The sequence below is a fragment of the Notolepis coatsorum genome, assembly GCF_963971535.1.
Source record: "Notolepis coatsorum genome assembly, chromosome: 11".
Lineage (NCBI taxonomy): Eukaryota > Metazoa > Chordata > Actinopteri > Aulopiformes > Paralepididae > Notolepis > Notolepis coatsorum.
In genome coordinates, this window is record NC_140175.1 from 32,786,947 (window position 1) to 32,929,446 (window position 142,500).

The window sequence follows — 142,500 nt, forward strand, 5'->3', positions numbered from 1 at the left end:
CTAGAGGACCTCTCTCCCAGTCCAGACCCCTGACCTAGAGGACCTCTCTCCCAGTCCAGACCCCTGACCTAGAGGACCTCTCTCCCAGTCCAGACCCCTGTCCTAGAGGACCTCTCTCCCAGTCCAGACCCCTGTCCAGGACCTCTCTCCCAGTCCAGACCCCTGTCCTAGAGGACCTCTCCCAGTCCAGGCCCCTGACCTAGAGAGGACCTCTCTCCCAGTCCTGACCCCTGTACTAGAGGACCTCTCTCCCAGTCCAGACCCCTGACCTAGAGCAGGGGTTCCCAAACTTTTCAGGCCGGGACCCAGAAAATAAGGCGTCAGAGAGCCGCGGCCCAATGCACATCGTCAGGCTTTTTTTATTTATTTTTTTGCCAGGCGACCGATTTTTTAAGCCAAATATCACTTCAATCCTATTAAGTTAGTTCAAGGTAGTTATTCATTTATATGTGCTATTTATGAGAGGGCTAACTTGTTGCAAAATAATAATGATAATAATAATAGCCTCATTAAAATACTATTGTTGCTTCGGTTGTTTTCAGCGTTTTATGTGCATAATCTGTTATTTAGTTTGAAATGTTCGTTGAAATAAGTAGATTTTTAGTTTTTGTTTATTTATTAAGTTAACACTTTGGGTGCCGGCCAAAAATCCGGAAAATGACTGTGGGTTGCCAGGATTCCTGGACGATTCTAGCATATCTCATGATCTTAGCGGAGCTATTTCTATATTTTATATTATAACTATGGGGAAATGGTTGGGCTCATTTGAAGACGACAAGTTGATGTACACAATGCAAAAAACCGTTTGTTTCTGCATGTCTTCGTTCGTTCACAATTACAAGTTAAAAAACGTCAACAAAAGATAAAAGTGGAGGTAAATTATTTAGAACAGAAGTTACAGGCACTTTTATGAAAGGTGTGCCGGCGGGGTGATAATAGGTACTGAACGTGTTATAAAGCAATTTAGACTGGGATGGATGGATGGATGGTTTGATTGATTGATTGTTTGACAGATTGTTTTATTGGTTTGATTGATAGAATGTTTTATTGTTTTGTTGATAGTTTGATTCATAGATTGATTTGTTTGATTGATTGATTACTTTGTTGGTCATTTGATTGATAGAATGTTTGATTGTTTTGTTGATAGTTTGATTCATAGATTGATTTGTTTGATTGATTGATTACTTTGTTGGTCATTTGATTGATAGAATGTTTGATTGTTTTGTTGATAGTTTGATTCATAGATTGATTTGTTTGATTGATTGATTACTTTGTTGGTCATTTGATTGATAGAATGTTTGATTGTTTTGTTGATAGTTTGCTTGATAGAATGTTTGATTGTTTTGTTGATAGTTTGATTCATAGATTGATTTGTTTGATTGATTGATTACTTTGTTGGTAATTTGCTTGATAGAATGTTTGATTGTTTTGTTGATAGTTTGATTCATAGATTGATTGGTTTGATTGATTGATTACTTTGTTGGTCATTTGATTGATAGAATGTTTGATTGTTTTGTTGATAGTTTGATTCATAGATTGATTTGTTTGATTGATTGATTACTTTGTTGGTCATTTGATTGATAGAATGTTTGATTGTTTTGTTGATAGTTTGCTTGATAGAATGTTTGATTGTTTTGTTGATAGTTTGATTCATAGATTGATTGGTTTGATTGATTGATTACTTTGTTGGTCATTTGATTGATAGAATGTTTGATTGTTTTGTTGATAGTTTGATTCATAGATTGATTGGTTTGATTGATTGATTACTTTGTTGGTCATTTGATTGATAGAATGTTTGATTGTTTTGTTGATAGTTTGATTCATAGATTGATTTGTTTGATTGATTGATTACTTTGTTGGTCATTTGATTGATAGAATGTTTGATTGTTTTGTTGGTAATTTGCTTGATAGAATGTTTTATTGTTTTGTTGATAGTTTGATTCATAGATTGATTGGTTTGATTGATTGATTACTTTGTTGGTCATTTGATTGATAGAATGTTTGATTGTTTTGTTGATAGTTTGATTCATAGATTGATTTGTTTGATTGATTACTTTGTTGGTCATTTGCTTGATAGAATGTTTGATTGTTTTGTTGATAGTTTGATTCATAGATTGATTTGTTTGATTGATTGATTACTTTGTTGGTCATTTGATTGATATGCCTGGCGCTAATGAACAAGTAAGTTTTATAACTACTGGTGTAGGTCCAGACAACATTATTATAAAATACAGAATACTTTACAATGCAAAAAACTTGAAACTTTGATGCCATGAACATTTTTATTGTAAAATATGTTCAATAAACTGGGTGACAAGTCATCAGTACCAACCATTGTTGCTGTGCATTATATGCTGGTAACATTCACAGTATAGGATTATGGTAATTTACCAAGACAATACCTTATAAAAAGTGAACACTGGAGGATAATCAACCATTGTTTCAGTGCATTTAGGAGTTTGTTGGTAACATTCACAGTATAGGATTATGGTAATTTACCAATACAATACCTTATAAAAAGTGAACACTGGAGGATAATCAACCATTGTTTCAGTGCATTTAGGAGTTTGTTGGTAACATTCACAGTATAGGATTATGGTAATTTACCAAGACAATACCTTATAAAAAGTGAACACTGTGATGATAACCAACCATTGTTTCAGTGCATTTAGGAGTTTGTTGGTAACATTCACAGTATAGGATTATGGTAATTTACCAAGACAATACCTTATAAAAAGTGAACACTGGAGGATAATCAACCATTGTTTCAGTGCATTTAGGAGTTTGTTGGTAACATTCACAGTATAGGATTATGGTAATTTACCAAGACAATACCTTATAAAAAGTGAACACTGGAGGATAATCAACCATTGTTTCAGTGCATTTAGGAGTTTGTTGGTAACATTCACAGTATAGGATTATGGTAATTTACCAATACAATACCTTATAAAAAGTGAACACTGGAGGATAATCAACCATTGTTTCAGTGCATTTAGGAGTTTGTTGGTAACATTCACAGTATAGGATTATGGTAATTTACCAAGACAATACCTTATAAAAAGTGAACACTGGCTGATGATAACCAACCATTGTGTCAGTGCATTTAGGAGTTTGTTGGTAACATTCACAGTATAGGATTATGGTAATTTACAAAGACAATACCTTATAAAAAGTGAACACTGGAGGATAACCAACCATTGTTTCAGTGCATTTAGGAGTTTGTTGGTAACATTCACAGTATAGGATTATGGTAATTTACCAAGACAATACCTTATAAAAAGTGAACACTGGAGGATAATCAACCATTGTTTCAGTGCATTTAGGAGTTTGTTGGTAACATTCACAGTATAGGATTATGGTAATTTACCAAGACAATACCTTATAAAAAGTGAACACTGGAGGATAATCAACCATTGTTTCAGTGCATTTAGGAGTTTGTTGGTAACATTCACAGTATAGGATTATGGTAATTTACCAAGACAATACCTTATAAAAAGTGAACACTGTGATGATAACCAACCATTGTTTCAGTGCATTTAGGAGTTTGTTGGTAACATTCACAGTATAGGATTATGGTAATTTACCAAGACAATACCTTATAAAAAGTGAACACTGTGATGATAACCAACCATTGTTTCAGTGCATTTAGGAGTTTGTTGGTAACATTCACAGTATAGGATTATGGTAATTTACCAAGACAATACCTTATAAAAAGTGAACACTGTGATGATAACCAACCATTGTTTCAGTGCATTTAGGAGTTTGTTGGTAACATTCACAGTATAGGATTATGGTAATTTACCAAGACAATACCTTATAAAAAGTGAACACTGGCTGATGATAACCAACCATTGTGTCAGTGCATTTAGGAGTTTGTTGGTAACATTCACAGTATAGGATTATGGTAATTTACAAAGACAATACCTTATAAAAAGTGAACACTGGAGGATAACCAACCATTGTTTCAGTGCATTTAGAAGTTTGCTGGTAACATTCACGTCACATGAACTACAGGGCATATCTTACTTGGTCTCTCGCATCGATGACTGCATTGTCCATTGATAAATGGATGAAGCGCCAGATGATCTGTGGACCAAAAAATATCCAATACATGCTTCCAAAGTATATAAATAATAGGCCAATGGACTGCATTAGAAAAGTGTGGTATGTTACCTACAGTATATACTTTTTTAAACTGGGTGACTGTCAGCAACCATTGGTTCTGTGCAAACGGTAAAAATGAGGGGGGAAAAAGATAAATAAAAAAAAACTATATACACACACAATGCAAATTATGAATGGAGTCGATACAGCTAGATCGCTAACATAACGTCTCATCTGCAAGTGGTCCAAACATGCCTATGCAATATCGACAACCGTGGCCCAAATACATGTGTTCAACGCATTTGTCTTGTACAGAAAACAGTGCAACTACCCATACACTATACTATACTATACTATACTACAATATACTATACTATACTATACTACACTATACTATACTACACTCAGCTAGCTATACTATGTACCGGTACACATGGTTCTGTCTGTATCACACAATGATGGATTATTTAGAAGTAATCTGTACTTCTGTGTGCCGGATTATTTAGAAGTAGTCTGTACTTCTGTATGACAACTAATAAAGAAACTATTTAGAGAAATCCCTCTTTGTGTGGTACAGAGCGAAGCATTTGTCACGATGCAGGGGGACTTTGCACGATGTGCAAAAATATCTGGTCTCACTCCTGATGCCACGCCTACTGCAGACACGACATTTCCTACACGGTAGCTTTCTCTTCGGGGTGGCTTTGTATGCAACCATTACATGCTTCACAAAGCCACCCACTAATCTGCTCTGCGGGTCCCCCAGTGGGGCCCTAGGGTCGACACGCCCCACCTGCTCAGCCCCTGCCTCCTCCTCATCCCCACCCCCTGCCTCCTCCCCTGCCTCCTCCCCTGCCTCCGCCTCCGCCTCCATCTCCGCTGTCACCCCAGGAATCTTCTTCTCCTTACCGTCTGTGTAGGTCCGCGCCACAGCCCTGGTGAACCGGAAGAGGTTGGAGTAATGCCCTTGTGGGTGCTTTTTTTTGTACAAGACAAACGCGTTGAAGATACATATTTGGATCAGATACATCACAAACTTTTTGGTCCACTTTCCAGTCTTACGTGTAACCGGATAGTACGATATATTTTGATCCAGCTGATCGACGCCGTTCATGAATTTATTGTACTCCAGGATTGATGTTGGCTTGAGCATCTCCACCCTCAGCGCTTTGCCCTTCTTCTGCTTCTTCCACACCATCGCCTTTTCCATAGTGTCCTCGTGGAAGCTGCTGATGGTCTTCACGATTCTCTTATCGCGCCATGCCACGATCAGGACCTCCTTGTTGTTGACCGCAATGCGCTCCCCCACACCGATGTCACGTTTGGTAATGTTCTTGATGATGGCTGGCTCGCCCCGGTGCTTCCTGAGGGTACCACAGACGTCGGTCCTCAACTGTCGGAGCCTGGCTGACATACGTACCGAGTTGTAGAAGTTGTCCATGTAGAGCGTATAGCCGGCCCCAGACAGACGTCCAAGCAGACCGACGACCGTGTCCCCCAGGATCGAGCCTTCCCGACAATATGGCTTAAATGAAAAGCAATATCCTGTGCGTGATTCGCACAGGAAGTAGGACTTGATGCCATAGCGGGTGGGCTTGTTGGGGTTGTAGACCCGGAAGGTCAGGCGGCCTCGCCATGCCATCACCCCCTCGTCAATGGCGAGCTCGCGTTCAGGCTGGTACAGCTCCTTGCACCTCGTGTTTACATGGTCGACTACAGGGCGTACTTTGCACAATTTGTCTCTAACCTCCAGGGAAGTATTGTCCGCAAAGTGGAGGAATCGCCAGATCAATTGGAACCTGTTGCGTGGCATGGTATCAGAGTAGTACGGTGTGTACATCATGTCGTCAGTGGTCCACATCTGGTCCACGCGAGGCTTCCGCAGGACACTGCTAAGGAAATGGAGTCCGAGGAACTTCTTCAGCTCCTTCAATGTGAGGGGCTTCCAAAGCAGTGCCCTGCTACTGGTTAGCGTGGGGTCCAGCCGGGCAATGGACTGCTCAGCGTAGAGGTTGGACTGGGCAACAATAGAGTTCAGAAAAGCATCTGTCAGGAACAGATCCATCCATTTCGCAGGCCGGTAAGATCTGAGTGCCTTGGCGTCCTGGAGCAACCCCGGTTGGGCTGTGAAGGGGATCCTTTGAGGCACCCAGCCCTCACGAGACCAGGCATTCTCCTCTTCCTGACGGATCGCAGCCCTGCTCTTCGCTCCTCCACGACCTGTCAATTATACAAATATACTATAACACCCCTACTGTAGACATTCATATGCCACGTAGTTACAAACTGTGTGAGTGAATGAGTGAGTGTGTGTGGGGTTCAGATGTCAGAGCTGGACGTGGTGTGGGGGTCAGAGGTCAGAGCTGGAAGTGGTGTGCAGAGTGAGGCCAACTTACCGCTCTTAGATGTGCGTTTCCGCCCTGCAACAGGTTCCGGCATGTCCAGACTAGCATCCAGTTCTAGAATCACATGATGTAATACATTACACTAGGGCAACGCATTGTCATTGTATTTACCACCATCACCACCAGACCAGGCCCTGCAGCAGCCAGTCACCACCAGGCCCAGGCCCTGCAGCAGCCAGTCACCACCAGGCCCAGGCCCTGCAGCAGCCAGTCACCACCAGGCCCAGGCTCTAGCAGCAGCCAGTCACCACCAGGCCCAGGCTCTAGCAGCAGCCAGCTACCACCAGGCCCAGGCTCTAGCAGCAGCCAGTCACCACCATGTACAATTACCTGCAGGAGTAGAATGTGATCCTATGTCGTTGCCAGTCTCAGCGTCACTATCTGCAGGGTCTGCGCCAGAATCTGAATTGGATTAAATTCATTCAGTAAGTAAGTCTCACAAAACACAATAGTAATACATTTACACATACATAAATGTAGTTAGTACATACCCAAGCATGTTGGTGTATTGGCCCCGGATTCGGTTTCGGAGTGTTCTGCTGTGTGAACACAAAATAAATCAGCGGCCATCAAAGCATGTACATGTGTGTGTGTTGTAATCAATGGAATTTTACATATGCTACACAACCATGCATTTAAATATAGGCCTCGCCATGTGTCCATGCCATTGTGTATGTGTGTGCTGTAATCAATGGAATTTGCATATAGAGGCCTCACCATGTACTGCGAAGTTCAAAGGTGTTGGAGAGGATGCATGTCTTTTGATCTTGTGTGTGTGTGTGTGTACACACACTGCACACACACACACACACATACACACACACATCAAATGGCATGGGGTGAGGCATCTACACACACACACACACACACATCCATGTAACTAAATGTAGTGGCCTGTACATGCCTACTATATCTTGATTTGAACATGCACAAAACAATATTCACATTGCAACATACCAATTACCACGTCGACCACCACCACCACGTCGTATCATGCCCAGCATGCAACTATTATCACTTACATGATAGCTACACACTTCAAAGAGCCACTTCAAAGGGCGTGCACATGCACACACACACACACACACGCACACAAGACAACCTAACTGTAGCACATGGTAGCGTGGCCTGTACTGCATGCCTACTATATCCTATATCATTCAACTATCGATTTGAACATGCACAAAACAATATTCACATTGCAACATACCAATTACCACGTCGACCACCACCACCACGTCGTATCATGCCCAGCATGCAACTATTATCACTTACATGATAGCTACACACTTCAAAGAGCCACTTCAAAGGGCGTGCACATGCACACACACACACACACACGCACACAAGACAACCTAACTGTAGCACATGGTAGCGTGGCCTGTACTGCATGCCTACTATATCCTATATCATTCAACTATTGATTTGAACATGCACAAAACAATATTCACATTGCAACATACCAATTACCACGTCGACCACCACCACCACGTCGTATCATGCCCAGCATGCAACTATTATCACTTACATGATAGCTACACACTTCAAAGAGCCACTTCAAAGGGCGTGCACATGCACACACACACACACACACACGCACACAAGACAACCTAACTGTAGCACATGGTCGCGTGGCCTGTACTCTACATCCCTACTATATCCTATATCATTCAACTATCGATTTGAACATGCACAAAACAATATTCACATTGCATTAGTAAACATGACGTACCGTTGCCCCGTCGACCACCACCGTGTCCGACTCCCACGTCTGAATCGTGCGATGAATCAGACTCATACCTCCGACCCAAGCCGAGATCATCGTCAGATGATTCCGGAGCTAGAATATAATAAATGCATATCAGCGTTAGGTTTGGCAAACTAACGTTACATAGTCACAGAATAAGCGGTAGGTAAATCATCAAATACACGTTTCACACACACACAATCACATGCATATCGCCGGCGTTGGTTTGTCGAACTAACGTTACATAGACAGTCACAGTATGTAAATCATCAAATACACGTTTCACACACACACACAATCACATGCATATCGCCGTTGGTTTGTCGAACTAACGTTACATAGTCACAGTATGTAAATCATCAAATACACGTTTCACACACACACATATATATATATATATATATAAGACCGTGTAATTACCTGGTGGTTCCCAATCGGCGCTCCCATCAGATTCGTGGGCGGTCGAATCGCTGTCCCCTGACTCGCATGAAGAAGCTATGACCACAGCGGCAGCCTTCCTCTTCCTCGAACTGCGTCGGGTAGAGCCGCTCCCGGTCCCGGGGAGAGACGCGTTACTGGGCCCAGCAACGGTCTCACGGCTCTCTCCGATCGGAGCTACCAAAGACGTTGGTGCTGTTGGTGCTGCTGCTGCTTGAACAACCGCGGGTCCAAACGCCAGCTTCGTCTGAACAAAGCGACCCGCCGCCGGATTGTCCCCTCGCTTTCCTACACTACGTCTCTTCATACTGATCTAAATGAAACTACTAACTGATCAAACTACTATTACTACTACTGAAATATACTACCTAGACTACACACTAATCCCTCGAATAGTACTACTACTTAGCACGACTAAGTACTTTCTAAAGCACAGCTGAAACCTTACAATTAGTCTGATACTACCACTATACTGTATAACACTATAAATATAGACTATAGGCTGATCTCAATTCAAATCTCTCTCTCAATCTCTCTCTCTCTCTCTCTATCGCTCTATCTATCTCTCTCTCTCTCTCTCCTCCAAAACCTCGTAGATTCTGGGATCGCGCTAACGTTTTATACCTGTGGTTACATTGGCCAGGTATGCTGGCCAATCAAATGCCAGATTCATTGTGGGGTACAATATTCCCCCTATTGTGATAGTGTTAGAAAATAGGGGGACACTGCCACCTAGTGAAATTTGAGAGGAAATGCAGTTTCCGGTTAAAATTTTCTTCCAAAAGCTCGGCGGTGAAGTTCAGACGGGGAAAATCGAAAAAAGATGTAAACAGATCAAAGACGCTGTACAGCGTCCTCGGCACCTTGAGCATGGCCGGGAAAGACGCTGTAAAGCGTTTCCCGGCACCCAAAGTGTTAAAGGTTGCATTAACACTTTCACAACCACACTACAGAAGGTTAACCTTTCACTACCACACTAACCGTCTGTAGTGTGGTAGTGAACGGGTTAACCTTCTGTAGTGTGGTTGTGAAAGGGTTAACCCTTTGTCATATGACAGTGAAAGGGTTAACCGTCTGTATTGTCGCAGTGAAAGGGTTAACCCTTTGGTAGTGTGGCAGTGAAATGGTTAAGGAGGATCTGGGTTGTGCTCTCAGCAGTGTGCGCCTCAAATATGCCATGTGGACTACAGACATTAAAAGATGACAAAATATTAATTGCGATGATAGAGAATCAACATACAGTATAATATAGTGTATGTGTTTGTGTGCGCACATGATGTGTGTGTCTGTGTGTGGGATTGGGATTGGGTGAAAGACATTCTGAAAACGTTGCCACTTCTTATGTCTTATTGAGGGCAGCCGTGCAGCAAACTTGATATGTTATTCAAGGGTATCCGTTATTCAAAGGTAGTGTGGTTGTGTGTGTGTGTGTGTGTGTGTGTGTGTGTGTGTGTGTGTGTGTGTGTGTGTGTGCACTTGCATATTAAATGGTTGTTGCGTGGTTAGGGAGTGGGACCAGGGGGACAATAAGACAATACAATAAGACAACAAGACAATGTGAAAAGAATAGAAGTGTTGTCTTGAATGTGCCCCCCCCCCCCCACACACACACACACACACACATGCACGCACACACACACACACACACACACACACACACACACACACACACACACACACACACACACACACACACACACACACACACACACACACACACACACACACACACACACACACACACACACACAGACACACACACACACACACACCAGACATCTTACATGGTTCTTACATTGACAGTAGAGAGTAAGATATGTACTGTATAATTGTATATAGTTTATAAACATAGAATAGAATAGAATAGACTTTTAATTGTCATTGCACAGTATACAACGGAATTTCAGGGGAGCTCCCACAGACCGTAGTACAATATATACATACATAAACACATAACACATATAACACTGTACATAACAGAATATTTTAAATAATAAAGTGCATGATGGGTGGTAATCAGTGATTATCAAGTCCAGGTAAGTGCATGGTGCACGTGAGGGGACAGTCAATGAGCGTTTAACAGTCTGACTGCTTGGGGGAAAAAGCTGTTCTTAAATCTTGAACTCTTGGCATGTATGGACCGGTATCTCCTCCGTGAGGGAAGGAGCTGAAAGAGGTGATGTGCTGGGTGAGACTGGTCCTTGATGATACATTTGGAGCGGTGGAGGCAGCGGGAGGTGAAGACGGAGGTGATGTTTGGTAGAGGAGTCCCGACGATCCTGCCTGCCGCCTTCACCACCCTCTGTAGAGCCTCCTTCTCTGCCTTTGTGCAGCTGGAGAACCACACAGACACACCGTAGGTCAGCACACTCTCAACCGCACAATGATAAAAGTTGACAAGGAGATTTTGTGGCAGACCAGCCTGCTTCAGCTTCCTTAGATAGTATAGGCGTTGCTGAGCTTTTTTTTATCACTGAGGCGGTGTTGGTGCTCCAGGACAGGGTCTCACTCACACTGAGACCCAGGAACTTGAACTCAGTGACCCTCTCCACTACCTCGTTGTTGATGAGCAGAGGGGAGTGGTCAGGCCTTGATCTTCTAAAATCCACTATGATCTCTCTTGTTTTCTTTATGTTGAGCGCCAGGTTGTTGTTGTCACACCAGGCTGTAAGGTCTTCCAAAACATACAGTATTACGCTGTATATGTGTATAAGTGGACATTAGCCTAACAGGGGAAACACCAGTTCAGGCAGCATTAATGCTATACACATGACCAGCTGGTTTCTATATCAAAACATTGACAAAGACAGCGCTTGGCAACAATGGCCTCACAGAATTCACTCGTATTGCTGGAAGTGGCCTCTTTTGGAAACTTGGAAAAAACAACCATTTTATGAACTCTCATTCTCTTGTTTTTAACAGAGAGGGGAAAAACAACAACACTAATAGTATTTGTTGTTCCATTCATGGCTTTATTGTGAGTGTCTCTGTCTCTGTGGTCCAGCAAAGAAGGACCCCTTATTCCCATTGACTTCTTGTTCACTGGTGTAACACTGCTCCCTTGTGGTAAATTACAAGTACTTGCAGAGTTTAAAACCTTGATCGCCAACCTTTGTCAATCAAGTTGTACATGTTTTAATTGATTGTTATCCTTAGTTGTCTTATTGTTATGATTTTATATTCTGTGTTATTTTATATGCCATATTATATACCTTTTTTTGCTTAACTCTGTATGTACACTCGACGTGACTGTAAATGAGGGAAGCCTCAGTTGCCTTTCGAGTTTAAATAAAGGTTTGAAATGGAAAACTGCAAAGGGCGGCTGGGTGGCGCAGTGGACATTGCGCTCGTCACCAACGCAAGAGACACCAGGTTCGACTCCGGCTGTTGGCGTTGCCTCCGGCTTGGGCCAGTCGTCATACTAACTCAATTGGCAGAGTTAGCGAGTGGAAGTCGATGGGTGGTAATCTGGACGTTGTGGACAGCGACTTCTACAGGTCGGTTGGGGACGCCTGCACAGCAGAGACAGGAAATGGCGGGGGTAGTGTGAGCCTCCCACACCTTACACCTCGCCAATGAGAGTCCGCGCTGGCAGGTGAAAAGATGTGACAGGCTGCCTCCTCGTGTATTGGAGGGGACACGTGATGCAAGGCTTCTATCCTCCCTACAACTGGCCAGTGGGGGGCATATGCGAGCAACGTTCAAGACAGGGAGGGGGGAATTGGCACAGCGGGTAATTGGGATGGGAGAAAAATAGAAAAAGAGGAGAAAAAAGTGGATAGAAAAAAAAATTTAAAACTGCAGAAGCCCTTCTTTATATTATTATAAGATAAGATAATAAGATAAGATATTCCTTTTTTGATCCCCTTGGGGAAATGCAGGCGTCATAGCAGCATGGGGGAGGGGAGGTACAGGTATAGGCATGGTAATAGTAGAACATACATATAGGCAATACAATTATAGCACAGATAAAAATAAGCAGTGTAACCAATAATGAACTCTGAATATAAGCATATGAACAAGCAGTGTAAGGTGCAGATGAAGGTCTGTATGCCCTATCAGTTATATTACATGTCACAATAATTATGGTCAATAACACCAATCTGAATATATACTATGAGTAAGTAAAGTATACAGTATACACAGGTGCAGTATACATAAGGTACCCTAAGATATGAGAGGTACTGTAGGTCTAGTGGTCTATGAGAGGTACTGTAGGTCTAGTGGTCTATGAGAGGTACTGTAGGTCTAGTGGTCTATGAGAGGTACTGTAGGTCTAGTGGTCTATGAGAGGTACTGTAGGCCTAGTGGTCTATGAGAGGTACTGTAGGCCTAGTGGTCTATGAGAGGTACTGTAGGTCTAGTGGTCTATGAGAGGTACTGTAGGTCTAGTGGTCTATGTGAGGTACTGTAGGCCTAGTGGTCTATGAGAGGTACTGTATGCCTAGTGGTCTATGTGAGGTACTGTAGGCCTAGTGGTCTATGTGAGGTACTGTAGACCTAGTGGTCTATGAGAGGTACTGTAGACCTAGTGGTCTATGAGAGGTACTGTAGGCCTAGTGGTCTATGTGAGGTACTGTAGACCTAGTGGTCTATGAGAGGTACTGTAGACCTAGTGGTCTATGAGAGGTACTGTAGGCCTAGTGGTCTATGAGAGGTACTGTATGCCTAGTGGTCTATGTGAGGTACTGTAGACCTAGTGGTCTATGAGAGGTACTGTAGACCTAGTGGTCTATGAGAGGTACTGTAGACCTAGTGGTCTATGAGAGGTACTGTAGGTCTAGTGGTCTATGAGAGGTACTGTAGGCCTAGTGGTCTATGAGAGGTACTGTAGGCCTAGTGGTCTATGAGAGGTACTGTAGGTCTAGTGGTCTATGAGAGCTACTGACCTGGTCTATGATGCAACTTACCTCTGTGGGAAGTGGAACTCATTTGGTATGAGATATGGATGTGAATATAATATTCATGACTAAGTATGAAGTGGGAAGTGGGTAATTAAAAAACTGAAATACCAGTATTTCTTATTACCATAATATCAATAATAATAATAACAATAATTATAATTCCGTCCATGCTACAGTGTTTAGTGCAAAATGGATTGTATTTATTGATGTTTACTGCTAGACCAATCTGAATGTAATGCTAACCAACCAATAAGCAACATGTATGATGTTGAGGAGCGTGTTCATTTCTCACTTGCTCGCTCGCTCACTCACTTGCTCACTAGACAGACAGAGATGCCTTCCTTTATAGTTAGATGGTACAACCTTCACTCTTTGAGCTTTACAATAGAATGGTTTCATTCATAGACTTCCGCTGTATTTATAACTCAGGTCAACTTTATTTAATTTAGTAATCAGTTTGCTTAGTTGATCAACACTGATATTGCTGCTACTATTTCCAGCCTTGAAGATGTCAAAATGTACGGTTGTCAAAGCTGTTCACAGACCTCCACTCACAGGTGGAAGAGGCTCATGAGGGGCCCAGGTGCTTTGCCCCCCCTCTCCTCAATGCCCTCTTTGACCCCTCTCTGCCATGGGCCCAGGTGCTTTGACCCCTCTCTGCCATGGGCCCAGGCGCTTTGACCCCTCTCTGTCATGGGCCCAGGCACTTTGACCCCTCTCTGCCATGGGCCCAGGCGCTTTTATTGTATGGTAACTACGTCTACGAACATTGTACATATGTCTAAACTGAACACTGTGACCTCTTTTTTTTCTTCTAATTTTTACTATGTTTTTATTTCATACTTATCTTGTCATGCACAGTCTCTGGAGCGCAACAGTAAGAAGCATTTTGTACAAAAGTATTCTGTACTTCTGTATGACAACTATTAAAGAAACTTGAAACTTGAAACTTTGACCCCTCTCTGTCATGGGCCCAGGCGCTTTGACCCCTCTCTGCCATGGGCCCAAGTGCTTTGACCCCTCTCTGCCATGGGCCCAAGTGCTTTGACCCCCCCTCTCCTCAATGCCCTCTTTGACCCCTCTCTGTCATGGGCCCAGGCGCTTTGACCCTTCTCTGTCATGGGCCCAAGTGCTTTGACCCCTCTTTGCCATGGGCCCAGGCGCTTTGACCCCTCTCTGCCATGGGCCCAGGCGCTTTGACCCCTCTCTGCCATGGGCCCAAGTGCTTTGACCCCTCTCTGTCATGGGCCCAGGCGCTTTGACCCCTCTCTGTCATGGGCCCAGGTGCTTTGACCCCTCTCTGCCATGGGCCCAGGCGCTTTGACCCCTCTCTGCCATGGGCCCAGGCGCTTTGACCCCTCTCTGCCATGGGCCCAGGCGCTTTGACCCCTCTCTGCCATAGGCCCAGGCGCTTTGACCCCTCTCTGCCATGGGCCCAAGTGCTTTGACCCCTCTCTGCCATGGGCCCAAGTGCTTTGACCCCTCTCTGCCATGGGCCCAAGTGCTTTGACCCCTCTCTGTCATGGGCCCAAGTGCTTTGACCCCTCTCTGCCATTGGCCCAAGTGCTTTGACCCCTCTCTGCCATGGGCCCAAGTGCTTTGACCCCTCTCTGCCATGGGCCCAAGTGCTTTGACCCCTCTCTGTCATGGGCCCAGGTGCTTTGACCCCTCTCTGTCATGGGCCCAGGTGCTTTGACCCCTCTCTGCCATGGGCCCAGGTGCTTTGACCCCTCTCTGTCATGGGCCCAGGCGCTTTGACCCCTCTCTGCCATGGGCCCAGGTGCTTTGATCCCTCTCTGTCATGGGCCCAGGTGCCGTCGCATCTGCTGCATTTACACCCCTGCCTCTGTTGCTATTTGTCATTGAATGGTCTGGCCCCTCAGTACCGAGCTGAACGTCTCCATGTTTGTACCCCAGTTAGAGCACTGAGGTCATGGAATGAGGTACTAGATGACCCAAGGTCTAGGCTAAATAACAAAGGTGACCAAGCTTTCGCAGTGGCTGACCCCAAACTCATTTGTTTTTATTGGCTTTTTTCTTTCTTTTTTTGACATACATCCCTGGTCCTGTTGTGTATTTAGTGTATTTATTGTATTGTATTGACGTGTACATTTTATATAGTCTTTTTTATTTGTCTGTTTCTTTGTACTGTGAAGCACTTTGGTGCAACTCCGGTTGGTTTTAAATGTGCTATATAAATAAGGGTGACCTTGACCGTAGAAATGCTTAGTTCCTCAATATGTTGATCAGAGATGACCCTGCATTAAAAATAAACACCCTCCTTGTACAAACTTCTTGTTCATTGTAATATGTTTTGGCACAACATGAGGACCATTTCAACTTGTGTACATTTTATTATATACAAATGTTTTTATATATAAAAGAATATATATATATAAAGTAAAAAACTAAAACAAAGAATATGTCTGCTGATAGTTGCAGTTGCATTAGTGTTTATGGATCTAGGGTTCCCCCATGTGGCCTTACATGATCATAACAGCCACCACAGAATTCACACTATACACTTTATCTTCCAGACAGTATAAAACACTCTTCAAATGTGATGTCTCTAAAAAGCTGAATACAGGAAGATGCAATTAATCCACAAGTTATCATCAACACAAGCAGAAACTACCTGATGTATGAACAGAAGTGGACTCGTGTGAATCACTATAAATTGCTACGAAATATGGATTGTTAACAGGCTGTTGGAAATTAGATAGTACAGTAAATACAGGAAAGAAACACAAATAAACGAAAGCAGAATGACTGAAAGGATTTTTGCTGCCTGCTCTGACTCACTCATGCTCCTCTGCCTAGCAACAGGCCAGACTGATGGTGGTGACTCATCTCACTGACAGCATGCAAAATACTGGGCCACTTGACCTCTGACCTCATTTTAAATAAATTCATACACAGAATATCTATTCAAGGGATAATGCATGCTACAACTGGAGTTGGTAACTGTGTGTGGCTGCTCACTGCTTCTAAATAATTAGGATGGGTCAAATTCAGAGGGCGCATTTCCCTGAGGGCATTAATAATGGTACTTAAACTTAAGTTAATGAATGAGGGGCCAGGCGTTACACAGTTTAAGTAACCGACATGGAGGTTGTGAACTGCCCGAGGTGTAAGGTCATTTAGACCGTGTAACATCTGGACCCGAGTTCATTATCCCACTTTACACAACAGGATTTCAACGGGAAACATAATTCTGAAAACAAAATGAATCTATTGCACATCACTTTATTATGGACCAACATGTGAGGACTGTTTAGACTCAACCATTAAATGATGCTCTCATTCCATGTAATTGAATGTGGAACATCTACACGGTTCTCCTTTCAAATGATGAAATATACTGTGTGGACCTTTAACTATCTGCACAAACTGAAAAGTTAGCTATTGTCACATTTAATCAATCAATCAATCAATCAATCAATCAATCAATCAATCAATCAATCAAGCTTTTAGCTAGCACATAGCCTTTAGCGTAAGAGAGTTGTATGAACGCATTCAAACCTGTTTTCTCATGCCAGCATTACCTAACATGCCTTTATTACTTTGAATCTTCTCAACTCAACAGCACCAGGGGATGGAAAAACAAGGTTACCTTCTTGCTGCTATAATGAGAGAGAGAGAGAGAGAGAGAGAGAGAGAGAGAGAGAGAGAGAGAGAGAGAGAGAGAGAGAGAGAGAGAGAGAGAGAGAGAGAGTGAGTGAGTGAGTGAGTGAGAGAGAGAGAGAGAGAGAGAGAGAGAGAGAGAGAGAGAGAGAGAGAGAGAGAGAGAGAGAGAGAGAGAGATTAAATAAATTAGCGGGGGAAGGGAACTGAGGCCAGACAGGAGTGTTCAAGTTTCAAGTTTCTTTAATAGTTGTCATACAGAAGTACAGAATACTTTTATACAAAATGCTTCTTACTGTTGCGCTCCAGAGACTGTGCAAGACAAGATAAGTATGAAATAAAATAACATAGTAAAATTAGAAGTAAAAAAATGAGGTCACAGTGTTTAGACATATGTACAATGTTCGATGCAGAATAGACGTAGTTACCATACAATATACAATACTGTGCAGTGTACTAATATACAATACTATATAGTGCAAGGCAGAAATGGAGAAATGGGACGAGGTGCAATTTAGGTACAATTCACAGTAGGTGTACGAGTTGTAGTGCAAATCCTTTATCAATAAATATAAAGTGTAAGTGTGTTTGTGTGATCTAAAGTGTGGAGAGTGGGTGCTGCAGTGTGTTGTTTGTTTGAGTGAGTGTGTGTGTGTGGGTGTGTGTGCTGTGTGCATTTGATGGTTGTTGCATAGTGATTATTGTTCGTTTAGCGATTATTGTTCGTTTAGCAGCCTGATGGCCTGGGGATAGAAGCTTCTTCTGAGTCTTTCTGTGCTCGCCTTAAGACTCCGGTATCGCTTGCCTGACCGCAGCAGTTCAAAGAGGCAGTTGTTCGGGTGGCTCGAGTCCTTAATAATTCTCTTAGCCTTCCCCTTGCACCGCTTGTTGTAAATGTTCTGGAGGGTGGGAAGCCCCCTCTAATTGTGCGTTCGGCTGAACGTGTCACTCTTTGTAGTCTGCTACGGTCTTGTGCAGTGCTATTCCCAAACCAGGAGGTGATGTTGCCGGTCAGGATGCTCTCTATTGTACATGAGTAGAAGTTCCTAAGGATCTTCTGACTGACTTGGAACTTCCTTAGGCGCCTGAGGAAGTAGAGGCGTTGTCGTGCCTTCTTCACAACACTGTCAATGTGTGTGGTCCATGTCAAGTCCTCGGATATGTGGGCTCCGAGGTACTTGAAACTGTTCACTCTCTCAACCGGTGCCCCGTCGATGCTGAGGGGGCTGTAGTCCTTGACCCCCGACCTCCTGAAGTCCACAATCATCTCTTTTGTTTTGCTGACGTTCAGGGAGAGGCAGTTCTCCTGACACCACTGTGACAGGTTCTCTACCTCTTCCAGGTAGGCCCTTTCGTCGTTGGCAGAGATCAGGCCCACCACTACTGTGTCATCAGCAAATTTGATGATGGTGTTGTTGTTCCGCTGTGCTACGCAGTCATGTGTGTACAGGAGATGATTGATGAGGACTAGACAGGAGTGGAGATGATGAGGACTAGACAGGAGTGGAGATGATGAGGACTAGACAGGAGTGGAGATGATGAGGACTAGACAGGAGTGGAGATGATGAGGACTAGACAGGAGTGGAGATGATGAGGACTAGACAGGAGTGGAGATGATGAGGGCTGGACAGGAGTGGAGTGGGACTCCCTTACCTGTAATCTCTCCCAGGGCACCAAATATTCCAGGACTCCCTCGCCAAGGAGACTGGGTAGAGCCGATCTCACATAGCCATGGGCATAGCTCTGTCTTACACAAGCCCTCACTTGGAACAAAGTGGAAGAAAGCCTAACTCACACCTAGCATCCAAAAGTCTGAAAGCCTTCCTCTCACAATCAGGGGGACAAACAAAGAGCCATGGGATTAAATAAATAATTCACTGACGAATCCCATTATGCATTTACTCCGCACCGCAATGCAACCATTTTTTGTTTTCAGCATTAATGCTTTTTAGGACTTGCATTAGTTTGCCTTATTGCTGTTATATCTAACCTATTATTTTCACATTGTTCATGCATACCATGAACAATGTTGATTGGTCGGTCGAAAAGAGTTACCTTGATGAGCGCGCTCCTCTCCAAAAGTTGAACTAGTTTCAACTATAGGCGCTGGGAGCGCTCCGCCCAAAAACGGTGCCGCCGAGAGCGCATAAACGCGAGGCGCGGAGCTGGGAAAAGGAGCGCGCCTGTCGCGTCTGTATCATAGAAATGAATGACAGAAAGGAGCTGACAACTCATAAAACGTCCCCGGTCGACACAGGCCATAGGCTATAGGTATGAGTATTACAGAACCACACATAGTCCACACCACACAGGTGTCTAAATACACATGCTCAGATTAACCCCTCTGATCCAACACTGAAATTCACACACAACAGTCCTATTTACACATAAACACACGGATGAACCAATACCGAACAACAAGTCCACGACCAAACACATCGAGTCTAACATTATTATAGTAGGCAAAAAAATTCAACATTATCGCCACCCACCTGATGGTGGAGATCTGCCCAATTCTCAAAATCTGCATGCAGAAGTAGTCCCCGCAGCAGGCTGCTTCGCCTTCTTTGTAAAACCAATATTGGTTAGAAGGCTTACTTCTTTGATATTTCGTTTAACTTTCGACATTATCCTGGATACCTGTATTTTCTTTTTTTTAAACGGCGGGTGATGTGAAGTTGATTTGTGCCTGCAGACTGCAGTGCAGCGCCGCCACGCTCCGAATGGTAAACGCAAGAATAGCATGCATATTGCATGCATATTACGAGTAGGGTATATCTGCAGTGCCGCAACCCCATAGATTTATGCTATTGTCTATTACGGTGAATTAGTGCGCAAATCATTAATCATACATCAAAATAGCCTAATTTTATTATTATACACGATGATGACGATACAGAAAATTACAGAAAAATTAGAAATGCATGGCAAAAATAGCATTTATTGTCAGTATTTTAGAGACCCCCCAAAATTCACAAATCATGTTTTCAGGGGGGCTGATGTCTAATATAGGGGAGCCATGGCTCCCACAGCTCCCCCATGATTCGCACCCTGGAGACGGACCTCTGCCAGGAAAAGACAGAGTTTGAATAGGGCACCAGCATGGGAACAAAAACCACCATGTAACCTATTGTTCTGCTGTGAGCTGCATCTCAATACTTTTAGCCTCTGAGGCCAAATGTTTTTCACTGGCTGATTGTCAAGCAAATCCCTCATACAGAAGGAGAAGAAAAGACGTCAAGCGCAGAGGATCCCAGATGTGCGTCAACAAAACCACCGCATCTGTGACAGAGCTGACCACAGGCATTTACTGAAGATCCAAGTCTTATGCTAACAGCAGTTTATCTCCTGAGGTAGAAACCCAGCACTGCGTGACTTGCCTATGTTTAGCAGTCATGTGTGAGGTAGACATGCTGACCAAGTATGCCTGGTGTGGGAATCATGAACCAAATTCAGCCTATTCTGTATGACTAGCAGGTTTTCCTCCCTTCCCATGTTTTCTTTTTACAGTTTAAAATGATGATCCAACGCATTATGAACAGAGATTACAAACACACACCAAAAGGAGGACTTCCTCTTTTCATCTTCTCTTTTGGTTGATTGAGTCAACGCAACACATTCAATACAACACGCTCATCTAGACCCAGCGCTAGAGTCCTTCAATCTTGCCTGTAGGGCCAGTGAGTGCTTACCAGCAGCTGAGGCCGCTCTCCATTGGACATTTATAAAGTCCATGTGTGCGCCATGTGCTTACATTTCTTATGCACTTCACCTCACTTCACTCACTGAGTCATCTTGATGTCCCATTGCATGTGTTTCTTATCAAGATTTGGAGTATGGTTAGGGTTACATAACGTTAGCCCCTTCTTCAAAGGTCACTTACTGATTAACTCATTAGTCCACGGTAGACTATGTCAATTCCATTGGTCAACAATGACTAAACAAGGAATGGAAAACGGGAGCAAACCTTACTTTTCTTTTGAATAGTTGGTAGTCACATATCAACAAGTGGGAATTTGAAATAAATGGTAAATGGTGCATTTATATAGGGCTTTTATCCAAAGCGCTTTACAATTTTGTTCCTCACATTTTACCCATTCACCCACCGATGGCGGAGGCAACCATGCAAGGTGCCAACCTGCTCATCGGGAGCAGTTAGGGGTTAAGTGTCTTGCTCAAGGACACTTAGACAGACTGCCCGGGAGGAGGGGGAATCGGACCGGGAAGCCTGTATATTTTCCCCAACAGAGTTTCACTTCCGAGTTCGGTTTGTGCGATCTGATTGGCCACTGACGTTTCTCTCAGCGCCAATCGCGTTACTCCTAACAAACTGGTTAAGCTTGGTGACTCTTTCGAAGTCGCTCTCTTTCGAAGTTGGTTAAGGTTAGGGTTAGGGTTAGGGTTAGGGTTAGTTGGTTAAGGTTAGGGTTAAGGTTAGGGTTAGGGTTAGTTGGTTAAGGTTAGGGTTAGGGTAACAGCCTGCTGGCGCGATTGTTAGGAGTAACGCGTTTGGCGCTGAAAAAAACGTCAGTGGCCAATCAGATCGCGCAAACCGAACACGGAAGTGAAACTCTGTTGGGGAAAATATACACGCGACCGGGAACCTCCAGATTACCAGACTGCTCTACTTCCAGAGCCACGATAGGCCACTCCCATTGCCATGCCCCCTTTTAGCCAATTGGCTTGAACGCACTCACACACACACACACACACACTTGACCTCCATGCGCAATTGCAGCCTCCTAGGGCGAAGCCTTATTATCATTGTTCATTGGCAAGATATAATGATTAATGTTATGCCAATATAATTGTTCAATATATGATATGCTCCAACTAGTATTACATACTTACTTAAGTTTACTGGTAAGGTTACTGGCCCTTTTAGAGACCAGGGGATTTCCAATCATTATATAGGTCACAGGACCAGTTTGTCTCAGTCCAGCTGTTTGGTAGTAAACAGTTTGCCTCTCGTTCATTTGGGGGAAATTGTGTGTCAATGACAGATGTAAGTATATTTATGTTTAATTTGTGCCTATTTCATTTACTGTAACTTACTTATGTCATGCTGGTCATGCCATGCTGGTTAGCTTAGTTGAGTGCTAGCTAGGCTATATAACTTTCCGTTACAGTTAGAGCGTTGAATTTACTTTAGTTTTACTGTTTGTGACGTAGGTGGGTTGGTCATTACCATTATTATTATTATTATTATATTGAGACATACTGTTGTACCCATTCTGCAATCTGTTAATAAAGTTTTCAATCAATCAATCAATTGTATTTGTAACACCATGTGAACATCAGGTTAGTAGATAGGTAAGTCATATTACAAGATACGGTAACACTTTATAATAACACTCAGTTATAAGACCTTTATAAGGTATTTGTAGGTAATGAACTAATCATGAACAAATCATTTATATACATTCGTAAAATTATTATTAAATAATTTATAACTATATTTGTATAACATTTACAAATGAGTTCTACATTATTTATAACTCATTATCAACATTGTTTGTACTTGATTTGTTCATCATTAAATAATGTTGTTTAATGTGTAGTAACACATTTGTAGATGCTTTGAGACTACTATACTGTACCTCAATTTATTTGTTCATGTTCAACAAATGATTTGTTAAGACATTCATAAAACATCTATCATTTGCAGATGCTATTGTGTGCCCTAATCTGAAGTGAAGCATATTCATCATTAACAAATGTCTAATACAGTTAATTATTTGTTAACTTTTTCATCACCTGTTACAAATGTTGTAGACAGCTTTCGGATACACCCTTCTTTGTGACATCAAACAGTGACAGAATTAGGACTATAGATAAATGCAAACATGGGGGGCACTAGGACCCAGGAGTACCCTGGCCAGGTATTGACAGAGTATGTAGAGGAAGTATCACGCGAGTGAGACTTGACTTCACGTGTGTTGCCGCCTGTTGAATGGAAGCACGATACATTATCAGAGCCAAGTTATTCGTGCTGCCCCGCGCTTTTAAGGTATGAGCAGGCTAAACACCTTTTTGTTGGTAAATCTATTCCATCATTTCAGACCTGTAGACATTTGTGGTGACTGGTGAGTGAGATTAACAGCTTCATTCTCAATACTTAAATAGACAGTGCTTGCTAACATTATACATTACTATGCTGCCTAATGCTAGTAACAAAGGTTATCCTATAACCCTAGTTATATGAATATGGCGAGCGCTCTGCTCTATTGGAACTGTTTCTTTAATCATATGCTATCATGAAAACTTTCAACCACGTGCACTCACCTACACCTGCCTGACCACGCCCACATCCGCTCACATAATAAGCGGGGTCATGGCCATACTACCAGCTCCTTCCCCAGTCTTTCACCGCCGAAACGGAAGACACATGGGGTCCTCACCCTCAGTGAGTCAGAGCAGAGCGCTTGCCATATTCATATAACTAGGGTTATAGGATAACCTTCGTTATATTTCATATGGCTTTACGCTCTGCTCTATTGGAACACAAGAGCGGAGCAGAGCGGAGAGCCCGACACATGTACCCGCTGAGGTCCCCTACAACCATCAGAATACCGGGGAGGATCCGGGCCCCCCCCGCCCCCCCCTAGTGAGGGACGGGAGGGAGACCGGACCCGACTGTGCGAAGAGGGAACAGTACCTCAACGCACAGGGAAAGCAGACTGCGGGACTCACCTTTGTTTAGAAGGGCCTGCGACTACTTTGAGAGAGGGACTAAAAAATCCTTGGTTTACATGCTACATTATGTACAACTCTGTAAGCTAACAATAGCACACCAGTTGCGCACTCAAATGCTTCGTTTAATCCTAAAACATATTTACATGAAACACACAACCCTCATCATACAGCGAAGCCGCCAAGTTCACTTTTACCACGTAAGAAAGAACACTGGCTTAGGTAGAGAGAAAGGACATACTGTAAGCCCTCGGCTAAGTGCTAGAAATACAGGCATTGCAAGTTATACACAACAGCAACGAAAGCAAATTTCTGAGAAATTTGCACAAACTCCCAAGCAAGAACGCGACCCTAGCGTTTTTTAGCTGTGGGTTTATATTGCACATGCCGTATCCCCCAAAATACAGTGAATTAAACACACGTTTTGTTAACAAAAAACAGTCCCCCTTTAGGAGGGACCCTTTATTTTAATAATCAAAATCATTCTGCGGGGGGGGGGGGGGGGGGGGGGAGTGGGGGCAGAAGGGGTAATGTCACGTGCGTCGCCCACCGCGCGCGGGGTGTCGTTTGCCCCCACGGGCAGCTGGCCCGGAGGGACGGTGCTGGGGAGCCGTCTGGCCATGTCGTTCCCTACCGTTCCCCCCGGGGGCAGGATGACTGGCGGCAGCAGTGGCGCCGTCCTCTCCCCGTCCACGAGGCTTCTTGCTGGGAGGGCCAGCAGTGGCGGTGGCGACGGCTGGAGTCCTACTCCGGCGTCGTCTCCACGTCACATCTCCGGTCGCGGTGGTGTCGGGCCGGGGGAAGTGGGGTTGCAGGATGGACTGCTGCTCCTCCATGTCCTTACAGGCTGACGCCATCTCCTGCATCGCCGAGCCGAAGAGCCCAGCGTCGGAGAGGGGGGCCATGAGGAGGGGGATCCTCCGATGGTCCGTCAGCGGCGCCTGCTCGAGCCAGAGGTGGCACTGGATGAGAGTGGCCAGGGCACGTTGCTTCCCCGCAGCTATTGCCTGTAGCTGCGAGAGATGCAGGATGGCTCCCGTCGCCTGGGCGTGGAGGTACCTCTGATGGTCATCCAGTACCACTCCGCCCGCCATCAGCCCCCGACATGAAGCGTGCTAGTTGCGCGATGTTGGACGTCGCAGCTAGGCTCTGGGTCGAGGCGATGTAGACCTGGTCACTCCAGACAGCCAACTGATTAGCCGACTTCTTCTTCGGCTCCTACACCATCTCGGGGCAAAGGATAGATGCCATCGGACTATCAAGCCGTGACACCCCCTCCTTTAACCCCTGGACCAAGCCCACCACCCGCGTGAAAGGCACGTAGGTGGGGGTGAGGCAGATGATGCAGGGGATTACCTGTCCCCGCGACACGTAGGCCTCCATTGAAGGGAAGAACGGGCAGACAACGCTCGCCTCCCTCACAGGACGGCGTTGCCAGAGATGACCTATCCTGTCATCGGGAACAGGTGCCGGCAGTGGCGTCGGCAGCGGCACCCCGTTAGCCGTCATGAGCTCGGGGAACAAAGCACGCAACTCCCTTTGCGTACGTTCTTCTGCTTCGCTCGCATCCCTTGCGTTTGGGAGGCTACACTCACTGTCTCGGTAAGATAGGTGGGAGCCAACGTCCAGTGTGGATGATAGCAGGGCATCTCGTCTCGGAGGTGGTGACTTGAACCCAGTCTCGGAGAACGAGGCTCCCCAAGGAAACACAGCATCCTCTGCCACTCCCCGAGGGGGAGAATACTCTGTCTCTGCTGGGGCGTCGTACAAGAATTCCCCCGCCCCCTCCATGTAATCCTCTGTTTCCATTGGACGCGATGGAGAGGTGACGATGGAATCCTCGCTCGGAGCTGAGGGATTTTTCAACCTGCAACTTGTTGACCAGCAGGGCTGAGTCATCCGCGAACAGGAACAAGTTGCAATCACAAGCTGACGACATGTCATTTGCATAAATTAGGAACAGTAACGGTCCTAGTATGCTTCCTTGTGGAACACCTCAGCTCACTGGGAGGGGGGAGGGGGATAGTGTACCGTTTACCTCCACCATCTGTTCTCTCCCCTCCAGGTGGGATTGCATCCAGCTCACTGATAAACTATCAAAACCTATTGCTTTTAGCTTGTCAATCAAAATGGAGTGATTTACAGTGTCAAGTGCCTTTTGTAGGTCCAGCATGACCATGCCGCAGTATTTGCCCGCGTCCACTTCTTGTTTGATGTGGTCGTTCAAATAGAGTAGGCATGCGTCAGTGGAGTGGGATGTTCTGAAGCCAGATTGGAATTCGTAGATTTGATTTTTTTCCGCAAGGTACTTTTTGACCTGTTCGTAGACAATTTTTTCCATAACTTTCGAGATGGAGGTAAGAATAGAAACAGGGCGGCGCCGGTAGTTGCCTGGGTCTAATTTGCTGCCTTTTTTGTGCAGGGGGGTCACTCTCGCAATATCTATATATTTTTTTCAGATTTATTTGTAGCGTTTTTCCAGCTTTTTCATGGTCAGACATGACCGACAGAGGAGAGGGTGAACGGGAGAAGAAGTGGGGAGGACATGCGACAAATTATCCCCCGGGAGCAGGAGGCGAACCCGGGACGGCCGCGTAGGTGTGCGAGGCACTATGCGGTGCGCCACGAGGGCGCCCCCACTCTCGAAATTTTGAAGTCTTTGGGGACGTGTCCCTGTTTTATGGAGAGGTTTATTATGTGTGTGATGACTGGGGTGATGGCGGCTGCTGAGTCTCGGAATTTGGATGCAATATTGTCATGGCCAGTAACCTTGTTAGGTTGGAGGGTGCTCAGTTTTCTGAGTACCTCAGCTGTTGTTACCATTTCAAGTTTGAAGTCGTCTTTGCGGACCCCTAGGTTTTTGTAGTAGGCTAGGATGTGTTCTACCCCAAAATGCCTTGAGTGGGAGGGTAGTTTATTAACCAGTGTTGTGGCTATGTTTGTGAAGAAAAGCTTGTCTGTGGTGAGGGTGTTTTCTGTCTTTATGTTTATGTTTGTAAATCTGGTTTTTAGTCTTTTGCTGCAGCCTAGTTGGTTGTTGAGCTGACCCATTACATCACCATGATTCTATAGGGAAGCTTGAAAGAACAGCAAGGGAGGGAAGAGAGGCAGGCACAAAAAACAAACCAGCAAATCCAAAGCCTCCCCCCAATAAATCCAAATTACCTTCAGCTGTTCCATATTAGCCCATTCACGTCAATTGTCATTCTCTCTGGGCCGGCACATATCCTGGGGCAGAAAAATAGATCCCACATATTTCATTGACACAAAAATCTGTCAATAGCAGGGGTCCTGTCAACCTTTGACACTAACGTTAGCAAACATTTGACATTTACATTTAGTCATTTAGCTCATGTTTTTATCCAAAGTGAGTCTACAACAAGTCAGTAGGAAGGGTACACCTTTGGCAGCTACGGGTAAGTGGTATTGTTCATCAAACAGTGTCTTGAGTGCTACACTCTGCATTGACATATTAGCATATTAAAATGGGGGACCCTGATGTAAACAAGACGAAAGTCTTTCTCTGGTCTGCATCCCCTTAACAATTGTGTGTATTGAGCTGTACTGTATTGTACCCATTCTGCAATCTGTTAATAAAATGTTAAATCAAATCAATCAATCAATCAGCTAATTTGCTAAGTAGCTAAATATACGCTTTTGCTCAGCATTATTATTGTGTTGATGATTCAAATAATGTCGATAGCTAACCTATAATTTGATGCTTTGTGTAAGCCTATTTTATCAGATGCAAATAAATATAATCAGCATTATATCGGCCACTGGCTGCCTTGCTCTCTAAAGATCAGCATCAGCCATTAAACACCCCATATTTGTCAGAATGCAGGTAGGTGAATTCCAATGGGTGAAGGCAATCACAGAGACAGAGAGTGTTTACTCTTGAACAGGTTCGACTTTAATAGTAAGAACAAAGAGTAAATTCTAAGAGAGAACAAGTGCTAATAGCACAAGTGGAAAATAAGGTAAATGGGAGCTTATTGGAGGTCCAGAGTAGAACCGTCCGCGTTATCCCCGAACGCAATTAGTGAAGACCTGACAATGGACAAGCAGAAGAGAGGTATGTTACATAGACACCAAATACCAACATTCCACACACACCCCCGTGACAGCCAATCAGGAACCACCCCTAAGTGACAGCACTAATTGACAGGGAAATGACAGGTGACAAGCCCAGTGACATATGCCAGGAATGTGGGTGGTCACCGACCGAGGTCGGTGTCCAGAACGTAACAGTACCCTCCCCCGACGAACGACACCAGACGTTCACCTAGGAGCCTCGGGATTCAGCCGCTGGAAATCAGGCTGGGATCTAAAATATCCCTTTGAGGCACCCAAGAACGCTCTTCTATCCCGTACCCCTCCCAATCCACCAAGAACTGAAACCCCCTACCCCTCCGCCTACAACCCAGTATCCTCCGCACCGTGTAAATGGGTTGACCGCCAATAAACCGGGGCGGAGGAACCACAGGCAGTGGCGGGGCCAAGGGCGATGAGAGGAATGGCTTCAACAGGGACACATGAAACGTCGGATGAACCCTCATAGAGCTCGGAAGTCGTAGCTTGTAAGCCACTGGATTAACCCGATGAATCACTTTAAATGGTCCTATAAAGCGAGGAGCCAGCTTCTTGGATTCCACCCGGAGAGGGAGATCCCGGGTGGAAAGCCAAACCCGCTGCCCTGGACGGTAAACTGGAGCCGGACGACGCTTACGGTTAGCCTGCCGTTGGGTACTAACCGAAACCTTCTGTAGCGCCTTCCGAACCTGTTTCCACGTCCTGCGACAGCGAGCCACATGTGCCTGGGCCGAGGGCACCTCCGCCTCCTGCTCCTGCTCGGGAAACAGAGGAGGTTGAAAACCATACTGGCACTGAAAGGGAGACATACCGGTAGAAGAGGAGAGAAGGGTATTATGCGCGTACTCAGCCCAAGCCAACCTCCTACTCCACGTTGCCGGACTACCGGCAACGTAACATCTCAAGACCCCCTCCAAATCCTGGTTGACCCTCTCCGTCTGCCCGTTCGACTGTGGATGGAACCCAGACGACAGACTGACGGCAAACGCCTTCCAGAACCTGGAGGCGAACTGAGGACCCCGGTCCGACACGATATCTACTGGCAGCCCGTGGACCCGAAAGACATGCTGTATAATTAAATCAGCAGTCTCCCGGGCCGAAGGAAGCTTGGGGAGAGGGACAAAGTGAGCCGCCTTAGAGAACCGATCCACCACCACCAAGATGGTGGTGAATCCGTCCAAAAGGGGAAGACCAGAAATAAAGTCCAGAGATATGTGTGACCAGGGTCGTTTAGGAATAGGAAGTGGTCGGAGGAGACCCGCCGGTGCCCGTCGAGAGGTCTTACTACGTGCGCACACCGGACAGGCCGCCACAAAGGAACGCGTATCCCCCTCCACTGTCGGCCACCAGAACCTCCTACGGATAAATTCCAGGGTCCTGGTTGCCCCTGGGTGGCTGGTGAGGGATGACGCATGTGCCCACTGTAGCAAGCGTGAGCGCGCCACCTTGGGAACATACAACCGTCCCGGAGGACCCCCACCAGGATCGGGCTCCCGCGTTAGCGCCGACCTTACCACCTTCTCTATGCCCCAAGACACGGGTGCCAAAATCAAGGCCGGTGGAATAATGGGATGGGGCTGCTCCTCCCGACCAGGAAGATCAAACTGGCGCGACAACGCGTCAGGTTTGATATTCTTGGAGCCGGGTCTATAGGAGATGGTATATCGAAATCGTGTGAAGAACAACGTCCACCTGGCCTGGCGAGCGTTAAGGCGTTTAGCCCCTTGGATGTAAGCCAAGTTCTTATGATCAGTCCAAATAATGAAAGGATGTGCCGCCCCCTCTAACCAATGTCTCCACTCCTCCAGTGCCAATTTGATCGCCAATAACTCCCGATTACCCACGTCGTAATTACGCTCGGCTGGTGACAGACGGCGAGAAAAAAAAGCACACGGGTGCACCTTCCCATCCTTTAAGCATCTCTGAGAGAGCACCCCCCCCACCGCGACGTCAGAGGCATCCACCTCCACAATGAACGGAACCTCCGCGTCATGGCGGATCAATACAGGAGCGGATGTAAAACGACGTTTAAGATCGCAGAAGGCCGACTCAGCCCTAGGCGACCATTCAAAGCCAGGGAGAGAGGCCTTAGTGAGAGCTGTTAAGGGATTGGCTAAGGCGCTAAAATTGCGAATAAAGCGCCTGTAAAAATTTGCAAAGCCCAAAAAACTTTGTAACCCCTTGAGCGAAGAAGGCCGTGGCCAGTCCAAAACTGCACTCACCTTGGCTGGATCCATGCGCAGATCGCCCTTTGTCAACACAAAGCCCAGGAAGGACACGGTGTCCGTGTGAAACACACACTTCTCAGCCTTAACGAATAGTTGATGCTTGAGGAGACGGTCTAGCACCTCCCGAACGTGCATTTGGTGTTGCACCATATCGCGAGAAAAAATCAGGATATCATCTAAGTAGACAAACACCGACACCCCAATCAAGTCTCGCAGCACGTCGTTAACCAGGGCTTGGAAGACTGCCGGAGCATTAGCCAAACCAAAGGGCATGACCAAATACTCATAGTGCCCATTGGGTGTGTTAAATGCAGTCTTCCACTCGTCTCCCTCTCTAATCCTGACCAGGTTGTATGCATTACGTAAGTCAAGTTTAGAAAAGACCTGTGCCCCCTGTAAGCACTCAAAGGCCGTGTCCATGAGGGGTAAAGGATATCGGTTCTTGATGGAAACGTCATTCAATCCCCTATAATCAATGCATGGGCGCTGATCCCCATCCTTTTTATCAACAAAGAAGAAGCCAGCGCCGGCAGGGGAAGTGGAAGGGCGTATGTGCCCCGCAAGCAATGCCTCCTCTATGTAGGTGTTCATGGCCAAGGTTTCGGGGCGTGAGAGAGAGAACATTCGCCCGCGAGGCGGGGAGGTACCGGGTAGAAGATTAATGGGACAGTCGTATGATCTATGAGGCGGAAGTGCTTTAGCACGCGTCTTGCTAAAAACGTCCGCCAGGTCCCAATAGATCTCAGGCACCCCTATTAAATCGGGATTAGAGGGTAGATCAGAATCTGCCACGCTCCCCACCATCCTGGAGAAAGAGGGAGGAGACAAAAGAGAAGAGGGGGGGGGAGACAAGGGTTTGGGCAAACTCCCGCTGACGATCGACTTGACGTCGGCCGCCGTTGAGAGTTCGCCCGTGCTCCAATTAATGACACGAACACATGACGACAACCAGGGATGACCCAACACCATGACAGAATAGGGGGAAAAGATGACAAAAAATGTAACCCATTCCCACTCCCCACCCTCCACCCGGATGTGTAAGGGAACTGTGCGCTGGGTGACGCTCCCACTGCCCAGAGGCCGACCGTCCAGGGCATAAACTGGTAAGGGAACCCCTAAATCCTCCACTGGGGTTCCCCACTCCTTCACCAATCCCACGTGAATAAAATTGCCCGCCGCCCCTGAGTCAATGAGAGCCTTAGTTCCCCTAATGTCACCCCCACAGTTGATCGCCACCTCAAAAATCCGTGGTTTTGGCAGGAATGAGCCCACCTGCTGGCGCCTTTTCGAAGCCCGACGGCGCACCTTCCATCCCCGATTGGCGCCGAGCCGATACAGCCTGGACCCGACAGCTGCCGAAGCGGTGACCGGTGCGGCCGCACCGGAAGCAGCGTCGCTCTTTGATGAAGCGCTGCCTCTCGTCGTCCGAGAGCGACAGCGCTCCAAGCTGCATGGATTCATCACCCAGTGGCCCACTCGTGTAATGCATGGAATTATCAACACCAGGAGAAGAAGGAAAACATACCTGTGGCTGGGTGTTGTTGACATGCTCCTTCTCCCTCTCCCGGTGCCGATTGTCCATCTTGATGGTGGTGTTGATCAGCACTTCCAGCTGCTCGGGGATCTCACGCGCGGAGAGCGCATCTCGCATCCGCGCCGAGAGTCCCCTGACGAACAGAACCACGCAGACGTTCTCCGCCCAAGCTGTCTCCCGAGCCAAGATCCGAAAATTGATAGCATAAGCTGCGACCGTGCGGAGGCCCTGCCGGCAGTCGAGAAGACGACCACCAGCCTCGAAGATCGAGAGTACCCGGGAAGTATCGAATACTCTTCTCAATTCCCGGGTAAAGGCGTCCAGACTGTCGCAGATTATCGCCCCTGCCTCTAATTCCGCCGTAGCCCAGGAGAGAGCTTGACCGGTGAGCAGTGTGATAATATACGCTACCTGCGCTGTCTCCGATGGAAATGATCGTGGTTGCAGCCGGAAAACGAGTAGACACTGGGTGATGAATTCCCGACAACCATCCGGTGATCCGTCATAGCGAGCGGGCGCCTGCAGATGTGGTTCGCGGGACCGCTCCTGGACCCCGAACACCCCCCGACTCTCCTCTGCGTGGAGCGCTGCTTCTCCCGCCGCCGACTGAACACCAGCCACTCCTTCTTGGGCTTGTCGGGCTGTGGCCAACGCCGACTGCGCCACCGCTTGGGATGATCCGACGACCCCATTGAGTCGGATTAACTCGGCGCTGACCAGCTGCTGATGTTCCTCCATCCGTGTCTGGGCTGCTCCCTGCGTCCGGAGCATCTCCATGATGGCCTCCATGGAATTCTGATGGTCAGGTCTTCTGTCAGAATGCAGGTAGGTGAATTCCAATGGGTGAAGGCAATCACAGAGACAGAGAGTGTTTACTCTTGAACAGGTTCGACTTTAATAGTAAGAACAAAGAGTAAATTCTAAGAGAGAACAAGTGCTAATAGCACAAGTGGAAAATAAGGTAAATGGGAGCTTATTGGAGGTCCAGAGTAGAACCGTCCGCGTTATCCCCGAACGCAATTAGTGAAGACCTGACAATGGACAAGCAGAAGAGAGGTATGTTACATAGACACCAAATACCAACATTCCACACACACCCCCGTGACAGCCAATCAGGAACCACCCCTAAGTGACAGCACTAATTGACAGGGAAATGACAGGTGACAAGCCCAGTGACATATGCCAGGAATGTGGGTGGTCACCGACCGAGGTCGGTGTCCAGAACGTAACACATATTGGTCAACCACTACTTTAAAGTGCTTCTGTTAACATAGACTACATGGGATTGCACCATTGTATACATCAGACCTCATTGGAGCATGAGTACACCATTTCCTTATACAATCACAGCTGCAGTAGAGTGAGTTTACCTCTGCAGCGGAAGTAGACCAAGCTCTGCATCACTTTTCAAGCCCATGCACGTGCAACACAGGTTTTCCACAGACTCCCAGAAGCACCAGCTGAATTATAATTTTTTTTATAAAAAATATTTCCCAGCCTCTGAACGGCAGTTGGTTTTGCACATTGTGTGCACATTTTGACGAGGAATGTGGTGGTGATCAGGGCCGGACCTAGCACATTTGGTGCCCTAGGCAAGATTCACCCCCCCCCCAAAATAAATGTTATGTTAGATACTTTTTTTTTAATGTTAAAATATTGGTTGCAGATATAGAAGGGGGCGCAACAATGTCTGCCCAGCAAAAACAATATTAGTAATATATTTCTTTAGCTGGATGTAGTTTTTGGCGCCCCCCTCTGGGTGGGGCTCTAGGCAACCGCCTATGTCACCTATACAAAGCTCCGCCCCTGGTGGTGATCTTAGCTGGGCAGGTAAACTCACGCCTACTCTAGTTTTAAAGTTCCCCTATCTTATAAATGGCCTTTTCCAGTGGTTTGCATTGTTTTCTAGCAATGTGGGGTTGTACCAACACTGACTAGATGTGAAATCTCTAGCCAGTCCTGTTTCTTCAGTTCAGCTGAGACAAGGACCTCCCCCACTGAACCAAGCCATTCTGAATTGACTCGCTCACTGACGTAAGTAGGCACTGATCTGCCACCGCCCGCCCACCATCAACTGTGATACGTTGAAATTATGATCAAAACGGAGCAAGTGGAGAGGAGAGAGAGAGAGAGAGAGAGGGAGAGAGAGACAGATAGAGAGAGGGAGAGAGAGGCTCATACGGTGCAAGTCTCGGAGTGCACTGCATTGAGACAGGGGGCTTATGTCTCTCTCTCTCTCTCTCTCTCTCTCTCTCTCTCTCTCTCTCTCTTGATAAAAAATACATAACAATGAATTTTATTGAAAAAAATACTTACAGATGTGTTCCATAGACTCACAGGACTTTTGAGTTGACTTGCCCAAATAGTGAAAAATAAACCTAAATATGACCCCTTTAAGTGTCAGTGAAGCATAGCCGAGCTTGTGTGTGTGTGTGTGTGTGTGTGTGTGTGTGTGTGTGTGTGTGTGAATACAATTAAAATTAGGTTGATTATTCACTGAATATCCAACTTGTCCAGTACACAAACATAACAATATCTCTCTTTCACCTTCAGCCAAACATGGTGATCTGAAAGTGGTCAAGAAAAAGAAGAAAGAATGAGCCAACATGTTTTAGTACAGTCATGTCTTATTTGAGAGAAGAGCGTGAGGAACAGGAAGTTGTGGTGTTCATAAGGTTATTAGAAGCTCAGCGGAAAGTGCTGTGGTGAGAGTGCTCTTTACAAGCAGAAATTGTTATCTTTGAAAACCGATACTTAAAAACTAGTAGATCTGACAGAGAGGAAGTGGGAAAGTGGTGTTTGTGTGGGAGAGAGAGAGAGAGAGAGAGAGAGAGAGAGAGAGAGAGACACACACACAGACCATTGTGATGTGCTCTTTTGCCTTGGCAGCTACCTCACTCTATCTCACACAGATACATCTACTCCCCAGCCTGTGATGTCACTCGTGAGGGGGAGGGGCCTGCTTTATATGGTTTATTTGCACAATACCTCACTTCCTCAGCAGCTGCCATTGCTGTGCTGAGAGGAAAGGAGTGTGTGTGTGTGAGAGAGAGAAGAGAGAGAGAGAGAGAGAGAGAGGCGGCTGGCAAAGGAAGGAGGACGTGGGGAGCAGCTGGAGGAGGACATAATTTGTGAAGGGGTCTCAAAGCAGGAGGAGACAGGCGGAGAGCAGCGGCTCAATGGCTCAGTCTGCCGCTAACGGTGTGGACCAGGATCTGGCCAGCAAGAGGCTCCACTCGAGGTAGGACCCCAGGGGGAGGACTCTGGGAGGGGGATTAGCTTACTAGCACTGCCCTTGGACGGCTGTTGTTAGTGGGGGTAGGAGAAGGGACATTATGGGAGATAATAAAGAGAGGGAGCGGCTGATAGAAGGGGGGGGGGGGGGGACAAGAAGAGGGTCTGCCGGCTCGGTGCCTGCCTCTGCCTGCCTGAGGAGGGGCTAGGGAAGGGGGGCTTGCCTGTTCCCAGCAGTAAAGCCCTTAGACCCAGCCACAGCTCCAGCCAAAGCCCCGGTTACGAGCCTCTTTCCTGGCTCGGCTTCCTAAGATCTCAGCCCGGATGAACCGTCGGTCTGGCCGTGGCTGGAATGTGCAGACTGGTAGGAGCCACGTAAGACGTGGACATGGGTGGGATATATGCAAAGAGCTGGGGCCGTGGAGAGGCTCCAGATTTGACACACTCAGACACACTCAGACACACACACACACACACACACACACACACACACACACACACACACACACACACACACACACACACACACACACACACACACACACACACACACACACACACACACTCTCTTCCACATGGGTGCTGTTCAGAGGTATGCCATGTGGACCCAGACACATACCATGTGTGTACAGTGTACACAGTGGAGATCACATGTATGAGAGGATGCACATGCACACACACACAGCAGACTGTTGTACAGTATGTGGGGAGGTGAGTTATGAACAGTAATGATGGCTATTGATTTCCCACTGTATAGGTTGTATTTGTGAGAGCTCCGCTGCCAATTTGATATATTTCTTAACCCTATATCCTTTAGCACACTACAACCAACCACACCATAAACAAAGTGGCCTATTGGGATGCTAGATCCTAATGTGAACATTTTAGATTTTTATATGTCTGCACTTTATGTGCTCATTTTGTCTTTTCAGCTGTAGAGCACTTTTAGCTGCAATTCTTGTATGAAAGGTGCCATACAAATAAAGTTTATTATTATTATTATTATTATTACACGATTGTACTCACTAAAACAGGAGAATCAGGGGAGTGTATATATAATTTGTTCCTATCATGTATAATGTATATAGAGGTTGAGGAAAGGCAAAATACTGACATTTTGAACGGTTCCACAAGATAATAAACGGCAAGCGCCAGGCCTCTCTCTCATAACCTCTGACGTGGTTTTTGTTTTGCTTTGCGCCTCGTGCCACACAGCCTAAATACCCGAAGACACAGATTTGAAATTCAAACAAAACACGACTGTCGCTGGTTGAAATAGTGGTGCGATGAGATGCACGTTCATCCAGGTTACCTAAAAAGCAGCCTCAAACTTAGAAACATCCAAACGCATCAAACATTTCAAGTAAGTACTTCCTGTATGTTAGTGTTATTGTGGTGTCACTCGCAGCCCAGTGGCTGTGACACAGAAGAGGTTGCTGGGAATGTTAATGGCTGCTGAGTTGTGAATTGACATTGACATTCACAGGGCTTACGAGGTCGTCATGCCCCTGGAAAACACACACACACACACACACACACACACACACACACACACACACACACACACACACACACACACACACACACACACACACACACACACACACACACACACACGGGCACTTCAGTTTCTTTCCATCAGGCCTGCCCTCTGTGGTAGCTCTCTATTTCACATAGACACAGTAGTCATTCCACAGCCTTCCTTGTATGAGGGCTGTGGTGGGTGTCGTGTGTACATACTATCCCAAGGAGAACACACACAAACGAGTCCTCCATATTCTTTCCTCAAACAAAGGCCTCTTATCGCTTTCATCGTCCCGCTTTGTTTATTTGGGCTCGATACGTGACACATAGACACAACAATAGCAGAGAGATGCTTCAAATTCCCTTTGTGTCCAAACAACACATTAGATGTAGCTACCGGTACTGTATTAAAGGAACACACCAACATTTTGGGAAATTAGCTTACCGTCTACTCCAGGGAGAGACAGGAAGATAGATACCAGTTTCCTCTCTGTGCGTTCAGTAGAAAGCTATCTGGCTACATGTTAGCCTAGCTTAGCACAATGAATGGAAGTGGACATGACCGGTTAGCCTAGGCATTGTCCAACTAACACCTCTCCCGAAGGCTAACCGGTCATGTCCGCTTCCATTCATTGTGCTAAGCTAGGCTAACATGCAGCCAGATAGCTTTCTACTGAACGCACAGAGAGGCACGGTAGATTCCTTAGTAGCAAAGTGCATAACAGTAAAAGACAGTATGATGGTTAGTATATATATACTTTTTTCAGATATTGATTGAAGAAGTGTGTTTTTAGTCGATGGCAGAAAATTGGGTTTCAGCCATTACACAATTTTTGCGGGTTTCATTACATTGTGGAGCGAGGACCGAGAATAGCCTGCTTCTCTTTGATGATCCTCCCAGGAGCTTGGATAGGAGTGGGTCTGAGGCGGCCAGAAGATGCAGAGCATAGGGGTTTTGGGGGGGTGTAGTTAGAGACCATTGACCAGAGGTAGGAGGGAGCCGTTACCTTCGCTGCACAGTATGCCAGGTCAAGGTCCTTGATTCAGTGCAGCTCTCGAAGAAGTGGGTTGACGTGAAGTGGGGTAACGTGGGCTGACTTTGGCAGGTTGGAGACCAGGCAGGCTGCAGTGTTCAGTATGACTTGAAATGGCTTGGTGGCGGCAGCCGGTAAACCAGCCACAGGGCTCTACAGTGCGACCATATTGCTCGCATATGCGCCTAAAAATATGTGCGTGCGAACATGCAAATTCAAGTACTCGCACGGCGTGCGAGTGGGGCCAGCGAGTGCAGAGTACAGCCTCTCATTCGTCCTTTTTTTTCTCCGCTGCGAGAATCGTTAAAAAAACTACAAGTCCCACAGTTCACAGCCGCATAAACGTTCCAATCACAGTAGTTTCCTGTGGTCACACGACTGGAAACCGAAAGTAATGATCAGCGGCTGCGTCACTGTCTGAGTCAAACAATAATACAGCCATGTCGAAGCCCATTCATTTTTATTTTGCGCGAAAGATACCGGAGAATGAGAAGTCAGGCGAGGCAGCTCATGTTACAGAGGTGATGGTTAACGTTAACGTTAACCAAGATACTGACGCTAGCCAGCATGCTAGCGAAGTTGGCCAAGCTAGCGAGGCTACACCCACTGTAGCACCCAATGTAGCCACTGTAGCTAGCGAAGCTACACCCACTGGAGCCGGAGGGAAGACATACAAATTTAACGTGAATTGGCTAAACATTTCCCCATGGCTAGAGTTCGAAAACAATGTCATGTTTTGTAAATATTGCAAAGTAGGATCGATGCATTGCGATGCATTGTTACACCCCTACAACTGGCCCACTGTGTATGTGTGTACAGCTAACTTGGCTAGCGTTATCAACCGCAGAGGTGGGCAATGGGTCCAGCTGTAGCGCCGGACGGCCAGAGTGCAAGCGGTGTGACGTCGTAATTGGCAGAATCGACTGTCAATCAATGGTCTACCTGACACGCAAACTACTGTACTGGAGGTGTACAGTATTTCAATAGGCAACCATGAAAGGATTATTTTTCTAAAAGAGCAACACTAGCTCCCCCCTCTACTGATGGCCCTGGTTGTAAAGCCAGTGTCTCCTTTTTGTTCAATATCACTGCCTTTCTTATTAGGCCTAGTTGTTGGCTACAACTTTGCCATAGTAGGCATTAATCACTTAATTAATAGTTCAAATGTCTGTCCCATTCCCGTTTGCACACGCAGATGATACACACACACGCACACAGTGGGCCAGTGACTTTGGTGGTATGTGCTATTGCACAGATGTGTCCCGTTTGCACATGCACGCACAGTACAAATATACATTTATTTCTGAAAAATTTTACTTGACATATTTTCACTGTGCTCCTAAATATTTTTGGGTGCTCCTAAATTTCTTTGTGTGCTCCTAAATTTGTTCATTTAGGAGCACCTGTGCCCCTAGTGAAAAAGGTTAGCGTAGAGCCCTGAGCCAGCAGTGCATTGCAGTAGTCGAGGTGAGACTGTTGATTGCAGGAGAAGTTTGGTGGCTTCTTTTGTCAGGAAGGGGCGGATCCTTCTGACGTTGCTCAGCAAGAATCGCGTGATTCTTTCCCGTATCCTATGTTTGCGAAGACGCTCTCTGATTGGCTAGCCGCGTACAGCGAAGACCCTTGTTGATTGGTTTAGCGCCGAAGGGTCTCTTCCGCCTTGTACATATATATTCTCTGCTTCAAAGTGGTTATGCTTTGGCCCTCTTTCGAAGTGGGTTATGCTTAGAGTTAGGGTTAAGGTTAAGGTTAAGGTTAGGGTTATGGAACAACATATCAATTGTTGTTGAATATGCGGAAGAGACCCTTCGGTGCTAAACCAATCAGAGAGGGTCTTCGCTGTACGTGGCTAGCCAATCAGAGAGCGTCTTCGCAAACATAGCCTACGGAAAAAAATCACGCGGAAGACTCTGCTGGTTCTGCTTGTTGAGGCAGAGAAGTTCAGCTGGTCGTCAAGGACCACACCTATAATAGGTTCTTGGCAGTCGGGGGACGGAGCCACGGCTACATATCCACTGTGATCAAAAGGTCAGTCAGCGGGGAGGATAGCTCCATTTTGCTCAGGTTTAGTTTGAGGTGATTGGGCGTCATCCAGGTCGTCTTTTTATTCTTTTTTTTTTATTGTAGCTTCTTTCGCAGTGGAAGCTGCTGAAGGTGGAAGTAGAAAGTTGTTTGCCATAATAAAAAACGAGCTAGTAGGTGCAACATTAGCTATATGTCTAGCCTTCCACTGCCCAGACTGTAGGATATATAGGTAGCTCAGCCAATCCTTGCATTCGGTCTGAACAAAACGAGCAGCCATCAGGCTCCACACCCGTGGGCATGGACTACTGCCAGCAGATAGAGAACGAACTGCACAACTCAAGAACTGTTAGGAATGTCTAACCACTAACTCTTAACCACCAAAACCTGCACAGACTAAGACGTATGACATATATCATGCCAGTTAGGGTACCTTGTGTATACAGCACCTTGTGTATACCGTTTAAATGCATTGCCTATATTTATTGTAACATAATATAACCGATATACAGACCCTCATCTGCACCTTTTGTTTACTCTGTTTATTTGTATACAATATTCACAGTATTGCCTATAATTATGTATGTATTTCTACTATTACCCTGTCCATACTTGTACCTCCCCTCCCACAATAAATAATCTCTTAGTTTAAAACATCTCAAGATTCTGTTTCATGTTTCATGTTTTCAAACATGCTGGCAGCTTTTGAAACCTTTAAAAGGGACACTTCACCAAAAAAAAACAATGCTGATTTATTTTGCAATAATCTCACACACATTCAGAAGCTCTAATATAAGAGTTTTGCAGACATTCATTTAGTTTGATAGTTATTGAGAGTAAATGAGTTTTAATATGGGCCATCGGGGACATTGAACCCTTATATTGTGTTAATTACAGGTCTATAAAATTATGTAGATGAAAAACAGCAATACCTTGTCTTGTAGGGCCTGCTACCTTATCATTTCATTGAGCTGTAATCAAGGGTTCAATGTCCCTGATGACATCACTGGTGGCCATATTCAAACCCATTTACACTCCACAACTGTCAAACTGTGTTAGAGTTTTTGGATGTTTGTGAGATTATGTGCAAAATAAATCAGCATTGTTTTTTGGTGAAAGCTTGATGAAGAAAATATTACTCTTAGCTAGCAGGGTAAAATTGCTAATATTGAAACTGTTAGTTCGCTAGATTAAAGGTATATTCTGTAATGCCGTCGAACAGTGACCTCTAGGCAAAATAACCCTGCTTGGTATTGCACTTTGTTTACATCTTTTTATTTTTTATTATTATTTATTTTGATTGAAGTGCTTCTTTAAGAAAATGTAAGCATTGTAATGCAGTGTGGAAAAGTATGAGAAATATACTGGATGTGATCCTGACTTCAGTTCCCTATAAACCAAAAGCTATAATATTCACTGTTCAATCTGTGTCACTTCCACTGTGTCTGTTTTGGGAGACTTGTGAGCGAACAATGCATTTTGCCTTGCTGTAATGTGACGTTTCCTTAAATGTTTTAACTCTTTTTTGTAACATTCCCAATTTCTTTCACATTTCCTTCACATGAAACTGCCGCCAAGATAGAGAAATAGGTAGCAAGTAATGAGTGAGAGAGAGAGAGAGAGAGAGAGATAGAGGGGGGGTGAGAGAGAGAGATGGGAAGAATCGGGTCAAACTGGAAGAGACACGTACCGCAAGGGGGAAAAACATTCCTGGAGAGTTTCTTTTTGGTTTCCCTGACAACTGGCCTTGGCACTCTGTAATTATGGATGGATTAGTACTCAGAGCACAGAGTTCCCCGGGCTAAACCATCACTCCGCCGAAGGGAGACAGCGGCGGCATAGACCAAAGAACACGAGAGGAGGTCCGAGAGAACAGTCGCATTAGAACATTAGAACCAAAGAACGTAGACCTATATATATCTGAATATCATGCCAGAGAAACAACCTGGGCCCTAGCAGGATAACTCACAGGAGAGCGAGAGTGAGGATTGAAACGGATGACTATTTTCAAGCAAAGAAAAGAGATGCGAATAGAATAGAACCAAACACTCCGGTGGACATCTATACGCTATATAGGCCAGGTACCTTCGCAGCATTTGAATTAGGCTCCAAACTCCTAAAGCGCAGACAGAGGGACATCAATTCCTGTTTTGTGTGTTCTTTGGTCAGTGCACTCTCAAGGGATCTGATCCAGCCACCATGATTCACCTGTCTCAACCATAACGAGTAGTATGTAATGATGTGGAGATTAGCCATGGCTCCTGTTAGTGATTTATGCTGTGTTCTAAGGAGATATGTCTTAATGTATTTATGAATATCTTTCTAAGAGGTAGTTATAAAGGCAGAGGATAGTTCATCATCACTCTCCTCAAACCAACTTGAATACCTTTTACGATCTTGAGTCGACCTCTTGACTTTACTATACTATACTTGTATTTAAAATTTATAATAACAATATGATTCACGGTTATACACATAGAAGGTCCACAGACTAAGAAAAGGAACCCAGGCATACTGTGTTTTGATTGATGGTCAAACGGAATCGAGCTAGAAAAAATGTGCCTCACTGAACAGATTATTCATCACATTATCTATGAATATATTCATTCAAACACTGAATTATGCATGGTTTGTTTTGATTATGTAATCAGAACGTCCCCCCTGGTAGGAAAGCAGTGAGTCGTGGGGAACAACTGAGTTCAGTGAGTTCAGACTGTGGAGGTGAGCATTGAGACGATACGAGCAAGAACAGACCAGATACTGTAAGACAAGCGAGAGCACGATGAAACCACAACAGACCAGATACTGTAAGACAAGAGAGAGCACGATGAAACCACAACAGACCAGATACTGTAAGACAAGAGAGAGCATGATGAAACCACAACAGACCAGATACTGTAAGACAAGAGAGAGCACGATGAAACCACAACAGACCAGATACTGTAAGACAAGAGAGAGCACGATGAAACCACAACAGACCAGATACTGTAAGACAAGAGAGAGCATGATGAAACCACAACAGACCAGATACTGTAAGACAAGAGAGAGCACGATGAAACCACAACAGACCAGATACTGTAAGACAAGAGAGAGCACGATGAAACCACAACAGACCAGATACTGTAAGACAAGAGAGAGCATGATGAAACCACAACAGACCAGATACTGTAAGACAAGAGAGAGCACGATGAAACCACAACAGACCAGATACTGTAAGACAAGAGAGAGCACGATGAAACCACAACACAACAGACCAGATACAGTAAGACAAGAGAGAGCACGATGAAACCACAACACAACAGACCAGATACTGTAAGACAAGAGAGAGCACGATGAAACCACAACACAACAGACCAGATACTGTATGTGGACAAGAGAGAGCACGATGAAACCACAACACAACAGACAAGATACTGTATGTGGACAAGAGAGAGCATGATGAAACCAGAAGAGAATGGGAAGAGAATGTTCCTTTCTTGTATTTCTTGAATTAAATCTTTATTTTGAACATGTAAAAAATATATTATAAAAAATAAATTATATAATTTACATTTACATTTAGTCATTTAGCTGACACTTTTATCCAAAGCGACTTAAAAGTTCTGTACGACAAGTCAGCAGGAAGGGTACAACTATTACAACTGAGTAACAATGTTCATCAAACAGTGCTGAAACTTGGGTGCTGCAGTGTTGAGTGCATAGTAGTAGAGAGACATATTAGTATAGTGCATGATAGTATAAGACAGTAAAGAAGGTTAGTGTTTTTTTTGTTTTCTTTTATTCATTTCAAATATTGATTGAAGAAGGGTGTTTTTAGTCGACCGCGAAATATTGATCGGGTTTCGGCTGTCCAAACTGGTGGGAAGTTCATTCCATCATTGTAGAGTGAGGACCGAGAATAGGCGGCTTCTCTTTGATGACCCTCCCGGAGCTCAGATAGGAGTGGGTCTGAGGCGACCAGAGGATGTAGAGTGGAGGGGTCTTGATGGTGTGTAGTTAGATAACATTGACCGGAGGTAGGCGGGAGCCGTTCCCTTCGCTGCGCAATATGCCAGGTTGAGCACCTTGAAGTGAATTTGTGCGGCAATGGGGAGCCAGAGCAGGTCCCTAAGAAGCGGGGTAACCGCAAACTGTCTATCAGTGACACGTGCACTTACTGTATTATGTGCATGACAGTTGCACACATGCACAAAGGCCTGCTGCTAACACATAGCTGCTTGCTAGCTACCTAGCGGGGTATCCTGATGCGTTCTGATTGGGGCATTGTTGAATTTGGTTTAAAGATTTTATATTGCTCCTTTTAAGAAATGTCTAACGCTCAGAGATCCAAAAGAATAAAACGACATTTTAAATACATTAAGCTAAATAATGGTAGTTCTGCACTTCCAATGACTTTTCAATAGTAGCCTAGCAACAACAGCAGCCATAACCAGCACATCTGAGATGCCTGAGGGAAGTGCTCGGAAGAGCGTGGCCACTGTTGTCGCTAGGCCAGGCTACCATTGAAAACTCGTCTTTTGATAAAAGTTCTACAAATTATTTCAACTTCTGGTGCTCGACGCTCTGTTTGCAAAAAAACTAAAAAGAAAACTTGGGAAGGCACAACCGCACAGCGCTTTCATTGAGGAATGTGACCAGTAGACTCGTGAGAGAGAGAGAGACTCAGAGGAAAGAGGAAATCGAGACTGAGAGAGAAAAATAAATGGAGAGAGAACATTCTCTCTGAAGAGACGAGAAGAGGTTATTTGTCCCAATGGGAGGACTTTGGGTCTTGGGTCTTGTTCTCGCCATCTTTGCGGCGGGCCTTGAGAATGCCTCTATGCGGTGGAGTCTTGCCATTCTCTCCCCTGATTACCACTCTAATTGGTCTGTTTGGAGACTATCATCCCATAATAACCCGCCTGTGGTCTGAGGGAGACGGTCTCCCGGTACGGTCGCTATGGCAGCACAGGGGAAATGTGCCACTATTGAACAGGTTTCAGGAGAACCAAGCATTTCACCGTAAAGTACGTGTATTTTATTGTGACAATTAATAAACAAATTTCAAACTTGAGGTGAACTGACTGGGGAGATTTAAGAGAGGTTTGCTGCTGAACTGAACTCACAGGCGGTAATGTGTGTCCATTCAACTGAGACGAGCTTGGTGTGAGCTAAAAGCGTCCGATGGCGAGAATTAGTCATTGTTTTTACTAATGGAACACGGTGCTCCTTTCAGGCAAATTATTGTTGTTGAAGAATGAGCTATGGCTACACACACTAACCTCAGAAATTGACCACGTTTTTTTTTTTTTTTACCTTACTTTATAATTACCACTTAAAGCCATTTACTGTAAATACATTTACCATGATTCATAACTACAGCTTAAATCCATTTACTGTAAATACTTGTACCATAATTTATAATTACAGCATATAGCCATTTACTGTAAATACATTTACCATCATTTATAACTACAGCTTAAAGGGATAGTCCACTTTTTGCCGGACCATCGTTGAAACACGCATGTGTGAGTGTTGTAGCGTACTGACCAGGCCAGAGTATCTGAGCGGCCGGAGCTGCACAAACTCATAACAGCATGTTTTGTATAATAGCAGACCGCAAGAACAAAATGGCAACTTTGGTTGAGGCAAAACAGAGCAAGATGCATGTCACGTTAACTTGGCACAGCAGTGTAGTGCTTTTCTGACCGTAGCTAATGCTACATTCACTCCACATTGTCTGAGACTTGGAGTACTATCAATTGCTTGCATTGGATATCAATTCATCGTCGATGTATTTGTGTATTTATTCGCCCGTATTGAAGCCAAGATATGACCTGAGATAACACACCAGCAGGCTGCAAAATTCGGTAACAATTGATCGTCAATTCGGAATCAAAATGTGGCTTTCTTTTGCATCTTAGCAGCAAAGCACACAGGGGTGCTGTGTGGTGGGTGGTTTTAGTGATTTAGTGGCTTAACCTTTGCTAGCCAGTAGCTCCAAAATTGTAGTGCATGCATCAAGTACCACCGAGTGTTCCCCCACTGGCATGTGTCCAGGTCTGGCTTTAACTTGGCTTGCCTAGTCTTGTTTTTATGAAGCCTATTGTGTATCATTTAGTCTCAAACTGGGGGTTGTTTAGTCCATCCAAAAAAATCCTCCTGTGTTTTTGTTTTTATCTCCACCAGACCAGAACCCTAGTGTGTAATAGTTTGTTATAGTGTTTAAGAGTGTAATAGTTTGTTATAGTTTAATAGTGTAATATTGTGTAATAGTTTGTTATAGTGTAATAGTGCTTAAGAGTGTAATAATGTATTTTAGTGTAAAAGCGCTAGTGTAATAGTGTGTAATAATGTAATAGTGTCATAGTGTGCTAGTGTAATAATGTAATAATAGTGTCATAATGTGATAGTGTAATAGGATTAGTGTCATAGTGCCATAGGGGGCGACAGTGGCTCGGGAGGTAGAGGAGTCGTCTGGCAATCCGGAGGTTCCCGGCTTGATTCCCGCTCCTCCCGGGCAGCGTGTCGATGTGTCCTTGAGCAAGACACTTAAAATGAAATGTCAATTTTTTTTTTTTTTTTTTTAATCAAATGTAAACCCACAGTCCCTTATCCAAATGTAAACAAATGTGTAGCCCCAACACCAATTGAGACGTGTTTTCACTCTGTAGTTGACAAGAGATGAGTTTTTAATTGCATTTGCTGGATTTTGTGGCCGTTACGTTACGGCATGCGTTGTTAACGTCTGTAAGCACTGGAGTACAACAGATCTAAAATGATTAACAGGTCCCAAATGCTTTCCATCTACAAATCATAAGACTTCAAGAACATGTGAATATAATCCATGCTTATACGGTCCACATCTTCTTTTTTCAGATCGACGCTTTAATCCCCTCTCTGTAGTTGACGAGGTTGTGAGAGTGTTTTTGAATCTGTCGGAACTGTGTTCATTTGTCTGCAAGACTCCTGCCTCAACGGTTTTAAGCTAATTAGACTGGGGTTAGGTTGGTGGTCTAAATGTCTAAATCTGTCTGAATGTCTGTCTGTCCGACTCTTTAGTCCGTGTTCGGTTTCTCAGTTTTCCTCCGTTTTCTCGCCTCTTTCTCTTCATTTCGTTATGAGTTGAAGTCTCTTTTCCTCGTTTAGTTTTGGCTGTAAACCACACAAAGCAGGCTGACTCACGCTGCCGTCTGAGGTCAACACATAAAAAGACAACAGCTCCAATAACCCTTTCACTACCACACTACAGAAGGTTAACCCTTTCACTACCACACCACAGACAGTTAATACTTTCACTGCGACAATACAGAAGGTTAACCCTTTCACTGTCACACGGCAAATGGTTAACCCTTTCACTACCACACTACAGACGGTTAACCCTTTCACTACCACACACCTTCCTGTAGTGTGGTAGTGAAAGGGTTAACACCATTCCCTCTCATATCCAAGTCTTAGTTGGTAGAGTCTATTTTAGCCTCTTGCTTTACGGCGTCTGCAGATGAAAACCATGCTCCGTCTCCATCTCCGCAGGGATGTTATGGAGTCACTGTTGATTTAGAGTTAGCGTGTGGAGACTAACCATCACCGAGGGGGAAATAGTATGAGCCTGTGCATGTTACTATCTTTGGCCTGACTTTGCCCCTTTTGATCCTCGTTCTGAACTCTCGTTTTATTCCCTCTCTGGTGTACTTCAGGCGTTTTTCTTTAGAATTCTCGGGAAGGGGGGTTCATGTTATTCTTACTGATATCTGACATTTTCCCTCTAAACCAGATTTGGCCCTTCTCCGTGACCTCCACAGTACAAATAAATGGCTAAAAACATCACTGAGCTAAACCTTGCCTTTGTGAAATTTGATTTGACTATTTGAATATTCAGATCCAGATTGTCAAAATATTCTAACTGCACATAAGCCGGCAACGAAGTTGGAGTACAATTCATGCACAGAGAGTTTTCTCTAAGTCGGCCATTGCTAACCTTGCATGGCAGTTAACGTCGCAAGATCACGTGATAATTCATCTTGTCAGACTTCAAGTTATGCGCTTGTGCCTGACTCACAGTGGTTGGGTCCAATTGGCGTCCTTTGAGGAACCACTGGTAGCTACTGCCGTGGTTTAAATCCATTCACCTGCCAAGTTCTGGCCCTATTCCAAACAGTTTCAAAGGACGACTTCCCAGATGGTTCTGTGTAAGTCATCATTACCTTTCATACAAAGTAGGTACAACACAATGTGCCCTGTACCCCTTATGTATTATGGTGCCAGTGACATCAAGGCGCTCATAGACTTTTGAGTGTCTGCTGTTAGTAATTCTATTTAGCCATGCTGTCAATAATTCTAGTCGTCTCAATGCCCATCAGCTAATTGCCCTCCTCTCCTTAAATCCGGCTGGATTCTGAAGCTCATTTCCCCTCATTTGATATCAGGAATTATCTAGGTAATCCGGATCCACCTGGCCGAGTGAGTCAATTGGACATTTCACTTAAAGACATATAAAACATGCAATACATTGAGCATTATTAACAAGACTATACAGTATTGTTAAATCCTGAGACTAAATGTAGTGGACTAAACTAAAACCCCAGTGGTGCTGCTGAAAGGTTGTGGTGGTTGAGACTTAACCCATAAGTAAAACCAGACCCTGTCGTGGCGGCTGCCCTTCCTCTCATGGTTGGTGAACCAAAGGGTTTACAATTTGAAAAGCGTGCCAAGGTCAGGCAATTTTCAGGTCAGCTCAAAGGGGTCCACAGTTCGCCTCGCTATGATCTCAACCACAAGACATCAAAGCCTATTGGGGAGGGGCTGTGTGTGTGTGTGTGTGTGTGTGTGTGTGTGTGTGTGTGTGTGTGTGTGTGTGTGTGTGTGTGTGTGTGTGTGTGTGTGTGTGTGTGTGTGTGTGTGTGTGTGTGTGTGTGTGTGTGTGTGTGTGTGTGTGTGTGTGTGTGTGTGTGTGTGTGTGTGTGTGTGTGTGTGTGTGTGTGTGTGTGTGTGTGTGTGTGTGTGTGTGTGTGTGTGTGTGTGTGTGTGTGTGTGTGTGTGTGTGTGTGTGTGTGTGTGCGCGCGTCATATTTGCATACAAGATTTGGGACTCAAACTTAAGGTGCAGTGATAAAATCACACAAGTAATATAAAATAACATAAAATACTACACAGAACATAAAATAGTATACAAGAAACATAAATACTATACAAGAAACATAAAATACTATACAATAAGACAATGTTACAATACTGTACAATATACGAAATAACAACAATATACAAAATATCAATACACAAAATAACAATCACAGTGTCAGACGGTGGTGGTGGTGGTGGGTATTGCCCTGTGGATATTGCACTTGAGGGGGTAGGATGTTGCACAGTGTGGGAGGAGGGGGAAGGGGGAGTTATTGGTGCATGTAAAGAGCACCGTCCATCAACTCAGCAGGGTCCTAGTGTGCTGTGACCCCTATGACACAGAGCCATGATCAAACACTTTGCGTAGTAGAAGACCCTCTGTGGTTCCCGGGCAGGGTTCTCCACTTCACCAGAGATGGATCAAATACCCCATTTTCACTTGGCATTCGGACCCTGTCATTTGACCGTGCACGTTCAGATTCAGACTTGGGCAACTTGCATTTTGAATGTGACGGGGGCGGGGGCATTGCATTGACACTGAGTCGTTCTCAGAGCAGAAGGGCTCGCCATCCAATCGCCAAAAGATCCAATTCTTTCAGAAATCTCCAGATGTCAGGTTTTTGATACCAAATCACAGCATGGCTTTGTCTAAGCTGTTCTTTAACACTTTCAGAGCCCAAGCTTAACCTTGATTTACCGGTTGAATGCCCACCATCCACTTCAATGTTAGCGTTAATAACGCCTAATCTATGTTTTAAATTATGGCTATGTGTCTAATCTGCCCGTCGCTTATCAATGACTAGTTTTCCAGTCAACATTGTCGAAGCGGATTGTTTTTTTATCGGTTCATTTTCGTTTTATAGCATTTTGAAAAGCCCTCGTTTTCAAGGAAAATATAAGGATTCCATGATAAAAGACGTTTACTGGAATATTCTAGAATACATAAAAACGTTGTCATTTTTCAGCCTATTTATGAATCGTTTTCAAATAAACGCTAGATTATCGATAGTATGTGTATGTATGCACGCTGGAGACGTGAGCTGAAAAATCGATTATCCGATTTCCTCATGTAATGTATTGAATATTGTTGTATTGTTCTAAGTGCTGGACCCCAGGATGAATAGCTTTTGTCAAGTGCAAAAGCTAATGGGGATCCGAAATAAATATAAACATAAATAATATTATCTTTGAACCTTCTCAATTTGCTAACCCTGCTGTAACCCTGAGTAAGATAGGCCTCCGTTAAATGTGCATGCAGCCACTCTTGACCACTGAATATGAATATTAAATTAATCTTATTGAGTGACATGATTTTCGTTATTATAGATTTTTAAATCTTTCAAAAAATCTGATCTCAAAATGTTATTCAAGGAAACGTTCTGCGTATGTGAATCGACATGTCAAATTCCCCCATTGGTTCTGACGCGCAAATCCATTCTCATGGTTTTCGGTGAAGGTGATTTGAAAATGAATCCTTTACATTTTGCCCTTCCTTGACCTTACATGACCCATCGCTTGCTTACCTCAGAGAACTGTCTCGTCTCGTCTTTCCTGTTAACCCAATAACGTTTCTGCCAGCGTCAGCAGATAGTTGGATTAGTCTGGGCCACTCCCCACACTGCATGTTCTCCACTGAGGGAGTGCAGTGTGAGTGGATTAAGGATTGGCCAAATCTCTTCCTTCCTTCTCTCTCTCTCTCTCTCTCTCTCTCTCTCTCTCTCTCTCTCTCTCTCTCTCTCTCTCTCTCTCTCTCTCTCTCTCTCTCTCTCTCTCTCTCTCTCTCTCTCTCTATGGGACAATGGTCATGCTGAGAGATGCTATTGTCACTGTGTGGTGTCACTGAGTGTCACAGAATCCCTGCTGAACGACACTTCCATCTCCAGCACTGCACGCCTGGCTCTGCACGGAGAGGGAGAGTGATGATTCCTGCGACAATAACAGCTGAAGGACATAATATAGAGAGAGTGGGGGATCAAGTAGCTGAGCTGTCATTGAGTTCTTCAAGCACGGATACTGTGGATTTACGAAGAAAGATTTGCTCCTTTTTGGTATAATGTTTTTTTTTATGGTAGGAAGTCTGCAATTAATTGCTGCTATGATTTGAAGAAGTCAAGGACTGGGTGTTCCAGTGTTTCTATTATTGTCGTTGTTTAGACTGCTGTTGAAGTCTACCGTTTAGAAGAGCACATGTTATATTTGGCTGGCCTCGAACTGTGCATGGAACTACCAACTGGAACGTGTCCAGGTCTGCTGCGAAACTGCTGACATTGTGCATCCTACTGGAGTAAACCTCATGCCGTTGACAATCAGGACATCTGGATTTCCACCTATACATTGATGGAGCTCGGAGAACGATGGAAGTCGATGGAGGAAATAACTGCATTGTGCTCTCCGCTGATCTGAGCAGTGGTTTGGTGAAAATGGCTAAATGTCGGTCTAGTCTTAACACCCACCACTCTCGTCATTGTTCAAGTTTTGGTATCGGTGATCCTGTTGAACTTCGCCCACCCATGGTGTACAAGGCGTGCCCTCTGACAGGGGCAGAGATAGCCGTCTGCAGGCTGGTTCACCACGGACCACGGCCCCAAGCCATGCTAAAGCCCCTACATCTGGAGCTACAGGTGTATGTGGAGAAAACACGAAGCAAGCAGAAACACAGGTACTGGACACCCGTGTCCATTTTGGACAGATGATTATCATTCCTGTGATCCTATGATCGCTCCTGTTCTGTTTAACCCATCACAGTTGTACGGGGAGATTCTCAAACCAACTGTCCGTGGCCAGTGCAGTTTCACTTAGGGCAGTATGTTTGAATGGGATATCTACCAATAGTGAAGCTAACACATTAGCCTATTTCACGGATTGGCTGGTTGGAATTTGAACAACTTTTGCTCAAAGGTTAAGGCTGAATGTGGGTCATGAGTTCAGTTTCTGTTTGTCACTTTTCGCTATTCCGATGTTATTCGGATACAATTGTACTCATTTATAGCCAGTTAATGTTTAGTCAGTTACCGGTGCCAACAAATACCTTGGATACTGAAAAAACTATTAGGCCTAACAGTACCATTTCAATTACCACATAATTTAGTTAAGTTCTTGGCGAGCACCAGGACATGCACACTGGAAAGAAATGTAAATACGTGCAACGTGCCATAACTACGTCTGAGCATGGTAACACACATATCCTTTGTCTTCCTGTTTAATTGCGACACAGATGCCCGCTCTAATCAAGATTGGCTTCTAAACTAACCTTCACTCATCTGTGTGCACTCCAGCCAGACCTGGAGAGACGTTCGCTGGGATCCGAATTGGCGGGCGTTTCGCTGAGTTCATCCAAGATCGTGGAATGACTGTGGTATATTGCTGCTGGAAGTGTCTCAAGAATGAGGCCTTGGTGTGATTGTGCCAGAAATCTGTGAAATTCATTTAAAAAGGAACCCAGGGTGATTTCATAAGGAACCCCGGGTGGTAGTGTATGACTCACACTTCTCACCAAACCAGACGTCTCCTCGACAGGGTTGATGGTCTATTGGTCTGTTGATGGTTTCTCAGTCTATTGTGGAAATGACAGCGGGGGATTTTAATTAGCCTGGAATTGATTATTCCTGGGAAATCCGCTCATAGTGCGATAACACCTGGTTACTGATTCATTTGAAGAAACATTTCTGAAACAGCAGGTGATGCCAAATCCAACAGCTCTGTACTTGTACACAAAATGTACTTAGATCTGCACTGTTGATCAGTAACCTTGGCTGAATGCCAACCTATAATCCACCACGTTTGAGCCAAATTGGGTGAGACATTCACACACACACACACACACACACACACACACACACACACACACACACACACACACACACACACACACACACACACACACACACACACACACACACACACACATCAGCTGTGTGGGCTAGTTCTTCGAGACCTACAGAAGGCTTTCGACACAGTGAACCATGACCTACTGCTCTCCAAGCTTAAGGCCTTGGGTATGTCTGAGACAGTGGTCAGATGGTTCTCTTCCTACAGTGGTCAGTGGCACTATGTCAGAGGCCAAGCCCATTGTATGTGGGGTCCCACAAGGAAGCGTGCTAGGACCGCTCCTTTTTTTTACTGTACATAAATGACATGTCAGCAGCATGCTCATGTAACTTGTTTTTATTTGCAGACGACTCAGCCCTGCTAGTCTCACACAAGGATAAGAACACACTAGAACAGATGCTAGGAGAAGAACTTGCAGGGGTCAGCAGTTGGCTTTCGGACAACAGGCTTTCTCTTCACCTAGGTAAGACAGAGTACTATTGGGCTCCAAGCCCAAGCTCAGGAAAGCACGGGAGTTTAACATCCAGTTAGGAGCTGTAACCCTAAAACAGCAAAAAAAAAGCGAAGTATCTAGGCTGTATGATAGACGGGAGCCTAGATGGGGAGGCTATGGCCTCCCAAGTACTGGGCAAAGTCAACGCCCGCACCAGGTACCTAGCTAGGAAAGCCAACCTCCTTGGCAGAGATAGCCTCAGGCTACTAGCAAATAGCCTAGTACTCTGCCACTTTGACTATGGTAGCGTGTCTTGGTTCGAGGGCCTGACAGTGACCATAAAAAAGAAGCTTCAGGTTTCCCAAAATAAGCTGGTAAGGGTGGTAATGGGTCTTGGCCCTCGCACCCACATAGGGAGGAGTCACTTTCAGGAGCTAAACTGGCTTCCTGTGGAGGCCAGAGTTACCCAGCTCAGGCTGAACAATATTATAAACCAAAGGTCCCCTAGATACCTCCAGAACTACTTCACCCCGGTCAACGAATCCCACAACCACAGAACTAGAGCAAGCATAGCAAACCTGAAGCCTGCTTCTTTCCGATCCAAACTGGGCCAGTGCTCCCTTACTTTATCTGGAGCCCAGGATTGGAACAAGCTGCCTATCCCCATCAAGCAGAGCTCGAGCCTCCACAGCTTCAAGAGAAGCGTCAGGAAGTGGCTCATGGACAGAATAGAGGAATAGTTTGAATGGGTTTCCAATCAGTTTTTAGTTATTGTGGGGTATACAATTTTAGCTATAGGTTAGTCTTCTAATGTTTTAAATGTATGTGTTTTGTGTTATTGTCGTGTTTTTGTTGTGGCCTAACAGCCCTGGGACCATGACGGAAATAAGGGTTTTACTCTTTCTCATGTTATCCTTTGGATCCTTGTTGTGTTTTTAATCCATCAATAAAATAAAATAAAATAAAATCACACACACAGACGCACACGCACACACAGAGTTGAGTGATACAATAGCTCCTTGTGTGCTTTGCACGTGGGTGTGATAATCTTCGTCAAGTTATAGTTATTTAATATAGTTATAGTCTTCTTCTCTAAGATAAGCGACTTGTTGATGGACATTCACTACATTTCTTACACAATCCGAGTTGGCCTCGCTGACCAGGCTGTTGGCATGGGAACTGAGGCATACCGGAGGTGGGTGGCAGAGGAGACGAGGATAGTGCTTTGACCTCCATGTCTCTTCTCTTGTTACTTATTTCTGCTATGCCTTCCATTAGGATTCAGTAGAGAGAGTGCTCACAGAGGATGAAATACTGTTACGATATAAACACAGCACAGCTACCACACACAGCACAGACTGCGATCTCATGTGGTAGTCTACACCCTCCCCAGACTAACAGAGGAGACATGCGGTAGTCTACACCCTCCCCAGACTAACAGAGGAGACATGCAGTAGTCTACACCCTCCCCAGACTAACAGAGGAGACATGCGGTAGTCTACACCCTCCCCAGACCAACAGAGGAGACATGCGGTAGTCTACACCCTCCCCAGACTAACAGAGGAGACATGCAGTAGTCTACACCCTCCCCAGACCAACAGAGGAGACATGCGGTAGTCTACACCCTCCCCAGACCAACAGAGGAGACATGTGGAAGTCTACACCCTCCACAGACCGACAGAGGAGACATGCAGTAGTCTACACCCTCCCCAGACCAACAGAGGAGACATGCAGTAGTCTACACCCTCCCCAGACCAACAGAGGAGACATGCAGTAGTCTACACCCTCCCCAGACCAACAGAGGAGACATGCAGTAGTCTACACCCTCCCCAGACCAACAGAGGAGACATGTGGAAGTCTACACCCTCCACAGACCGACAGTAGGGCAGCGCAATGGCCAGGAGGGAATTGGCATAGTGTCTAAATTGGGGGATGTGGGAAAAGACAAATAAATAAATAATACCATTTAAATTGTTGTTATGGTTTGATACCGACCCCAAACGCACGACACAAGAGAGTAGGAATTCAGAGTTGCCAAATACGAGGGCTTGTTTATTTGATACTAAATATAAAGACCACTCTCCACCGCCACCAGTCGAAACTCCATGACATAGTCCGTCACCCTGCCGCTCCCCTGTCGGAAGGTCCCCAACCGGGCTCCAGGGTCCAGACCTCGGGCTGGATGGTGGAACACTCTGCGGAGCTCCGCCACGAAGTCTGGGTAGGAAAACAAAAAATCTGCTTCCATTGCCCAGGAGGAAGTGACCCACTGGGCAGCATGGCCTGAAAGTAGGTTTGTTATATAAGCCACTTGGGACCCATGAGCAGAAAAACGGCTTGGTTGATGACGGAAAACCAACTCACATTGCATGATGAATGTGGCACACTCCTCGGGATTACCGTCGAACAGCCGTGGGACGGAGAGACGGGGTTCCCGAGATGCGAGATCTGCTGGGGCTGCGGGGAATGTTCCTGAAGGGTGTGAGAGATTAAAGGTATTAACGGTGTCGCCCAGCGAGTGAAGCTGAGCGAGAATCTCGGACTGTTGTCCCGCCATAGCGGCCATTGAACCCTGCATAGGCAGGACCTGATCCCTGAGGTTCTGCACCGCAGCCGCAGCCCGCTCTAATTGGAGACCATGATCCCTGGTCAACTCGACTTGAATTGCAAGTGCGGTTCTGACCCTCTCTGTGTCGGCTGGGGTCGTCATATGGGTTGGATCGTAATGTTATGGTTTGATACCGACCCCAAACGCACGACACAAGAGAGTAGGAATTCAGAGTTGCCAAATACGAGGGCTTGTTTATTTGATACTAAATATAAAGAGTACAGGAAAGGCAAGTCAACAAGACAGGTACATAGGACAAGGGGCAAAGTTCTGCTGCTCTGCAGCTTCTCCCGTGATGGTAGTCTTGGGGATAGCAGGTGTTGACGTCTGAACCGCTCTGCAGAATTCTCTCGGCAGAATCTCAGATGTGTTGCGAGACCGAGAGAGGGAGAGAGGGAACGAGTCAACACAGTGCAGTTTGAATGAGCAGGAGAACAGGGTGAACAATTCTTCGTGTAATTTAAACACAGTGAGCACAATTCCAAAACAGCCCAAGTGAATCTCTTCGTGTAATACACACAGTGAGCAAAACTCCAAACACAGTCCCAGTGAATATCTTCGTGTAATGTACACACCGTTAGCAAAAATCCAAACACAGTCCCAGTGAATATCTTCGTGTAATATACACACAGTTTAGTGAAGTCCAAAACAATCCAATAGTGAAATAATATCTTCGGTGTGAGCAACACACAGAGGGAGATGGAAGGTCCCAAAAATATTATCCCATAAGGGAACAAGCAAAAATAGAAAAGCTGGGTGAGTGACTGTCTGACAAAAGGTGGTAGTCTTCAGTGTAATAGTTACACACGAAAAACGGAGTAGATCAAGACAGTCAATAAAAACTCACCCAGACGTAATGCGTAATGGTGCTGGAACAAACAGCGGAGCGAGGGCGCGCCACGGGAACAGGTGTCCAAGGGAAGGCTTCTTAGCACAAGGAGCAAAAGCAGCAGCAGCAGCAACACGGGGAAATGCAACCAGAGAAAAATCAAGACGATCCAACAAACTTAGAGTGGAGAAACGGGGTATAAATAATAAGGGATCGATTGATTGAAAGGCAGTGACAGCTGGGGAATGTGATTGAAAAGCGTGCGGTCCTGAGAGAACCAATCAGCGACGTCTCTGATGACGTCACTGGGGAGAAGCGTGTGAATGAGGGAATTGAAATAATTAACAGAAAAACAAATGAAAACAGAGCGAGGGTGGTTAAAGGAACAGAACGAGTGAGAGAGCAAGGACAGAAACCTCACAATTGTATTAAATGATCAATGTACCCATTCCTGTGGATTTGTGAGCAAGGCAATTTAATTTTCAGATTTCATTTTCTGTTTCAGAACTGAGAACACAACAGAATGAAGCTCATTTTGGGTAAAGCAAATATAATTGTGTGGGTTGCTATAAAGCAGATCTCCTGTTCATTGTCTAAGGAGCAGCTCCAGATTCTGCAGATCCTTTACACCTGACACCATCACAAGTTTGACTCTTACTTCTCTGGTGTCTGGCTTTGGGAGAGAGGAGCTCGTGTTCACAAATATTGACTGAACTTTCCTAGGCCATGCGAATAACATCTTGGAATTTGATTTGGATGTTTTCCCCCCCTTTAAGCTCTACCTGTTCTAGGGGTGGTGCAAATGGCTGAGCCTGTGCTCTGACCCCTCTGATGAATGCATGCATGCGTGTGTGTGTGTGTCTGTGTCAGGGTGATACGCATACAAATATACTTAAATTACACTGTGTGTGATACGGCAAAAGTCCAAATTCAGTTTGATCTCAAATATAATCTAAATTGGGATCTAGTTATTGTGTAAAATAAACTGTCCCTCTATGCCACGTCTGCAGTGGATCTCTACTTCCATAAAGATCTATTTGTGTGTGAGCCGAGCAGCTTTAAAAGCCCATCATCAAATTATTATAGGAAGAGTGCCGTACAGTATATCTTTTTATAACCGACACTACTGAGTGCCTCGCGGAAGCGAAGAACATTGTCGGGAGTGATATTGTCTTGATTCTGTTGCCAAGGTAATGGTACATTGACATGGCTACATACCCTGTTGCCATGGCACCCCTGCCAAGTGACTCCCCGCCGCTGCGGGGACTGTGTCCGACATCGTCACCGTGATTAAGCATCACTGATGTGTGGTTCCGGACTCTGATGCAACGTGTGTACTGACGCTGTCCCTGTTCTGTCTCCCCCTCTCTCTCTGTCTGTGTGTATGGTGGCCAGGATGGAGGCGTCTTGCTTGGAGTTGGCCTTGGAGGGGGAGAGGCTGTGTAAAGCGGGGGACTTCAAGGGGGGAACAGCGTTCTTCGAGGCGGCCGTGCAGGTGGGCACGGAAGACCTGAAGACCCTCAGTGCCATCTACAGCCAGCTGGGCAACGCCTACTTCTACCTGAAGGAGTACGGGAAGGCCCTGGAATACCACAAACATGACCTCACGTTGGCCAGGTGAGGGACGACACACACTACACGACACACGCCGTGGTATTTTGATTGTATGGAATGGAAAAAAAAGAATGAAAAACAAAAACGCAAAACTATTTCATTAAGGGAAGTATGACTGAACACGCCTGCTCTCACACATTTACACCTGGGAGCTACGTAGTACAACGCATCTCACTGCCACTGAGCAGCTCCATTGGAGCAGTTAGGCGGCTCAGTGCCTTGTTTATATAAACACTTAACAGTATGTCGCGGGAAGGGAAAATGTTGCTCATTCATGCCCCTTTGGGGTGTGGCCGTTCGGCATGTGTCGCCGTTCGGAACGGTCTGATTGCTTGGCTCTCGGTACTGCTGCTTGTAGCGTTGTCAAGGGGTGTGCACGTTCGGAACATGCTGATTGCTTGGCCCCCGAAAGTCCCAGTTTCAGTGTTCTTGATAACTGAGGTATGGCTGCTTGCAGTGTTCTGGAGAATCATGGTATGGCTGCTTGCAGCGTTCTGGAGAGCCACAGTATGGCTGCTTGCAGCGTTCTCGAGAACTGCTCATCCGATCAACATCACTTACACGTGATGCACTGCACTCTCTTGGGTCCTCAGCAATACACATGCCGAATGTGAAGCTAATCGGACGAATGGTTCTCGAGATCTGCGAAAGGACAGAGAGGACAGACATACAGATGCAGACAGACACACAGACAGACATTCCTGATTCATCCAAAGCGCTTTTATGCAATAGTCTGCAAACAATAAAGATCAATGCAAATATGAAATAGTAATAGTCTATATGACGACAATGAGCCATCTATAATGGATGCTCATTCACACAGTTCATAGATAATCCTCCATAGGTGATCACGTTATGAACTAAACAGATGCTCCCTTTCCGGGGGGTGGGGGGGGGGTATTTCATCGGGTTTATCTGGACCGACTGCCAGGCTTGATATTCAGCTTGTATGGCTAATCTTGATCCCCTGCAGAGGGGTGCAGTTGGCGTCGGGGTAGGGGAGCGATTAAAGAGCTCCGGAGGCTCCACCTTGTTACATTACAGGCCCAGCAGGACCCCTGACACCTGCTATTAGCAAGGAAGTGGTGGCCACTTAGACTGGTGGCGCACCAGTGGCTCATTAATAAACCATGGAACAGCAAGGTGCTAAGTAAGGCCATGTGTTTTCCCAGGTGACGGAGGACACGACAGGAGAAAGAACACCTTGACAAATGACTGACTCACCCAAGTCGTCAGACGGTATAGACCTGAGTGAGGTTCCACCTGTCATTTTGCCCCATTGTTGTAGCCACCAATTGAAGATCAAACGTATTATAGACACACCATATCATGTAGGTTGATAATCTTTGACAGATTATTAGTAGATTATAGGCATAATGAGTAGAATTATCCTAAAAAACAACGTGGGGCACCTCCATGACACCTCTAGAAACCTTAACAGTAGATTCTGTCACCCCAGATCTCCCTCAATCTAGACACGCACCCTGCATTTCCAGCCTCCTTACCAAATAAATGTATGCCTGCCAAAACTGATGGAGTATCTAACACTAGCGGCCCCACTCTTTTGGGTCACAGTGCTCTTGTTTAACCGTCTGCCAAGGTTAGGGGTTTAATTCCCACACGAGTGACCCATATTAAACAGGATGGCTTCCGGCACTTATAACGACCCGTGCGCTTTCAAAGCATCCATCAGATGACGTGTCTCATTTCACTCATAAAAAAACGGTGTTAAAAGACTATTCCCTGCCTTGGGTTTAGACAGCACTCCCCAAAATGAGTTTCTTTCTTTTCCTTTTCTTTCTTTTTTTCCCTTTAAATTAATTTGCAGAACAATAGGCGACAGAATAGGAGAGGGGAAAGCCAGCGGTAACCTTGGTAACACGTTGAAGGTTTTGGGGCGTTTTGACGAGGCGGCCGTGTGCTGTCAGAGACACCTGGACATCTCTCAAGAGCAAGGGGACAAGGTAACAACCACACACACACACACACACACACACACACACACACACACACACACACACACACACACACACACACACACACACACACACACACACACACACACACACACACACACACACACACACACACACACACACACACACACACACACACACACACACACACACACACACACACACACACACACACACACACACACACACACACTTATGCAATATGTTTATGTTCATCTCCCTCATGGTGTTTATTTTTGTCTTTATTGTTATTCTTTTGTTGTCTTGTTTAATATTTTTATCTTTTTTGTTTATGGATATATGACGATAAAATTGTCATCTTTCAATACTATTACTCAAGAGAATTCATATTTTTTTGTAGAATCAGTTTTATGCTTCTCTTTTTGTAACAGTAACGTGACACTTGATTTACAGTCAATTTACCTCAATACACACTGTAGCTCCATACATATATACATATAAATACATACACACACACACACACACACACACACACACACACACACACACACGCACACGCACATGCACACACACACACATATGTACATGGAAATGTGGGGAAATGAACGAACATGTTCATCCGCCCACCCACAGACACGGACATGGAAGCGTCTTTCCCCTTCTCTCTAACCTTCCTGCCTCTCACCGTGTCTCTGGCTCTAGGTGGGCGAGGCGCGGGCGCTGTACAACATAGGGAACGTGTTCCACGCCAAGGGCAAGCAGCAGCTGTGGGGCTGCACCCAGGAGCCTGGAGACCTGCCGCCTGACGTCAGAGACACGCTGCAGCGAGCCACCGGCTTCTACGAGTGAGGACTCACTGACATGTATACACAGACAGACAGGACACAGACAGACAGGACACAGACAGACAGGACACAGACAGACAGGACACAGACAGACAGGACACAGACAGACAGGACACAGACAGACAGGACACAGACAGACAGGACACAGACAGACAGGACACAGACAGACATGAAGACAGGACACAGACAGACAGGACACAGACAGACAGGACACAGACAGACATGACACAGACAGACAGGACACAGACAGACAGGACACAGACAGACAGGACACAGACAGACAGGACACAGACAGACAGGACACAGACAGACAGGACACAGACAGACATGACACAGACAGACAGACACACATGCATACACTGTGGTAATGCCATGGTAATACCACTCTCTGATGATGTCATGGTAATACCACACTGTGATGATGTCATGGTAATACCACACTGATGATGTCATGGTGATACCACTCTGTGATGATGTCATGGTAATACCACACTGTGATGATGTCATGGTAATACCACACTGTGATGATATCATGGTGATACCACTCTGTGATGATGTCATGGTGATACCACACTGTGATGATGTCATGGTAATACCACACTGTGATGATGTCATGGTAATACCACTCTGTGATAATGCATGCATGCATTCACTTACACACACACACACACATGCACACAACCAACACACACCACAAATACATACATACAGACACACACACACATACACAACCAACCCACATGCATTGGGTTAACTTGCACACACACACACACACACACACACACACACACACACACACACACACACACACACGCACACACGCACACACACACACACACACACACACACACACACACACACACACACACACACACACACACACACACACACACGCACACGCACACTTCAGGGCTATTACCTCCTGATTAAAGCCCACTCACTCCCATTAGTACAGAGAGGTGATAGCTGCCAATGAGGGGGTTGATAAAACAGAGGCTCGTCTGTAAGTGACAGATTAAAGCTCTATTGTCTTTACCATCAAAAGGCTATTAGTTGAGTGCACACGGTCCCTCACGGCCTCACAGGCAGCCTGTCTGTTTGGTATGACAACTTTGCCAACGGGCAGCGCTTCACGTTGATGGCTACTGCTTACATAAGCATGTGTGTTATTTAACTCTGTATATGGAATAGAAAAACAACTAAAAAGGCGACCACATGGGATTTGCATGGCTTTGAAAACAGGCTCTCATAAGGGGGTTATTTGAAACAAAGGATGAAATCAGGGTTCCTGATGTTGAACACTATGCACTGAATCTTAGTCGACTTGATATAATTTAAATAGGTGATACCAGGTTGTAGGCCCTGTCCTGTGTGCCGTAGGGCTAAATACTCTAAATTCTTTCTACCCATGTCTCTAGGATGAACTTGTGTTTGGTCAAAGAACTCGGTGACCGAGCTGCCCAGGGAAGGGCCTTTGGTAACCTAGGCAACACCCACTACCTGCTGGGAAACTTTGTGGAGGCCATAAAGTTCCACCGCCAGGTGAGATGATTGTGGCTGCGTGATAATGTCATAGTAATACCATGCTGTGATAATGTCATGGTAATACCACGCTGTGATAATGTCATGGTAATACCACGCTGTGATAATGTCATGGTGATACCACACTGTGATGATGTCATGGTGATGATACCACGCTGTGATGATGTAATGGTGATACCACGCTGTGATAATGTCATGGTGATACCACACTGTGATGATGTCATGGTGATGATACCACGCTGTGATAATGTCATGGTAATACCATGCTGTGATAATGTCATGGTGATACCATGCTGTGATAATGTCATGGTGATGATACCATGCTGTGATAATGTCATGGTAATACCATGCTGTGATAATGTCATGGTAATACCATGCTGTGATAATGTCATGGTAATACCATGCTGTGATAATGTCATGGTAATACCATGCTGTGATAATGTCATGGTAATATCATGCTGTGATAATGTCATGGTGATACCATGCTGTGATAATGTCATGGTGATACCATGCTGTGATAATGTCATGGTGATACCATGCTGTGATAATGTCATGGTAATACCATGCTGTGATAATGTCATGGTAATACCATGCTGTGATAATGTCATGGTAATACCATGCTGTGATAATGTCATGGTGATACCACGCTGTGATAATGTCATGGTGATACCATGCTGTGATAATGTCATGGTAATACCACGCTGTGATAATGTCATGATGATACCACGCTGTGATGATGTCATGGTGATGATACCACGCTGTGATGATGTCATGGTGATGATACCACGCTGTGATGATGTCATGGTAATACCACACTGTGATCATATCACGGTAATACCACAGTTATCATATCACGCTAATACCACACTGTGATGATGTCATGGTAATACCACGCTGTGATGATGTCATGGTGATACCACACTGTGATGATGTCATGGTGATACCACACTTTTATCATATCACGCTAATACCACACTGTTATCATATCACGCTAATACCACACTGGGATCATGTCATGGTGATACCACACTGTGATGCAAGACCCCCCGCTTTTCACTGTATACTTGTATGCCGTGACAAATAAAACTCTTGACTCTTGACTTGTCATGGTAATACCACGTTGTGATGTCATGGTAATACCACACTGTGATAATGTCATGGTGATACCACGCTGTGAGAATGTCATGGTAATACCACACTGGGATCATGGAATGGTGATACCACACTGTGATGATGTCATGGTAATACCACACTGTGATCATATCATGGTAATACCACACTGTGATCATATCATGGTAATACCACACTGTGATCATATCATGGTAATACCACACTGTGATCATATCATGGTAATACCACACTGTGATCATATCATGGTAATACCACTGCCACACATATTTTTAAAGGGGACATATTATGTATCTTTTCATTAATTTCGAATGACTTCCTTGAATCTGTGGATGACGTTTGTTAAGTTTCTGCAAATATACTAGTCTAAACTAATTATTTATTTTCCAGCATCTCTTTCTTCTCTTGTATTGAACACAGTGTTTTTGGTGGGTGAAGCAACAGCACATTTTAAATTAATTATTGTCTTATACCTGCCACACCTAAGAGTAAAAAAAAAACTTTACAAACCAGGCAGTACATTTAGTTAAGCAGCGTTGCTTGCTCCAAAAAGTACAAGTAATTGATCAATCAAAGCTAATTCATCCCACTATGACATCAGCAAGGGATAAGCACTGATCCATTGGCTTAGGTTTCAGAGGGTTGAAAGTAAGGCCAAGTTAACCAAGGTCAGGCCTGCGGAGCCGGTAGAATTACAACTATGGTCTAGTTGAAATGCAACCCATGGTTCTATTTTCACTCAGAGATATAAATTACATTAGAAATAGGCCTACAATTGAATAGAAATCTTATTTCATTGAAATACCTCCAATTAATCATTCATATTTATAAATAAAATTTGATCTTACATTGATTTGATCTTACAAGATTTCATCTTACATTGCACTACTTTTATTGTCTTATTTATCTATTCTTATGTCTGCACTTTATGCATTGCTTTTATTCTGTCAACTGTATGCTAATCTTATGCCTATGTTCATGTTATGCTATTTGATGTGAAGCACTTTGAGCTGCCATCCATGTATGAAAGGTGCTATATTAATAAAGTTATTATTATTATTATTATTCAAAGAAATATAAAAAAAAAATGAATGTTGAAAAAAGAGCGGGTGGGGGATTTTGTCTCATCAGGGTAATCTTGTCAATATGGTATATACCGTATGTATAATTGATTATTGGTTAAACTATGAAAGGAGGAGCAAAATAAAGACCCCCCCCCCCCCCCCCCCCCCCAAAAAAAAGAGAAACCCTCGAGTGTATTATCATAAAAACACCCACACTTCAGATGAAGAAGATGATGATGATTCTGTCCTCTCACTGGCAGAGAACAAGGCTGGTGAATGAATGAATACAGGCCAGGCCTCAGCTGACATTGATTTCCTCTGTCGTTCACAGCGGTTGTCCATCGCCAAGGAATTCGGTGACAAAGCAGCCGAGAGGCGGGCCTACAGTAACCTTGGCAACGCTCTGATATTCCTGGGCCAGTTCAACACTGCCACAGAGTACTACAGGTACAGTAGGGGAAGAGAGAATATGTGCTGCCATCTAGTGGATGGAAGATCCACTTTAATGAGACACTGTGGAGTGTAGGGTGTAAAAAGTAACTACTTTTACTCAAGTATTTCCATTTAGGAGATTGGAGAACATTACTCTTTTACTCCACCCTATTTCAAAAGTAATATATTATGATGCTACTTTTTACTCTGAGAACCCTGCAATCAGGGTTCAAATACATTAAATTAAATTCACCCAAGGATCCAGTGCAGATTTGAGGGGAAGCCGCCCTGTGTTTACTTTACTTATTATCCTGGTTTGTTTGGATTCTTATCCTCACGCTTCATTCTCTTCATTTGACACCTGGATTTCCCTACTGGGATTAATAAAGGTTTATCTTATCTTATCTTCTTCTTATCTTCAATTACTTGTTACATTGAAGGAAAACATTTAGCATACAACGCACGTAACAGGTTGATGAAAATAACACACTTTCATAGTTCAAGCTTAAGTATTTTAAAAAGAAGTCATAAGAGCCTATGTAACTGGACCACCACACTATTTTATATATATAAATATATATAATAATATAACCTTTAGACTTGAGATCTAATGTTTCCAGCCACCAAAATACAAGACCGTCATACCGAACACTTATGGTATTTTATAGACGCCTTGCACAGAATGTTTGTATAGTTCTCTTTCTTCCAACATGGCTGCCTGTAAACATTGGTAACCACTTTCTGTGCAGTGGAAGAGTAGGTGAAACACTGGAAAAGCATGATTTTACTGTGACTTGTTTACAAGATCCAGAAATAAGACATCAAATTATAAAGTTACTGTTGATATATTTATCATAATCAACACATAGCAATCATTGTTTTCCCCATGATGGCAACAATTATTTCTTCCAGCATGGAGGAACAATGGGCATTGTAAACATTTTTACTTTTCTTTTACCAGAACCATTACCAGGGTATTTACACTTTTTTGTTATGTTTTATTATGAGAGAGAGAGAGAGAGAGAGAGAGAGAGAGAGAGAGAGAGAGAGAGAGAGAGAGAGAGAGAGAGAGAGAGAGAGAGAGAACCGTGACGCAGCACGTTACGTGGTTTGCCACTTGGGCGCCCCGGTATTTCCATTTCCATTTCTATAGTAAAAGACCTGTGACCTTTTCCCACCGTGATTGGGACCATGTGCTGTATAATTTTTAAGATATCTGATGATGTATCCTAGGATGTTTTTTTGTGTGGATTGTAGGACGAGATTTTAGGATTCGGGTACTTTACTGGTACAGCTGTGGAAACTCAAACAACCTTCTCTAGGTTCTCCGTCTGTCCTCCTAATCCTTACTGCCTCTGTCATACGTTCTCCCTGCCTCCTCAACCACCATTCTAAGATAAGATGTTAAGATATGTTAAGATAATAAAATATAAGATATGTTAAGATAATAAAAGATAAGATAAAACTGTATTGTCCATTTACACAAAATGTGTCTTGCAGCACATGCTCCAACCAATCAGAATAACAATATACAGCATTCGATAACTGTATAATGATCACATGCTCAACAATCGTCAACATGACGCAACCTATAAAGGCATCTTTTGAGAATGTTCTCTTACTTTCTCATGTGCTGAAAAACCCACCTGACTGTTAATCTGTTTAACCTTCCCCTCCTCCATTTCTCCACATAATATGATTTTACCGCTCTCTTTTTAACCCATCCATCATTCTCTCCCTCTCTCTCCCTTTCTCTCTCTCTCGCTCGCTCGCCATCTCGTTCCTGCAGGAAAACGCTGCAGTTGTCCCGTCAGCTGCGGGACCAGGTGATGGAGGCGCAGGCGTGCTACAGCCTGGGGAACACCTGCACCCTGCTGCAGCAGTACGAGAGAGCCATCGACTACCACCTCAAACACCTGCTCATAGCCCAGGAGCTCACTGACAGGTAGGAGCAGGCAGGGCCAGATTAAGAATTCAGAGGCCTCTGGGCCAGACTCTTGTGGAGGCCCCCACACACACACATACACGTGCACGCACGCACAGTGGCGTTTTTATATGTAAAACATTGGTGGGGCAGCCACTAACCAAGGCTACATACCAGGCAAACTACAGTAATCAAAATGACAATAATCGTTGTTCGCAAATTTCGCCACCACATATCAGGCATAGGCTACAGGTAAGCCTGCATTGTTAGTCGTGAAAGCAAATTAATCTGTCCACGCTGAATTAAACCCTCTATTTTCCTCAGATTTTCCTTTTTTTGGATTTATCCATGGTTAGCTTACTGGGGGGTCGGAAACTCAAGATTAGCCACTTGCAGACGGCAGGGAGAGGCACGGGGTGTGACGTACTGTATTTTAGTTGATGAAATATTTTTGTTGACTAAATATTTTAGTTGATGAAATATTTTTTCATTTCAGTGTCACAGTATGACATCGATCTCCAAAATAAAAATAAAAAATAAATTATAACAGTAAAAATAAAAAAGTAAAACAAATAATTTTTTTGGAGGCCCCTCGCCACTAGAGGCCCACGGGCCGCGGCCCAAACGGCCCGGTCGTTAATCCGGCCCTGAGCAGGAAACCATGAGCAGCACCTCCAGATGGATTAATGTATTTCTGCATGCGGTTTTGGGGTCACGGTTCGGTACGAGTTATGTACAACAGGGAAAAAAGCAACAAAAATCCCAAATGCATAAGGCTAGTTTTTTCTTCCGTTTTCTTTTCTCATTTCTTTTGAACAGACAGTAGTGCACGTTTTACTTAGTTCCACCTAGTGTCGTATTAGTTCAGATATCAAGATGAGATATCAAGCAGTAAACATAACAGTGAACATACAGTACACAATGGTTTTGGCCATGTCTGCTTTGGTATCTAGGGGCTTAGAAGCAGCAGGGATAAGTAGTTGTTTTTTTCTGTCTGGCTCCGGTGATTGGCACATCAGAATGGTAACGATATATAAAATGAGCTATCGAGATCAGAAAATAGCTAGCTTACGTTATCGATATCGATACTGTACATTGAATTTACAATTACATTGAATTTGTACCAAATAAAGATGATCAGAATAAGTGAGGAAATAACATTTGTATGGTACTGATGTAGCAATTACAAAGACAGCTGAGCCCCGGACCCACGCAGAACTGATATATGACCAGAACATGGTTGGCCCTGGGAGACGCAGACCTGAGTCGTGCCGTTTTTCAAAGTCGCTCATTACAAGTTGTCTTACCTTCTCCCCTGGTGCTGCCTGACCGTGGCTTTGCCAAGAAAGTTGGTAATAAAAATCCACATTTTCAGTTTTTCTTCTTGCTGATTGAAAAAGCATGTGTATTCCACTTGTTATTTTGGCTTAAAGGAACACGCCAACATTTTGGGAAATTAGCTTACCGTCTTCTCCAGAGAGACAAGAAGATAGATACCAGTTTTCTCTGGGCGGCTACGTGGCGTAGTGGGCAAGGCGCTCGCCACAAATGCGGAGACGCTGGGCTCGCCCAGCACTCCACATTGCTTTCAGTTTAGCTGGTCGTTCATACTAATACACATTGGCCGTATTAGGGGGTGGGAAACTGATGGGTGGGGATCGGGCGTTGTGGACAGCGACTCCTACAGGTCGGTTGGTGCGCCTGCGCAGTAGAATCAGGAAGTGTCGGGGGCAGCGTGAGCCTCCCACGCGTTACTCCTCGCCACTGAGAGATCGAGCTGCGCAGGTGAAAAGATGCGACTGCTGTTACCTCAAGTACCGGAGGGGACTTGTGCTATGTATGACTTAGTCCACATTGCAGCCGGCTTGTGGGAGGCAAGAAACAGCGTTCGTGACAGGGGAGGGTTGAATTGGATGATACGAAATTGGGATGGGAGAAAATATAGAAAATGGGAGAAAAAGTGGATACAAAAAAATATATACCAGTTTTCTCTCTGTGCGTTCAGTAGAAAGCTATCTGGCTGCATGTTAGCCTAGCTTAGCACAATGAATGGAAGCGGACATGGCCGGTTAGCCTAGGAATTGTCCAACTAACACCTCTCCCGAAGGCTAACCGGCCAGGTCCGCTTACATTCATTGTACTAAGCTAGGCTAACGTGCAGCCAGATAGCTTGAACGCACAGAGAGGAAACTGGTATCTATCTATCTTTTTGTATCTATTCTCTGTATCTATCTTCTTGTCTCTCTCTGGAGAAGATGATAAGCTAATTTCCCAAAATGTTGGCATGTTCCTTTAAGTACACTTGCTGTCACGGATGACATACCGCTAATGATTCCATGATGATATGCTACTCGTTTAGAATCAGCTTTGCATTCTTGCACATTGTCTGTTATCATGCATGTAGCATGATAACAGACATAAAGATATATTCGACATTGCCATTTATTTAGTACTGTTTGTGGGTGGATGTACCAAACGGTGATGTCTGTACCATTAAGTCATGGGACGAATACACATACCGTTACACTCCTAGTAGAAATACACTTTCAACACTTAATATAATAATAATAATAATAATAATAATAATAATAATAATAATAATAATAATAATAATAATAATAATAATAATAATAATAATAATAATAATAATAATAATAATAATAATAATAAACTTTATTTGTATAGCACCTTTCATACAGAAACTGCATCTCAAAGTGCTTCACAACAGAAAACAGACATAAAATGAGCAGACATATAAAATCACAGTTTTTCACATTAGGTTCTAACATCCCAACAGGCAACCTTGTTTATGGTTTGATTCAGTTTTAAATAGACAATAATAAAAAGAGTAAGATAAAATAGACTGAGTAAAATAGTGCAATAGTGCAGTGCAATAAAATAATAGAATAGATACAATATATATATATATATATATATATATATATATATATATATATATATATATATATATATATATATTTTTTTTTTTTTTTTTTTTTTACAGTGCAATAAAATAGTTCTGGATTACTGTTCAACAGTTCAAAGTCATCTTTACCTTCTCTGTTTGGTATCCACAGTTTAAAACTTGACAGTCTTCCCTCCTGTTTTATACCCATTTTGTCCCTTCGAACCTCCCTCAGGGCGCAGTTCCCTCTCTCAGGGTGCAGTTCTAGGCCTGGGTCCTACACAGTTTTAAAGCCTGACAGTCTCTTGTTTGATACCCACACAGTTTAATACCTGACAGTTTTGAACCTGTAATAGACAGAGTAAAATAATACAGTGCAATAAAATAGTAGAATAGAATAGATAGTAAAATTATGCAATAGGATGGACCGAGTAAAATAGTGCTACAGTACAATCAACAGTGGAGTGTATTAGAAGGCTATGGTGAAGAGCTTTTAGCGTATTACGTTCTTAGCTTATTTTTGAAAATATTAAGAGATCTAGCTTCCATAATGTCCGTAGGTAGTTTGTTCCATAACTTTGGTGCATAGTTTGCAAAGGCTGCATCCCCGATTTTCCTTAGACTGTGGCTTGGAACCTTCAATAGACCAGTAGTAGATGGTCGCAATGTTCTAGGTTATATACTAAGAATATACTTTCAATATGGATTTTTACTTGAGCACACAAGCAATTCTAAAACAATTCTTAAAGAGAAATGTGTGTGTGCTTTCCCTCGTTGTCAGGGTGGGAGAGGGCCGAGCCTGCTGGAGCCTGGGGAACGCCTTCGTGTCTTTGGGCAACCACCAGCAGGCCCTCCACTATGCCCGCAAGCACCTGGACATCTCCACAGAGGTGAGTTGGACAACCACCTTCATAAACCAGTGGTATATAGCGGGGGAGGAGGTCAGAGAGGTAGGGGGGTTGTTGAGAGCTTTGAAGGTGATGATGAGAATGCCAATGGAGGTTGTGGAGGACAGGTGTGATGTGGGCAGCATGAGTTTAGGACATATTGGAGCTCATTGAGGATGTTGTTTGATGAGCGATACGGGATGCTGTTGCAATAGTCCAGCCTGGATGAGATGAATGCATGGACCAGTGTTTCAGCGGTGGAGAACGGTGGGGAGGGTTAGAGACGGACAATGTGGTAAAAGGCTGCTTTGGTGATTTTGTTTACATGGGGGAGGAATGAGAGGGTTGGGTCGAGTATGAGACATCTCCACAGAGGTGAGTTGGACAACCACATTCATAAACCAACCAGTGGTTCTCAACTTTTTCCTGCCAAGGACACCCAAATACACACAATAGGCCAGGGACGCATATTTTTGTCCTAGGGACCCCCATTTGAGACATCTGTTGTTAGATAAAAGTAAATTATATTATTCCGGAATTCCTGGCTTATTTAAATATCCTGGCTCCTGGGGATGGGATGGACCACAGTTTGGACAGCTGTGTGGTTTTGAAGGTGGGTAGGGATTCACATTATTTTATGGCTGTGGGTAGGGTGTTCCACATTGTTCTGGCATAATTGCGAAACGTGTTTAGTTCCTTGTTTGTGCCGAATCTGGGTTGAACATGATTTGTGGTCGTGGAATTCACTGACCTTTGGGAAGTATTTCGACATGTACATGGGTATCTTAGTGGTGTAGTGTATCTTGTACACAAGGCCCATTGCAAGCTGTTGTACTCTGTCGTCTACTCTAAGCCATCCTAGGATGTCAAAATGGGCCGGGGTGAGGTGGGTTTTAGGATTAAGATCAAGCAGTAGTCTGACTAGTTTGTTTTGTGATGTTTGTAGTCTTGTTTTTTGTGCCTTTGATGTGATTTGGTACCATGAGGTGCAAGCATAGTCATAGTACCCTTGATTGAGTGCTCCTGCCAGAGTCTTCAGGGTATTCTTGCTTGCCAGAGAGGAGATCCGGTACAAGAATCTTGTTCGTTGGTTGACTTTTTTGATTACATTGGTTGCCATTTTGTCACAGGAAAGATTTGCCTCTAGGATGGAGCCCAGGTATGTAATTTCATCTTTCCTTGTGACAATATTGTCACCCACTGTAACAGAGAAGCCGTTGGCCTTGCTGAGTTTGTTATTTGATCCAAAGAGAATGGACTCTGTTTTACCCAAGTGTAATGATAGTTTGTTATCAGATTCTGCCAAGTTCAGAGCGGGGGGCTTTTTCAACCTGCAACTTGTCCCTGTCAGAGACCAGCAGGGCTGAGTCGTCCGCGAACAGGAACAAGTTGCAGTCACAAGCTGATGACATGTCATTTGCATAAATTAGGAACAGTAACGGTCCTAGTATGCTTCCTCGTTACACAATTAGTAAATTGCTTTGGATGAAAGCGTCAGCTAAATTACTAAATATAAATGTAAATTCGATCTGTCTTCACTGTCGGTGGGGAGATAACAGCGGAGAGAGTGAAACCTATGATCAGAATAGTCATTATGTAATCTCTCATTGGGCTGACTTCTAGTGAATACAATTGTAGTGAAATCAAAGTGTTCCTAATCCTCGTTTTCTGGGGACCCAATGGAACCCTCTCAAGGACCCCGGACCCTGCTTTGAGAACCATTGATATAAGCACATACTGCTATTCTTTGTTTAACAACAGCACCCCCCCTCCCACCCACTATACACAGACTTGGCTGACAGATGGAGCACGTTCAGTGCTAGACTAAGACTCCCAAGATGTAGCACTGAACGGCACAGGACGTCCTTCATTCCGACAGCCATCAGACTTTATAATGCATCACTGTGCCTCACTGCATCACAGAGCACAGGCTGACAGTACTATCAAATCTTCCTGGACTTTTCCTTTACTTTTAAACCGACATAGTACAAATTTACACTTACTGTATATTTCTGTATTTTTACTGTATATTTTATATTAGAATGTAACGTAGGAACTCTCTCTCTCTCTCTCTCTCTCTCTCTCTCTCTAGATCGGGGACAGGAACGGTGAGTTGACAGGCAGGATGAACGTGGAGCAGCTAATGGAATCTTTGGGGGTCACCGAGAGTGACCTTTCACCCTGTGGCTCAGAGTTCGAGATGCAAGGTGAGAGACTATAGGAGCCCAGATCTATAATCACAATTCTATTCTATAGTTTTGAAAAAACATAGTTGTCAATTTGTCGTAGTTTCAAGTCTCTGCTTAAGCTGAACACCAAAGAGACAAGACTCTAGTGATGATGTCACCAAGAAACAAATCCCGGGGCTGCTCCATAGACGGTGAATAATGGGGCAACCTTTATCTAACCTTTTATTTAACCAGGTCTCATTGAGATTAAGAATCTCTTTTGCAAGAGAGACCTGGCCAAGACAGCAGTATTTCAAACATTCATCACAGTTACAGATGCTGGGCGGCCGGGTAGCGCAGCGGACTAAGCGTCTGTCTACCACCACAGAGACAGTGGGATCGAATCCAGCTGTGGTGCTTCCGGGTTGGCCGACCGTCCATACTAACACAATTGGCAGTGTTAGCGGGTGGGAAACCCGGCGAGGGTGGGTCCTGGTCGGTGTAAACAGCGACTCCTACAGTTCGGTCGGGGCGCCTGCACAGCAAGGGAAGGATCTAGGAGAAGTAGTGTGACCTTCCACACGTTACACTCTCCCAGTGAGAGTCCGCGCTGCCAGGTGAAAAGAAGCGGTGGGCTGGGTACACATGTGTCGGATGAAGCATGTGATAGTCTCCGCCCTCCCGGACCGACGGTAGGGGGTAGAGTGCGCAATGACCAGGAAGGGGATTGGGAATTGGCATAACGACTAACATTGGGATGGGAGAAAAACGGAAAAAGAAGAGGAAAAAAGATAATAAAATTAAAAACAGTTACAGATGCTACAATATAAAATAAATGCAGAATAAATACATTGAATGATGTCATACGAAACACGTTACAAGTCAAGTGTTCAAGGTCAGGGTTAAAGGAAGACTTCTAGGACAGGATTTCAGTACCCACTGTGATTCTATTGGGATATGGGTACACATACTGATCCAGAGCTATAAGCCATACATTTTTTTATATAACTAATGTGGATGCAATATCTCAAACAAAACTTCTTTGAACCCACAAAGTTTGTCACTAATTCATTGTCCACGGATCTACTCCAAACGGTTTCGCTTGATGACATCATAAATTACAAGTCCTGATGCTCTGATTTCCAGTGGTAGCACAATAAAAAATCTGTTTTAGGGTGGATTTTCTCCTTTAACACATTCAGCGCTAGGGATTAGTCTGGTCCTTGTGGCTAACGTGCCACGTTTCCATAACATATTTTCACTGTGTCACTATGTTTGGAGAGCTATATCTATATTCTATATTATAGCTATGGAGACAATACTATAGTCATTTGACAGTGACTTTCTTCCGTCGAACATGCAAAAAAGAGATAATTTTTTCATGCATACGTTCGTGTGTTATCCCGTGGTGAATATAAGTATAGTTTAGGAGTGATCCGGGATAATTCCTGAAACGCTGAGTTATAGGGCGCTACGTGTATTCTACTATAAGCATTGGCGTTTCTTGCCTGGACACGCTACTATTTCCAAATAAAATGGTATTATTATATAATATTATATATTTATTATATTTATACTATTATTATTATAACTAAAAGGTATTATGTTTCATCATGAGTGCATGAAAGGGGGAGGGGGGGAACATTTTTTTATGCTTTGATGGCCAGTAACGACATTCGTGTTGAACACTACAGAAGCTGATCAGCTGGATCGATATGAAAACATTGTTGGATCAAGCTGAAATTGATGTCAGATAGTCCTTACCTTTGGTAGGGGATATTCCAAAAAGAATATTCCAATTGTCTGATCGCGATTTCCAGTATTGGTGTCCATCTGGTCCCGGACATAATTTGGCACAATGCGTTTAGAAGTGGTCGGATGAAGCGATTTACTCAGCTCCGTCTAAATATAGCGCCCGGAGACATTTGAGTGTAGGTTAGATATAAGGTTTCAAAGGCTGGCAGGATGCGGCCGGTATTGCACTCAAAATCCTTTCCTATGGCAACACGAGGTCAGTGGATGAATAATGAATACAAATATCGAATACAAGAAAAAACTACCAAAACCCGAGATATCTCTGGTCTGGCGTCCAACGCATGGCGAGTTAACACGACTTATCTCGTGTTTGCCGCCGAATGTGTTAAAAGCACCTGCTCCTGGGTTATTGTTTTTAATATATTGCAGAAAAGTGAAAGAAAACATTTGTTAACATTTGCTGGATCACGCCAAGCAAGCTAGTGGAAGATAATGTGGATCAAGCATTCTGAATTATCCATGCCTCCTGTGACTTCCACCATCACATTCTGAGAAGTATGCTAACAAATGCTAATAGTTTTTGCTTCCCATGTCTCAAAAAACAAAACATTGGTACAAGTGCTTTTTGTACAGAGTGAAATGATTCAAAGTGTATGGCAAATAAAGATAGGCTTCTTAAATTTTTTTTTACTATCCCTTTAAGCCATGTTAAATGCAAGTATGTTCAAAATGTATTATATAACAACACTTATCTGGGTTTAGTTGGAGCGGTTTGTTTGAGGTGTGGATGCAAACTGGACCAAAGGCAGACAAAGGCATTATTTCCACAGCTGGTCATTTCAAAATAGCCAAATAATGTTGTGATACTAAACAAATACCTTGCATGCATAATACATTATGGAGAGTGAATTGGAAAATGTATAGTATTTGTGCAAATGTGTGCAAGCCAAGACACTTGAATACAATTTCTGACTAGAGATGGTCCAAATGGACTTGAATAGTGTGACATAAATGAGTTCAAAATACTTCTTAATTCAAAGGATTATTACAAATGATATTCAGATTCACAGAAAGGTGAAGTCCCTCAATGGCTTCTGCTCTGCCTCAATATAAAATCCTATATCCAGTCTTCACAGACAATTTAAAAGGTTCCTTCTGGCTTTCAGGCCTCCTGCCTCAATATAGATTTCATACTCACTACATGCAGATTTCATCAGTGGTTCACCCCGGATGTGGAGACGATCTCTCCTATCTCTCTCCAGACTCAAGCCTTTTATACTCATAACTCGCATAGCTTGCTGACAACAAACTATCATTACACCTGGGTAAAACAGAGTCCATTCTCTTCGGTTCAAATAACAAACTCAGCAAGGCCGACGGCTTCTCAGTTACAGTGGGTGACAATATTGTCACAAGGAAAGATGAAATTACATACCTGGGTTCTATCCTAGAGGCAAATCTTTTGTGACAAAATGGCATCCAATGTAATAAAAAAAGTCAACCAACGAACTAGATTCTTGTACCGGATCTCCTCTCTGGTAAACAAGAATACCCTGAAGACTCTGGCAGGAGCACTCATTCAAGGGTACTACGACTATGCTTGCACCTCATGGTACCAAAGTACCTCAAAGGCGCTAAAAACAAAATTACAAACATCTCAAAACAAACTGGTCAGACTACTGCTTGACCTTACCCCTAGAACCCACCTCACCCTGCCCACTTTGACAACCTAGGATGGCTTAGAGTAGACGACAGAGTACAGCAACTTGCAATGGGCCTGGTCTACAAGATACACTACACGACTAAGGTACCCATGTACATGTCAAAATACTTCCCAAAGGTCAGTGAATACCACGACCACAACACCAGAGGGAGCTCCACAAATCATGTTAAACCCAGATTCGGCTCAAACAAGGGACTAAACACGTTTCGCAATTATGCCACATCAATGTGGAACGCCCTACCCACAGCTGTAAAGGAATGTGAATCACTACCCACTTTTAAAACCACTCTCAAGGAGCACCTACGGGAGACGGCAATTCGAAACTGGCCCCTGTAAATGTCCTAACCCAACCCCCCCAATGTACACGTCCTAACCCAGTAATAAACAAGACCCTCTTCTTGGACCAAGTAAGGTTTCGTCGATAATCCAATGTACAGTTACCCCCACCCCGCCTACCCAATCCCCCCCCCCCCCCCCCCTCCTCCAATGTACAGTCAAATTGTTTTTTTTTTAACTCTTTTTGTATCACAAACAGTACTGTATTTGTAAATCTGGTATGTCATAAATGTATAGATGTAGCAGTACTGTTACTGTCTATCTGTATGTCATGTATGTCATATATGTTATGATGAATTGAAAATGGGGGACCCTGATGTAAACAAGACGAAAGTCTTTCTCTGGTCTGCATCCCCTTAACAATTGTGTGTATTGAGCTGTACTGTATTGTACAAATTCTGCAATCTGTTCATAACATTTTCAATCAATCAATCAATCAATAACTGAAACCCCTTCTTCCTACTCTTTACCCAAAGATAATTGGCTTCCATCTATCTCATATCCTGGTCCTTCTGTCCACTCACAACTCTGTTTAGCCTGGTGATGTAGCACTGTTGAAATGCACCCCCTCCTTTTCTGAAAGCTGGCAGGGGCTAACCACGCCTGCTCTTTGCTCTGTCAGCATATGACCCCTGACCTTTCCCTACTTCTCTTCCCCGGGTTTCTTCTCCTGAATTCTGAGAGCCTGATGATGAGTCAACTTCTCTGGTGATTCTATTTACCTGCTATTACAAAATGACCTCTGACCGCTGCAAATGGCCAAGCCAGTTTTAACAATCACCCGCTGTCTTGCCAGGGGACCTTAGAATATATAAGATAACATCCCTGACTTCACTTATTCTCAACATGGGCGTTGTCTCTCACAGACCCTGACAAATTTAATATTAACTATTACCTCTAACATTCTAAGCAGTGTTAGCTGTTACCTGACTTTTTCTATCAATGTATTCAATGGGTCTCATTCACCAACATTGCCATAAGATTTCTCTTACGGCAACCATCTTGGAACCACCTAAGACAAACTCGCCGACAATTACACCCACGCGTGGAGAGCCTGTCTTAAGTGGCTAAAAACGATCCCAGCTGCGATGGCCACAATGAGAAACGTCACTCATTAGGGCTGTCCCCGACTAAGGATTTGGATGGTTGACTATGATTGGCCAAAATTTGCCGTTAGTCGACCATTGGTCGACAAAAAAAATCCTTATCATTCCATTTGGGCTGTGGGGGGTGCTTAATGTCTGAAGGAGTCGACTGAAGGCTTCTTGTCCTCTGCAAAAGCATGCCATTGGTCCACTGATGGATACATGTTGATATTTGTCTAGTCTAGTGTGTTCATCAGATGGGTGAAATCCTCTTTCAGTGCCTCTGTGCCTGTTTTCGTAGGCAGTTAGCCTCTGGTATGCGTGCCATTAGCGTTAGCCACGCTTCTAGGCCTCTTTTCTTTTGGAAAGAATAAAAAAAAATATAAAAAAAAAAATGAAATTATAATATAATTTTTTTATATTCGACTAAGAGGTTGGCCAGTCGACTACGGCTCCTTTCGACCGATTAGTCGACTAATCGATTAATAGGGGTCAGCCCTATCACTCATTGACAAACATGAGCGCGTGTTCGCGTTTACTTCATTTGCATACAGACACGCCTCCGGCAGCTCCTTATAAAGCCAGCCAACAGAGCCGTGTGCAAATCAAATCCCCAAAATTACGCGTTCGAAGAGAAGAGTTAGGCGCACCTGCAGGAAAACGTAGAGCTAATTACAGCAATGTGGAGATGGAAGTACTCCTGCTGGGAGTGAAACGGAGGAAATTAATAGTAGCGTCAGCACACACACACGCGCGTACTGTATAGTCTACGTGCGTAATTAATGAACACAGTAGGCTTATATTAATAATGACATCTCCACAGTGTCGGGCGTGAACGGACCAGACTCCACAGAGTCGTTGCGCACAGGTGTCCCACAAAAGGGTGCTTGGCATGTTGGTTGACATCGACCTGCATTAAATGTAGTAAACTGCCATGAGAAATGTAGGAAATTTGTATGCGGTGGTAAGCAGGGTGGGTGATGCATAGCTTCACAGTCCTATATAGGCACGCTTAAAGTATAGATACAAATACAATATAATATAAAAAAAAGTACAAACACAAGATAGTCCAATGATGAGAGTCCAGTGATATTAGTCTCTAGTGCAAAATACAAGATAGTCAGTACGGTGATGTGAGTCTCTAGTTCTCAAGTCCCGAGTTGTGACAGTGATAGTTCTGGCAGCAGATCCGGCCACCCAAGCTACTATATCTGTGATCTCCTAATAAAACAAGTCATTAGAATAATATAAGCCTACTGTTGATTCATTACGCAGGTATACAGTGTGTGTGTGTGTGTGTGTGTGTGTGTGTGTGTGTGTGTGTGTGTGTGTGTGTGTGTGTGTGTGTGTGTGTGTGTGTGTGTGTGTGTGCGCGCTGAACAGGTGGCCAGGCAGGAGCGATCAAAACGGTATAAATATGGAATATTAATACAGTCTATTCCACTATAGATATATCCACGCGATTAGCTTTCTTATTCTTTTCTTATTTATTTATCCACTGTCATTTCAATGCCATAGAATGCCGTCTTCAAGGGGCGGCTGGGTGGCGCAGCGGAGATTGTGCTCGTCACCAATGCGAGAGACTCCGGTCTCGAATCCAGGTGTCAGCATTGCCTCCGGCAAATTTGGGATGGGAGGAAAAAGCACAGAAAAATCAGGCGGAGAAAAAGAGGATATATAAAAAAAAAAAAAAATGCCGTCTTCACCCGGATTGTGTAAGCCTAGGGTGCAGAGTTGACCATTTAAATTTTATTGCTCACGTTTCGCATAAAAGGTACATGCCTAAGTAAATGGAAGATTGCTCCACTTCTGCAAGGTCAATTTGCATGTTCTTGGTATCTAGGAACATCTAGGGACCTGGGGGTATGTATTTCCAGTGTCAGAAATATTGTGTCTGTTACTAGGCGGAGTAAATTGTAATGAATAAATTAATTATGATTAATTATGATTTATGATTTTGATGATGATGATCAAAAATGTATGCGGGGCACGAGAAAATGCTCACTGAGCTCATTCACCACCTTATTGAGATCATGTGTACAAAAAATCTAAGCAAATGAACCGCGGGAAGATGATTAAACAGAAGGATTTGTAGATACAGTAATTAATGATAATCGACTTTAATTATAAATTCATATTTGACCTTGAACTTGACCTTATTATGGCCAAATCATGCATCTATGGATAGGGAAAATGCTCCTTTTTCCAATGGCAGGGTTGAATCTGGATTTAGTCATTTCTTGCGGTTTTTACGATAATTAGCATTTTCCGATACATTTGTATTTCCGATAAAACATATAAAACATCGGTAAAAATGAAAATATACACTTTGACTACTGTTTTTGATAGGGTTATGGTCTTTACTTTTGGCTACAAAAAAAATATTTAAAAACATTGACCTCTTAACATCCACGCCGATATGTGAGGCGTGCCCCAAAGTACGCAAAAGTACACATTACCACCCCCGACTCCCAGGGCTCTAGCTCCGTTAATCATTTGGCGATCTCGAACATATTTGCACAGGGTTGTAGCCAATGAGTGTGGCTTTCCAATGATACCCCATGATATGATAATTGGGGATCTAATACGGTCTCTATTGATCGATTTATGATAAAGAAAAAGCATTAAGCCTTAAGGCTTAACAGGTTAATTGGATGGCAGGGTTCAATATACATGATTGCTGTTCAAGTCCACCTGCAAGGTCAAGGTTTTATTTGTCACACGCAACATCATACCGGTAAGATGAGCAGTGGAATGTTTATCCACTGGCTCTTACAATGTATACAATAAGCAAATGTCCAAAACTATAAATAAGAACAACAATAAATAATAACATTTATCTGATTTATTTATTTATTCAAAGTAATTTGCAGTGTTTGTGTAGTGCTATTATTTATTTTTCCGACATCAAATGTGTAATTTTTTATCATACAAATATTGTCATATTTATTTAAATTATGATTAATTAATTCCAAGGAGGCCTGTAGAGTTGACATGAAGGAATCACTATGATTCCTCCAAAATAAAGCCCTTAAGAACACGGAGCACACCAGTCTGTCAACTTAAGACTGCTCTTCAGCGCTCCCAAATCCTGCTCTTAGTTAGGGCTGAAGCCAAGACAAGGGACGGTTGGTGAATCCCAAAATCGGCCCGAAAATGTCTTAAGTGGCGCTAAGAGCAAGATTTGTCCGATCTTTTGTCCTAAGTCCATTGGTGAATGAGACCCAATATGTACTCTTATTTATCTCAAAGTCCTCAAAATCTCCACCCACAGTGCTCTGTCCTGTCAGAACACACCACTCTTGTCATCCCACCAGGAATTGCCCAGAGGGCTTTTTCAGACTCCTGACGAAACACAGCTCAACCTTCTGTTTTCCCCAAGTGGCCCCTCAAGAGATTGGTATCTTCACCAAAATAGCTGACTCGCTCCAATCTGTCAACCGAAGAATGCATGGTCAGCTGTCTGTCACAGCCTCCCCCACTGCCAACCGACCTTTCTCTAAGAAGCCCTCCTACCAGAATCAATCAAAACCTTAAGACCTATATTCACATTATTTACCTCACACTTTACAGTATAGGAACAACTATGGGTCAAAAGCAAAAATGAAAAGGTGGGTTTTGAGGCTGTTTTAAAGGACAATAGGGTGTTGGCATTGCAGATGTGGCTGGGCAGGCCATTCCAGAGGGAGGGGGCAGCAGCAGCAAAGGCCCTGTCACCAGAGGTCCAGAGCTTGGTCCTGATGGAATGTAATACGTTGGCGTCAGCAGACCTGAGGTGACATGATGTGTAGCGGGGGAGGAGGTCAGAGAGGTAGGGGGTTGTTGAGAGCGTTGAAGGTGATGAGAATTCCAAAGGAGGTTGTGGAGGACAGGTGTGATGTGGGCAGAGTGACGGTGGAGGTGAGCATGCGGGCAGCATGAGTTTAGGACATATTGGAGCTCATTGAGGATGTTGTTTGATGAGCCATACAGGATTGCAATAGACAAACCAGGATGAGATGAATGCATGGACCAGTGTTTCAACGATGGGGAGGGTTGGAGACGGACAATGTGGTAAAAGGCTGTTTTGGTGATTTTGTTTACATGGGGGAGAAATGAGAGGGTGGGGTCGAGTATGAGACCAAGGTTGCGGACATGAGTGGCGGGGGTGACGATGGAACCATCGATGTTACAAGAGAAATCATCAGTGAAGTGTGTGAGGGAGTCCGGGCCGATGATTAGCAGGTGGCAAGGGTGGAATGGGTGGCTGCAGAGATGGTTTTGGAGAGGTAGAGATGAGTGTCGTCTGTGTAGCAGCGGTGACGGCGGCCATGTTGGCACTGAAGTCAAGGAGGACGAGGATGGAGAGCGAACCAGAGTTGCCAGAAAGGAGAATGTCATTGGTGACCTTTAATAGAGCAGCTTCACTACTGTGTCTACAGCAGAAACCAGATTGAGAAGGATCTTAGAGCTTTTTGTGTTGCCAGATTAGATTGAGAAACCGTCTTATCACGTCTTATCTCCTCAGTGCCTGTGTGCAGTCAGCCTCAGATGAAAAGGAACAAGGACAAAACTACCAAAATGAAAGAAATATTCACAGCATAATGTCGGCAGGTATGGGATTCAAAATGATTTCCAATAAAAGGCTGACCTGCATGATCACATGGCTTTGTTTAGAAATTGTGGTTCGTTAACCAATAAAAACCACAACAAAAGTGACTTTTGATTCAGACCAAATGACGTCATCACAATCCAATTCTGTTTCCATAGATTACTGATGTTCTTCAGTTCATGGCCCTCTTGAGATGCATGGCTCATTTTCTAAATCTGTAAAAAAAACTAAACATAGAATTATACTAGTCCATTTTCTCCAACAGAATCGGCAACGTTAGTATTATAGTGAGCGAGTGAGTACAGTGTAATAGTGTGTTTTCAGCTTTGCTCTGGTGAGCCCTGGTCCAAACGTAGTAGCACTGCCCTCCGCCCACCCCGCCCTCACCCTCCCCCGGCTACACCTACAGACACACAGACTACATACACACAGAGGGGAAAAATATCCCACACCCCTCCTTCAACACTTCTGCTGGGAGCAAGAGAGGCCGGACCTGCTACGTGTGATGGAGTGTCATAGAATGAAGAAAACCCTTACTGGATTCTGTCGATGGACCGACACTGGAGATAATTTGTCTTTATCGTCATTTTGTGATCGCCTATGATTATATTTCTTCAGATTATGAGGTAAGCAAACACTCTTGCTGCTCAAAATAGGAATGAATGCAGTCGTTCTATTTTCTTATTTTTTTATGCTTTTTTTTCTTTTTTTGTGAAGTGCTTCTCAGACCGCTAAAACCCTTCTGCTTTCGAGTCTGGTTGGTCACATACATTGTCGATGTTTGAGAAAGATGTGATTTTTGCTTGGCTTAGGAATAAGCCTAGTGAGCACATCCATGTGTCCCTTGTACAAATAGCCCTGAGCACTGTGGCTTAGCCAGACATTACGCTCGGCCGGGGAAACGCAGCGTTGTGGCATCTGGCATCATGCAGGAAAGGCATCTTTCCTGGAGCCGGTAGAGAATCTACGGGAATCCATAATGTGGCCTATGAATCTCACTTGAAAGGAACCTCGAAGAGAAGTAAGGTACATGGAATATGTGGTGTGTCCTTGCATCTTTAACGGGTGTGCTGGAATGACACGTGAGACATGCATCTGCCATTGTGTATCATTTAGCCAACTAACCTAGGGAAAGTGATGTAGCATACAAAAGTGACATTACTGTTTTATGATAATAAAGTAATAATAACAATAATAATAAAATAATATTAGAATATAGAAAAACTATGATAATAATACAAATACTAATCAAACAACAATCCACATTCATATAAATGATCAACAGTAAAAATAAACTGTGAAAAATGACTTATGGCTGTATTGTAAATGACCGCTGTCTTGTAGCTCTAGACACTGTATACAACCTGCACACGTATGGCAGTAGACAGTTATGTGAAGCGTGGTCTGATTGTACTGTGATTGAGATGGAATGTTGACAGGCTGGACTGACGCCTTCAGGTCACTTAAGGCCACTGGGCCTTGTACTGTACGTGGTGTGAGAGAAAAGGTGAGTCAAGTGGAAATGCCCAGCTGTGTGTGTATACTGTATGTGTGTGTGTGTGAGTGTCTTTGGTCTGCAGTGGATGTTTATTTGAAACAGGGAGCTGTCTGTTTGGGAGCGACCCGCACTGTGTATACTGTGTTTAGGAGAGCCTGACTTGGCCTCTCATAGAGATAGAATGTGCAGAATGGCTGTTGGGCATCGCGTTGCTTGGATTTGGAGTAGAGAATAACTGCGGGTAGGCTTGAGCTTTATAACAAAAGCATACTTTTCTATCACCAAGCAGTTAGTGAAAACAAGAGAACAAAAGAGAAAAGGGGAGTAAAATATGAGAAGTGTTGAATCCATTCTTCTTGTTATTTTACGTTTGACAAAAATAGCTTTCCGGGGCAAAGGAGGACACATAGACAAGGTGGCCAAATTCAGTAAAACTAACCTTCATTTCTTCCCAGGGTAACTACTGTAAACAAGGCAAATGCTTGAGGGTGACACAGACATAACACATACATTGCATTTAAAAGTAGAAGGAATTCATGCTCAGTTTGAGAGTTAGCAGAGGGGTGTGTATGTTTAATGGGCAAGCTGTGTTTTTATTCGTTTTTTTCTCCGCAAAATCGCAGTGAGTGATATACTTAGTATATCACGGCTCAACATTGATAATAATAGATAGATAATGGATATTTTTTACATAGATAAATGTAAAAAAACAAAAAAAAACATTTGAACAGAGAGGGTTGATGTGTTTCGATTTAAAGAGACAGGTGGTTCCTTAAATTTGAGAGGGTACCGTGTGGGGTTAGGTTTTATTCGGGTGTTTTAGGTTTATAAACACCAGAGTCTGTTGTCACGTGAAAGGGAGCACACGTAGGTGACATGGGCACGGGGACACTGTACAGCCTTGTCTCACATGAGGCCGTTGTGTCGGTGGTTCTGTGAACCCTCCTCCAGGCCCTTCAACTCAACTCACACTCCAGCCCCACATTCCACCCCCTTGGGTACAAAAGCTAAGCAAAGAGCACCTTATTCACGGCTGTTTGCCTCGCTTGTTTGCGTAAAAGATTTCACATGCGTCATATCTTCACGGCACATCATGGGACCAACGTGGACATGACAGCCCCCCCCCCCCCCCCCCCCCAGCAAAATAATTACGCATGTGGAGGCCTCAGATGCCGGGCAACAGCTCAATGCGGTTCCCAGGTGTGAGTAGTCATAAGGACTGTTATTTGAACACAATGTTCTTTTATTTTACAGGAGCAAGACCCAAATTCACCAAGAGAAACAGCATGGACAGTGTAGAATTGTGGAAATACCCCTCAGATAAGGTAATTTATTTATTTATATATGTAATGCAAATCTGTCACGCATTCCAATATGCCATCTCATATGAACAAGTAACTGTAGGCATCACATCATCCTGAAATACAAATAGTTCTAACAACAATCCAGCAATCCACATTTGTCTTTCTTTTATTTTTAATTTTTTACGCAGAATGGAGACAGCCAAGATATGGACAGTATATCCAGGAAATCCAAGAGTCAGCCGGGCAAGAGGAAAGGCTACCCTGACAGTCAATCATCAGATGAAAGGCAGTGGTTGGACTCTCCCGTGGACGCTGACGACATCACTGTGCAAGTCCCGCCTCCAGTGACAGTGAGTGGTCAGATTCAGATTCAGATTCCTTTAATGAGCCATATGTGTAAACACATTGGTAATTGTTACGGCAATTTATGCATTTTTACATAGATCTTTTTTCCACATAACAAACGGCAACAACAGACACAGGACAAAGACAGTGCAGTGAAGGATTAATCATTTGAATAAATATATATAATTAGTGCTGTCAGGCGAAAAAAATGTATCTAATTAATTACAGGATTTGTAATTAATTAATCTAATTAATCGTATTTTAATCGCATAACCATTTTAGGCCTGATATTCTATATTCTATAATCATATTTCAAATTGCATATGTCCGGATGGCAGAATTCAGTACTGTATCTACAAAACCTTCTGTTTAATCATCTTCCCTTTATTAATTTGCTTAGATTTTTCAGGTCTGGTCAATTTTAGCATTAAAAAAAAAAAAATAAAAATAAAAAATTGAATTCATATTCTCATTTGGTTCATTACAATTTACACTGAACCAAATGATCACACAGCTATAAACTCCATTTCCGCCTGTCTCTTAGCAATAAACAAATGGATGACGAACAACTTCCTAAAATTAAATGAGGGCAAAACTGAAATCTTATAACAAAAAGAGAAATGATACAGCGCAATATGGGGCTACTTACTCCTTGGATCAAACCTGAAGTTACAAGTCTTGGTGTTATAATAGACTCAGACCCAGTGGCGGACTGGGACCATAATTCCTACCGGGAATTTGACTCAGGCAGGCCAGGTTCCAACAAACTGTCTTCTTTAACTCCCAGTACATCCAATAAAGTGCTCGAGTTTCCACGTCAATTTCAATGTCCATCTGATTCAAAACTTGCGTAGTAACACCTCTGATTGCGCCCTGCTTTCGTCTGATTCTTTCAATTTCAGTCCGACGTTCGTCTTCACCCATTCTAGAGTTATCCAAAACGTTCATATCTCCGGGTTTCGGCAGTCATTTTCCTCATGATTTAAATCAATAGACTTGTTTGAGATTGGCGAGGCCTGCGCAGGCCTGCTCAGGCGCGCTGCCTCGCGCTGGGTTGTGAATGACAAGTTAACTCATTCCTGCCTGCTTGCCTGAACTTATATAGAGAGCACATCTGCGCGCAAATAGAAACACGTATGCTGACCTGGCCTGCTTCGGAGTTCAGTGGCCTGACTGCGGGCACAAACGAATACAAATTTTAAAATAAAAAAAGCATTTTCCAGTCTGTCAGGGCAGCCAGGCCATGCCAGTCTGCCAGGCCACCGGGAAAACTCCCGGTGCTCCCGATGGCCAGTCCGCTAGTGCTCAGACTAAGCTTTAAATCACACATCAACAAGGTGACAAAAACATATTTTTTCCACCTTAGAAACATAGCTAAGGTACGGCCGTTTATAAATCAAAAAGATGCTGAAAAACTGATCCATGCCTTTATCTCAAGCCGACTTGACTACTGTAATGCACTCCTCACTGGCCTCCCAAAAAAAACACAGAACGACTCCAACTCATTCAAAACTCGGCAGCTAGGCTACTAACTAGAACCAAGAGGAGAGACCACATCAGTCCTGTATTAGCTAACCTACACTGGCTTCCGGTAACATTTAGAATTGATTTCAAGGTCCTCCTCCTGAAAGCACTAAATGGAACAGGACCAAGCTACATTGCAAATTCTCTAGTCAGCTATGTGCCTCCTAGAACATTGCGATCATCTACTACTGGTCTATTGAAGGTTCCAAGCCACAGTCTAAGGAAAATCGTGGATGCAGCCTTTGCAAACTATGCACCAAAGTTATGGAACACACTACCTATGGACATTAGGGAAGCTAGATCTCTTAATATTTTCAAAAATAAGCTAAAAACGTACCTCTTCACCATAGCCTTCTAATACACCCCGCTGTTGATTGTACTGTAGCACTATTTTACTCTGTCCCTTCTATTGCATACTTTTACTATCTATTCTATTCTACTATTCTATTATTGCACTGTATTATTTTATATATTTTTTAATCTATTCTATTCTACAATTTTATTGCACTGCACTATTGTACTATTTAACCTGTCTATTTGATCTTACTCTTTTTATTATTGTCTATTTAAAACTGAATCAAACCATAAACAAGGTGGCCTGTTGGGATGTTAGATCCTAATGTAAAAAACTGTGATTTTATGTCTGCACTTTATGTGCTCATTTTTTTCTGTTGTGAAGCACTTTGAGCTGCAGTTTCTGTATGAAAGGTGTTTACAAATAACGTGTATTATTATTATTATTATTATTATTATTATTATTATTATTATTATTATTATTATTATTATTATTATTATTATTATTATTATTATTATTATTATTATTATTATTATTATTATTATTATTACTCAAGCCTAGTAACAGACACAGTATTTCTGACACTGGGAATACTCTTTTTTTTAAAGTTTGTAAATGTTTATTCTATGTTTTTATGGAATGAATGAGATAAAAAAAAATTACTAAAATAAAAAATAATCTATTAATTAATCGAATTAACGCGATAATATTAATATTATGGCTGACCTTTGAATATTTTTTTTGGAATTCGAAGCTTTGGAGCCGAGATTCGATTTTAATTCGAAGCTTCGATATAAAAAAAATATAAAAAATTATTATAAATTAAAATATATATATATTTTTTTATGTTGTGGGACTTGTACAGCACTTTGTTCAACTTTGTCAGTGCTGTAAAGTTTAAACCTTTTTAAATGTTAGACAAACGAAACACTTTGCTTTCATGAAATATTGTAAGCAGTCATTTGAGGCTTTATAAAAGCAGCACAATGAACAATGAGTGCCGAGCCCGACCTCATCTAAAATAACAAACAGCATTGCTTGTTGTAATTAACAAAGAGAGGCAGAGTTGATTTTGCAAAAATTAAAATTAAAAATTATATATTCAAATTTTATTTTCATATTCGAATCACATGCCCATCGAACGAAGCTTCGGAGCTTCGAAGTATTTAAGACAGCCCTACCTAATATATATATAATTTCCATAAGGCGATAATTTGCTGTGTAATTAATTAACGCGATAAACTGACAGCCCTAATATATAACGCAATAATTTGCTGTGTAATTAATTTATCTAATTAACGCGATAAACTGACAGCCCTAATATATATAATTAACGTGATAAACTGTCTGTTTATTGCGTTAATTAGATTAATTAATTACACAACAAATTATCGCGTTATGAAAATTAACTCAAAATTAAGATTATTATTATTTTTTTTATCTCATTCATTCCATAAGAACGTAGAATAAACATTTACAGACTTTTTTTTTTTTAAATGATCCATTTGCATGTTCTTGGTATCTGATTCTACGGACATCTATGGATCTCAGGGATTCCCAGTGTCAGAAATACTGTGTCTGTTACTTACTTACTTACTTACAGTACTTATCCTCTTCGTCCCGGTTGGGGCATAAGGCCGCAATCATACACTGCCACTGAATCCTGTCTCGTGCTTTGGCCTGCGCTTCGTCCCACGAAAGACCCATCTCCTTCAGCTCCATCATCACTGTCCTTCGCCAGGTGTTCTTTGGTCTACCCCTCTTTCTCTTCCCAACTGGGGTCCATCTCAAGGCAACTTTGGGTAACCTTTCATTGGGCATCCTCAATACATGGCCGAGCCATCTTAACCTCCGTCTCCTTATCTCAAGGGACATTATGCAAGCTGCCTGTCTTCCTATAGTTTCTCATTCGAGATTCTATTTGGCCAAAAGATGTTGCAGATCCTACGTAAGCAGCTATTGTGGAAGACGTCAACCTTTCTCATATCCTGTTTTGTTACTCTCCAGCACTCAGAGCCATATAGCAGGAGAGACTTAACATTGCTGTTGTAGAGCCTGAGTTTGGTTTTACTAGGCTGTTGTAGAGCCTGAGTGTCTGTTACTAGGCTTGAGTAAATTGTAATGAACCAAATGAGAATATCAATTCAATTTTTTTTTTTTTTATCTTTGGCTGTGAATAACACCATGCAAAAATTTACCAGATTACCAATTACAAATCCTGTAATTAATTAGATACATTTTTTTAATCGCCTGACAGCACTAATATATATATATAAAGTGTATACTGTGTAAAGTAAAGTGCAGAGTTCCAGGTCAGTCCCAGTGCAGTATGTTTGCCAGTGTCATTGTTATTGTGCCAGTGTCACTTGGGGGCGAGGGGCATGAGGCATTGATCAGCCTGGCGGCTGAGGGGAAAAAACTCAGTCTGTGACGAGCTTTTACAGCCTTTGGGATCCGCAGCCTTCTCCCAGAGGGGAGCAGGGTGAAGAGGCTGTGGGAGGGGTCGGCCATGATCTTTCTTGCCCTCTTCAGGGCCCTTCGTGCAGGGACCTGAGGGAGGGCCGGGGACAGCCGATCACCCTCTCCACGGAGCGAATCACCCGCTGCAGCTTGGCGAGATCTTTTGCCGCTGCAGCGGGGAACCAGGAGATGATGGAGTGGGTGAGAATTGAATCGATGATGGGCGTGTAAAATTGGGCCATCATGGTCCTCGGCAGTCCCGACAGTGAGTGGTGACAGTAATATTATCACACACTATCTGGTAATCGACTTCAATGTGAATCTTGAATCTTAATTGTATCCATGTTCAAGATTTGACCACAAAAGAAAGAAACCTTAGTAGACAATCCAATTTTTATATACATATTTTTATTTTTATTTTGTTGGCTCCTCTGACACAATATATATTTGTGTTACTCCGTCACATGTCTCATAATACTCACCTCCTGACTTTACTAACCTCATGTTTTAAAGATTTGAATTTGTTCCAATAATCCAAGAGGAAATTTGGATTGGCTTTCTTACATTTTACATTTAGTCATTTAGCTCAGCTGACGCTTTTATCTAAAGCGACTTACAAGTTCTGTATGACAGGTCAGCAGGAAGGGTCCAACTCTTTCAGCTCAGTAACAATGTTTGTCAAACAGTGTTGAAACTTGGGGCACTGCAGTGCATAGTAGAGACATATTATTAGTATAGTACAGTAGGTAGAAATATAGGAAAGGAAGATTATTTAGTGGAAAAGTGTATGATAGTAGAAGAAGAAGTAGTAGTAGTAGAAGTATTTATTTTAGCACTCTTAGCACTTATGATACACACATTGGGCAACCGCAGCCCTGCATGTATGAAACGCATCCTGTAGCTACTAACCGACACGCAGGGGTCGGAACTGAACCACGACCTATCATCTCACGAAACCGAGGCATCCTTTCCAAAGACCGATATCACAAAAGCATTGATAAGATGTGATGCAGCATCTCCACGTTGCCGGGAGCTTTTGCTGACAATAGCGATAACGTCTTGAGTGGCTTGTAATCGCTCGAGCCCCAAATTAAATCTCACGGTTTCGAGTACGAGAGTGTTACTGAAATGCATTATCTGCAGTCGCTAGCTCACATCCCCCCCTGCATTTTGGATGCGGCTGCCTCTTTATTCAATCAACGGGCGCCCAACCTGGCAAATAAAAGTTGTTAATGCGTCTTGTGAGCCGGTGCAGTAGGTGGCCAGGAGCCGAGCCGGGCCTCTCGTCTACAGCATCCAAAGGATCTTAAAGTCTGAATGCTAAACTTAATTAGTTGCATTTATGTATCCGACAAAGTCATTCACTTATCCCTTCCCATCACTCCCTTCCCTGTCCAAAAAAACGGTCAGCCTCTTCCGGCTGAAATGTACACCGTATTTAAATACCTGCTTCATGTGAGAAGACACTGACACAGAAATTGCCAGTGGGGACAGACAATGTGGTTAATGGGCAGTAACTTCTGGGGTTATTTCTATCTAATAACACTGTCTTCTGTATCTTGTTGCCTTTATTCCCAACAGCCGCAATGAATATCCTCCCAATGACACTTATTGTTAATATGAACCGGATCCTTAGCTGCGCATAACACAATGGTGCAGCTGTGGTGGGTCTAAAAAAGTGTTAGCTCCCCCCCCCCCCCCCCCCCCCCACTATGATTTGTTGTAATTTGGTCGCCAAGGCAGCCAATCATGGGTCCCGGTTTTGGTGACTGCGTTAATTGTTGTAATCAGCGGCTGTCATGTTAAACGAGTCAGGAACCTCCCGGGCTGCACGGGGGGAATGTTATTTAGAGCGCAAAGAGCACATCTTCTTTAACTTCTGGTTTCTTAAATTAGGGTCACGATAAAAAAAAAGAGAAGTGATCAAAATGAAGGCTTTAAATCAGTTTTTATGACGTGGATCCTGTTCTAATGTGAGAGAGAGAGGGGGAGAAATATCAATGTTTATAGCCCCTGTGCCAGTGGATATAGGGAGGATAGAGGGCGCAAATTGGAATTTGGTTCCTATAGCAACGGTGATGTAATTTAGGAAGGGCTCTCCCCCTGCTACATTCAGTCTTTCATTCTCTCTCACTCTTTCACACACACAAATACACAAATACACAAATACAAACACAATCAAGTACACACACACAAACAAGCACACAAACACAAACAAGTACACACACACAAACACACACACACACACACACACAAACACAAACAAGTACAAACACAAACGAGTACACACACACACGCTATCACTCTCTCTCTCCCAGTCTTTCTTCCACCTTCCTCTCTCTCTCATTCGCTCTGTCCCGGTGACCTAATTGAGTAATTGGACAGTGAGAGGACAGCAGGACCAGACAGAGGCACACTAGAATGAGGACGCGGGATAGAACCTCGGCTGATTAAAACTCGTCAGGTGGACTCTTTGATGGAGACTGATTAAGACGCCAATATTGCCGCTTGTCATACGGTGAATTTATCGGTGAGACTAATTTAGACATTTGATTATGAGGCTGGTTTTCCAAGTATCCGTGTGGCAGTAATGATGTGGCTATGTATGTTATGACTGTGGAAGATGTGGAATATTTTTCACGTCACGCATCCATGGCTTTGACGAATTTTACTTACAGCTACTAAAAGAAATGATGAACCGCATTGCTTGTGTTGCAGTTCATGTTCTTGTCATTGTGTTGTTGTTGTTGACATGTTACTATTGTATGCTTTTTTATTTTGTATTATTTAATTTTCTTGGCTGGCGTTGCTTACTCTGTTGTTTTGTTGCTTTTTGTTTCTGTTTTGTTTAGTCTTTTTTGTTTGTTATTTGTTGATTGTTGTTTGTTGTTTTTGTTATATAAGATTGTCAAATAATAGAATAATAGTAGAATAATAGAAAAGCCACATCAATTTCAAATAGTCAAAGATATTTTTTTATTATTATTATTAATTATTATTTTTTTCTCTTTTTTTTAAATTTTTCTCCCATCCCAATTTCGCTGAGCCAATTCTCCCCTCCCTTGTCTTGAACGTTGCTCGCATATGCCCCCCACTGGCCGATTGTAGGGAGGATAGAAGCCTTGCATCACGTGTCCCATCCGGTACACGAGGAGGCAGCCTGTCACATCTTTTCACCTGCCAGCGCGGACTCTCATTGGCGAGGTGTAACGTGTGGGAGGCTCACACTACCCCCGCTATTTCCTGTCTCTGCTGTGCAGGCGTCCCCCAACCGACCTGTAGGAGTCGCTGTCCACAACGTCCAGATTACCACCCATCGACTTCCACCCGCTAACTCTGCCAATTGAGTTAGTATGACGGCCGGCCCAAGCTGGAGGCAACGCCGACAGCCGGATTCGAACCCGGTGCCTCTTGCGTTGGTGACGAGCGCAATGTCCGCTGCGCCACCCGGCCGCCCATTATTAATTATTATTATAATTTTTTTCCACATCCATTTACAATGTTTTTTATAGTTTTTTACAACGTGCATTTACAATGTGTTAATTTGCTTGGCTGTGATATGACGCTAGCAGAGTGTCTATACAGCTGGTAAACCACAACACGGTCACGTGATCACGCAAATGTTCCCACGTAATACCATGAAAGTACACGTGGAACCACATGTGAAGCTTAAAAAAAATAAAAGAAGGCCAGGAGAATGAATGTAATAAAAAGCCATTTTCACATGCTATAAATTCTCAGGGCTTTTCCATAGAGGACTGACGCCGCTGACGTCGATAGTGACCACCTCGCCATTCGCTGGTAGCCGAGAGTGTATCTGATGCAAGTCGCATGTAAACCGCTCTGAGAGACACATTGGAAACAAAAGTGATGACATGCATTTAAAAACAACAACAACCAGCATCCCTGTTTTCCGCTACCCTGTGCTTTCCCTCTCCTCCTCCTTCTTCTTCTCTTTGTCTCCCGAGCCTGCGCTCTGCTGACAATGTGACCTTGATCAGAGAACAACCCCCCCCCAACAACACCACCACCCCAACTGCTCCCCATAATGAGTTGTTTTCCCACAGTGGGAGAACAGCCTACAGCTGGGACAAAGATGGCCCGCAGGAAAGAGAGGCGGCGAGAGAGTGGGGGAATCAGAGAGAGAGAGCAGGGGGTATAGAGAGGGGGAGAGACATACACAGACACAGAGAGACAGATGGAGAGAGATAGAGAGAGAGGGTGGGGGTATAGAGAGGGAGAGAGGGAAGGATGGAGAGCGAGAGAGATAGACAGAGAGACGGAGAGAGAGAGCAGGGGTATAGAGAGGGGGAACAAGAGACCGATAGAGGGGGGAGAGAGAGAAAGGGATAGATAACGGGAGAGAAAGAGAGGAGGGAGAGAGGGAAGGATGGACAGCGAGAGCAGGGAGGGTGGGGGAGAGGGAGGGATAGAGTGTATGATACAGATTGAATCTAGATGGGAGCAGAGGGATAGAGGGAGGGTGGCCTTACAGAGAGAGGAGGGATGAAAGGAGGAGAGTGGTGAGTAAAGAGTGAGATAGGGGTGCGTGAGGCAGACGTGTGGACAGTGATCAGAGAGAAAGGGCAGACAGGAGAGAAAGAGAGCAAGAAGAAGTGCTTGTGGTAAGATGCTTCACTTACTGTTTTGAATAATCATTTTGACAAAGAACAGCAAATGCTTGAGCTCTGCTGTGTGTTTCTTTCCTTTTGATTAGTATTCTGTGTGAGTCGACCCTGAGTGTGCTTTACTTATAGTCTGCCAGCGAAGCCGAGACACATTTTGTGTCAATTAAGAGCTTTTTTATGACAAACAGTAAAACATTTTTAAATGATCTGCCTTGTCATTTGAAGTGCAAAAAAAAAAAAATTGCTACGAAAATGTTGAAATGTTCTCTCTCTCTGAGAACCTGACCACCTAGAGTAAGTTGTTGTCATGCTGACTTACTTTGCAAAATGACGCTCAAGGCTGTGTCTCTAGACAATTCCCTACAAAGACTTTTACATTCAATTTTTTTTTATATAAATGTTTTGTTCAGTGTGCGTAGATAGTGTCAAGTGTGTCATACCGGTGTTCTATTTCGGTAAGGCGCACCAGGCATAGGGTTGATTGGACCATTATCTCCCGGGGGCTGTGAGTCTGGGGGGGGGGGGGGGGGGGGGTTGTTCAGACCATGAGTGCTCTGTTGATACATGACGTCTCCCCTGGCTCACCTCGATCCACGCCCTGCCTCTTCTTCCCTTAACCTGTGTTGCGTTTTGTTGTTGTCACATCACGGGACGCATGTTCCAATAGGCTACAGCGCAGATGTTGTTCTCCTGCTGGTGAAGGGTCTGATGTACTGTGATAGTCCCATGGTGTGAGGATGTGGCGCATTGGCCGTAAAGCATGAAGTGTCTGTGCATTGGTACGGAGCCCCGGAGTGGAGAGAGAAAAAACTAAAGTCACCACGTTCTACTACGTTGAGAGCTTGAAATGCTATCGAGATACAATTAGTTCCCATGTTTTGATCGATCCGTGCGCATGATACAATTAGTTCCCATGTTTTGATCGATCCGTGCACACGAGATACAATTAGTTCCCATGTTTTGATTAATCTGTGTGCATGATGCAATTAGTTCCCATGTTTTGATTCATCCGTGTGCATGAGATACAATTAGTTCCCATGTTTTGATTAATCCGTGCGCATGAGATACAATTAGTTCCCATGTTTTGATTCATCCGTGTGCATGAGATACAATTAGTTCCCATGTTTTGATTCATCCGTGTGCATGAGATACAATTAGTTCCCATGTTTTGATTCATCCGTGTGCATGAGATACAATTAGTTCCCATGTTTTCATTAATCCGTGTGCATGAGATACAATTAGTTCCCATGTTTTCATTAATCCGTGTGCATGAGATACAATTAGTTCCCATGTTTTGATTCATCTGTGTGCATGAGATACAATTAGTTCCCATGTTTTGATTAATCCGTGTGCATGAAATACAATTTGTTCCTGTGTTTTGGTTAATTTGTACATATTTGTTCATATACAGCACATGTGTAAAATCCGGCCCGTCTGGCATTTTCATCCGGCCCCCAGAGTGAATTCGCTTATTAATTCATGTTGGCTCGCTGCCTCTCCAAGGCGCAATTCAACTGGCCTGTGATATAAATCAAGCGCACCTCAGTCTCACTGGGCGGCAAATCAAATGTCCCGGCTTTTCAAGCAAACGCAGAGCGTTGTCTGAACCTGCGTCATGTTTTTTTGAATACAAATTAAGGCTGTCAAAGTTAACGCGGTATTAACACGTTATTGCCCGATTCTATTAACGCCACTATTTTTAACTCACTTTTAAGATATATATATATTTTTTTAAGATTTTTATAATTTTTTTCACTCAGGTGTATTATTGATGCTCTCATTGATACTATGTTTGTTTCTTGAAGTGTGTGTGTGTGTGTGTGTGTGTGTGTGTGTGTGTGTGTGTGTGTGTGTGTGTGTGTGTGTGTGTGTGTGTGTGTGTGTGTGTGTGTGTGTGTGTGTGTGTGTGTGTGTGTGTGTGTGTGTGTGAGAGATATATAGAGAGAGAGGGGGGTGAGAGAGATGAGGAAGGGGCAAGTGAGAAAGAGAGCTGGGAGAGTGTGTGTGTGAGAGAGAGAGGGTGGGGTGTGTGATTACTCAGCCCTTGTGTGGGTGAATGTAACAAGTTCCTAACGTTTTCTTTCCCCTATTATTTCATGCACACTTTATTCATTGTTTTAAATTATTATTTTCTTTTAAGTTATTTTGTGCATCACTCAGTTTTGAATTTGATGCAAATTTGCATTTTGTGTTAAATGGCTGCATAAAGCAAGCATTTGTTGACTCGCATGTTGATAAGAGTATTAAAACTTGGAACTTGAAAAAGATCTGTTTAAGGTAAAAAAAAAAAATGCGATTAATTTGCGATTAATCGCGAGTTAACTATGGACAATCATGTGATTAATCAAGTTAAATATTTTAATCGATTGACGGCACTAATAAAAATGCATCGTACCTTCAATTGTACCTTGTGTTTTTATTTTACTTTTGCTTTTAAAAGCTTTGTCAGTCATCCGTTTTCACTCGACTAAAGACGTGGTATGTTTGCTTGTATCCAATTTGACTGTGAATTCAGTGAATCAATGCTAATTCTGAATTCTCTGAAATCAAATCCGTGGAAATTGTTGGTCTTGCGCAAGATAAGTGAAAGCTACGGTAGAAAGAGATGCTGAGGTGAGAGATGTTTTCTGTGTGAACAGAAGTCCAATGGTATTATTATGTGTCCAGACCGCGAAACCATCTGTATTTTTCATTTCGGCCCCCTTGGTAATTGAGTTTGACACCCTTGATATATAGTATACAGAGAGCCAGCACAACAGACCAGCCTTTCTCCCCGAAGTGACCTACTTCAATACGGAGCAAGTGGGATTGTGATAAAGACTGCAACGTAAATGTTACAGTAAATATTGGGAAATGGTGAATGTACACACTTTAAAATCACAGGACTAATTATGATAGTCAATCAAGTTGGATGCATCCATCCACATCATTTTACGCATTGATGGCAATGAGTGGACAAGTGTACCCACTGTAGGACTAACCTATAAAATCAACCTTGCATAAATTCCTCACCAGATTGAGCTGAACACAACCTGCCCACCATGCATAACGGGGCACACATAGCCGTTTGCCAGAAAACCTTTTTCTGACAACTTGCCAGACAATCATAGCTTATACCAACCTTCTGCCCTGACCCCATGTTATTAAATGAACATGGCAACATTATGAGAAATGCACTTACTGTCTTCTCCAGAGTCAGACAAGAAGATAGACCAATTTCTTCTCTGTGCGTTCAGTAGAAAGCTATCCTAGCTTAGCACAAATGAATGGAAGTTATTTTAAGGCATATTAGGGCTAGTTAAAAACAATGCAAATATTAAAGGTCCAAGGTTAGCGCATGAACATGATTAACTTAGAATGTAACAGAGCAAACCCATACACAATTGTTAAGAGTCACTCGATGTTTTAGGTTTTGAACATATATAAACAGCTGGCACATAGGTCTTTTTTATTTAGGGGATGGCAAACAGCATTGTTGATTGATTTGTGTGTCTTTACTTGGATTAAGACATACCGTAGTTGCGTGTTGATAGCCTACCTGCGTACCATGATGTAACCCCATGAAACCAATTAACTGTTAAAGGGGAACTATTTGACTATTTCTTTCACTATTTGGGCACTTACACAATTCCTGTGAGTCTATGGAACACCTCTGTAAGGTTTTCTTTCAAAAAAATTCATTGTTTTGTATTTCTGATCATGTACTCAAAAACAGCATTTTTCTACCTCAAGATCTTAAGCCGTTTTTGAGGCTGGGCTCCAACCACTGTGTGGCCTGGTGCCAACTACCACATCAACTGCCACATTATTATGCAGCTGAGAAATCTCTGACATCACAGATATGCACATTTTCAGATGACTCAGTTCAGTGAGGGTGAATATTGTGAGAGGAGAATTGGAAGAATGTGCCAATATGAGAATTGGAGACATAGATCCTATTAATATAAGTCCACATAGCTAGGAAACAATTCTAAACACTGAAAAAGGCCATTTATAAGATAGTTCCCCTCTTTCCGTGGCAGCAGGGGGTGCCAGAAATAGGCGCGTGCCAACGCTGTAGTCAATGGAGGGCGATCATATTTGCGAACGCATAAACTATATCTTAAATTATGGCTATGTGTCTAATACGCCCGTCGCTTATCAATGACTTGTTTGCAGTCAACATTGTCGAAACGGATTGTTTTTTTAATCGTTTCATTTCCGTTTTATAACATTTTGAAAAACGCTCGTTTTTTGAAACTTTCAGAAAAAAATAAAAGATTCTGCATGAATCGCGCTTTACTGGAATACACAAAACACGTTGTCATTTTTCTGCCTATTTATGAATCGTTTTCAAATAAACGCTAGATTATCGATAGTATATGTGTACTTATGCACGCTATAGAAGCGGGCTGAAAAATCGATTATCTTATTTCCTGATCAGCACACACACACTCACAGCCACACACATATGGGACACGTTGATATATAGGTGAAAATAGCTCTGATTATCCCAAGACTGGTAAAATAGATTCCTTACCTCAGATCAGATGTTCTCCAAAAAGATTATTCCAATTCCTGATCGCCATTCCAAATATCGATCGCATTTATTGATCCAACGCTGGGTGGTCAAAAGACATATTCCACGCTGTTCTGATGGTGGGAAATGAATGGGATTTGCTCGGATTACATGCCTGACAAGTAAAATGTTGAATCCGGACTCTTTTTTTTCCCATCCATTTCATTCAGTCCAATCCAATGGGGTGCAATACCATCCGGAGAGACAATAGGGGGCGGTATTTTCCCTGTTCGAGCTCAGACAAATCCCCACTGGTAACGTTAGAGGCTAGATTGATGAAAAATGAATGGAAATCGATAATAAAAAAAAAAACGATTAAAAACAAGATTACTCGTCAGTTGGCACTCAACGCATGGCATGAACTAACGAGATTTCTCGTGGCTGGCACTCAAAAGTGTTTACAGCTCTACTATAGCGAATACATGGTGATTGCTATCCTAATCTAAACTAACCAGTAATTATCAATTAAGATGCAATGATCTGACTTTGATACAGTATATTAGTCGTTGATCATTATTGTTTTGTCTTGTCATAATGTAGAAAATAGAACGATAGTAAAGTGGTACAATATTTAGTTCCTGAGATAGTATTATAATTCATATAATTAATCCCCCCACCCCTTTGCAGGATGATTTGAGATAATGAGTTAAGAGACGTTTGGAACGCATATCGCATCCGGACCAATGTTCACCAACGTTTTCAATATCCTCGTTGATTGCCTTTTATAATAATAATCCCTTACAAAGCAAGTGTTGTCTTTATAACTCATCCCCAAGCTGAAGTGAAGCTTAAATTTAAGTTAAGTTTATCTATTTATTTTGTACCCAGGGACAGTGCACATTAACACATTGACTGCCACGCTTCTATCCATCAATGTATGATCACTGCCACCAGTCTAAGCCTATGGAGATGTTCACCTTCTTTGCAGGGCTATAACTTTTTAAATTGTATTGCTAAATTGACATTACTATGGCCCATTCAACATCGATTAGCTATCGTTCAGGATGTAGGAACGTTATACTTTTTCATTCATAGATTCATACGAAAATATCGTCTAGAATATAAGTATGTTTTTATCGTTTTCTGCAGTAATTCCTAGAACGCTAGTTATAGGCCTAAACGCATAATATAGATTATCGATTGCAGTTTATTCGCGATACACACTATATTAAAAAATTCAACTGAATACGATCCTAAACGTTATGACTCATCATGCGCGGATGAAAGGGGGGGGGGGGTCGTTTATAATTCCGTGATCGTCAGTAAATGCATGTAGTATGGGTGATATATTGATGAATGAATGAATGAATGAAAACTTTATTTAACAGATTGCAGAATGGGTACAATACAGTATGGCTCAATACACACAATTGTTAAGGGGATGCAGACCTGAGAAAGACGTTGGTCTTGTTTACATCAGGGTCCCCCATTTTCAATTCATATAGACATTTATGACATACACAACATACATGACATTTATGGCATAGGGACATATAGGTATTTAGTACTGATACATTTGTGACATAAACGGTATTCAAATATACAGTACTGTTACCCCTAGATCCTGACAGAGTATATACATATGATGGGGAGGGGACTGTACATTAGGAGGGGGTGGGTGGGTGGGAGAGAAATATACGATCAGAGCGGTTTGCATTGAAAAGAATAAACAATCAAGCTGAAAGTAACGTTACTGTCCTCTTACCGTTCGCCGATGAGACTGGAGGAAAAATATCCCACTTATTTGACGTCGATCGACTAGATCCATTTCCGGTTTGTATGGCGCAATAAACGCCCAAATCATATCGATAATTGAGTTATGGCAGCGATCCATATACACGGATGTGTGTCTAGAGTCCCGCAACAATATGTGACTGCCGGACGGATTTCCCAGATGCACCGAGATCACCAGAGATCCATTTCCGGTTGTAACTCGCCACCAGGCGGCGGTTGTGCAGAGTCCCACTGTCTCAGCAGAGGCTGGGTGGCGGAATTATGAATACCATGGCGAAAAAATTAAATATGATCTCAATAACGTCGTACGCCGTGGCTTGGCAGAATTCGCATGACCAGCAAACCCGTCGTACAACGTTATTGGCGGTCAATGTGTTAATCAACATCTTCAGTTTCCACATCAATGTAAATGTGCCAGAATTTGCTAATGAGCTATTTTTCATCTTAGTCCCTGCCTAAGAGAGTCTCTATCCATAGTGATCTACAGCCAAGGACAAGTACCCTAAGCAGGTGGGGGCTGGAATGAATGACTTAGACTTTTAATTTGTCCGCACAAATTGACCAAAATGTGGAAACTAATTGGATCTTGTGCCCACGAATTAATCAAAACCTTGAATCTCGAGCACTCAATGTAGTAAAATGTGGCCTCGATATGGATTTATTTTCTCTCTCTATGGCCACTCCAGGGCTCCGTACATTGGTTTGCGTTATGTGATATACAATTGAGGATTTTTGTAAGGGGTTACAAACAGAATTGTGATAATAATAATAATAATAATAATAATAATAATAATAATAATAATAATAATAATAATAATAATAATAATAATAATAATAATAATAATAATAATAATAATAATAATAATAATAATAATAATAATAACAACTTTATTTATATAGCACCTTTCATACATGGATTGCAGCTCAAAGTGCTTCACAGCAAATAGCATAACATTTACATAGGCATAACATTAGCATACAGTTGACAGAATAAAAGCAATACATAAAGTGCAGACATAAGAATAGGTATAAAAGACAATAAAAGTAGTGCAATGTAGAAAGTGCAGACATAAGAATAGGTATAAAAGACAATAAAAGTAGTGCAATGTAGAAAGTGCAGACATAAGAATAGGGATAAAATAAGTACAATAAGTACAGTGTTGCTCGAAGCATGTGGACTCCCACGGAACAGCCAGTCCCCCAAACACCTGACCCCACGCATCAATCCCAACCACATCCCCATCCAAGACACACCCCCTGATAAAGCATGTCATGACCGAAGGAAAACAGAAACAGCCCGCGCGCCACTCACACCGCCATGCACGGCGACGGGAGTGCCACCCCCGCGGGCCGCACCATCTCCCCCGGTCCCGGCGACCTCGCCACTACGAGGAAACCAGCACACTCCACGCTCCCACCCCCAAACTCCACGGAGGAATGATGATGAGGTTGATTGTAGACTGAATCGTGAAAAAATGTATTATTCATTATTATTACATGGCGTTTTAACATTCGCCAAAATGCTTGATTGTGATTGGTCAATAGCCCCAGACAGCGGTGAATTATTTTTCGATAACCACCGGTGATTATTGTTTTTCGCAGCTGGAGTAATCAAGCCCCACTGACACAGACTGTTTCAGTGCAATCAGACACACCTGCCGGGCTGCCCGCGATAATAATAATCACTTTATTTGGGCTGACAGAGCCACAGAACAACTGCTTCTGCATTTGATCTCGTCTTGTCGATTTTGTAAAATGAATTAGGTATATTGTTAGTAAGTTAGCCATGTAATAAGCGGGATAATGTATAGCTATACTCGGTCATCATCGCAAAATAATTGACCTTCACTGACGTTTAAAACACCTCGCCGAGGCGCCTCGGTATTTTAAACTCTGTCGGTCAATTATTTTGCGACAATGACCTCGTTATACATTATCCCTTACCTAGGTGGCGGTCCTTCCTCAACTCTTTGTAAAGAGTCTTTTAAGCATTCTGTAAGGATTCATGAATATTCACATATCCCCTTTAAATCTGTTGCTTTAAGTATCAGTATTGCCATCTATTGATGCCATCTTCATAGGTTTATTAATTGTTTAGCACAAAATGGATAAAATTACCACATACACACACACATGTTGAACACTGTATTGGAGTGAATGCATGAATTGCATTCAAGGCAAGTTTATTTACATAACACATTTCATATGGTGGAGTTCCAAAAACGGCAACATTGTATCATTCACTTCACCCACACTGCATTGTAACAAGCATGATTCATTCATCTCATTTCCCCTTCTGCCTTCTATAACACAATCATTTAAAAAAAGTTTTTTAACGTTTTAGTTTTTTTTTACTGTAAGACCAAATCAGGACGTTTTCGGGGACATGATATGGTCGAGGACAGATGACTTAATTCAGGGACTGTCCCTGAAAAGCGGGGACATCTTGTCACCTTGATATAGGCCTATATTTTTTCAAACGTTGGTGGACGCTTAATTTCACACTCATGTTGGATATCATGCATACGTTTGAACGATTTGAGGCTTTGTTTCCAGGGGCTTTATGTATCTAACTACCTCTGATCCAAATCTTATCCCATCATTATCCTAGTGATTATTCCGTGGATAAACCAACTATTTTGATTTAAGACTGATAAACCAAGTAACCCCCACCCCCTTAAAAAAAAGGCTCTTGGAAAGGAACAAAGCCAAAAGATCTGACTCCCTTCAAAGAGCCATAAATCCCATCAATTCCCTGATACTCAATGTGCTTAAACCAGGTGCAGTCATGTGGCTAGTAGTAAGAGGTGGCTATTCCTGTTGATATTCCTCCAGGATTCAAGGGGCTATTACCGTGGTGCCATTGCGTTGGATTGCAAATAGATTGTTAATTTTTACACTATAAGTCTGGGTGAGACATTGTTTTACCTTGAACATCTAGGCCAAGGTGTTCTTCGCAGGAAGGTCCTCTCACGTCCGTTAGTCAAGACTCTGGTGATGGTGAAAAATGTCAAAAGAAACGTGTTTTACAAGTTTGATACTTCAACTAACACTTGTGGCTCAGGGCCTAGAAACCGTTTCAATGTACCATGAAATCTCAACAATGTTTGTCTATGTGAAAATCAACCCCCACCCCTCCACCACCAAAAAACCTCTCGAACCTGGGGCGCTCTAGTAGCACACCGTGTAACGTGCTGCGTCGCGAAACGGCCGACCCGGGTTTGACTCCCGGACCCGGCCGGCGGCCGGCATCCTTTGCTGAATGTCTTTCCTTGCACTGTCTCCCATTTCCTCCTCTCCCTCTCTATCTACCGGACTGCCCGGTATAGTATAAAACCAATACAAATCTACAAAAACATATTTAAAAAATAACTCTCGAACCAAAGAAGCAAATAAACAAAAACATGTAAACAGGATATCAAGACATCGTCGTGTGTGTGTGACTACTGGCTGATAAAAGAGGCCAGGGGGGGGGGGGTCTTGTGTCCCGACTCGTCCTTCTCATTTCAGAAGCTCTGGGTCTTGTGTCCTGACTCCTCCTTCTCGTTTCAGAAGCTCTGGGTCTTGTGTCCTGACTCCTCCTTCTCGTTTCAGAAGCTCTGGGTCTTGTGTCCTGACTCCTCCTTCTCGTTTCAGAAGCTCTGGGTCTTGTGTCCTGACTCCTCCTTCTCGTTTCAGAAGCTCTGGGTCTTGTGTCCTGACTCCTCCTTCTCGTTTCAGAAGCTCTGGGTCTTGTGTCCTGACTAGGGATGTCCGATATTATCGGCCGATATCGGCATACAAATGTGATATCGGAAAATATCGGTATCGGTTTTAAAATTATTAAAAAAAAAAATTAACATTTATTTAACCTTTATTTACCCAGGCAAGCAAGTAAGAACAAATTATTATTTTATTTATTGTCAAAGTATGCATAATGTTGTGTTAATTACACAACAAGAGACATGTAATGTTAATTACCTGAAATTATTCTTTTTTGGGGGGGGAAACCCTGAATATATCGGTATCGGTTGATATCTGTATCGGAAATTAAGAGTTGGACAATATCGGTATATCGGTATCGGTAAAAAAGCCAATATCGAGCATCCCTAGTCCTGACTCGTCCTTCTCGTTTCAGAAGCTCGGCCGTGATCCGTCCGATGAGGACTGCTTCTTCGACCTCCTCAGTAAGTTCCAGAGCAGCCGCATGGACGACCAGCGCTGCGACCTCGACGACACGCTGAACGGAGAGGGCGCCGACGACTCCATGCTGTCCCTGAGCGAGATGCTAGGTGAGCTTAGCACAACAACAATGCCCAAGGACTTTATCCGTCCTTGTTTTGGCAGCTATTTTAAAGGGGAACTATCTTATAAATGGCCTTTTCCAGTGTATAGCGTTATTTTCTAGCTATGTGGACTTATATTAATAGGATCTATGTCTCTAATTCTCAATTTGGCGCATTCTTCCAATTCTCATCTCACAATATTGTCCCTCACTCAATATTTAGCGTATCTGTGACGTCAGACGTTTCTCATCTGCATAATAACGCTGCCCCATCTATGCTTGTAGCCAACTGCCAGCTATGCATCTATGCTTGTAGCCAACTGCCAGCTATGCATCTATGCTTGTAGCCAACTGCCAGCCACCTGTATTACTCATTAAGAGAGACCGCTTGGCCCCTGCGCGTCAATCTCTCTCTCTCTCTCTCTCTCTCTCTCTCTCTCTCTCTCTCTCTCTCTCTCTCTCTCTCTCTCTCTATGTCTCTGTCTCTCTCTGTCTGTCACTCAAATCGCATTCCGAGTATGGGCGGAGCACAGCCTCAAAATGGCTTAAAATTTTGAGGTAGAAAAATGCTGTTTTTGAGTACTTGATTAAAAATACAAAACAATGACTGTTAGAAAAAAACCTTACAGATGTGTTCCATAAACTCACAGGAATTGTGTAAAATTGCTCAAATAGTGAAATAAATGGTAAAATAGTTCCCCTTTAAGAACATCCGAGCCTCAAGAGATTTCAGCCACTCCGCAACAAGAAATTGCGCAGATTATCAAGGGACGTTTGTGTGACTTTCAGAACTATTGGGGGTCTTATGTTGATGTTCCTGTACTGCTCCCCTGAGAAGCGAACAAAGTTGTACTGACTAGACCGTTCCCTCTCCCAGACCCCTCCCTCACCACCTCCCCCCAGACGGAGGAGCTGTTTGATCTGATCGCCAGCTCTCAGAGCCGCCGCCTCGACGACCAACGGGTCAACGTGGGCACCCTGCCGGGCCTCAGGATTACCCATAACAACCTGGGGCACCTGGTGGGCGAGGGAGACCCCCAAGAACCCAGTGATGACTTCTTCAACATGCTAATCAAGTGCCAGGTGTGTGTGTGTGTCCCCTGATTTAAGTGCAAGGAACATCAATGTGTAGGTCTGATCTTGCTCTTCCATAAAATGTGAAGAGCAACACCTGGTCATATGTTTTTTTGTTTGTAAAATCTCTTCTCTCCCTCGCCCACAGTCCTCCAGGATCGACGACCAGCGGTGCTCCCCCCCGGAGCCGGGCTCTCGCGCCCCCACAGTGCCTGACGAGGACTTCTTCAGCCTCATCCAGAGGGTGCAGGCCAAGCGCATGGACGAGCAACGCGTCCAGCTGCCCTCGGACGACCAGGACGGCCCGGACTCCCCCGACCCCGCCGGAGAGGACTCCAGCTAGGGCTGTGTGTGTGTAGGAATGGCCCACCGTTTGAAGAGAAGTCCGAAGGGGTGAAAGAGTGAATTAGGTTGGTTTTTGATTAAGAGACAAATCCCATGTGCAATAGGAGGTACCCTGTCAAATGTCGCTCAGACTCAGTGTATTAGCTAGGTTTTAAATGTGTGTACATATGATATGGAGATCGAGCAGAATTTAAGCCGGGACGTACGGGAACGAAGGCTTAAGGTGGTTTTTTTTTTCTTCTTCTCGTTTTTAGGTTTGGGAATGCTAACAAAAATAACAGATATTTACTCCGTCTAATGCCTTAATGAGCATTTCCTCAAGACTCGGATTGTATTCCCAAGTGTCAGATTTGGCGTGGTTACAGAAGTGCATGACGAGTTCACGAAGGATTCATGTGGGAAAACTGGTGTTGATTGTGTGAGCAGTATTATGGGATGGCCTTCACTGGCCTTGAATCCAGTGTTAACTGCTTCAATCGATCACAACAATTCATAGGCAGAAGCAGAGATTGGCAAATCGCCACTGAAGATTCAGAGTTTTTTTAGACCGAGAAACATTTGACACTCCAGACACAATTATTATTGTGGAAAATACCTGACCTACGCAGTGTGCAGTAGTCTAAATGTAACTACGCAAATACAAAGAGGTAGTCGATAAGATTCAACCTGGGAAAATAGAGGTTTTGTGGTTTTGCAAAGAATAATAAAAAAAAATAGTATAGTAATAGTAATAGAGTTGTTTAAGTTAAGGTTTAAGGCTTTGTGTGTGCCAAGAGTGCTATTTAAAGGCCAGAAAGGTCTACATCCAGCCAACAAAAGTATATGACTTAATCCCATTATCTATTGAACAGACAATGGGTAGAGCCGGGTGCTTGGAGAGACATTTCAGAACAACAAATGACTATGTCAACATGCCTCAATTTATGTCTACTCTGGTGCTAGCAACAATGCTAAACTAATATTGCCTCTTAATGCTAATACGGTCTCTTCCTGATAACCCTCTCTACACACTCTTTTGGACTCTTAAGAGGATAGTCTCATTCTGCTGACCTACACTGCCTCCCTATGGTCAAAACGGTGTATTACCACTCTGATATGTATAAGAGGGCATTCTTCAGTATTGAGTATTGAAGGATAAGGTCGTAACGATGATAATGCGCTCAGAGTGTAATGATTTTAAGCACTTTTTCCTCTGTTATTTCAGTGACAAGCTATTCTTAAATGTACAATATATATTTCGCATATTTTTGCAGATTATTTTGTAAAGGTTAGAGTGTATCTTCAAAACAATTCTAGTGCCTAGTGTGTATTTCTATTAATTTATGGTTATGTGAGTGCACGGCCCAGTTCACCAAAGAGAGGTCTGGACTATAGAAGGAAAACTAAATGGCTTTGAGTGAAACACCAATTTATTAACAGGATTCCCAACCATTTGTTAATAAGTCATGTGTTATTCCTGTGAATCAAGATAGTTAAGTCAATACGAAACAATGAATGGAGCGCTGACTCTGTGGGTCCATGACATGCTCTTGTGAGCTCTTGTAGGGAACATAACGACAACATTTATATTCTATTATTTTATACGACTTCCTTGAATCTGCGGAACATTTGAGCTGAACTGTGTTGTGTTTTTTTCTTCTCTTTTTTTTGCAAAACTAGTTTAATTTAAATAATGTATTTCCTTGTATGTCATCTTTGGTGGGTGTAGCAACACACCACATTTAAATAGATTATTTCTTTCCCTGCCTGGCCACCCCCCACACCTTGGGAGTACATTAGTTAGGCAGTGTTCTCCAAAAAGCACAGCTAATTGATGAATCTAAGCTAATTCATTGCTTGTGTACTTCCTTGTGACATCACAAAGAGCACTAATTCTGAACAGCTTGTTAATCCGAAGACTTCAAACCCTGGTCAAACAGTAAGGAGTAGATCCTTCCCCCCAGTGCCTAAATAACAAACCAAATGAGGTTTAACTTTAACTAAGGCTTTGTACCCGTTAGCAATACTCTCAATACTAAACCTCATTCTTGAGTCAACATGTTATGGCTCCACAAACTCAGTGCCTCATTCATTGTCTATGGATACACCCCAAATGTTGCAGTTTGACATCACACATTCAAATCAAACTCTCGCTCTCTCTCTCACATTCCGGCCATTAGGAGAGAGTGGTGCATGTTTGAATAGTAGTAACTGGCGTTCCAGAGGGCACAGGAATATCGTTGAATGATTTCTTAAAGAACACTGTCCTCTCTTTGGGACTCATCTTTAAAATGATATGTACGTAATAATCTCCTTGCACCTCGAGGGTCCTGAACCCAAGAGATGTACTGTATAGCTCTCTGCCTGGATGGGTCTAAGCTCATGGCAACCATGAACCATCCACATGATTCATCTCTTTGTTTCTCAGATAAACAACTCACACGGTTCAACATCTGTTCCTATCCCCCCCCCCCCCGATGATCCTTGCAGGATGAACGTGATTCTGAAATGATCCGGTACGCTTCGATTGGTCACTGCCATAATATTATGTACATATATATTTTTTTGTATTTATGTTCCATTTTGATTACATAATGTCACCCCCCGGCCCCATGCTTTTAATAAAAATGTTTCAGATGTCTGACTTGCTTCCATTGTATTCTTGTTTCCACCCTGATGATTCAGTGCAAAGATATAAAGTCGTCAGTTGTCATTACACCCATATTACAAGATACAAGATACTTTAATGCCACACAACTATGGTTGGTGGTAATCATTTGCGGTACAGCATGTTATTTAAGCACTGGGTCATCAACATGGAACATCAAACGCCCCCCTCCCACTTCCCAATCCCCACAATAAATACATAAATACATACAGGACAGTCACATATAACAAGTGTCAGTTAGTGTCAGTTCAGTTCAGGTCATGTTAATTTCAGTTTGGATGCTTGCCCGTCTGTGCAAGGGGGGGGGGGCGGGCCAGGGTGTTTAGTGTCGGACTGCTGTGGGGAAAAAGCTGTTTGTGAAGCGTGTGTGTCTGGTTGAAATTGACCTGTAGCGACCTGAGGGCATGCGCTGGAATAAGTGGTGTGCTGGGTGGAAGGGATCGCTGACTATTTTACCAGAGCGGGTGACTGTGCGTGATGTGTAGATGGAGTCCAGAGAGGGGAGGGGGGCAGGGCAGCCAATTATTTTGGAGGCTGTCTTGGTGATGCGTTGGAGTTTGTGTTTGGTGTGTTTGTCAGTAGAACCGTACCAGACTGTGATGGATGAGGTGAGGATGCTTTGGATTATGGTGGTGTAGAATTGGACCAGCAGGCGTTGTTGGACTCTGTACTTCCTCAGTTGCCTGAGGAAGTATAGGCGATGCTGGGCCTTTTTGATGATGGCAGTGGTGTTAATGTCCCATTTGAGTTTATTGCTGATGTGGGTGCCGAGGAACTTGAATGATTCAGTTAGGGTTATGGGTTGGTCTGAGATGGTTATTGGGAGTATGGGTTTTTTTTTTTGAAGTCCTGAAATCTATTGCAATTTCCATGGTTTTGGAGGTGTTGAGTAGGAGGTTGTTGGATGAGCACCACCTCACTGCTCTGTCCACCTCCTGCCGGTAAATGGACTCATCGTTGTTGGAGATGAGGCCCAGGATGGTGGTGTCGTCGGCGTACTTGAAGGCCTTGACTGAACTGTCCAGGGGGGTGAACTGGTTGGTGTAGAGGGAGAAGAGCCAAGAGGAAAGGACGCAGCCCTGGGGGGCCCCAGTGCTGAGGGTCAGAGGGCGGGATGATTTATTGTTTACCTTGACTGTTTGGGTTCTATTGCTGAGGAAATTGAGGATCCAGTGGTTGATGGTTGGGTTGATGTCAATGTCCTGTAGCTTATGGAACAGATTATTGGGGGAGATGGTGTTGAAAGCTGAGCTGAAGTCAATAAACAGGATACGGGTGTAGGTGTTAGGGGTTTCCAGGTGCTGTAGAGTGTGGTGGAGTGCCAGGTTGATGGCGTCCTCTACTGACCTGTTGGTCCGGTATGCAAACTGGTGTGGGTCCATTTGGGGTTCTGTAGCGGTTTTGAGATAGTCCAGGACCAGATGTTCAAATGATTTCATTGCTACTGATGTAAGGGCTATGGGTCTGTAGTCGTTGAGACAGGGCATTTTGGTGGTTTTGGGGACTGGGATGATGGTGGATTGCTTAAAGCACTGTGGGACTGAACAGAGTTGTAGGGGATGTATTGTAGATGTCAGTGAAGACGGGGGCCAGCTGGTCTGCACAGTAGTGGAACACTGCAGAGGAGAGGAGGTCAGGCCCGGAAGCTTTCCTTTCATTGGTCTTTTTGAAGATCAACACAAGCGTTTTACAACTTATGCCTCACATTCACCCGTTCACTCACACATTCACACACCGACGGCAGGGGCAGTCTCGCAAGGTGCCAACCTGCTCATCGGGAGCAATTCGGGGGTTAAGTGTCTTGCTCAAGGACACTTCGACACGCTGCCAGGAGGAGCCAGAATTAGTGGCAGACAGTTACACCTAAATAATTAGGTTTGGAGGAATGTTGCATGTCTTGGCAAGGAAGATTCCCTTTTGATTGCGTTGGGTGTTGCTGTTCACCCGTTTTTGGTGGAGCAAGGCTATGTTGTTTCGCTTTCCCCAAGCTGAAGTTACATAACCGTACAAAGAATGCACTGAAGGGCAATTATCGTGATTCAGCTCAAACTGCACCTTTTCTCTTTTCATTGTAAGACACCTCTGTCCCAGTGTGTAGTGACACGCTGTGTAGTGACGTTGTGTACATAAACCACTCCTGTGGCGCGACAGGGAGTCCCACTGCCATGCAAGGGCAAAGTATTTCCTGTTTCCTTTGTTGATTGCCGGGCCGAACCACTGAGGGCGCATCACTAACACACACTACGTGCTACGTAGCCCCGTGTTTCCCCTACCCGCTTGGTCCGGGGGCGGTTGGTATGGTCCGTGTTAAAGGAACCACAACCCAGTATGCTCTTCACTGATAACGCCCCGCAGCAACTTCCTCATTAACATGTCTCTTCCTGATTGCCCCCCCCCCCCCCCCCACCCTGTATCTCTCTCTGTCCTCTCTGTCTCATGCACACTTCTCTCAAGTGAGGCACGAGAACATTTAAAGGGAAACGCCAGTGCCCCCCCCCCCCCCCCCCCCCCTCACGTGGAGACTCTCCAACCTGATGACATGAACCAGTCCTCACAGCAGTGGGCACAGTACAACAGCCCCTCCTCTCCCTTTCCTCTCTCTCTCTCTCTCTCCCTCGCTCGCTCCCTCCCTCTCCCTCATCCCCTCTACTCTCGTTCCCTCCTACCCAGAATGCAGTGCGGCGCACAGGCAGGCTGAGCCGTACTATAAAAAGGCAGTGGAAGGGGGAGGGAGGGGCCGCTGCTCAGACGTACAGGGATCCAGGGACAGCTTCCCCCGCACTGGGATATCTAGAGCCGCAGAGCGCAAGAGAGAGAGAGGTCAGTACAGAGGACAATGGCTCCATACAGGAGGAAAGCGCACGGGAAATGACAGCGACTGGGAGGCTAATTGTGTCAGTGGGAATGAAGAATGGACCGATCAGAGGGAGGGAGCGTGTGAGTGTGTGTGTGTGAGCGTGTGTGAGCGTGAGCGTGAGTGAGTAGGCAGGGCTGTTTGACAAGCTAGAGAGAGAGAGAGAGAGAGAGAGAGAGAGAGAGAGAGAGAGAGAGAGAGAGAGAGAGAGAGAGAGAGTGGCATGGTGAGCATGGAACCTGATATCTATATGAGAGCTGGTAAAGAAAAGAAAAAGCACTGAGGAACAGTTTGGAGGGTGAACATGGATGACTCGTTAGGTGTTACTGTGTATAGTGCAAGTCCTACCACAGCCTACGGACGACATGCCCCCCCGTTGGTAAAGACGGGGGTCATTCTGCGATACAGGGACTAATTGGATATGAGTGTGTTTATCCGTGCCTGCATCTCTCCTCCACATCCCCTCCACTCATCCCGTTTGCTGCCACTGTGTGCCGTATATTCAAACACACCCCTCTGCCTGTCATGCATCCATTGCCATTTTAAACAACAAGGATCTCATTGGCCTTATTTTCACGACAACACGACTTCTAATGCCAGCGCTGTCCACGCAGAATGTACTTGGGGGTTGAATGCTATTGACTCTTGCCGCGTCGATCCAGGCAACCGAAGCCTCCAGCCTGGAATCCCAGCACACACACAATTCCGTCAGAGTTCCCACACACTGGATATCACGATACACTACAGTCACAGCAAACAGTGCATCTTTCACTGTCTGTCTCTCTGTGTCTCTCTCTCTCCTTCTCTCTCTCTCTCCCAACATGGAATATCTTAACTCACACACTGCTGACGTCAAAGGGGTCTCCTGTTCTCCCTTAAAGGGCCACTGCACTCATTAACGACGCAGTGTAGGAGCCTATAGCGAGCATATGAGACCGCAACAATGGATTAAGGGGCTTATTGCTAAATACTGTGCAACACTTCCGTTAGTTTCAGGGGGGTCAGGCAAGTCCTAGCCATCTCTCTCTGCATGTGCTTATTCAGAATGACATGCTATCCCCGAACAGCTGCAGAGCGACGGGGTCTTTTTATAGCGAGACAGCGTGTCTGAAAGACAGTAATAACGCATGGTGTAGGGCAGGGGTCTCAGTATCCTTAGATGTTAATATTGGGTGATTGAGGTCAAAGCCCTGAAGCTCATGGTTTTTTTGTGTAATCTGTACAGGAGAGTTGTATGAGCGCACGTGTGGATACAATGAACTAATTAATTAATTACATTTATATAGCGCTTTTCTCATACTTTACAACGTAGGGTTAGGGAAATTGCCTCCTTCACCACCACTGGTAGCACCCAACCTTGGTATGGATACCATACACTGGCACCCGGCACACATCACACCACACAATGGCTGAACGGCTCAGGAGACAGGGATTGATATCAACCAATTAAGGGGGGAAGGGATGATCAGGTGGCCTTAATGCCAGAGACCTGATTGGGAATTTGGCCCGGAACGTCGGGGAACCCCCTACTCTTTACGATACGCGCCCTGGGTTCTTTAACGACGAGATTCACGCAGGACCTCGGTTTAGCGTCTCATCCGAAGGAGTTACAAAGTCTCTCGCCCACGTGTGTTTCCACACAACTCCACATCAATTAATTAATGTACTGGGAGAGGGCGTACAGCGGCACGCTTGGCAACGCATTATCTATCCAGCTGTAAGAGATCCGTGCATTTTAGAGAAGGAGCGAACAAAGGCGGATGTAATTGAATGTTTTTCTTACAGTCAGCGCGGCCCACAGAAAATACCAACACCTGTAATGCAGGTACAGTCCATCTAGCAGACACCAGGTTATAACTCTCATCTGGAGGTCGTAGAACTCTGTTGTTGTCCCAAAAAAATATTAAAACATGTCCTGTGAGTCCTGTACTCCTGGAACGTGACAGCAGTCGCTGCGGAAGTAGTTATGTAGTAGTTTACAAAACAAAAGTACTACATAAAAAATAAAAATACCTAAAATGTTCAGTAAATGCTTGAGTTCTCCCGCTGGGAAATTAACCCAGGAGGACACTCACATGGGAGGCAAGTGCCTTTACCTCAAGACTACCAATTAGTTTAGATTACTGTAGTACTTTATTTCTGTTTTCTGATGAGACCACAATACGTAGCCCATGTTCATCGCAATGGCGATTCTACTGAGCAAACGCTACGGCTCTGTGACCTGCTTCAACTCATGGTCTCTTTGTGGGCGACACTGACAATAAACACAAATTAAATCACACCAGCCTTTAAACCTTTAAACATCCAAACAGGGCAACATTATCCTGCCCCAATAGGGAGGTGTAGTGGTTTAAAACAAATAAAGCATGGACATTGGCATGGTGTACCTTTCTGTGCGTATTCATCCACAATGTATAGCTCAACATGAAACAATTTGCAATGAATCGTAAAAATAATTACATATCATTTTATTTCAACCAAAAATGCTTAAACAATAATGTTAGTGATAGACGGGTAATTCGTTTTGTGCAAAAATGGAAAGCTTGCCAATGTTCATGAGGCAGAATTATTACAATAGCCGATAATACATTTTCCCAATGATAAATCCCTATACGGGTGGACCACGCGGGAAACTAAAGTGACGTCAGACTACACCTCCCTATAGCCAACACAATATTTACAGAACTTTGTGGGAGGAAAGTATAGAGCCTCAATGTATACATATTGTCACAATGCATACGTTACCATGGTAATAGTGTAGTACACATACTGTGTGCACCAGGGATAGTATACATTTCCATCTTCATACTTTTCGTGGACAGTAGTATACATTTCTGTCTTCATATTTGAAAAAAAACTTTTTTTTGGAAGGGCACTTGGGGCAAAAGGGCAGGGACTCAAGCCCCCCTTCGGCCCTATCTGTGCACGTCAGTGGTGTGAACCCCACCACCCCTCCATGCTCAGAGCTGTGCAATGTACTGTTACAACACATTGACATTACAACTAGGGTAGGACATGTGGCGTCTTCATATACATTACAAGATGTCATCCCAGGTCTAGAAGCTGCATGTTGTGTCTTTAACGCACTTGATGGGTGTAACTGCAGCTGCTTGGGATAGTGACAGTGTGTTCACCCTATTAGAACCAGAACATGCTCCACATGCCAAGGAGCCTGAGCATGGCACCATAATAGGCCAGGGTGGGACTCCCAAAAAGTCTTGGTGCTGACTCAGGCCTCCGAGTGACCTTTGCAAAGACCAAGGGGTTAACGGCGCCTGACATGAAGTGCCACCCGAGAGGCACCAACACTAGTGCCAGCAGAGCGTATGCTGATATTGAGACTGGAACACTATGGCTGACTTCCAAATCAGGATCCAAGGAATCATCCCTTTAGCACACACTCTGCTTTGGGTATATAATTATATATATATATATATTTTTTAAATATATATATTATAATAAAAAAAATTAACCAGTTTTGTCCCATTGAGATCAATGATCTCTTTTACAAGGGAGTTTCAAAATAAACACATAGACAAAATTATATTATATAATATATTCTGTATAATAGTCCAAGGAACAACTCTTGACACCAGACGGTTGAATGCCAGTCTGCCATGTACTAGAAGTTAAGGTAGCTTGGACAATGTTCCTTCTCTTCACAGATCTTGCATGGTTGGTTGGTATTCACAGTGTTGGGGAAACTACTCTAAAACTGTAGTTTACCAAACTACTGGCTACTTCACAATGAAAAGTAGTTAAACTAAATCTTAACTGCTTTCAAACGCCTTTTGTTTGTCAAACTAAAAGTAGTTCAACTACATCCAAACTACTATGGCGGAAAATTATCACAATCTGAGTCTGTAATCTCATATAGTTACAACACATGACATTGAGTTTAAGTGTAGGCGTGTTTGATTTAGTGACAAGGGCAGGCAAGCCCTAATTTTTTTTTTATTTGATTTGAAATCTTTATTTCGAACATGCAATGAATACAAACAATAACAAAAGCAAAACACAACTCAATCTACATGTTCGAAAAGGAGTAGGAAGAAGTATACTTATTTAATCATACCCCTTTTCCACTACTCAAATGAGTGTACTATTTTAAAACATAAAACAAAAAAAAATAATATATATATATATATATATGCAAAACAAAAACAAAAAAAACGATATATGTAAAACATGAAAGAAATAAAATAAAAATGTAAACACCCGTGAATATCAAATCCCTTCCTCATCCCTGTACCTCGTGAACATCATTTCCTTATACATCAGTTTGAATTGTCTCATGTTTGGACATTGCTTTAGCACCACATTTAGACTGTTCCACAGTTTCACTCCACATATCGAGATGCAGTGTCTTCTCATGGTAGTGCGTACATTAAGAACTTTTAAATTGAGTTCTCCCCTCAGATTATAACCCCCCTCCCTATCAAAGAACAGTTCTTGAATGTTTCCTGGAAGTACATGACCTTTTGCTTTATACATTAATTGTGCCGTTTTAAATTCCACAAGATCATTTAACTTGAATGTTTTTGACTTTAAAAATAATATGTTTGTGTGATCACGATAACCTGCAATGTGAACTATCCTTATGGATTTAAGCATACACAAGAGTGTGTTTTAAGGACGGGACAGGGAACAATTATTAACAAATAACTACCTAAACTACATGCCCAGAAGTAATTAACCACTGAAAAAGCTAGTGAGAATTTAATGTAGTTACATTTACATTTAGTCATTTAGCTGACGATTTTATCCAAAGTGACTTACAAAAAGTCAGCAAGAGGGGTACATCTCTGGCAGCTAAGGGTCAGTGGCGTTGTCCGTCATTGTCGTCAAATAATTAGTTCAATATATAAACATATAAACTACTAAACAACTACTGCAAAATGTAGTCAAAGGATAAGTTCGCTATTTTGGACCTTGTACTGTATTCGCTGTCCGTCTACCATGCACCTGACACATAGAGACCATCATTTCACTGATCGGTCCAGTATTGAGCTGCATGCTCTCATTGGGCTACAACAGCAGACAATGGGCAATCATAAATCATTTGCAAAAACAACGATAAAAGTGCTTTTTTACGAGAAGCTCAGGGTGTATTCCTACCGGGAAGCATTCGGATTGCAATACATTTTTCAGGAGAGTATACTGAGGCCGGTAAGAATACACCTTGAGCTTCCCGTCTGGGAAAAGCACATTTATCGTTGTTTTTGCAAAGGATTTACGATTGCCCTATTGTCTGCTATTGTAGCCCAATAGTTATACATGTAGTTAACTACTCCCCAACATCCAGTATCCTAACGATTTCAAATGTTGTCACCTTTCCAACCCCCCCCCCCCCCCCCCCCCCGAATATCATATCGTTATCGCTATGTCTGCTATGTTAATGTTTGTTTCGATAGCAGACCGTATCCATTTGATACAGTACATATCAGTACATATCATGTCTCCGGGGGAGAAATATGATTTCGATCACAGATTTTTGAAATATTGATATCAAAGACGCTGCCCAGCGTCTTCGGCGATTAAAGTGTTAATGTCACTGTTTGAATCCCTCCCAAAGTGTTAATGCTTTTAGTGTCATAGAAACGCCAGTCGTGCCGGGGGAGGTGGGGGATTTATCTATTGATACAAAGATAGAGAGAGAGAGAGAGAGAGAGAGAGAGAGAGAGAGAGAGAGAGAGAGAGAGAGAGAGAGAGAGAGAGAGAGAGAGAGAGAGAGAGAGAGAGAGAGAGGGGGTACAAAATAAAACAAAGATAAAAAGCTCATGGTTCTGCTGCAAGGAGCAACCTGACGTACATGTACAGTTGCCCTCCAGGATGCTTCCACACATCGTACCAGACTCCCATACTGCTGACAAAGCCAGGTTCTCACTGATCTCACTGGTCGATACTGACTCAGCACTTTAGTCGTCGTCTTTGTGGTCTTATGATGGCTAAGTGTTAGTTAGTAGTAGAGATGTTCCGATACCATTTTTCCCTTTCCGATCCGATTCCGATACCTAAGCTTTGGGTATCGGCCGATACCGATATTTATCCGATACCAGTGCATACAAAAAAAAATTAAAAATTATATAAATACTTTTTTTTTTTTTTTTTACAGATACCGTTATACTGTTTTTAGTAATAACTGGAAAATAATGGTATTTATTCAACAACAGGTGATTGTATAGATTTGTATTAGTATCATTAATCAATGAGTATGGGCTGCAGCACTGCAGATATACCCTACTCCAATGATCCACACGGTAACGTTATTAAGCTAACTGACCTAGCTCGTCTTCCCGCATTGACATTTGATAACGTTAGTAATAGTCAGCTAACGCTAGTCAGTAGCTACTTAACTTAAATACAATTCACCGTGGGTGCATTATTGTTGATAGACGGTCACGGACAGCGTTAGGTCCTGGAGAAAGGACAGGCGATCATCTGATTTGATGTAACGTTAAAGCGGATGTTGTTCCAACTAGCTATCTTTCCAGCTAATCATAACACCAGCAAAACACATCCCGTCCGAGCTCCCCGTCACACCGCACTGTCGGGGACAATGGAATTTAAGAAAGTGTATCTGCTGTTAAAATGACACAGCATCACACTTTAAAACATGTTCATTTTATAATCCTCACTCTCCGCAGGACTCGGCAGGAGATAAATTACATCATGGGATCGGAGGCTAGAATTTACGTGTACTCGCCGATACCGATACCAGCATTTTAGGCAGTATCGGCGGCATTTCCGATACTGGTATCGGTATCGGAACAACTCTAGTTAGTAGTGACACTATATCAGTACAGAACATGGAGTAATACCTCATATGACACTATATCAGTACAGAACATGGAGTACTACCTCATATATGACACTATATCAGTACAGAACATGGAGTACTACCTCATATATGACACTATATCAGTACAGAACATGGAGTACTACTTAATATGACACTATATCAGTACAGAACATGGAGTACTACCTCATATATGACACTATATCAGTACACAACATGGAGTATTACCTCATATATGACACTATATCAGTACAGAACATGGAGTACTGTAATACCTCATATATGACACTATATCAGTACACAACATGGAGTAATACCTCATATATGACACTATATCAGTACAGAACATGGAGTACTAGGGGTGTAACGGTACGTGTATGCGTCCCGCGAATTTACGGTACGGCCGCCACGGTGCGGTACGCGCAGCCATAAGACGAATACGCCCCACAGCGCACACACGCGAGTCGCACATGCAGGCACTCGCGAGGTCCGTGCGAGAACAGCGCGCGTGGCCGGGCACACCGAGTCAGACTTCAGAGCGCCGAAAGTGCACGGAGGAAGGCACATACATTGGAACAGCTGCAGGGTCATTATTCTTTTGTTTTCTTGTCATAGCTGTCAACATTGGGATTTGAAAAAACTGGAGATTTCGCCCCGCCCGCCCCCCTCCCCCGCCCCCTCCCAATGTAGTCTCCTCACCCTCGTATGTATATATTTTCTGTTAGGATGTTTGTTGACAGCTGCTCTCTGCTTAGCTGCCTCGTCGCTGCCATCTGCTGGTCAAAACCTGTATGTACCCAAGGACTGGGTGAACTACTAATTGCTACATTAAATTAATCAGATACCTGGTTGAAAGTGAAATGCTGTGTACATCCCTGCATTAAATGAATGGAAGTGTCAGTGTTTCTGTAGAGGAGATGGAACGCCTGCTCTTGTCAGCACTGCACAGCCGTGGAATCGCAAGGCCATAGATTTAGAATAGATAGAAAGGACACATTGTGGTGTATCATAATTAATTTGTTGAATACAATAGGATTTTTATAACGTTGACACAAATTAACGAATATTTACACTAAGTTCTCTTTTACCTCTTATTTAATTAATTTATTAATTTAATTGTAGGTACTGTTTATATTGTACATAGTCCTGTGTGTTGTATATTGTGTCCTATGTTACTTTTGTGTGTATTGTCTCTTTCTATATACACCGTGGGAAGGGGGGCACGTAATTGAATTTTTCTGTATGTCTTGCACAAATTGGAAAATGACAAAGTTGACTTTGACTTTTAACATGTGTCTATAGTGTCAGACACTAATTGTAATGTTAAAAACGGATACTGCTGTAATATAAAGTGAAATTCTACCATGCCTCAATGTATCAACTTTAAACATACACTAAATGTTAATGTTAGAAATGTTAATTTCCATTATTTCCACCATGTGCAACATTTCCTAAGAACAGCAATGTCCATTATATCAACTCCAAATCTGTGCTATGAGCTCAATTCTCCCGGTGCATGCAGAAGTAGAATTGCTGTCTTGTTTTGGATGAATGAGTAGAAATGAAAAACGGAAATCTTGTTTTATTAAAGTAGTTTTGACATGTGATATAGATCAAGATATTGTTTCATTGTGTATTGATTAGCTTTACATTTGCGCTTCATTACTTTACAAAAGTTATACTGGCACATGGGTCTAATACAGCAATGGATTATGGGTAAATGCAACGTTAAAGCAGTGCCAATGTAAGACTGACTTTACATTAAACGAATGACAATAATATTGTATAAAGTAGGGTATTATTTGGACTAAAGAATGGTGTTGTCTCACCCTACTCTCATGTTGAGGGAGAGCACCATACATTATACACTGAGGCCCCGTTTAGACGAGCGTTTTGTGAACAGAAACCGCAAAAGTCATCTTGCGGTTTCACTTTTAATTTTACGTTTAGACAAGCGTATTGGGATGGAATTCTGCGTGCAGACGACGCTGTAACGACTCGAGACGACGGAGCCCCACTGTCACACGATTGGCGCATATGTCACATGACGTGCTGTGAAGACCCGCCCTACTCTGCCTCTGATTCGCAGACTGTGGATGGGGAATGTGATTGCACCAAAGCAGAGTCACTCACAGACAGTGGGTCCACTCACGCCGCGGGACAGATTCTTGTGTATTTAACCCTTTCACTGCCACACGACAGCCGGAGGAGCGCTCGGCAGTAGAATTCTGCAGGGAGTAGGATTTTGCAGAACACCGGTTGTGTGATAGTAAAGGGTTAACCTTCTGTCGTGTGGCAGTGAAAGGGTTAAAAGTACTGCCAATGTAGCCTTCAGGTGATCTCCGTTGATATAGTCAGACATACTTGCTTTGTTTACGTCTCGGCTACTGGCGCATACCTGCTACCTGTGACGTAAGCAGTACGCGCGACCAGTGACAACCCTTTCGTCATCGTTTTAACAGATTTATACGGTTTGACAGTTTAGACGAAAGCGCAAAGCTTTTGCGTTTCTAGGAATTCCACCCTGGAAGGTAGTCTCACTTTTTTGCGGTTTCACCGCGTAAAAACGCAGTTTCCGTATAAACGAAAGGCACATCCGTAAAAATATTTTTGCGGATTCACCTGCTAGCGTTTCCGTCTAAACGGGGCCTGAGAAACCACGGCCGATAGTGAGCTCTCCGGGAACAACCCCACTTTGCCCAACAGTTTGTCTGCAACCGTCTTCCGGTCTGACTTCCGATTCTAACGCTATAATCTACACTGCTTCCACCTCTCGTCACATAGGGGAATTGCAGCCATTTTGTATAAATAAAAAACAAACGTGAAAAATACGGGAAAATATTTAACGGGAGGATGGCAGGAGAGAAGGTTGAAATACGGGAGAATCCCAGGAAAAACTGGAGCGTTGACAGGTATGTTTCTTGTTCGCCCAATAACGTTAACCAAATTAAACCAATGGAAAGAAACACACACGCGTCGCCGACACACACACGCGCCAACAAACACATCAACATTCTCCCCCGCCGGACTCACAGGCACAATCAAATAAAAAAAATAAACATACTTTTCCGGACAGATCATCTGAGCTCCTCTCCAGTTGAACTGTCTGCTACTGTGTTTAAATCCAAATAATCCTCTACCATTGTTGTAATATGTCATCTGTTCTCTAGTATTCAGTCTCGTCGTGAAGTTAAATTCTCTCTAGAAGTGAAACTGAAACTTATCAAGGATAAATTGTTAAAGGGGCAGTAGGCAAGTGGATGCCTGAACACAGAATGACACCAGTATCACTGACTACCACAGCAAGCATATAGACAATTATTCTATTTAATAATAATAATAATTATAATAATGATCATAAATATAATATAAATTAATGTATGTAACGAACCGTGGCTTCTGTGTACCGTTACACCCCTATTACCTCTTATATGACACTATATCAATACAGAACATGGAGTAATACCTCATATGACACTATCAGTACACAACATGGTGTACTACCTCATATATGACACTATATCAGTACACAACATGGAGTATTACCTCATATATGACACTATATCATCACACTATACTGTATAAAGAACATAGAGTTCTTTGACAAACAGGACTTTAATCTTCTGTAAGAAACATTCATATTGTGTTATACTGTGTGCGTGAACAAGGCAACAGCTTCTGTGTGTAATGAATTTTTGAAGCCTTTATAAATAATGCCTTCACCATTTACACATTTCAACGTAATGCCCTCATCAGGACATATACAGTACAAGGTTAATAGAAAGGCATGCTTAATGGTGCATTTGGCCGGTCCTTGTCAACCTCTAAAGTCGCAAAATCATGTGACTAAGTCATATTTACTTGAGGTAATAGCGTCCGGGTGCGCTAGTTAGGTCAGAACGTCAGGACCAACCTGATCCAAGGCAGCAGATTCAGACAGATGTTCTTTATTGACCACAAGGGAAATTCATTCTTCTCCGGTCAGTATGCTACATACAGACAGACAAGACAATAAATCAATAGAATAAGTCAATAACACCACTGTAAAAAAGAAAAAAGCTCTGAAAAAAGCAGTTGAAAGAAATACTAAAAACGGTTCACCTGTTGAACCAGTTTTTTGTTAAGGGGCCATTCCAATGTTCACACCCTTGGCTTCTGAGCTCAAGTCACATGGTGCAGGCGTGCAGCCACTTGAGTCAAGAGATTTGTTTATACATGCCATACCACAACACGCCCAACCCCTCCCTCTCCGGCTCTCTAACAGGGCAGGACGAGCAGACAGAAGCACACAGGACAACCGTAAGGTCTCCTTATTCAACTACATATCGATGCTGAGCTAATAAACTGGTTGGCTGTATAGGGAAGGGATTACGTTAAGTATTGCTATGGCCTGTGGCTTTAGTTTGCCTCGGCAGTGTTGTTAAATAACAGGTTGTTGAGGGGTGAAACCAGACATGCAATGATACCACTGGCCCAAGTCAAAGATAAAGTATACCTATTTGTCTACTTTTTATGTATTCAGAAAGTATACTAATGTCGTGTATACTACTTTTGATGTACCTTTGGTTACTTTTGCTTAGCAAAAATAGTACACTTTTAATAAGTTTACTTATTAAATTATTATTATTATTATTATTATAACTTAAGTTTGGCAAACGTCTCAGTTTTCTTTTTATGTACTTAGATTACACTTACACACTTACACTATCATACTAAATGATGTGCTTTGAATTATTACGTGAAAGCTCATAAGAAGTACCAAAAATGCATTGCTCTCAGAAAAGTACATGTGGGTAGAAATATACATATACTTTTTTTTTTTGGATCCACTTTTTCTCCTTATTTTTCTATTTTTTCTCCCATCCCAATTTCGCCTCGCCAATTCTCCCTTCAATTCTCCCCTCCCCTGTCTCAAACATTGCTAGACTATGCCTCCCACTGGTCGGCTGCAGTGAGGACCAAGCCTTGCATCACGTGTCCCCTCCGGTACACGAGGAGGCAGCTGTCGCATCTTTTCACCTGCACAGCGCGATCTCTCAGTGGCGAGGAGTAACGCGTGGGAGGCTCACGCTGCCCCCGTTACTTCCTGATTCTGCTGTACAGGCGCACAAACCGACCTGTAGGAGTCGCCGTCCACAACGTCCGATCCCCACCCACCAGCTTTCCCACCCCTAACACTGCCAATTGTGTTAGTATGAATGACCAGCCAAGCTGGTAGCAACGCCGAGAGCTGTGCCCAGCATCTCCTGCGTTAGTGGCGAGCGCCTTGCCCACTGCGCCACTTAGCCCCCCTCACATAAATATACTTATATATATATTTGACTTGGGTGGGATAGTGATGATAATGCTTCAATGATTTGCACTTAAGGATTTGATGATTTGGTTAAGTTCCTTATACCTGAACCTCTATTGGTGTCTGTGTGGGGGTGTTGGAAAGCTCTTGTGTCTATCAGTGCAGTTCACTGCAGTAATGTAGTATCTCGTCTAGAGATGCTGTGCTTCAAATAACCTTCACTGGTTGTAGTGGATCTAATTAACAGGCACAATTCACCTATCTCAAACCTCACCCTCTTTTCTTGATCCTCAAATCACAACTGTTACTTAGGAGGAAAGCTTATTTATACAGTTGTGATTGGAGGATCAAGGAAAGAGGGTGGATCTTGCGATATGTCAATTAACCCTCTTCAACTTTTTCTTTGTTATTTGTCAGTGATTAGGGTGAGATTCTGCTCATGTTTCTTCAACTGTAGAGCAAGTTAATTTAGTCTTAAAACTAATTTGTTTATTTCCCAGTTTATGTTTGTAAAACACATTGATAAGCCACAAGGTGCGCTAGAACGGTTGTTTAGGTTAAATGAAAGGTGCTGTAAGTGATATAGTCATTTTGGCTAACTTCCTCTCAAACGCCCCTTGCAGATCAAATATTAATTAAGATCAAGCAACTGCTTATCCTATTTCTCACCTAAAATGTTGTCAGAAACATATTTTAGTGGACTGTTTAGGTGGAAAAAGAGAGTTTACGAGCAAGCTACCACGTTCTTCCTTTGACCCATGCCCAACTTTACGGAGTTCTCTCTCCTGATTGGATAAAGTGGGAACGGTATACCAGAGAATATATTGTCTGTTTACTGCAAGAGTGGAGGGACTGGGAGACCCATGTTACTGACCAAACTATATCAGTGATGGCTGTCGGAATGTAGAGCTACTTAACACTTATATTAACAAACCATACCACTTAGAATACCACTTAGAATACTTTGAACAACCTTGGTTCTCTGAATACCACCTGTACTAATGGGGTCGTCTTATAATTGTGCTCTGTAGGTGTCCCAGTAAATGGATTCCTTGCAATCTCAAGATTCATATGACATCGATGACTTTGCACTCGCTTAAAAACTGAGCCCGGTACGGCCTTCAAAACACAGTGGCGGCGCAAGGTTGGGATTAAATTTGCGCCGCTAGTATCTAGAAAGTTTAACCAAACAGCTTTCAGATTCCACGGCAGGATGTGCCTGCACATAACGTTGGCTGCGCCGTGGGTCTGGACGGTATCATGCTTGCTTGCCTTCCAGGCCATTGCTGTATAATGACGGTACACTTGATCCACTACACAACTTAATTTCCATGTAGTCTTGGTGGTGTTTGCTTGTGTAACAAGCCTCGAGGGAAGAAATCCTTCCCAATTACTGGATACTGCTCTAGATAACCAAACAGCAGTAACTGTGTGTGTGATACATAGAAAAACGTTTAAGTTACTTGATCTTCCGTCCTGTCAAAGGTATTGTTGGTACAAAGATAGCTAGTTTATCTTTTAAGTAATTTTTCCCAGTTTCACTAATTGCACAATTACTGCTTTTGTAGGTATGCAGGTTTTTTTGCAGGTATGCACTGGACATGAAAAGCAATACTCTTGCTTTTGCAGGGTCTCTTCATTATGTAAATTCAGATTTTAATATTTGTCCTTATAGTAGTCTGGCCGCATGAATAGTCAGACTATTTGCATAATGCTCAAATCCTATGAGTTTGTGCTCGTAAAAATATCCGCCTCATCTGACTGATTTCCTTTATTCTCTGTCTCTTCCATCTCGCAGTTAAAGGAATAACCCTCAACTAACACATCACAATGGCAGGTAAATATCACATTGCATGGGTTTAATTCAATACATTTAGATGATTGATTGAGTGAATGATGTATACAGTGATTCATCCATCTGTCACTCACCATTGATGTTGTTGACTCTGTTTTTCCTGGGCTACACTGCCACCTGCTGGTCATTGTTTAGAATACATCAACAACGCAGGTCAATGTCTTCATTATGAAAAAGATTTGACACTGAGCAGAGGTTTGAAAAGGACTCATGTAAAAGGAAAGAGGGTCACCTTTTCATGGCAATTTTCTCTAAATGACTTCCCTCACATTAAAAAGATTTCCCCCAAAATGTCCCTGGAGATATAACCACCAAATTCCAGATACTACTTCTTACACATCACTAATCATTGATAATTTCCAGAGCATTTTCTTGATATCGTTTTCGATGTAGCGTGTCTTTTCTTATGAAATAGACCGAAAATGTGTTTGTGTTTCTTCGGCATGGTAGTTATGGTATTATTTATACCATAACTAATCAAAATAAAGCAAATACATAATTTTGTATGCAGGCTACTAATTGCAATTTAGTTCCTATTTCACGGGACAGTTTCATTTGCATATTCGAATTACACAGATAATTACACAAACATACAGTAGATTAGTTAAAAACCAGTTAACAATCTCCCTCAAAAGTGGCCATTTTAGTTTTAGTTTTTGAGGACTGCATACTTTTTTTGCAAACCAAAATACTATACTTTATACTTATAGCACATGCATGAAACTGGTCTTTTTGAAAGATGACATTCTGAGGTTTCTGATACAATAAAGAAAATTCACTTTTAGTGCTAATGAAATAGGGTAACATAGGTCTGAACATGAGTTGTAGAAAAACGTGTTACTCACGCTAGTAGTTAGTAGTCCAGAATTAGTATTTCCAAAAAAATTGGTATGGCTGAAAAAACACCCTGGGTCCATAGCCTGAAGTCTTGTGTGGTACATGTCAAAAAATCCGTTCAGAAATGAGTGATTAGAAGCGATTTTGGTAAAAAGTGAGAGCTCAGAAAACGATCTTCTCATAGACTTCAATGCATTCGATGGAGAATTATCTTCCTGTTTTGGCTCGTGACTTTTCACCTAGATCCCTGATTTGCTCATTCCCACGTGGGATACAGTTGGAAAGCCTGACTCATGGTTACAACCCTGTTGAATCATTTTCGAGATCGCCAAATGATTGACGGAGGTAGAGGCTCGAGAGTCGGGAGTGGTATTTGAAAAAATTAAAAGTCTGTCGTCTACTTCGGCGCACGCCTCACATATCGGCATGTAACTTGAGAACCGCTGAACAGATTTTGACGCCTGAAACGGCTATCGACAGGCAACAAATAGGGCTTAATTTGATATATATATATTGTATTAAAAGATATTCACACCCAAGCCGCTAGAGGTCGCTGGTGGGCAAATCGTCCTCAAGAGGGCCCACATGTGGGCCGTTGCATAATTGGTAATGTCTAGATCCCATAGCCCGGGAGGACGTTTTCATGGGAAGCGTCACTTTTTGGACCAGCTGCAAAGTTCAAATTTTTCCAGCTGCAAAGTTCGTAATTAAAAAATATCATTAATCATCCCTTACTTTAAAGTTTCCCACAAACCTAGAAAAGTAAATGTACAAATCACACTCCTATGCAGAGAGTTGCATGACTTTCCACTGTCAAACAACTGTTTTGCAGGCTATATGTGCCTGTGTGCGCAAACATCATTCCTGCCTGTGGGGTCTAGACACCACCATTGTGCCTTCTCATTCGCCACAAAGCATTCTGAGGTGACTGACAACAGTCGCCGCGACAACACTGGGCTCAAACTTGTTTTGGTGCTGCTTGCTAGTGTCACTGACCCTATAAGGCTAGCTAGTACAGTCAGTCTACTTACTATAGTGAATCAGCCTCACCAAAAATCAACCATGGGAAATGGCTGCTGTACCATCAACACATATCTAGACACATCTTGCTCTCCAGAGGGTCTGTATACAAAATACTTTGCTACATTTAAGAGGCTTGAGTTGAAATGCTGTGATTGTAAAATTCCTTGATGCACATTCTCACCTGTCTCACCTTACATGTTCCTTTCAGACAAAATTAAGGACGCTAAGATCATTTTTGTCGTGGGTGAGTCAATATTTCATTTTTTTTTATATATATTTCATTGCTATGGCTACATGTTGAGACACAAATGATCAAATCAGTCTCATGCATTGAACCGCTCCATCAGATCAACAAAATAAACAACTTTCTTCGTTTTGTGTGTGTACCAGGTGGGCCCGGCTCTGGAAAGGGCACACAGTGTGAGAAGGTGGTGGCCAAGTATGGCTACACCCACCTGTCCTCTGGAGACCTGCTGCGCGCTGAAGTGGGCTCCGGCTCCGAGAGGGGCAAGAACCTCCAGGCCATCATGTCGAGAGGAGAGCTTGTGCCCCTGGTAAGACAACGGAGAGATATTCACTCCAACTAAACATGACAAATATGTCTGTCCTATAATAACAACGAGGCCTGTGAAGCTTTGAGTAATTTTGGCCTCATGGTGGTACTATTCTCACAAAACTAAAAACTCCTCAACGGGTTGATGCTATTTGAAATGTGTTGGTACTTGTGATATCCTAACGTCGATATCTATATAACGTACAACTATAGGTCACTTTTATTTCTCAAGAATATTCAAGTGATGCTCGCTACACCTCAGGAACATGAGCAAAAGGTGTCATTGAGGATTCTACCCGTTTTCTGTCCTGTTCTTCTTTCAGTGCAGCAGTTTTTCTGTTCACTGATTCTAAAAGAAAAAGCATTTGTTTGTGTTTTATCTGGAACAATCAGTCAAGTCAAGTCAAGTCAAGAGTTTTATTTGTCACGGCATACGGATATACAATGAAATGCGGGTGGTCTTGCCCGCAACGATGTGCAATTGGTACAACATATAATAGAATCCAATACAAAAATGTGTGCAATAAAATTGTGCAATAACAGGTAGCAGGTAACAATTCAGTAAAAAAAAACCTAATGCAGGCAATTCAAATATTTTGTCATTCATATGTGTATAGTCCCTGACAAATTGTGGACCTTGAAATGATAAGATTCACACACATTATACAATGTAGCTCTACCAACAGGTCAGTGCACGTGGGTGAATAATTTCTTTTTTTAACGTTTATTTAAAAATTAAAACATTTGCACTTTGGGATGGAAAAATCAGTTTGTCACAGCAGCGACAGCAGGGTGAGCAGTATGTATGTGCTTTCAGGACACAGTGCTGGACATGATCAAGGATGCCATGATCGCCCAGGCGGACGTGTCTAAAGGCTACCTCATCGACGGTTACCCCCGCGAGGTCGCGCAGGGCGAGGAGTTCGAGAAGAAGGTAGGAGGGGAGAGCTCGTTCTTTTTAAGTGCAATAAAAGCTTTTCACAATACGGTTCTTACTCAACAGGCTATTTTGAAAGGATACCGAATGTACTCAGGAGGAATGAGCATTTCATGTAACCGTCACATTTCCAATAGGCTATCTGTCCATCATGAGGCCTATAAGCTCAGGGAGCAGTTATGTAATCAAACCACTACATTATATATATATATATATATATATATATATATATATATATATATATATATATATATATATATATCAAGCCACTATTCAGTTTAACATTTATCCAATGTAATCTCTATATTAACACTCGTGCATTGTAACAATAGACAATAGATTAGTGCTTGTAGCCGCAATGTTGGAAAGGACGGGTACCTTATTGCCTAGCAACGGGGTGTCGTATTAAATTGAGCAGCGTGAATTATGGATCACTTCCAGATATGTAAAACAACCTAATTAAATCATATCCTGTTGTCGATCTAGTTAGATATATAGCCATTCAAACATAGACATATACAGATATGGTAGGCTGGTAATGTTCAAGCTTGTAAATTATTATATAAATACTATGCTCTGTACAAATGGAATGAACTACAGAAAACCTTGAAATTTGAATATTTAATTCCGTTAGAAGATTTTAAAGTATTGAACTCTGATCATTGCTTTGGTCTTAATTTAACATTATGTCAGAAAGGTTTATGTTAAAATGTTGTATACTATAAAATCAGTTAATGTCATGCTATGTGGTGGTTCATTGGCACCACGATATAGCACACCCTCATAATGCTTAAATATATATAGCCATGCTAACAGTTATGCTATCTAATCTCTATATAGTATATATTATTTATGGTCATATACATTCGTCCACAGATTGGAAAACCATGCCTGTTGCTGTACATCGATGCCAGGGCCGAGACCATGGTCAAGAGGCTGATGAAGCGCGGTGAGACCAGCGGCCGCGCTGACGACAACGAGGAGACCATTAAGAAGCGCTTGGACCTGTACTACAAAGCCACCGAGCCCGTCATCGCCTTCTATGAAGGCCGCGGCATCGTCAGGAAGGTAAACACATACATAGATTACTGCGGCAGAAAATCTTAGGAAGGAACACACCAACATTCTGGGAACATCTTCTCCAGACAAGAAGATAGATACTAATTTCCTACTATTTTTTCTTCTCCATGTTTATTATATCAAATTGACTTTCTTCTGTATTCTTGGAATTGCTAAATGTTGTTACTGACCCATCCTGCATTCAGGGGTGTACACAAACATTCAATCCAATAACATAATTTTTTAATTAATTCCACTTCCTGCCTTCCCATCATGTACGGCTTTATTCCCATTGGTCCTAACATCAACATTTTGCTGCTATCTTTGGTTAATGTTTAAATCCCTCCCCCAAGTAATGTCCCGCCCCCAACATCCTGTTTAACTGGGAAACATCAGACCACAAAGGTGAAACACACTTGGAATGTCATTTTGTGGGCTATTTAAAACAAACAGAATGAATGTAAGAATAGCCCACCACCCCCTTTGATATATAACCTTTGGAGGTTAATGCATGGAATATTGAATGCTGCTAATCCCTGAAATAAAAGAGCCTCATCTAGAATCTCTACTTTCACATGATTAAAGGCAGACACAGCAACCTCTAGGCAAAATAACTCCTCTTGGTACTGCACTTTGTTACATTTTTTGTTTTGGTCTGATGTGTGGGGATAAGGAAAGGGCTCCTCTGCTGAAATGCAATAAAATACAATTAAAAAATATATAATAAGTTACTATATAGCTATGATATAATATTCATTCATTCATTCAACCTTTATTTAAATGGTTTATTTAACCTTTATTTAATTCTCAGGAATTTGGTTCTGCCCTCATTTTTATTGATGCTGAGATTACAATCGGCAATAATAAAACATAACAAAGATGAACTGGTTAAAGCATTCAAAAACATTAAGATTTTGAAGCATATTTTTTAGTGCTGTCAATCGATTAAAATATTTAATCGCGATTAATCGCATGATTGTCCATAGTTAACTTGCGATTAATCGCAAATTAATCGCATTTTTTTTTTAATCTACAGATCTTTTTCAAGTTCCAAGTTTTAATACTATTATCAACATGAGAGTCAACAAATGCTTGCTTTATGCAGCCATTTAACACAAAAGGATGACCCTCATGCATTGCAAATTTGCATCAAATTCAAAACAGAGTGATGCACAAAATAACTTAAAAGAAAATAATAATTTAAAACAATGAATAAAGTGTGCATGAAATAATAGGGGAAAGAAAACGTTAGGAACTTGTTACATTCACCAACACAAGGGCTGAAGACTCACCCCCCCCCCTCTCTCTCTCATACACACTCTCCCAGCTCTTTTTCTCTCTTGCCCCTTCCTCATCTCTCTCACCCCCCTCTCTCTATATATATATCACAGTCACACACACACACACACACACACACACACACACACACACACACACACACACACACACACACACACACACACACACACACACACACACACACACACACACACACACACACACACACACACACACACACACACACACACACACACACACACACTTCAGAAACAAACATAGGGCATCAATAATACACCTGAGTGAAGTCTAGTAAAAAATTCTTAAAAAAAAAAATTCTTAAAAGTTAATCGTGAGTTAAAAAAAATAGTGGTGTTAATAGAATCGGGCGATAACACGTTAATACCGCGTTAACTTTGACAGCCTTATTTTACAATGTCCCAATGTTATCAGGGTGTCAATATTCAAAGTGCTTTTGCTTTGTAGGTGATTCCACAAATCTTGAGCACAATCTTTCCGAGTTCGGAATTGGAACATGTAGTGTAATCCAGGCCTGAGAGTGCAGGTTTGATAAACTCCTACATTGAAATCTAGTAGTGGATTGTATGGAGTCAGCCCAACAATAGCAAATAGTAATGTCTGCATACAGATGGACATTAATTTACAGGTATTTAAAAACCAGACAATATCATTGCTATCAATTGTAAAAAGGACTGGTCCTAAAGTTTTACCTTGAGGGACACCTTTTGTTATTGATAAAACATTACCCACTTTGAGGCATTACTATCTATCAGAGAGGCAGTTGTGGAACCATCGATAAGCATTATGGTCACAATATTTAACAATCTATGTAAAAACGGAATGATCAATTGTATCAAAGGCTTTTGACAGGTTCATGAATAGAACAGCACAATGCTTCTTTGTATCCACCCAATAACATTTAAAATGAAAGATGTTCCAGAGATGGTGCTAAACTATGGTTAGCCCTGAAACCAGACTGGTGAGGGCTCAACACAGAATACCTAGTTAGAAAAGTCGTAAGTTTTATATAATAACTTATTAAACCGTGAATTTCTCCAGACTGGCAAAGTGTGAGGCGTGGCCAGCAATAGCAACCCCTCCCCCGAACTCCAACCCACACATCAGACCAAAATAAATGTAAACAAACACAAATATTTAAACAAAGCATTACCAGGTGGGGCTCATTTGCCTACAGATCACTGTTTGATGCCATTACAGATTATATTTCTAAGTACATTTAACAGCAAATACTTCAGTGCATTTACTCGGGTAAACGTTCAATTTCACGTTTACGGGTAATATTCTATTTAAATGTCTACCGACGTATCACACATGTGTTGTGTATGTCTCTCACTGCTGCCTACTATACAAGCCTTGTGTCCAATGTCTCTCCTTGTCTCTCCTCCCCAGGTCGACTCTGAGCTGCCAGTGGACGAAGTGTTCAGCATTGTTGCCAAAGCTATCGATGCCCTGTAGTAAAGCAACGTGACTGGATGAACTTTGGCTTTGGTCATTCTTTTTCTTTCTCTGTGTTCAACCCTCACCAACCTCCCTTCATAAAAAAAGGCCATTATGGATCATTGATGCCTTAATAACTATACCCTGCAACTCCCTCAGTCATAAGAATACGCCACGTCCATCTCACCCAGCCAGACAACTCACAGCCATCAGTGCCAGCTTGTCCACATTCTCTGTGTATGTGTCTGTGTGCAAACCGCCGTGTATGTACTGTATGTTTGTGCAAATGGTGTGTATATGTATGCGTGTGTGTGTGTGTGTGTTTGCCTGTGAACTGTGTGTAGCCTATGTGACGTCTCACATTGAAAAGGACCTTCACCTCGAACTTTCACTCAACTACCGCTTAATTATATTATATTATAATAATATAATAATAATATATATTATATTATTTAATAGTCTCTCCCACTGAAGAGAGAGAGAGGGTACAAAGGGAGTTTTATAGGATTGTGCATAGGTTAATGCAATGAGAGAGGGGGAGAGACACACAGAGACAGACAGAGAGAGAGAGAGAGAGAGAGAGAGAGAGAGAGAGAGAGAGAGAGAGAGAGAGAGAGAGAGAGAGAGAGAGAGAGAGAGAGAGAGAGAGAGAGAGAGAGAGAGAGAGAGAGAGAGAGAGAGAGAGAGAGAGAGACTCTGCTGTTAGTAATTACATGAGCTGTCAACACGTACACCACTCACCTAAATGTACACCGGCCTGCGGCGGTCCACTTTACAGAGCAGGTCCGCTCCCCCTTCCCCTGCTATACCAGGCAGGCAGAGCGCCGGGTCTGTGGGAAAACATGTAGGGTCAAAACACACCACTGACCGACACAGCGACCATTATAGCATTATATCATTCAGGACATTCAGCCTTCACAGAGCTCCGCTCCCATATAGGATTTTTGGGTTTATTTTTTAGCATTTATTGCTTTTCATGGTCAGACATGACCGACAGATGAGGAGAGGATGAACAGGAGAAGAGGCGGGGATAGACATGCGACAAATGGGAGTCACCGGGAGTGGGAAGCGAACCCGGGACGGCCGCTTCGCGACGCAGCGCGATACATGATGTGCTACTAGAGCGCCCCGTCCAAGACGAGATTTAATGTATAACTCGTTTACGTATCCTAGACAACAACAACAAGAGACATCAAAAGATAACAACATGAGAACTAAGGACATTCGAGTCAAATAAACTCAAATTCAACTCGGGAGAAATGACTATAGCGGAGTGGGGTTGTTGGTATTAGTCTGAACAAACTATGAGATCTTTGAATCCTCTCCAATGAGTATCATTTATCTCTCTTTTAAATATCTGTGTGAATGAGAACATGAGATTGAAGGGAAATCTCAAAGACACCTCAGTGTGAATGTTTTTACGTCTCCTAGAATTCTAGGGGCCATATGAGACGATGTGGAGAGCTCAGTGGCTTCTCCGATGAGTCTCAAATGGTCTCAAACAAGGATCTTTGGTGCTCCTTAACCTTCTTTAGTGTGGTAGTGAAAGGGTTAACCTGTAGTGTGGCAGTGAAAGGGTTAACCCTTTGTCGTGTGGCAGTGAAAGGTTAACCTTCTGTATTGTCACAGTGAAAGGGTTAACCCTTTGGTAATGTGGTAGTGAAAGGGTTATGGGACCTTTAGGAGCAATAATTCAGATGCCAATGAGAAGTAAGTGACACCTACCGGTAAATGGGAAACTCACCTTTCTCCTGGGATTGAAAAGAGCCCCCAACAAACATCACCATGTTCCTATGGGTCTCCATGTCAGTGATGCACCATTGTTCATCCATTCATTCATTCATTCATTCATTCATTCATTCATTCATTCATTCATTCATTCATTCATTCATTCATTCATTCATTCATTCATTCATTCATACAACTTTTAATCTGTTTTCATAAATGTTCACATATTATATATTATTTCTATTTCACCATCATAACACTATGTTGCAACAAAAACAGTTTCCTTTGCACATCATAATGTACAGTATGTAACATACATGAATATATATAGAGTGATTATATGTAACACGTAAAGTCTAATACATAAAGTATTAAAGGATTAGAAATATGTTTGGAATTTCACATGGTATTTCTTCGTATTTATTTTGTTTGTTTACATAAAAACATATGTGATGAGAGTATCTGGGAGTCCTTTCAAACATGAAAATACAGTCCTATGAAAATACAGACACACGCCTATACGGCAAAGGAAGTACAGTATATGGAATGGTATTACATGCTATTAATGCACATTAATTACATACATATGTGACCTCTTCTATTCTGTCCTGCCTGCTGTCTCATCAAGGACCGACACGGAATCAGGTGCTGGAGCAGTTGAGTGTGGTTTTATTCTGTATACAATTTGGGACACAACCACAGCTCATAAGGTACAGACATCTCCATCAGCAAAGGATTCGTGTGTGCTGACACACTTGGATCAAACATGGATGATCGTATAGTGGAATTAGTTTTACACAAAGTCTGATAGAAATACAAATAATAAAAACATTTACTTATAAAATACATGTAACTTAAAATAAGACAGTACAGTAAACAACATTACAAAATAGCATAATAACCTCTTCCCTCTAAAGCCCCATTTTATATAACAAAAGGCAGAATGAACATCACTGCCGCCCTGCTGGAATAAATGCTGAATTGCAGGTAGGCCTGAATAACTATTTACTGTGCAAAATAATAACCAAAACCAGATAAACAATATTACACAGAAGACATACTGTACCTGTATACAATTTGGGACACACAACCACAGCTCATAAGGTACAGACATCATTTGGTAATCTGTTCAGACAGCATGTTCCATGTTAGTGAGCTGTTATTTAACACAGCAGCTAGCTTAGTATGCTAATCGTTTTTTAACCATGAACCAAGCAATGCCATAAAACAAAATATAAAAACGAGTGTTACTAGACAATAAATATGAAACAAGTGCATATTTGGCCACTAGCAGGGTTTTTTATGAAGCACAGATCATGTTAATTAAGTATTCTCAGTCTGAGCAGACAGAAAACCATCTTACCATCAGCAAAGGATTCATGTGTGCTGAGGACCCACAATGCAACACAACAACTTCAAGATAAAATGCATCACATACACCCTTGACTTGCACTAGCGCTGCTAAGGAATGCTAATGATAGTCTGGCACTCTGTGAGAAGAATATGATGTACAATGGCGCCCTACATTATTATGACGAGGTTTTATGAATCTTCAAGCTTCCCTTCAGATGGTCCCATGTAGCCTATACATTATGTATCTCTTTTTCATAGTTGGGTCCAGGACTCCAGTCAGATCCTCAATTCTGTGACCGTTCTCTGGCTAATATGTTTTGATAGTTGATTTGGCATATAGACCATTCCTATACGGATTTGCCCTGACACCCTTCCCAGAAATCCCAGGCCATATCCAAGATCGCCATGAGAATTCTGATTCTGACATCAGTTTCACATTATGACATAATTTTTACACAGAAATCCAAGATATCCGCCATCTAGGAGTTTGCCATTTTTACATTATGAAAGGAAGGAGATTAACAATGGTAAACTATAGCTATGACAGTTATGAATCCATGCCTACCAACATATTTAGTAATGGCAATTTATGACAAAGTTGTTAATGTCAAAACCTATTTACCTGTATTTTAAAACCTCTTCTTCCTTACTTCTCCATCATTCCTAGCACAGATTTCACAGCCAAGCTTTGTTTAAACTCTGTTAAAACCATCTTACCTGTACTTCTCTCTCCCGTTAAGATCAGTGATTTGAAGTAGCCAAACTTCAAAATGTCTGTCCTCACCATACATATAGAATATTGATTCATTTTCAGGATTTTAACCATTTCTTAAATTAGGGTTAGGGTTACCCTAACCCTAACCCCCTAACCCTAACCTCTTAATTTATCCGACTAGGGTGGAAGGTGTGACACATTTATGCAGTGCGCTTAACAGGGGTCGAATCGACTAAACACAACGCAGACAAGATCACACCGGCTACAGTAGCTCAGTCTCACATCTTTGACTCACATTCCAATAATCCATGTTTGCCTTTCGGGAATGACCCCAGACCACGCTATAACTATACTTATATTCACCACGGTATAACACGGGAACGTATGGATGAAAACATTTATTATTTTTCACATATTGAACGATAGATAGGTGATGTCAAATGGGCCATAGTATTGTATCCATAGCTATAATATAGAATATAGTTATAGCTCTACAAACAAGGTGACACACTCCTATCTTTTAAAGTGTAGCAGTGCTACCACGGGGGCCTGTCTAATCCCTGGCAATCAATGAGTTAAGGGATCGCCCTGAGTGGGAGTTGAACCCCGGACGCCCGCGTCATCACAGACCACTAAGCAAGAAGTGGAGTCTGGATGCCTCTGGGGAGTGAGTTTACTTGCAGTACCGCTTACCATCCACAGCCACTGAACTACTTGTACCATCGTGACTGTGGATATACTGCGGTACCTCCGTTACACTCACCCCCCTAAACTCACTCCACCCAGGGCATCCAGGTCTAGCGGCACCACATGTAGCCGGTGTGATCTTGTCTGCGTTGTGTTTAGTCGATTCGACCCCTGTTAAGGGATCGCCCTGAGTGGGAGTTGAACCCCGGACGCCCGCATCGTGGGCGGCATCACAGACCACTAAGCAAGAAATGAATTCACTTCTTGCTTCCGGGTCTGGATGCCTCTGGAGAGTGAGTTTACTTGCAGTACCGCTTACCATCCACAGCCACTGAACTACTTGTACCATCGTGACTGTGGATATACTGCGGTACCTCCGTTACACTATTTTCATGGCATATACATAAAATATAGCCAACGCTATCAAAAAATTTATAAAAAAAAGGCTATTTGCTGAGAATTGTGACAAGGGTGACTGGAGGGTTAAACCAAGTGTATGCAGTGATGCTGAAGTTTCCCAGCGGAATACAAGTTACTTAACGTTACACAGGTATGTTATGCACGTTAATTAAGCATATGCACGTTTAGCTGGCTAACGTTAAGATAGCAGGAGCCGTCGGCCAACAAAGATGTTGTTTCAACAAATGGATTCACAAAATGGATTACCATCTAAACGACCAGTAAGTAGGTATATAATAACCACAGCAATATGCACATATGCGCGTTATATATCCGTAAATGTGCCTAAAGTCATGACTCGACAGTACTCAACCAAAATAATTATTTAGAAGCAAATGATTAAAAACGATGGTTCGAACATCCGTTAGAAAAACCTTGGTGAATGTTCGAATCCCAAAAACAGGCTTCGGGGACACAGCTCTAGTCCACAAAATCACTTTTCGCGGCCATCTTGGATTTCTGTGTCAAAATGATCTCATAACATGAAACTGTAATCCGCTGGGTTGACTTACACAAAAAAGTGTTTTCACTCATGATTCTATGTGCTCTGGTTCAAAAGTACATTTTCATGATTTTTCAAGTGGCCATCTTTTTTCCTTGATTCGGCCCTCTAGGAAAAAAAGCCTGGGATTTTTGAGAGGGGTGTGGGGGCTAATGTTTTTTTATAATTTTCTTTTATAAAAGGTCTATAGATGTCAAATCAATCATCAAAACATGTTAGCCAGAGAATGGTCATGGAATTGAGGATCTGGACCCAACTATCAAGACTGACCTGCGCAACACAGCAACAACACATAACATACAAAAGAAAAACATTTACGTATAGGTAGTGTCTAAGAGCAACGTCAACATAATGTTTTAAACACTACTGTTAAAATGTTAACAGTGTTTTAAAACCGCTTAGCATGCAACGGCCCACATGTGGGCCCTCTTGAGGACGATTTGCCCACCGGCACTTTGGTGACTTTGGTGTGCATATTTTTTAATACAATATATAGATCGAATTAAAACCGTTCAGCGGTTCTCAAGTTACATGCCGATATGTGAGGCGTGCGCCGAAGTACACGGCAGACTTACATTTCTTTGGTGGCAGTATCGTCTGTGTCTGAACGGGAATTGCATTGGCGTGGATACACGTCTTCCTTTTTTTTAAGGGCCCTCCTCCTGCTTGAACAGAGATTCACATTGATCGCCTCGAAATTCCGTTGCCTAAGCGTATTTTTATCATTGAAACGTGTATAGACATACACTGGTAATCACGATGCGATCACTTGGAATTATTCTTTTTGGAATAGCTTCTGGCTAAGGTAAGGTATATTCTATGTCTATTTTACCGAACCTGAAACGTGTTTTTCTAACGATCACAGTTCTGTGTTTTACCGGACGTAAAACATGCTCAGCAAACACGATCACAGTTTTGAGTTAAAACGACCCCCCCCCCCCCCATTGATGATTTTGTGAAGGTACATATGTACATGTTATATACCTTTGATTTGGGAGTATTTGGGGTCTCAGGGAATCAACCAGAACGATTCGGGCTTATTGCACATAACGCGTTTTATCTCGCGATCTATGGAAAAAGACTGGATTATCTTGGAAATGCGCAATGTTTAGCGTGTAATAAATTACAAACTACAGTGTGTAGAAACAAACTTTTTTTTCCATGTTGGACTACAAGTAGTGTCTGTCAAATGAGCCACACCATTGTCTCCACAGCTATAATACAGAACACACACACAGCTCTGCAAACATCGTGAAACACAGCGGCAATGACAATTTTAAGATGGCCTTCTAGTTTCAAGTTTCTTTAATAGTTGTCATACAGAAGTACAGAATACTTTCATACAAAATGCTTCTTACTGTTACGCTCCAGAGACTGTGCTAGACAAGATAGTATCAAATAACATAGTATAGCATGTAATTTAGAAGTAGAAAATGAGGTCACAGTGTTCAGTATAGACATATGTACAATGTTCGATGCAGAATAGACGTAACTGAGTTCATGGCCGCCTAGTTATAGTTGAAAGTGGGGGTGCAAGATTTTTTTGTATTCTTTTTTTTTACCTATTTTTTTTTTTTTTTTTTTTTTTGTGCAAGGGGCAGATTTTTTAACATTTAATGAACACCTGTATGTGCAATTTCCTGCAATATAGAGCCTTCAATCTTGACCAAAATAAAGCTGCTCTTTTCACTATAAAACTCAGTTTATATTGCAGTATGATAGCTATAATAATAATAACTTCACTGCGAGGGCTCTTTTAGCTAACGCTAGCTAGGCACGTATGATAGCCAATTACTATTATAATAATAATAATAATAATAACTTTCCCATCCTCCCAAAGCCCCTCCGGCCCCGTTCACATCCGCAGCGCAGTACCAACAACAACAACAACAACTAATTGACGCTATCAATAGCCCCAGGATAACTGAGTTAGCCGGATAACTTTAACTGGATAACCGAGTTAGCCGGACTTTCCGGTTCCCCGTACGTGGATTTTCCAAATCACCATGACAACAGATCCAAAAGTTTGAGCCTGGTCGAAAGCAGAGTTTAAGTTCAAGTTAGCCTGAACCATCGCCACGCCCCCGCAAAGAAGTGACAGCCCGTTTCCTGAAACTATTCCCACAGTCTACGATCTGCATTATACCATTCTGAATTACGTTTTTGTGCTCCATTCTTCCAGAGGGGGCTTTTGAAATGTAAAATAGACCCAAAATGCTGATACTAAATTCACTTTGTCCTAAATAATGCACGTTATATATACCGTGGCGCTCGCTCGTGCGATGTACACATTATGTGGTTATTTTAATTGTAACTGGGATTAAGATGTCTGATGAGATGCGCTGTTTGACGGATTTGAGAAATTGAATGAGCCGTTGACGTCACATTAATGAATGAGGATAAAGAGATAAACTTCATTCAAAACAAAGGATATTCTAAACACGGGTCTCTCGTTCATTAATGTATAAACAATGAATTTATCCCATCTGGCACAGTGGTGCAGCGGTAGTGCTCAAGCCTGCCAACCCAGCGACCGGGGTTCAAAATATGATTTTTTTTAATATAATATTAATGATTATACGCCAAAGTAGCCTGGTTTTAAGTTAAAATATTATAAATCTACATGCATTGAGGATGTCATTCTTTATATAGCTCTCAACGTGCACCAAATTGAATTATTCCTATATTGCAAAAAGAAGGAAAAGACTAGGGTCTCGAACCCCGGTCGTCTGCGTGATAGTCAAAACAACAACCCGTTAGACCACATTGGAGATAAGTTAAAGATCGACTATACATCAATCAATGGGTAAGAGAGCCGTATCGTAATTCTGTATAAGTTTAACTAATTATTTTCGCTAGCAAGATCTCATTTGATTATTCAATCCAGCAGGCAAGTTTAAAGAAATATAATCTGATTGATTGAGGTAATGAGGGACTTAAAATTAGCCTATAGATAACGCATTTAACTTGTCGGCGAGGCGGTTGAGCCGTATTGCAATCTGTCAATAAAGTTTTAAATCAATTAATCAATCAATGCCGTTAGAGAATCAGGATCTCTGCCATCGATACGTGCTGGCTTTTCGCCTGAAGCGGCCGCGCGCATTTAGCCTGAGTCGCAAGTCTGGCTTGAGTTAACGAGACTGAATCCACCTTCGAGGAACAGGAAAATCCCGGCTTCGAACATCGGGTTAACTGAAGCTGGATAATGACATCTTGATCGACTTAGTTGAACCAGGTACAAGAAACAGGGCCCAGAGAAAGACGTTTGTCTTGTTTACATCAGGGTCCCCTTTCGTGACTGTGCTGCACCGAGTGAATCCACAGTCACTTGCTCCTCAATGGGAAACCAACCTAGATTTACCATGAAGGACTGGTTCTGGCCGAACCGTTCGTTATACAAGTATCACAGAGACATTACAAAGGTGCTCACAGTTGCACGAGGGGTTCGCACAGAGATACGGGGTGGTTTGAAAGCTCGGCGTTGCTAATAAATATTTTTAATATTTTTTTATAAACTGCTCAAAGCGGCATTATTTCCGCCGTTGGGTGATCACAGCGCCTGCGCACCATCCCGTATCTCTGGATTCACTCGGTGCAGCGCAGCAGCGCCGAGGCTCACCATACGAGAAATATTCAGTTTCAATCTGTTTGCGCATTTAGTATACAGTCACAGTGTTCGACTTACATGATGATTTGCTCCATTTTGATGTAAACGCCGAAGAATAATCCAGTCACAATGTTATCCAATATCCAGCCTGAATTTTTCAAGGGCTTTCGAAAAAGCCGCCTCCCCCAACATGTCGTATACGTCATGCCGACGAACCGTGGCCCGTGGGCACTGGATCAAACCATTAAAGTGGGGGGTCACACAATCTTTGGAAACTTAAAAACTTGCTATTAAGTGTCATTGCGTATTATTAATTTGATTGAAATTACTTAGTTATGGTTAGATTTATATATGGGGGGGGGGGGGTATATCATATTTTTCATATGATCAAAAAGTGGGGGAGCAAAACCAGTGTTTGCCCCCCCATGTTCAATAGTCGTAGAGCACCCGCTCCGCGTGCTCTATTGCGCAGGCGTCTATGACTGAGTTA

The 142,500-nt window shown here is 43.1% G+C and overlaps 2 protein-coding genes across 7 annotated transcripts; both read left to right on the forward strand.

Moving 5' to 3' along the window:
* Positions 1-34,804: 34,804 nt before the first annotated feature.
* gpsm1b (G protein signaling modulator 1b) lies at positions 34,805-108,965 on the forward strand (the record flags this gene model as incomplete). 3 transcript variants are annotated; one of them, XM_084325243.1, is made up of 14 exons in its annotated part: positions 34,805-35,010; positions 57,776-57,997; positions 59,823-59,958; positions 60,634-60,776; positions 62,195-62,318; positions 64,842-64,957; positions 66,732-66,887; positions 70,553-70,661; positions 72,751-72,865; positions 85,069-85,139; positions 85,307-85,468; positions 104,780-104,933; positions 105,804-106,009; positions 106,149-108,965. In XM_084325243.1, the coding sequence occupies 14 exons, from the start codon at positions 34,949-34,951 to the stop codon at positions 106,341-106,343; spliced, it is 1,971 nt and encodes a 656-aa protein (XP_084181369.1). In that variant the 3' UTR covers positions 106,344-108,965. The 3 variants fall into 3 exon arrangements, with proteins under 3 accessions (XP_084181369.1, XP_084181368.1, XP_084181370.1); XM_084325242.1 differs by lacking the exon at positions 34,805-35,010 and adding an exon at positions 51,193-51,341; XM_084325244.1 differs by lacking the exon at positions 34,805-35,010 and having other exon boundaries at positions 57,842-57,997; positions 59,831-59,958.
* A 2,738-nt stretch (positions 108,966-111,703) lies between these two features.
* Positions 111,704-132,995, forward strand: ak1 (adenylate kinase 1). Of its 4 annotated transcripts, none has more exons than XM_084324324.1 (7): positions 111,704-111,812; positions 125,737-125,775; positions 127,862-127,897; positions 128,044-128,207; positions 129,024-129,140; positions 130,020-130,211; positions 132,912-132,995. In XM_084324324.1, the coding sequence occupies exons 2-7, from the start codon at positions 125,769-125,771 to the stop codon at positions 132,975-132,977; spliced, it is 582 nt and encodes a 193-aa protein (XP_084180450.1). In that variant the 5' UTR covers positions 111,704-111,812; positions 125,737-125,768; the 3' UTR covers positions 132,978-132,995. The 4 variants fall into 4 exon arrangements, with proteins under 4 accessions (XP_084180450.1, XP_084180451.1, XP_084180453.1 ...); XM_084324325.1 differs by lacking the exon at positions 111,704-111,812 and adding an exon at positions 122,884-122,944; XM_084324327.1 differs by lacking the exon at positions 111,704-111,812 and adding an exon at positions 122,931-122,949.
* The last annotated feature ends 9,505 nt before the right edge of the window (positions 132,996-142,500 follow it).

Bases quoted from the DNA above. Each gene is read 5' to 3' on its own strand.
- ak1 (XM_084324324.1), top strand. The intron at 127,898-128,043 runs GTGAGTCAATAT...TGTGTGTACCAG, and splicing joins TAAGATCATTTTTGTCGTGG to GTGGGCCCGGCTCTGGAAAG. The intron at 130,212-132,911 runs GTAAACACATAC...TCTCCTCCCCAG, and splicing joins GCCGCGGCATCGTCAGGAAG to GTCGACTCTGAGCTGCCAGT.